The sequence below is a fragment of the Oncorhynchus clarkii genome, chromosome 5 (genome assembly GCF_045791955.1).
Source record: "Oncorhynchus clarkii lewisi isolate Uvic-CL-2024 chromosome 5, UVic_Ocla_1.0, whole genome shotgun sequence".
Lineage (NCBI taxonomy): Eukaryota > Metazoa > Chordata > Actinopteri > Salmoniformes > Salmonidae > Oncorhynchus > Oncorhynchus clarkii.
The window spans coordinates 48,094,260-48,238,438 of NC_092151.1; the positions used below are offsets into that span (position 1 = coordinate 48,094,260).

At 40.9% G+C, this 144,179-nt stretch overlaps 3 protein-coding genes across 7 annotated transcripts; 1 reads left to right on the forward strand and 2 right to left on the reverse strand.

Annotated features, from left to right (window-relative positions):
* Positions 1-7,830: 7,830 nt before the first annotated feature.
* Positions 7,831-13,816, reverse strand: LOC139408951 (pyridoxal (pyridoxine, vitamin B6) phosphatase). Its single transcript, XM_071153473.1, has 2 exons — positions 12,757-13,816; positions 7,831-10,027 (listed from the first exon to the last, which is right to left on the reverse strand). The coding sequence occupies exons 1-2, from the start codon at positions 13,355-13,357 to the stop codon at positions 9,693-9,695; spliced, it is 936 nt and encodes a 311-aa protein (XP_071009574.1). The 5' UTR covers positions 13,358-13,816; the 3' UTR covers positions 7,831-9,692.
* Positions 13,817-45,151: 31,335 nt separating this feature from the next.
* On the forward strand, positions 45,152-73,485 carry LOC139408953 (SET domain containing 9). Of its 3 annotated transcripts, none has more exons than XM_071153479.1 (8): positions 45,561-45,614; positions 46,414-46,590; positions 49,808-50,001; positions 53,631-53,786; positions 61,607-61,730; positions 62,656-62,771; positions 62,943-63,048; positions 73,021-73,485. In XM_071153479.1, the coding sequence occupies exons 2-8, from the start codon at positions 46,493-46,495 to the stop codon at positions 73,106-73,108; spliced, it is 882 nt and encodes a 293-aa protein (XP_071009580.1). In that variant the 5' UTR covers positions 45,561-45,614; positions 46,414-46,492; the 3' UTR covers positions 73,109-73,485. The 3 variants fall into 3 exon arrangements, with proteins under 3 accessions (XP_071009581.1, XP_071009580.1, XP_071009579.1); XM_071153478.1 differs by lacking the exon at positions 45,561-45,614 and adding an exon at positions 45,993-46,147; XM_071153480.1 differs by lacking the exons at positions 45,561-45,614; positions 46,414-46,590 and adding an exon at positions 45,152-45,283.
* A 2,948-nt stretch (positions 73,486-76,433) lies between these two features.
* Positions 76,434-119,437, reverse strand: LOC139408952 (mesoderm induction early response 1, family member 3 a). 3 transcript variants are annotated; one of them, XM_071153474.1, is made up of 13 exons: positions 119,343-119,437; positions 110,713-110,737; positions 106,120-106,265; positions 97,256-97,390; positions 95,840-95,960; positions 95,284-95,357; positions 95,063-95,135; positions 94,561-94,709; positions 94,408-94,489; positions 94,231-94,325; positions 93,618-93,745; positions 78,660-78,814; positions 76,434-78,167 (listed from the first exon to the last, which is right to left on the reverse strand). In XM_071153474.1, the coding sequence occupies exons 1-13, from the start codon at positions 119,349-119,351 to the stop codon at positions 77,704-77,706; spliced, it is 1,656 nt and encodes a 551-aa protein (XP_071009575.1). In that variant the 5' UTR covers positions 119,352-119,437; the 3' UTR covers positions 76,434-77,703. The 3 variants fall into 3 exon arrangements, with proteins under 3 accessions (XP_071009575.1, XP_071009578.1, XP_071009577.1); XM_071153477.1 differs by having other exon boundaries at positions 76,437-78,167; positions 94,606-94,709; positions 119,343-119,432; XM_071153476.1 differs by having other exon boundaries at positions 76,439-78,167; positions 106,120-106,247; positions 119,343-119,405.
* Between the last annotated feature and the right edge of the window lie 24,742 nt (positions 119,438-144,179).

Below are 144,179 nucleotides of genomic sequence, written 5' to 3' on the forward strand. Positions count from 1 at the left end.
CTCTCCTACTGTGAAAGACATTTGCGGTTGATATATTATTGATTATATATTATAAAAGCAACCTGACGATTGATTATAAAAAACGTTTGACATGTTTCTGTGGACATTATTGAAACTATTTGGAATATTCGTCTGCGTTGTCGTGACCGCTTTTTCCTGTGGATTTCTGAACATAACGCGACAAACAACCTGAGGTATTTTGGATATAAAAATAATCTTTATGGAACAAAAATAACATTTGTTGTGTAACTGGGAGTCTCATGAGTGAAAACATCCAAAGATCAAAGGTAAACGATTAATTTGATTGCTTTTCTGATTTTCGTGACCGAGCTACCTGATGCTAAGTGTTCTTAATGTTTATCGTGCGATCGATAAACTTACACAAACGCTTAGATTGCTTTCGCTGTTAAGCATAATTGAATATAAATATAAATGAATATAAATACTTATAGTAATATTTATTGTATGTAGCGCTATGCTATTCAGTGGTTGTTGATTACACTTATCCCAATATCGGGATTGCAGCCATAACAAGTTAAACCCTTTTTACAATGAAGATATGTGAAGTTATTTGGATTTTTGCAAATTATCTTTGAAAGACAAGGTCCTGAAAAGGGGACGTTTCTTTTTTGCTAAGTTTATATGGTTACTGTGAGCATAGTTTCCAAATGTACGATAAATGTCCCTTTTTCCATATCTCTCTATTTTCCCCACCCCCTTTTCCATCTCTGTGTAAAAAGCTGCCATATCTAGTCAGTCCGCTAGGGACTTTTCTCTCATGTAAGTGTGTATGTGTATTCTTTGTTATTATTTAGTTAGTTCGTAAATAAATCATTAAATACATTTGTGTAGTACTGAATAATCAGAAAAGGCTGGGGTTCTTGTGGATTTAAGAAGTCTTTGACGTTCCGAATTAGACTGATATGAGGTAATGATTAATAAGTGACTGTTATCGATATATAACTTATATATATTCTTGAGTTTAATTTGGGAGATGATAACTCGTTAAACAACTTCTTCCGTGGTGCCCCAAATTCCTAATGAGTTATTTGTTACATGATTAATTAAATCGGGTAACAATTAAACATATTAGTTGAATCGATAAAAAACAGTCATCACACTAATGAATTCACATCACGACACAGCACTTACAGTTTACTGGGGCAGCTCTAGCAGGGCAGAAATTTGGCGAACTGACTTGTTGGAAAGGTGGCATCCTATGACGGTGCCACGTTGAAAGTCACTGAGCTCTTCAGTAAGGCCATTTTACTGGCAATGTTTGTCTATGGAGATTGCATGGCTGTGTGCACGACGATTTTATACACCTGTCAGCAACGGGTGTGGCTGAAAAAGCAACATACTTTTGTGTATACAGTGCCTTGCGAAAGTATTCGGCCCCCTTGAACTTTGCGACCTTTTGCCACATTTCAGGCTTCAAACATAAAGATATAAAACTGTATTTTTTTGTGAAGAATCAACAACAAGTGGGACACAATCATGAAGTGGAACGACATTTATTGGATATTTCAAATTTTTTTAACAAATCAAAAACTGAAAAATTGGGCGTGCAAAATTATTCAGCCCCTTTACTTTCAGTGCAGCAAACTCTCTCCAGAAGTTCAGTGAGGATCTCTGAAGGATCCAATGTTGACCTAAATGACTAATGATGATAAATACAATCCACCTGTGTGTAATCAAGTCTCCGTATAAATGCACCTGCACTGTGATAGTCTCAGAGGTCCGTTAAAAGAGCAGAGAGCATCATGAAGAACAAGGAACACACCAGGCAGGTCCGAGATACTGTTGTGAAGAAGTTTAAAGCCGGATTTGGATGCAAAAAGATTTCCCAAGCTTTAAACATCCCAAGGAGCACTGTGCAAGCGATAATATTGAAATGGAAGGAGTATCAGACCACTGCAAATCTACCAAGACCTGGCCGTCCCTCTAAACTTTCAGCTCATACAAGGAGAAGACTGATCAGAGATGCAGCCAAGAGGCCCATGATCACTCTGGATGAACTGCAGAGATCTACAGCTGAGGTGGGAGACTCTGTCCATAGGACAACAATCAGTCGTATATTGCACAAATCTGGCCTTTATGGAAGAGTGGCAAGAAGAAAGCCATTTCTTAAAGATATCCATAAAAAGTGTCGTTTAAAGTTTGCCACAAGCCACCTGGGAGACACACCAAACATGTGGAAGAAGGTGCTCTGGTCAGATGAAACCAAAATTGAACTTTTTGGCAACAATGCAAAACGTTATGTTTGGCGTAAAAGCAACACAGCTGAACACACCATCCCCACTGTCAAACATGGTGGTGGCAGCATCATGGTTTGGGCCTGCTTTTCTTCAGCAGGGACAGGGAAGATGGTTAAAATTGATGGGAAGATGGATGGAGCCAAATACAGGACCATTCTGGAAGAAAACCTGATGGAGTCTGCAAAAGACCTGAGACTGGGACGGAGATTTGTCTTCCAACAAGACAATGATCCAAAACATAAAGCAAAATCTACAATGGAATGGTTCAAAAATAAACATATCCAGGTGTTAGAATGGCCAAGTCAAAGTCCAGACCTGAATCCAATCGAGAATCTGTGGAAAGAACTGAAAACTGCTGTTCACAAATGCTCTCCATCCAACCTCACTGAGCTCGAGCTGTTTTGCAAGGAGGAATGGGAAAAAATGTCAGTCTCTCGATGTGCAAAACTGATAGAGACATACCCCAAGCGACTTATAGCTGTAATCGCAGCAAAAGGTGGCGCTACAAAGTATTAACTTAAGGGGGCTGAATAATTTTGCACGCCCAATTTTTCAGTTTTTGATTTGTTAAAAAAGTTTGAAATGTCCAATAAATGTAGTTCCACTTCATGATTGTGTCCCACTTGTTGTTGATTCTTCACAAAAAAAATACAGTTTTATATCTTTATGTTTGAAGCCTGAAATGTGGCAAAAGGTCGCAAAGTTCAAGGGGGCCGAATACTTTCGCAAGGCACTGTAAATGGATGAGAGAGCTTCCTACTGCCTGAGCAATGTTGTTGATGTAAATTGAGAAGAGCGTGGGGCCTAGGATTGAGCCTTGGGGTACTCCCTTGGTAACAGGCAGTGGCTGAGACAGCAGATGTTCTGACTTTATGCACTGCCCTCTTTGAGAGAGGGCAGCAAACCAGGCCAAAGACCCCTCAGAGACACCAATACTCCTTAGAATGGAATGGTCTACCGTATCAAAAGCTTTGGCCAAGTCAATAAAAATAGCAGCACAACATTAGTTAGAATCAAGGGCAATGGTGACATCATTGAGGACCTTTAAGGTTACAGTGACACATCCATAACCTGAGCGGAAATCAGAGAGAGAATATTTTAGACGTAAAGATTGCCAGTCAGTTGATTATTGACAAGTTTTTCCAACACTTTTGATAAACAGGGCAAAATAGAAATAGGCATATAACATTTAGGATCAGCTTGATCTCCCCCTTTAAATAAAGGACAAACCGTGGCTAACTTCCAAGCGATGGGAACCTCCCCATTTCTTGGAAACCACAGGCCCCACACCACTAGAGGGATATCTTCAACCATCCAGAGACAAGGCCGAGTATAGCCAACGAAGATCTCCGCCACGGCACAACCCAAGGGGGGTGCCAGTACTGAATGAAGAAGTTCCCCCCTTCCAGGTTCCTGAGCCTGTGTAGGCATCTGAATATTGCCGTTTTTGTTTGAAATTCAGGGTAGGAGCGTGAATTTGGTTTGTGTTTATTTTTTATAATAAAAAAATATAAAGAAGTAATTGGTATGATTTGTTCATCCAAGACATGTTTAGTTTTTGGTGTATTTTTTTATTATCCCGTACTGGAGGTGGCGACATTACACCTTATGAGTGTATTCGGCCAATAAAACTCAGAGAAGAAGAAGATTACGTGAGGAACTTTTATTTGGAAAATGTCGGAAATTCCGTGACCCGGAAATACTGTTTTAGCTTTGCTGACGATACTGTTGAAGAAAGATGGCAGCAGCTGGAAGAGCAATTGTGCAGGTATACAATATTTAAGAATAGAAAAACGTAGATTTGTTGCTTCATTTAAGGTATAGCTCGTGTATCCCACATTCTGTAACCTATCCATATTGCCAACGCGCTATTTTATGCGTTAATATTCGTTCTAGTTCAGTGCATGTCGGTAGACTGTTTGAAAGGGTAGTGCTAGCTAGTTTCATTCACTAATTTCTTACTCGCTCATCATTAATTCATATGATATAATTTCAAGAAAATGTAAATGCAATATATGAGTAGCCTAACTATGATTTTAATCCACCAGGCTGTGCGCCTTCACTCGCCACTTATAAAGTTTCCTCATCGCCTTAGTGACCGAAGTATATGACCCAAGTATACTGTATATGAGTATGACATGTGACAGGCATCTTGCCTATACTGGAACAAATAGTGTGTAAAAACACTGGTCACGTGCAGATTTTTGTCTAAGTCCAGCACTAGCACACATAATATAGCTAATCAACTGCTCATCAAGATTAGTTGAACCAGGTATTAATGCTGGACTGGAACAAAAGCTTCTAGGCTAAGTACGTAGGGACTATCTCAATTGGACAAAAGTCCGTCCTCGACTCCTCCCTGACCTGGAGCGTGTCAATGCCAAAAGGCGAATGGAGGACTGTCCTCCGCCTCGAAACCCCCTTTGAATCAGCTGTTGAATACTCAAGGAGAAAAGCATGCACATATTTTTAAATGATATGCTACTTATCCTTTTATCTATACTACTTTACACTTATTTTGGGATTTCATCACTGTATACATAATTTGCATGATGACGCACAAGTTAAGGAGAGTCTCATTTAATACAAAAACATTTGTTTCCACATTCTCTCCTCCTCTCACCTATACCTATTGTAGCCTGGTGGTTCTAGACAGAGATTGGGTTTCCGTCTAGCAATATAACTCTAGCCCCCGTGCAACTTATTTACCAACCTGTGTCTATGCCTTTTTGGCGACGCTTTTCCCACTTCGTTAGGCATATCTGTGGTCGGTGGACTGTTCTGATAAAGAATGCGTTGTTTGCACGCTGAGCGGTGCCCAGGAAACAATTCAATCCAATTGTTAGATGCTACCACCCTCTCTCCTAATCAAAACCAAACATGGATGTCAATGTTTGCATGCACAAGCTTCATTCTACTTCTTGTCTGCTTCCTGTCTGCGGTAGCATGGTGCTCGTATTACAAGGCTGATTTAGCTAGGACAAACGGGTGTGAAACAGACAGCTGTGCGTGCGAAAACATAACATGAAATCCATGTTTTGATTTGGAGGGGGGGATGGTAGCATCTAACAATTGGATGTCATTATTTCCTGGGCACCGCTGGACGATCTCCTAATCAGAACCGATTACCCATATTCCTTTAGAAGTGGGAAAAGTATCGCCGCACAGCCATGGGTCGGAAAATAACTGCCAATATGTTCTAAGACTAGAACTGGGGGTCTAAACCTATTGTAACCTATTCAGTCCAAGAGGTGCTGAAAGTGGGAGTTGCCGCAGCACAGCAGTCCAGTGGTACACACAGTTCACCTTTGACCTCTGCACCATCACCCTTGACTTGCCTCCCGGGAACCTCAGATACCGCTGCAACTATCAGAGATCTTCCCCAGAGGTATCGAAGAAGGATAGTTGGTCCAGAGGAGATGGAGTACATCCAGGTAAGATATGTACAGTCAATCACAATGAGGTTCAACCCCAGCTTCAGAGTTCAACAATACCACTACAGGTACTTGTCATCATAGAAGATATAAATTCAAGTATTTTTCTGCTGTAACAGTCAAGAATGTATTCATCTCTTAATTTTCTTTTACAGTGTGGTGGACCAGAGTAACAGACATCTTCACTGATAACCTGCCAAACCACTTTTTTCTTCCACTTTGACAGAGTATTTTGTGTAGATCGTTTGCAAAAAATGACATCCATTTGAATCCCAATTTGTAATACAACAAAATGTTAAAGTTAAGAGGTGTGAATACTTTCTGAAGGCACTGTATATATATACTCCCTTCCATATGTGTTTGGACAGTGAAGCAAAATTGTTTTATTTGGCTCTATACTCCAACATTTTGGATTTGAGATCAAATGTTTCATATGAGGCAACAATACAGAATATCACCTATTTATTTGAGGGTATTTTCATACATATCTGTTATACCATTTAGAAGTCGTGTATTTGGACAAATTTGCTTATAGGGTGTTAAAGTAATCAAAAGTTTAGTATTTAGTCTCATATTCCTTGCACACAATGACTTCATCAAGCTTGTAACTCTAAAAATGCATTTGCAGTTTGTTTTGGTTGTTTTTTGGCCTAATCTCGTTCCCAGACACTTCTGCCCAAATGTGCAAAGTCTTGTGGACCAACGCTCAAACTTGGCCTTCATTAGAAAATACAGGGACGCTTAATCTACCAACCAATCAATCATCTCCCACAACACCTTCCCCCGTACGTGTCTTGTGCAGCTTTGTTAACAGAGCCACAGCTCGACAAATACTTTACTCAGTAAGGTCACTCCCATAGAATTCTAAATGTCACTCTTTGAATCATTGATGTCACAGGTTTATATGTACTGTGAGTAATAGCCTGGAGACGAGGTGATGTTTTGCCCAATAGTAACTGAATGGTGTATGCTGACTCGAGTAATTTCCTTAAGTGTTTCTGAACACTTTTTAATTCATGTTGATGCTGCCATGATTTAAAATCATGAATTAATCATGAATAATGATGAGTGAGAAAGTAAGAGAGTCTACAAGAAAACATGCTAACCTCTCCCCAGTTTTGACTACTTTAACCTTTTACTCTCCTACCTGTATCAGGGTTGAAAATGGCAGATTCGGGCACTAATAAGCACCTTAATTGGAACGTAGTGGCTGTACAGTATTTTCAGATATCGTTATCAAATGCGGTAAAATGCACATAAAATCAAATGGTATCATTTTTTATTTTACTAGGCAAATCAGTTAAGAACAAATTGTTATTTATAATGATGGCCTACACCAGCCAAAGCCAGACGACGCTGGGCCAATTGTGCGCCGCCTTATGGGACTCCCAATCACGGCCAGTTGTGATACAGCTTGGAATCGAACCGGTGTCTGTAGTGACGCCTCTAGCACGGAGATGCAGTGCCTTATTAAACCACTGTGCCACCCATGAGCCCAAATGTTTGGGTTGAACTGCTGTCCTCAACTTTGGTCTAATTATTTTGCCATAATCTCCAATTGCTACCATGCTTATGCTTTTTATATTTCTTCTGTAAGAAAGTTCAATTTAGTCCTATCCATGTAGGCCAATTCCCACGAGTGTAAAGGGTTAATACACTATGTGAATTTGTCCAAATACTTATGACTTCTTCAAATGGGGGGGGGGGGGGGGGATACTAGATACATAAAGTGATTAAGTTCTAAATGGTAAAACGGATACAGTATGTATGAAAATACCTTTGTAAAAGCAGACATTCTAAGTCTGCATTTCGCTACACTCGCATTAACATCTGCTAACCAACCATGTGTATGTGACCAATCAAATTTGATGTTGCCTAATATGAAATCTTCTCTCTACTCTAAAATGCTGGAGTATAGAGCTAAATGTAACATTTTAGCTGCACTGTCCAAATACATACGGAGGAGTGTATTAGTAATTTCCAGGTGTGTCATTTCAGTCTAGCCTTGACCGGCTTCAACTTCAGCCTAAACTTAATTTGCTGACTTGATTCATTGAGGAACATTTTGTCCTCGAGGGCTTTCTCCATCATAACAAATTTGGATATGACCTGGTAGAGAACAAGTGTGACAGAAGTTATACAAAGCAAGAGTTTTAATTAAAAAAACAAAATGCAATTGTACACTACATTAATTAATGTACAAACCTAATTCACAATATGCAGAATGTCTATGAAGTTCATACAAAACAGGTTGGCATTCCATTGAAATAGGTACTTCATCTACAGTATGAAAATGTGTCTTAAGTCTTACAATAAAATTCTAGCACAACCTCCAGCTAAGTAAAAAGACTGATAAAAAAAATGGTGATACCCTCAATTAAAATAATGTTTGTCTGCCATTCTTGTTATTACCCTGACTGAAATCCACACACCCTTCTTCAGGTTAATAACCACCTGTCGATAAAAAAACCATTGAAAATCCAGTTCCCAAATACACCTAATAGTTAACATTTCAGCTACTTAACATTCTACAGTGGTATGGTTAAGGAAAATACTAAATCCTTTTTGACTTTCAAATACCAAACTACTGTACAATATTTTCCACTGCAAATTCACATTTCAGTTCATTGAACATTGGCATCACTTGAAGTTCTATTCAAATATTATTACTTGTAGAATAGATCAGTAGAAGGCTTATCAAAAGGTAATTAGATCTACATACAGTCCTACACATTTCATTGTTGGTAATGATCAATTCAGGACCACTCGTATGCTCTGTTCTTTAGAAAGGTGAGAAGTGAGAACAATTTCCATGTCATATGTTACAGTCAAGGATTCATTGACCAAAGGATCCAAAACTACAGCAAGGCTGCTGGCACACATTAACAAAGGTTTGACTTGGTGGGAAAACTAACCAATATCAAACCAAGTATTTTATCCATATTTCCATCAAACCAATTCTCCAGCCCTATTTCCATATATCCAGAGCTAAATGTTGGACAGTTGGCTCCAAAAACAACATTTGGTTTGGTATACCAGTTGTTGGATTCAAACCTAACACAGTATTTGGTTTGGTATACTAAAGATGAAGGTGCTGCAAGGGAAGCTTTCAGCTTACGTTATCTTATGTTTTGACTGTGGAACAGCACAGTTGGTTCTGTGAGTTTAGACGACTTCAGTCCATTTACATTGGGTGTTATGATTCGCTTTGATGGATCCCTATCCATTTCAACACTGGATGGTCTCAAGGAAAATAGAACAGCTTGTATATTGGGCTCATATGGTGACGTCTATGATATACTACAGTACAACCAAAGACATTCCTACTACACCAATAAATGTCCCAAATAATGAACACTAGGAACTACAACCAGGTGGAGTCTCACACTGCATTATTGGTGTCAGTATATAATGTTCCAGGTGGTCTTATGCCACCATTCATAAAGCTTTCCAAAATACTACACAATGGCCTGGACTCAATCAAAGACATGTTGTATACAAGTGCACAGTGCTTGACATTTAAAATATAATTTCCTCATGAGTCGACATCTTCAGCGTTTTACCGTGAACGCGATCTTCATTGTAGTGAAATGGGCTCGTCTACAACGCATCTCTGATTGCATCCTGGTCAATGTCATTATCACTTGCCATAAGCATGTAAATTGCAAAAACATTTCCAAAATGTTATGCCACATCTTTACATGCCTCATGACAAAGATTATCGGCATAAAAAGCACAGCATGCCTGTCGCAAGCACTATAACACATCACACTGACTTCTTAAAGGCTTTACAAATGACTGCTTATAACACCACCAAACAAATCCCTTTTCTGATATATCCAGGGTCGTGTTCATTAGGCACCAAATGGATTGAAACAGGGAGGGAATTTTCACTTTCCGTTGCAAAGCAGTTTAAAACGCTTTCCGTTGCGTACTCTAATGAACATGACCCAGGTCTCTCAGGCACAGCTTCAGGGGTCTCCTCTTTCTATAGTCCTCCTCAGCCTTCCTCCTCTTCATACGCTTCAATGAAATCGGCAATGGTCTCCACCACGTAATCTGGCACGAAGTCCTTCCGCTCGGGGTCGTCACTGTCCTTGTAGCCGTGCGCCTCCTCTAGAGTGGACACTCCGGTCAGGGTGAGCATGGTGTCCAGGCCACAGTTAGCCCCAAACAGGATGTCAGTCTCCAGGCGGTCACCCACCATGAGGGACTGGCCGGGGTCCAGGTTGAACTGGCTGGCGATGCACTCGAACATGAAGCAGCTGGGCTTCCCGATCACCGTGGCTTTCCTGCTGCTGGCTGTCTCCACAGCCGCCGTGAGGCTTCCTGAACCTGAGGGAGAGGAGGAAGCGGCGCCAGAGTCAGAGAAGATTACCAGTTACTACCGTTTCAATGTTTAACTTGTAAACGGCATACTGACGTACAGCAGTGGTCAGAAACCTTCATGCTTAAGGTTTCCAAGCTTTTGTTCCAGCCTAGCACAAATATTCCTGATTCAGCAATACAATTCTGCAATGCAATGACTTGGGGCTGTTTTGAAGCCACACTAAAATAATCCTAAACAAAAAAATGTATTTGTAATGCCTGTTGTCAACTGGAGCTGCTTGATATTTGTATTGTCAAGTAAAATAAAACCAATTGGTGAACTGCACTTATAAGCTTACACTTATTTGATGTGCTCTTATTAGGAGTTGACTGTAAGATGTTTGTGCTGGAAAAAAATGCCTGCACTCAAAACCTAATATCCAACTAGACAACAGTAGCTCTCCAGGACGAGTACAGGTGACCACTTAGCCAGACAGTGAGGAAATGCCCGAAACAACCTTTGTCAGGGTTCAATTTATAAACAACATTATGAGCAGTATCCTTCATTTCATGAACAGAGCAGCACGTGTGTGTTGCTGGGAGCAAAAACAGGTTGAGTTGCACAGCACACAGCATTCAAAGCCATTCTACACAACTGCTCATGTCTACCAAATACTGACAACATCTCTGATAAAAACTGTAATTGTTTAACCAACAGGTGTGCTCAACCAACCTAGTGCGCTGTGAAAAGTTTGCATGACAGGTAACAATGAATGTGGATTCTGTATGTCCAGGCCCCACAGGGCTAAAATGTAGTAAACCCTTTCTACATGGTATCCCTATTCACGCTGTTACATTGAGGTGAAATTGAAGTAGATAATGTTCACCTTGCACAGGTCCACTGGGCAACTACAGGATGTGCAAGCTTTCGTTCCAACCCAGCACTTACACACTGATTCAACTAATCATGATTAGTAGGTGTCCAAACCATTAAGGACTTAAAATGGTCCATACACACAGTCGTTATAAAAGCGCCTCTTCTCCCTCAGGATGTTGAAAAGGTTTGGCATGGGCCATCAAATCCTCAAAAGGTTATACAGCTGTACCATTGAGAGCATCTTGACTGGCTGCATCACTGCTTGGTATGGCAATAGCACTGCCCTCGAACGCATGGTGCTACAGAGGGTGGTGCGGACAGCCCAGTATATCACTGGGTCCAAGCTCCCTGCCATCCAGGACCTCCATATCAGGCGGTGTGAAAGGAAGGCCTGGAAAATCGGTATCCAGCCACCCAAGCAATAAACTGTTCCCTCTGCTTCCAAGTGGTACCGGTGCATCAAGTCTGACACCAACAGGCTAATGAACAGCTTCTATCCCCAAGCCATAAAACTGCTAAAAAGCTAACAAAATGGCTACATGGACTGAGTTGACCCTGAGTTGCACCATATCTATGCACACTGACACTCCAACACACACACCATAATTTGCTCACACATAATATACATTCATACTGACTCTATACACACACAATCATCATATACGCTGCTGCTACTCTGTTTATCATATCCTGATGCCTAGCCCTATACATATCTACCTCTATCAAATCTACCGCTTTGTGTCAATGCGTAGTTCATACTAGAGATATTACGTTTGATACCGGAGCTCAGAGGCATGCATAGAAATCGCTTAGCAGCTAACTTCGAAGCAGTGTGCCGATGCGTGCATCACTTTATCAGAAGTACGTCATCAATGATGTCCAAAGCTTTGTTTGATCATTTGCTTTTTCAAACAGGTTGTTGCAAAATGTGAGAGCCAAATGATTTCACAGTGGTTCTGGTGCTTTCTTTACTCCAAGCTGCTTTCAAACACTGACTTCTACTGGACACCATACTTACAAATATAGGTAGCTTAGCTGGTAGAGTAGGGAACTATGGGACATTAAGGGATGTGAGGGTATGAGGTCAAATCCCATTAAAGACATACTATTTTGAAAAAATAATAATATGTGCACTGTTATTCAAATAATTTGTTTTATTTAATATAGTATAAGCTTCTGTCTTAAGCATCCTAAATAATGCCATAGATAGGAACACAAGCATTTCCCTACACCATCAATAACATCTGCTAAATATGTGACCAATAAAATTTGAAATTCATGATTAAAAAAAAAGTAAACTAGAAGGCAAAATGGAATTCCAACTGATTATAAGCTACTAAAGCCAACAATTTACCGCTGTGCCACAGAGTTTCGATGAAAACGAGAGAGAGAAAACATCCGATAATCAAATGCAGCTATTTATTGCTGACCAGCAGTCACTAATGGACATTGAGAAGGGATAATGAAGCTCTGAGTAATTAGCTGTTTTTGGCACCATTTGGTGAAAGCGGCAAAGCCTTCAGAAAGTATGTTTCCCATCGTTAGTTCCTACATGCATAGTCTATGAGCATTATTACTGTTTTACCTCAATTAGCCACAAAATCCCTAGTTTGAAAGTGACTGTTTTCTGGAAACTGTGCAGAGCACAGGCCCCCCCATTTGGGCCAGCCCCTTAACAATTCGAGTTCTAGCCAATGAGCTTCAGCCCCCTCGCACACAGTACACCATTTTCGGGGACCACTTTTGGCTCGTGAGTTCTACTTCTAGAACTACTGTCTAATAAGTACAAAACAGTACTGGATACTCGCTTTAAAAATCATCTGTACTAGTGCTGGGGAGGAACAAAAGCCATCAGGACCCTCACTAGTGACACACCTACCTGGTGTTATTCTGCCTCCTCGCAGTGGGTGCCAAGGGTCAGGGTCAGTGGCCAGAAACAGGCACTCAGTATTCTGTAAGTAGCAGCAGGCTTTGGCCAGTTTTATGAAATCAAATTTCTCGTCATATCCCACCAGCACTGCCTTTACTTCTGGGTCCAACGGGTAGTCGTAAATGGTCCCAGTTGGTGCGTTAGTGTCCTCCTCCACTATGGGAACCCCAGCCTCCCGTAGCTCCTTCACAACGCCCTGGCACCCTATGACATACACCTTACCCTGCAACTTCGCCACGTCTCGCAGATAAGCCGCAGAGCAGTACGCCGAGCTGAAGATCTCCTCCTCTGCGACATCAGTGAAGCCCAACCGGATAAACTTCGTCACGTAGCTCGCTCTGGGCCTAGTACAGTTGTTGGTGATGAAAAATACCTTTTTGCCTTGCTGTTTCAGTAGCGTCACCACTTCTGGCGCGCCTGCCACTACCGTTTCGCCATTCCAGATGACTCCGTCGCAATCAAAAAGGACGTTGAGCTTGGAGTCGAGGAGCTCTCTTATTTGGGAACCCCTGATTTTGTGACACCCTCTGCTACTCACCAGCCCAGCCATTGTGAACGATGCGTTGAGGAACAACCTCGCGCGTAGTTGTCTACAGAAATATATGATTACGCCACTCAAATAGAACGAACTACGACAGTTCCCTGTAATTCTAGTTCCACCACACTTTTGTACAACGGTGATAAATGGCAATTATATTACATGAAACTGAAACGTCCCCGTCTTTTATACAGCTCATTCTATTCGTTTCATTGGCGCTGGCATTTAAGACCCACCCACAAAGCATATTTTGCAATAACACGGCGCTTCCTCTTTAACCATTTGGCCTATTGACCGGCGATTACCGTTTACAACATTGAGTTACATGTAACTCTCCTGACAACTTGCGGAGACAGTCAAAACAGTGAAACTTGCCCGTTACAGTTAATGAGCGGCTAAACCACATTGGTAGAGGAATAATGTGTCCCGGTTCCAGGGACGTCACCGCATAGAAAATCCAATATAGCTGCCAACGCAATGCCATATATGGACATGTGTATGTGACGTCAGAACTCAGTAGCTCTACTCTCATTGGTCCTAAAGATTTGTTTAAGTGTTTTGCATGTAGCTTGCAACACAGACGTCAAGGCATCATGGATGAGATCAAAGGATCATCAGCAATGGGTAGATAGATGGCTAGATATATAGCTAGTTAGTTTGCAACAACAACAACAACAAAAATATTTTTTTAAATAAAAAAGCAAATCTGAATGCCATGCACAGGAGTTCTATTCACAAAACGATCAGCTGGCGATAGTTTAGTTTATTAGCTAGCTACAAATAGTTAGATGGGTGATGCATGTTTAGGGGAAAGAGGGTTAGAAGTGGTTTTATATTACATTGATCTGCACATATTCCTAGGTACATGCCTGTACCTATAGTGCAGAGATAAGCAGTGTCTTGCAAGTCAAGATCAGAGCTACAGCAAATTTGTTTTGAGACCTAGCTAGTGTAACAGATGTAAATCGTACTCTCCTTGCGTTGTGTTTTGTCCAAATAAATCACATCAGCCAGTGGTCCCAATTGAGCATAATTTATTTCTGTTGCTGTTGTTAAATAGGAAACAGCACGTTAGTTGTGCAGGGCTTTTTTTTTAAAGACTTATTGTATTAAATATTAAATTTTCCAAGAGCAATGTACAATTTGCAACTTATTGAAAACAAGGAAATAGTTGTGCAGGGTTTAACTGTATTGATGGCTGTCGATGACAAAATCCCTTGCATCACATTTTCATACTGGGAAGACCTGACGTTCGCGATCTCCCCCTATCTGCAATCGGGGCCAATCACAACACGTCTTATTGTCATCAGAGTTGAACCAACCAATAAGAATGCTTGAACACTAAATACACCTTTCTTTGGAGGCAAGTGGAAACATAACCAACTCTGTTACACTAGCAAAAAAAACAGTGTGTACCAATACCAATTTAAAAAACAAAAACAACACACCACAACCAGACATTTCCTTAATCCCACCTGGTCTATCAGAGACCAAGATGGAGCTACAAGCATATTGCTTACATATTTCCAATACTTCCAGATCTACACAATATGTTTCTAAGGGCTACTGGTTTATTTGTGTTTCAGAGATTAGTGCCAATGGACCAAGACCCTGGACTCTCAGTCCAGGCCCAGATCAACACTGGCATTTATGTGGTCTAACGGCCAACACTACAATAACAAGAGACTATCTGTGCTGTTAAGTATAGTAGGCCTGCCTATACTAGGGTTAGTAGGGATCAGGCTTTCCTGACCTGTCACGGGGTGTGCAGGAATATGTCCCAGACAACACTATGAGGGCTAATACACTGGAGGGTTTGTAAGTGTTGGGCTTGACCCCCACTGCTTACCGCACAGCTCCAGATGGTGTTTAATGTCCTGTTGCAGGTAGGCATGCTATATAATTACTCTACAACATAGCTACAGGTATAAGATCAGGTATGCCATCCAATTGCAGTCGATGTACTCATAATGTACAGGAGAACTATCGCTTTATGGTGAGAATAGCCGTGTTGCAAGCACAGCTTCAGATGCAATCGTTAGGCAAGGGCAATTTAAGTGTAGGAAAGGATGAAACAGCGTCTGTGCTACCAGTAAGTACAGGTAGTAGTATAAATCTCTCCGCACAGTCCCCGCAGCCAGACAATTTTCTCAAGGCTTCTGGAAAGAAATACTGTCGGCATGCTCAACCGGTGTCGCTCATTCAGCCGACAGAAACTTTAAATCTGTTCTCCCCATTAAGCAACGAGTCGGAGTCAGAGGCCAAGCCTTTTCAGGTCTCTCCTCCAACGGTTACGGGGTTTGAGCCACCAAAGCCTCCCACCATTAGCTCTGACAAATTGAAAACCCTAGTCATTGGCGACTCCATTACCCGCATGTTAGACTTGAAAATAATCATCCAGCGATCATACACTGTTTAAAAGGGGACAAGGCTACCAAAGTAAAGGCTAATCTGAAGATGGTGCTGGCTAAGGCTAAAACTGGCGAGTGTAGAGAGTATAGGGATACTGTTAGCCACTTCGGCACCAAAGATGTTAGGATGAAGGTCACCAAGAGCAACATAGCTTCAGTGTGTAAATTAGCTAGAAAGATGTGTCGGCATTGAGTAATTGTCTCTGGGCCCCTCCCAGTTAGGGGGAGTGATGAGCTCTACAGCAGTCTCACAACTCAATCCCTGGTTGAAAACTGTTTTCTGCCCCTCCCTAAAGATAGAATTTGTAGATAATTTGCCCTCTTTCTGGGACTCACCCACGAACAGCATCTAAATTTAACCTTGCGTAATACCCTAGATGCAGTCAAAAACATTTTTTACAAGAAATTTGCTCCCTTGTATACAGAAATACCCGAGCCCTGAAGCAAGCTTCTAGAAAATTGTAATGGAAATGGTGCTCCACCAAACTGGATGTCTTCCAACTAGCTTGGAAAGACAGTACCATGCAATATCGAAGAGCACTAACTGCTGCTAGATCATCCTATTTTTTTTCAACCTAATTGAGGAGAACAAGTACAATCCCCCCCAAAAATTGATATTGTCGCAATGCTAACTAAAAAGCAGCATTCAACAAAAAAGGATGGCTTTCACTTCAGCAGTGATTAATTCATGAAAAATCATGATCATTAGAAAGCAAATTACAGACTCCTCTTTGAACCTGCGTATTTCTCCAAAGCTCAGTTATCCTGAGTCTGCACAGAACTGCCAGGACCTAGGATCAATGGAGATAGTCAAGTTGTTTAATCCTGTATGTATCTCTTGACACATTCATGAAAATAGTCATGGCCTCTAAACCCTCAAGCTTGGGGTGGCAGGTAGACTAGTGGTTAGAGCGTTGGGCCAGTAACCGAAAGGTTGCTGAATCAAATCCCTGAGCCTACAAGGTAAAATAAATCTGTTGTTCTACCCCGGAACATGGCAGTTATGTTCCCCGGAAGGCCGTCATTGTAAATAAGATGTTGTTCTTATTATATAAAGGTTAAAAAGCTGCATACTTCCAACAAAAAAAATATTAAAAATGATCTGCCTGTATCAAATCTCATACAAGCCAAGGTTCGTGCAAAGCTACTTTACTTTAAAGCCAAGGTAACTTCTGACTTGCCCTGCGGGTACTAAGTGGTCATCATCCAACCCTGCCAATAATAAGTAGGCCTAGTCTGCTAACCAATTAATCAATCAAATGTATATATAAAGCCTTTTTTTACATGAGCAGATGTCACGAAGTCCAATACAGAAACCCAGCCTAAAACCCCAAACAGCAAGCAATGCAAATGTAGAAGAAAGGTGGCACCCTAAAAACTCCCTAAAAAAGGCAGGAACCTAGGAAGAAACCTAGAGAGGAACCAGTCCTCTTCTGGCTGTGCCGGGTGGAGATTCTAAGAGTGCATTGCCATTAAGGCCAGATTGTTCTTCAAGATGTTCAAACGTTCATAGATGACCAACAGGGTAAAATAATAATCACAGTGGTTGTAGAGGGTGCAACAGGTCAGTAACTCAGGAGTAAATGTCAGTTGGCTTTTCATAGCCGAACATTCAGAGGTCGAGACAGCCGGTGCGGTAGAGAGAGAGAGTAGGAGAGTCGAAAACAGCAGGTCCGGGACAAGGTAGCACGGTGAAACAGGTCAGGGTTCCATAGCCGCAGGCAGAACAGTTGAAACTGGAGCAGCATAACGACCAGGTGGAATGGGGGCAGACAGGAGTCATCAGGCCAGGTAGTCCTTAGGCACGATCCTAGGGCTCAAGTCCTCCGGGAGGGGAGGAAGCGGGAGAGAGAGAGAATTAGAGGGAGCATACTTAAATTCACACAGGACACCGGATAAGATAGGAGAATTACACCAGATAACAGACTGATCCTAGCCCCCCGGCACATAGACTATTGCAGCATAGATACTAGAGGCTGAGACAGGGGTGGGTCGGGGGACACTGTGTCCCCGTCCGACGATACCCCCGGACAGGGCCAACCAGGCAGGATATAACCCCACCCACTTTGCCAAAGCACAGCCCCCACACCACTAGAGGGTAATATCAACAGACCACCAACTTACTACCCTGAGACAAGGCTGAGTATAGCTCATGGAGATCTGCTCCACCATCGCTTCATATTTGTCGCCAAATCCACTGGCTCCAGGTCATCTATAAGGCTTTGCTAGGTAAAGCCCCGCCTTATCTCAGCTCACTGGTCACCATAGGTGCGCCCACCTGTAGCACGCACTCCAGGAGGTATATTTCACTGGTCACCCCTAAAGCCAATTCCTCCTTTGGCTGCCTCTCCTTCCAGTTCTCTGCTGCCAATTACTGGAACGAATTGCAAAAATCACTGAAGCTGGAGACTCATATCTCCCTCACTAGCTTTAAGCACCAGCTGTCAGAGAAGCTCACAGATCACTGCACCTGTACATAGCCCATCTGTAAATTGCCCATCCAACTACCTCACCCATACTGTTATTTATTTTGATTTTCTTCTTTGCACTCCAGTAACTATACTTGCACATTCATCTTCTGCACACCTATCACTCCAGTGTTTACTTACTAAATTGTAATTATTTTGCCACTATGGCCTATTTATTGCCTTACCTCCCTTATCTTAGACTTGGCTTGGACCCAGTGATGTACTGGGCCGCACGCACTACCCTCTGTAGCGCCTTACGGTCAGATGCTGAGCAGTTGCCATACCAGGCGGTGATGCAACCAGGATGCTCTCAAAGGTGCAGCTGTAGAACTTTTTGAGGATCTGGGGACCCATGCCATGTCTCCTGAGGGGGAAATGGTGTTGTCGTGCCCTCTTCATAACTGTCTTGCTGTGTTTGGACAATGATAGTTTGTTGGTAATGTGGACACCAAGGAACTTGAAACTCTCGACCTGCTCCACTTCATCCCCGTCAATGTTAATGACGGCCTAGGAACAGTGGGTTAACCGCCTTGTTCAGGGGTAGAATGACAGATTTTTACCTTGTCAGCTCAGGGATTTGATCTAGCAACCTTTCGGTTACTGGCACAACACTCTAACCACAAGGCTTCTATGGTGTTGAACTCTGAGCTGTAATCCATGAACAGCATTCTAACATAGGTGTTACTTTTGTCCAGATGGGAAAGGGCAGTGTGGAGTGTGATTGAGACTGCATCAACTGTGGATCTGTTGGGGCGGTATGTGAATTGGAGTGGGTCTAGTGTTTCCGGCATGATGGTGTTGATGTGAGCCATGACCAGCCTTTCAAGGCACTTCATGGCTACCGATGTGAGTGCTACAGGTCGGTGATCATTTAGGCAGGTTACCTTCATTTTCTTGGGCACAGAGACTATGGGGGTTTGAAACATGTAGGTATTACAGACTCGGTCAGGGAGAGGTTGAAAATGTCAGTGCAGACACTTGCCAGTTGGTTCACGCATGCTTTGAGTACACGTCTTGGTAGTCCGTCTGGCCTGTGGCCTTGTGAATGTTGTCCTGTTTAAAGGTCTTTCTCACATTGGCTAGGGAGAGCGTGATCAAACAGTCATCCGGAACAGCTGGTGCTCTCATGCATGCTTCAGTGTTGCTTGCCTCAAAACGAGCATAAAAGGCATTTAGCTCGTCTGATAGGCTCGCGTCACCGGGCAGCTCGCGGCTGGGTTTCCTTTTGTAGTCTCCAATATTTTAAAAACCCTGCCGCATCCGACGAGTGTCAGAGCCGGTGTAGTATAAAGGGATTTCTTATAAGCGTCCAGATTAATGTCCCGCTCATTGAAAGCGGCAGCTCTAGTCTTCAGCTCAGTGCGGATGTTGCCTGTAATCCATTGCTTCTGGTTGGGAAATGTACATACGGTCCCTGTGGGGATTACGTCTTCGATGCAGTTATTGATGAAGCCGGTATACTCCTCAATGCCATTGGATGAATCCCGGAACATATTCCAGTCTGTGCTAGAAAAACAGTCTTGTAGCGTAGCATCCGTCATCTGACCACTTCCGTATTGAGTGAGTCACTGCTACTTTCTGCTTCAGTTTTTGCTTTTAAGCAGGAATCAGGAGGATAGAATTATGGTCAGATTTGCCAAATGGAGGGTAAGGGAGAGCTTTGTATACGTCTCTGTGTGTGGAGTAAAGGTGGTCTAGTTTTTTTCCCTCTGGTTGCACATGTTACATGCTGGTAAAAATGACCTAAAACAGATTGCCGCTTCTGGATGAGCATGTTCTTGTTTGCTTATGGCCTTATACAGCTTGTTGAGTGCGGTCTTAGTGCCAGCATCAGTTTGTGGTGGTAAATAGACAGCTACGAATCTCTTGGTAGATAGTGTGGTCTACCGCTTATCATGAGGTATTCTACCTCAGGCGAGCAATACCTCAAGACTTACTTAATACTAGACATCGTGCACCAGCAGTTATTGACAAACAGACACACACCCCCGCCCCTCGTCTTACCAGACATAGCTGCTCTGTCCTGCCGATGCACGATCTAAGCTTGATGCCCTCAATCTCACACAAATTATCAATGAACCCACCAGGTACAATCCCAAATCCATAAACACAGGCACCCTCATAAATAAAAAATTATCCATGTCGTCGTTCAGTTACGTCTCAGTGAAACATAAGATATTACAGTTTTTAATGTCCCTTTGGTAGGATAGTCTTTTTAAATGTTTTATATATTTTCTTTTAAAATATTTTATTTTGTAATTTAGTACAAAACTAAAGCACACAAGAAAAAAAGGGGAAAAAACACAGCTGGCAGACATGAAATTAAGTATTGCTTAGGCAAGACATGGGAGAAGAATAGAGCAAGAATGAGGTACAACAACAGTAAGTGTTCCTAGTCAGTTTTCACAGTCCAGATGGTCCAGAAACGGACCCCAAACCTTGAGAAATCTGCTGGAGGCGTTGGTCCTAAAAATTGTTTTTCCAAGTTAATGGTGTTAATCATTTCTGCTAGCCATCTACTGAAGCAAGTGGGGTGGGTGTCACAGCCGTCATTGAAGGAAGACCAAAGCGCAGCGTGGTGAGCGTACATTATCTTTTATTTTGGAATGAGCAGAAACAATACAAAACCACCATGACGCTTACGAGGGCTAAGTGCCACAAACACACATCAACTACCCACACTGAAAGAGGGAAAAGGGCTACCTTAGTATGATTCCCAATCAGAGACAACGATAGACAGCTGTCCCTGATTGAGAACCATAACCGGCCAAAACATAGAAACATAAAAATAAAGAAACATAGAAAACAAAACATAGAATGCCCACCCAAATCACACCCTGACCAAACCAAAAAGAGACATAAAAAAGTCTCTCTAAGGTCAGGGCATGGCAGTTACTCTCTTCTTTGGAGGGCATTCAACAATTACCAAATCAATGTTCAAGTTTGCATACAACTTTTATTGAGTAAATTAAACATAAATTAGTTTTTAAAAAATTATCACATTTCAGTCCTGTGTAACTTGACATATTTTGTTACGTAACTCAAATAATTTGTGGAAACCAGCTGCACATCAAAATTTTAAGTAAAAAACAACTCTTAAAATTCAAGTTCTTTCTGTCAGTCAACTATTCTAAAGCAAGTTAGCAATTGCACCCGTTTTTTCTTAAAAAATAAAAGGACATTTTATTTAAAACACTGCATCTTCAGAACCACAAATCTCTAATTACATGAATGCACAAAACATGATTAATCTATTTTAGCCTCCATCAATAGATGAATGACAATTCTGTACAGTATGACTCATTTGAACATATGCTATAACTTTTAAAAGGCCCAGATAACAAAACCCCAACTTTCAATCAATTCAATACTGTGTAACATTGCAACATTCCCTATCAACAATTGAACTATTAAAACATAAGCACAGTATAATGACCCTTCCCCAATTAACACTTTCAACTGATGTGGTAGCTTCCATTCAATTAAAAGCTGTGCTGAAGGATATAAAATCAAAATAATGAGGTAGTGATGTGCCGACATCCATTTCACAGTCTAACAACTTGACTACATTTAACTGTTTAAGATGAAGATTAATGTTGACAATTTAAAAATGTTCATCCACGACAATTTTCACTCCATTATGTTTACAAAACAAAGTTAAACTTGCAGATTATATAATGTACTTATGCACGCAATGCTTCGGTCCTAAACTTTAATTCCTGTCTAAGGTGTAGGGCCGAATCATTAAACAGACAAATAAACGTTCTAAATGCAAGTATAAAGTATGTGCAAACGTTGTTTCTCCAACTTTCTTATATGTACCGGTCCAAAACACTACCCAGGTATGCAAAAGACCTCTCCTTACAACTCCATGAAGATTCCCTATCTATTTTCATCCTCTGGGACCTCAGACATTTTGATGATGAAGTCAGCAATGTGAGATTTGTGGTCAATGCCTCTAAAGCTTCCTATATTTAGGATTTAGGCTGAGGCCAACAACTTCATCGCTGATTTGTAAGGTAACTTCACAATGCCAATGTTCAGTTATCCCAAATATTAACACTTTTAATTCAACTCTACACAAACTGAAGTCAAGTTACTCTTGTATCTCTGTACATGTTAAGACTCAATAGATTAAAGGCCAATAGTTTTGCATGACTTTCTCATTTTTGTGACTGGTTTGACTAAAGGCACAGATCAAATCAAATGCATGGAGACAATTTAGTTGGTATTTGCCTACAAAACATTTAGTCGTCTTTAGTTGTTGTTTTTTTCCCTAATCTCTTTTCCTTATACTGTAGGAGAACATAACTATTTACAATTGTTTAGCGCCATACATTTTTGCGTTGGTTTTTCAAAGCAAGGACCTGGCTTCATTCTGTCTCCATCCAAGTTTAACAACACTTTTTGTATGAACCCAAACATGTTCTTCAGTGAGTGAGTACTGTACATTAGCCCATATAAACATACAAGTGCATCAGGCCAGCACCGGAAATCCTTCATAACCACCTTTTCCTGAAGGACCACGTAGACTCTTCCTAGATGGAATGGCACATTACATCTCCATTGTAATCAATGACTGAGATGATAGCTGCTGGTCTCTTGATGGCTGCAGGGTCTTGGGATGTTCCCTCCTGAGAAAGAACATGAAAATATAATTATCATGTCACAATAAACTCTTATGAAGACACACAAGTAGTTTCTCCCCTCCTTTATTTTGGGTTAAAGAATATTTGAACAACACAAACACAACCCACCGTGCATGTTATGAACACTCCAGAGTCATCCTCTTGGAGTGTTGCTGGAAGACATCTGAGGACAACAGCTCGATTGGTGTTCACATCACATGGTTGCTACAGAGAAACATTACAACATTAACTATATATCTGTGTAAGGGTATCACTGATATTAAAATGTAACATTTCAATCAATTAATTAGCTTTACATTTTGCTTACTAATTTCATTTATATGCCTGGCTGTACAAATTCAGAATGGCAGCTATCTTCTGTCCATTTCTTCCAGTCTTTCCCTGCTTCTCTCTGGATAGGGCTAGCAAGCGTTCTGTGTGTTGGTCCAACATGGAATAAAACGAATCCCGGAGTTGCTGGTTTGTGATGCGATGGCACTCTGCAAATACCTAAAACAAAGTACAAAGGCAATTGAAAACTGCTTTACGTCCCCCATCCCCCACCCACATACTTGTTCCTTCAGGAAAAGTGCCGGCCATCTGTCTTGGATACGCTCTATGTTGGGGGTTAAGGTAACAATCTCTTTACGTCTCAATGCAAAGGTCCTACACATGCTTCTGTTGACCAATGATAAGTCAAACTTGTCTTGGACCGTTTCCTCCAACTCCTCCACAAGGACAATCTTCAACCTCTCTAGACTTTCTTCAGTTTCACCGCTTTATCTTTGAATGTGGCGAGTCACCATCTGGGCTACTTTTACTTATCTTGCCACTGTTAACTTTCACTTCTGCACACACTGACTTGCTGAGTTTGCATCTGTTTGAACATCAAGCTGTCTCTCCTTCCATCACAGCCACTTTTGGAGCCAGACTATTTCAGGCATCAATGTTTCTGAACTAACGCTTCAGCAACACTTTTAATCTCATTGCTGCAAGGGTACGCCTTGTATTCATATATGCCCTCAAAAATCTTAAGTTTTTGCTCTTTGTTTAAAGTAAGGCATTTCCCATGCAGCTATTTAGCTTCATTGCCTTCCCTGAGAGCAAATTCTAAATCATGTGGAAAGTTGGGCACCACAAACACGTCTGGCCATGCACTTTCCCTTCGAGGTGTTAGGCAGCTGTAGGTCTCTCCACTGTCACTTGTCCATGCAGAGCTGGAAGTTGAGCTACAGTCCAAGTGTATTACTCTGATCAATTTGACAGTTTCCATGTTTTGTAGTTCATGAATACTGCTCAGATTGCATAGCTGGCCACCAAAATCAGGACACTATGGAATTTCACATTTTTCATGCAGTAAAGTAGTTTGTTAAGGGACAGAATCTGGACGACAGGGGAGTGTCACCCGTTCAATGCCTCCGTCTCCTAAGTGGACTCTCAGTTCAGACTCAAGAGTTCAGACCTGTCAGCCTTATCGCTGTAGGACAGGGGAACAAAGATGACTTTTCTACCTGCTCAAAAGTATGAAGTGCTTAGTAGTAAGGACAAGTTGTCCATTCAGTCTGTATGCAGTTAGAGGCATGAAGTCATGGAGATCTGATGGTGTTGTTACAACATATGACTCTTCTGTTGTCACCTCATAGGAGCTTCAGGTGCTCTATATTCCAAGACTGGCAGCTTTTGCATATTTTGATTGTTGACGAGTATGATGTTTCCAATTTGTTTGAATTGGGGCAAACCACCATGTAGTCCAGTGCACACAAACATGCATCTGACAAAATGTGTGCTGTCTACAACAACATGTGAAGTGCTGTACACCAAGGTGCTGTCAGTAATTTCCTGTATATAATCATGTGCTACAGTCGGAAGAGTGTTCAAAAATATGTTCTTTACAGTGAATGTCTCAACGGCAGGCTTAAAAAAGTTTGGCTATGCCAAATGTTATGCCATCATTCTCTGATGTCTTTGAACTAGGGTTTTGTTTAGGTTCTTGACGTTTTGTACATCATATACAATCTTTTTTAAATACTTTATGCTTTCCTTCAAATCTGATGGTCCAGAAATGTACAAGTGGACCAAAACACCATATCAATTGTGGATAGTGTTCAATGAAGTGATGCATTGGACGCAGTTGGAAATTTGGAAATACCTCCTGCAGTAGTTGTCTATGATTGTATATCTTTAAAGTCAAATACTGAATCACTTCCTCTGTGAACACATGACACAACACTAGCTCCACAATGTCTTTCAAATCCATCAAAATCTCCCAAGCTCTCTCATCCTCTGGTACCTCAGAGCCAATTATTGCAGGAAGAAGTAATGTGAGATTTCCGTGGCCATTGCCTCCAGTCGTTTTTCTTTATACAAAGCTCTTAGGTATAGGCTGAGGTCGATAAACTTTGTCACTGTTCTCATAAGGAAACTTGACAATAGCAATTTTCAATTGTTCCAACGAAAAATACTTCTTTCTAATCAATTGTTGTAGACACAGACACAACTCTATCGGAACAACACCTTCTAGGAAATCATGAAGGATTTCTGGAGGAAATCCACTTGTTGTATGAAAGTACTGTAGTTGCTGTGAAAAAACACAAGCACTTCACACCATAGTCCTCTGCACTTATACCAGATTCTGTCATTACATAAATTAATAAGACTTTCCTTTGTTCTTATCTCGAAAGTCCTCGTATGTTTGAATGTCCTCCTTCATTGCACGACAAAATCTGAAAATGTATTTTCCACTAAAGCTCTCTTTGAACCCTACAGTACCTTGACACTTTTGGAGAATGTGTTAAACATCGACACCTTTTGTATCCAGAATTTCTAAGTCATTCAACAGTGGCTCAAAAACCTTTGCCTATCCACAAGTCTTCAAGTAACTGGAATTGCATAGCAATACTTGCTTGGAATATTGGCTAAAGTCCAGTGAACACAGCATATTTGGTTTTTCTTGATGTACCAAGTGGGTTGGCTAAATCAGTATAGAGTTGAACAGCAACCTCACTAGAAAGCATTTCCTTGTCTTTACAAAATGATCCATCATGATATGATGCATACTGATCACCTTGTTGTGCAGATGTCTTCATTGCTTGCTCTAAACATTATTTTTTTTACGTAGCTCTTGCAACATTGTGAGGATTGGGACATACATTGTGGAATGTTTTGCACCATCTATGGTGTACTCAATTGGCTTCACCACAGGGAAATTCCTATCATAATAAGTATTCCTTCTTTTTGCTGTTAATAAAGGTACATCTTTTGAGGTACAACTGTGAAGAATGTCATTGTCTACTATGCCATTCACAATTTCATTGATGACATCAGTGACATCACATTACAATTGTGTTTCTCTAGAATTTGCAAGACTGTTTGTTTCATTAGTGGTTTAGACAGTAAGAGCAGTTGATCCAAGTTCACTAGCATTTCTTGAGTTGCACTTTGTGACACATGACAAAGTGATGGTAATTTTAACAGCAAGGAGGCCAGGTTTTGCTGCAGCTGCTCTTTAAGAGAAGGTGTGCTTTCCCGCGCATTTGATTCATCATCCTTGGAGCTACCTGCAACATCTGTAATTTGGCTTTGTGAAAACCAAGCCACACTGCCCACTTATTAACCCAGAAGCCAGCCGCACAAATGTGTTGGAGGAAACACCATGCACCTGGCGAACATGTCAGCATGCATTGCTCCTGGCCCGTCACAAGAGTTACTAGTGCGCGACGGTACAAGGACATCCCTGCCAACCAAACCCTCCCCTCATGGGTCTGCCGGTCGCGGCCAGCTGCGACAGAGCCTGGACTCGAACCCAGGATCTCTAGTGGCACAGATAGCACTACGGTGCAGTGCCTTAGACCGCTGCACCCCTCAGGAGGCTGCACGGAAGATGGATTTTAACATAAAATTGTCAATGTTAACGTTACACATGCATTGATCCGTCAGAGTTGGCTAGCTGGTAGCTAACTACCCGTTAGTCATGGTTGCTAAAGCTAGCCACAGAGTTTTCACAATGTTCCGCAACTAACATTATAATTATCATGTAATATATTACGCTTAGCATAGCTTTCCTTTAAGAAAAATAATTTACCATTCAGGTAATTCTGTATTTAGCTATGTCATGACAGCCAGCAGCACTTCTCTTTAAATTAATTGGCTAACACGAACTGCTGAAAAGTTAACCGACTTCATCTAACGTCAACGTTACCTACGTCATCAGAATCCGGAAATGTCCTCTCTAAGTTAAATAATGAGACTACGTTAGATTTCTGTGCTCTCAATTGGCTCCCTAATGCAATGTAGATTTAAATGTTATATACTTAATCGTACAAACCTTGGTATCAGGTTTCAGGTATGACCCAGGTGCAGACAGTATCGAAGAAACAAAATGTATTTCTAGTACAGGGGCAGGCAAACGATAGCTCAAGGCAGTCAGTAATCCAGAGAGGGTGCAAAAGGTCCAGAACGGCAGGTAGTCTCAGGGTCAGGACAGGCAGTGGTCAATAATCCAGTGAGGTGGGGCAAGGTATAGAACGGCAGGCAGGCTCAGGGAGGGCAGGCAGAATGGTCAAAACCGGAAAGGACTAGAAAACAGGAGCAAGAACAGACAGGAGCAGGGGAACAAACACTGGTAGGTTTCACAAAACAAAACAAACTGTCAACAGACAAACAGAGAACACAGGTATAAATACACAGGGGATAATGGGGAAGATGGTGACAGCTGGAGTGGGGTGGAGACAAGCACAAAGACAGGTGAAACAGATCAGGGTGTGACACTGGTGGGAAGTCAGCCACCTGTGTGTGAGGTAGACTACTGCACATGCACTTGGAGAAAATGCGGTATGATCACAGAGAAGACGTTGCCTTTGGCCGATGAGCGGGCTTCAGTTTAAAAGAATACATCTTTCCAGATGCCTGCCCAAAATGTCAAATTAACCAGCTTTTTAATGACATGCAGTTAACTCTTTAGAGGTTAGAGGTCACTTGAACATAAGCATTACTCTTAATTCAAGGCTTAATAAGCCACATTCTCTTTGAGACAGACAGACATCCACAGTGGCACTTTACACACAACTAATCTAATAATTACCAATGACCAATTAACACCATGTTGATCACTTTTAGGCCCAGTTGCTAGCTACATTTAATCAACACTAGACCACTTCCTTGATCAGATGCAAAACAGTTTTAAAACCTTGACCTAAATTGAATTGGACATCAGGAGCCCCAGGAATTGGACACCAGGCCCCCAAGGACCATGTCCTGGACACGTTGAACGTGTAATGTAATTGCACCATAATTTTGGGAATCTAGGTCTCCTGACAACATTTTGAGTTGGCCTCCAGCCTCACCCTGTCACTGTTCCAATAGGGGCATTAACCAATTGGGGCATTACTACACTTAGCAATATGTATTAATGCCACTGTTAGGCTTTGAGCTACCTACATAATTCTGCCTACATCATGCCAGAGATGCATGTCTACCATCTATACACCACGCACACTGACAGAGTACAATGTTATAGAGGACCAGATTAGGGTCAGCACACAAGTCATTGCAGAGGACAGTACATCGGCATAATTTACTCTGTCTAATGGGAGACTACAGGGAGTACAAATTGTGTAAGGCATAAAACATTGACCTCACCAACCATTTCCCACACCCTTTCATTTCTTATCTGGCTTTATCCACATGACATGGCTGGTGTGTGTTGTGAGAGGAGACAGTAGGTAAAATGACAAGGCATAAGAGGAGAAAGAACGATATGCAAGAAGAGAGACTGACTTAGACCTCACTAGCCACCCCTTTCCTAACCGTTCCATTTCCTAGTTTCAAAATGATGTGTATGGTGTGTCTTAGAAGTTGGGCCTACTAACTGTGATGTTCTGATGCACCAGTTAACCCTGCTGTGGAAAACAATTTTATGCTGTGCAACGAACAGGCAGATGCTTCCGAACATGCCAAAATCAATTGTCGTTGGAGCACTGCTGTTAACACTGCCTGAAGGAGTACCTGGAAACCAACCGTGAGCTCCCTCAAGACCACAATATTATAACACAGACAGATGACTGAGTATATTACTGTATAGACTGCTATATGAATGTGCTCAGTTTTAGTAGTGGAAGTAGAGCAAACCAGGGAGAAAAGTTCAAAGCCATGCTAACCCATTTAGCAGATCATTATGCATTGCTTTGTAAATGTCTAATTACTTTTATAATTTAAATAGGCAAGTCAGTTAAGAACAAATTCTTATTTACAATGACGTCCTAACCCAGACAACGCTGGGCCAATTGTGCACCACCCTATGAGACTCCCAATCACAGCCGGATGTGATACAGCCTGGATTCAATACCAGGAACTGCTGTGACGCCAATGTTAACTTGATTTAAACACAAAATTACAATGTTACAAATGCCAACTAAATATCACGTGTGGTTTGGTTTCTCAAATGATTGCCTCGCCAGGTTCACCAACTACTTCTCTGATAGAGTTCAGTATGTCAAATCGGAGTGCCTGTTGTCCGGACCTCTGGCAGTCTCTATGGGGGTGCCACAGGATTCAATTCTCGGGCCGACTCTTCTTTGTATACATCAATGATGTCGCGCTTGTTGCTGGTGATTCTTTGATCCACCTCTACGCAGACAACACCATTCTGTATACCTCTGGCCCTTCTTTGGACACCTTGTTAACTAACCTCCAGATGAGTTTCAATGCCACACAACTCTCCTTCCATGGCCTCCAACGGCTCTTAAATGCAAGTAAAACCAAATGCATGCTCTACAACCGATCGCTGCCTGTATCTACCCGCCCGTCCAGCATCCCTACTCTGGATGGTTCTGATTAGAATATGTGGACAACTACAAAGACTGTTAGACTGTAAACTCTCCTTACAGACTCACATCAAACATCTCCAATCCAAACTTAAATCTAGAATCGGCTGTCTATTTCTCAACAAAGCATCCTTCACTCATGCTGCCAAACATACCCTCGTAAAACTGACCATCCTACCGATCCTCAACTTCGGCTATGTCATTTACAAAATAGCCTCCAACACTCTACTCAACAATTTGGATGCAGTCTATCACAGTGCCATCCGTTTTGTCACCAAAGCCCCATATACTACCCACCACTGCGACCTGTACGCTCTCGTTGGCTGGCCCTCGCTTCATACTCGTCGCCAAACCCACTGGCTCCAGGTCATCTACAAGTCTCTGCTAGGTAAAGCACAGCCTTATCTCAGCTCACTGGTCACCATAGCAGCATAGCAACCCACCCATAGCACGCACTCCAGCAGGTATATCTCACTGGTCACCCCCAAAGCCAATTCTTCCTTTGGCCGCCTCTCCTTCCAGTTCTCTGCTGCCAATGACTGGAACGAACTGCAAAAATCACTGAAGCTGGAGACTCTTACCTCCCTCACTAGCTTTAAGCACCAGCTGTCAGAGCAGCTCACAGATCACTGCACCTATACATAGCTCATCTGTAAATAGCCCATCCAATCTACCTCATCCCCATACTGTATTTATTTATTTATCTTGCTCCTTTGCACCCCAGTATCTCTACTTGCACATTTATCTTCTGCACATTCTACCATTCCAGTGTTTAATTGCTATATTGTGATTACTTCGCCACCATGGCCTATGTATTGCCTCACCTCTCTTATCCTACCTCATTTGCACATGCTGTATTTAGATTTTTCTACTGTATTATTGCTTGTAAGTTTGTTTATTCCATGTTTAACTCTGTGTTGTTGTATGTGTCGAACTGCTTTGCTTTATCTTGGCAAAGTCGCAGTTGCAAATGAGAACTTGTTCTCAACTAACCTACCTGGTTAAATAAAGGTGAAATAAAAAAAATAGAAAATGAACATGTAACAAAATAAAAAATATATGTTTTTATGTTAATTGCACTAAATACATTTGTGAGCAAAATTACTTAAATAAGTGTTGTTTGAAAGATATTTTGTTTAATGTGTGAGGAAGTGAAATCAATTGAGTTCAAGGTACTTAAAGCAAAACAAATGTTATACTCATAAAAATCTGTTTTTTTGATGTTACAATTGCTTTTAAATTGCATCTACAACCACATGAATGTTCAATGTACAAGCTGTCTTTTGTTATATGCACTTACACAACTAAGCTAATGTCACTGAAAAATAATATGTTACAAGTAGTTAAAAGTGTGCAATTGTTTAGGTCAACTTAAAAATGTAAAGTTCACATGACTTCTCATCAAGTTTTGTGTCAGTACCACTTAAAATGTTTGAGTGTGTGAAAAATGTTGAAATATTTCATTTCAGTCTACTCAATATATTTGTGCTAGTAAAGCATAAGAGTTTACAGTGTACTACCATACCCTGTTCAAAGGCACTTCAATATTTTGGCTTGCCCATTCGCCCTCTGAATGTCATACATGCATGTCTCAATTATGTCAAGGCTTAATAAGGATCTGCTTAATAAGGATTTTCGCCTAAAATGACATACCCAAATCTAACTGCCTGTAGCTCAGGACCTGAAGAAATGATATGCATATTCTTAATACCATTTGAAAGGAAACACTTTGAAGTTTGTGGAAATGTTAAATTAATGTAGGAGAATATAACACATTTAGACCTGGTAAAATATAATACAAAGAAAAAAACATGCATTTTTTTTTGTACCATCATCATTGAAATGCAAGAGAAAGACCATAATGTATTATTCCAGCCCAGGCACAATTTAGATTTGGCCACTAGATGGCAGCAGTGTGTGTGTGCAACGTTTAAACTGATCCAATGAACCATTGCATTTATGTTCAAAATGTTGTATCAAGACTGCCCAAATGTGCCTAGTTGGTTTATTAATACATTTTCAAGTTCATAACTGTGCACTCTCCTCAAACAATAGGATTGTATTATTTCACTGTAATAGCTACTGTAAATTGGACAGTGCAGTTAGATTAACAATAATTTCAGCTTTCTGCCTATATCAGATATGTCTATGTCCTGGGAAATGTTCTTGTTACTTACAAACTCATGCTAATCACATTAGCCTACGTTATCTCAACCATCCCGCGGGGACCTACCGATCCTGTAGAGGTTTTAACAAGTGACACAAACACACACATACACCTGGATTGTGTTGTAGTAGGGTAGTGCCTGGAGGGTACACACTTAATCTATTGTGAAATGGTATTATAATGTATATGTATATGCCTTAATGTTTGCTGGACTCCATCCAGGAAGAGTAGCTGCTGCCTTGGCAGGAACTAATGGGGATCCATAATAAATACAAATACATCAATAAGGGATCATAGCTTTCACCTGGATTCACCTGATCAGTCTATGTCATGGAAAGAGCAGGTGTTCATAATGTTTTGTACACTTAGTGTATATCAATCAAGTAACTTCTCAAACACAAATCTAAGGGCAGTGTGATCCACCATCTCCTCCTCTGACAGGTCCTGAGAGGTTTAAGCCCCCCTCCCCGTCTTCTTCTTTTCCCCCAGAAGCAGACTAAAGCTGAAAACACAAAGTATGTTATGGTCATTGTTTCTGTACAATTTTAAAGGAAAGTCAAACAAGTCTCCTTGTCTGCCAGTCTGACTCCACAAACAAAATATCAACAGATATGATTGTGACATACAATATCTTCACTCATATCAAGGTATTTGCATTATCCACAGGTCTGACAAATGTATCATCAGTCCTGTACCCACTTGTTGGATTTTTCCAAGAACATACTTTTTTTTGCCCTTACCGAAAAGGTTTGGGTACAGCTTGGACACGTATTTTGTTGTTGTTGATCCCGGCATTTCTGAAATTGAGGGCAAGGTGCAGCTTTATAATCTGTCAATATGAACACAAAAGGCTAATTGTTTAATGTCATACTCATAGCATCATGTCATATTATGTGAATTATAATTCCATAATGAGGTAGTAAGTAGAGGGTTATTTTAGATATTAAATTGTCCACATCAAGAACAAGATCAATAAACTGATTAAGAAGGCCGATTCAGTTATTGGAGTTACTTATTGGCCTGACACCAGACTCTCTGAAGGTCATGACAGAGCAGAGAACCAGACAAAAACTGCATATCTGTATAGTTCTTCAAAAGACCCTAGGAGTACTTCTAGCTATCGGCTTGTAATGCCAAAGTGCTCAACAGAAAGAGTTAGGAGGTTGTTTTACCTTTTATTTATTTTATTTTATTTTACCTTTATTTAACTAGGCAAGTCAGTTAAGAACAAATTCTTATTTTCAATGACGGCCTAGGAACAGTGGGTTAACTGCCTGTTCAGGGGCAGAACGACAGATTTGTACCTTGTCAGCTCGGGGGTTTGAACTTGCAACCTTCCGGTTACTAGTCCAACGCTACCACTAGGCTACCCTGCCGCCCCTTACCTAATGCAATACCTTTTCTAATTTATTTAAATGACCCTTACTTTGAGGGGTACCCTACTTAGACTGGGTCCCTCCATGATTGTAAAATGTTGAAGGCCTATATTTGATTGTATAGTTGCTATATATTCATAGTAAGATATTATTATTAGGCTCCGACTTCTGCCCTACAAAGGCAAAACAAAAGGCATTTTTTGGACTTTATTATTTTTCTGTCTATACTGTAATTGCTGATAATCCATGATATATTCTGATCAACTGGCTTGTTCTTGTGTCAGGAAACCATTACAACAGATCAAAGATGTTTTACCAAATTCATAGTTACTGCGTTTTGCCTTTGTAGGGCAGTCTTGCCAAAGTCATATAGTGTTATTGGTTCCACTATTGCCTGCCGGGTCACATCCCTGTTGCCCTATAGACTTGGACAGTAAACCTTCCCAGTCTAGTCCACTGGTGCTGCCACGGATGCTGTCCCAGCGCAAACTTAGAACGACTGTTGTAGCCTATGTTTGACCTAGTCGTCAATAAAAACAGTGAGCTGTGGGGCAATGAATAATCTACACTCTCAAAAATAATAATTTTATCTGATCTTAAAATGGTTCGATCTGGAACCTTTTTTTTAAAATGAGGGTTCCCCTACAGGCATTTGGGCACTCTGAGTGTACTGTGAAAAATATCTCAATATGCTGTCAACAATGTTTCACTGAGCAACTACAAAGGCCCAATTGATTTTCTCTCTTTTTTCTCTCTGATCATTTTAATGGTTGTGCAGGCGGGACATACCAATATTTTTTCTATTGGACACATACAGGCCAATAAATAAACTAGCTACATTATCACAGATCAAATTAAAACGTAAAATACAATTGTTTCTTCTATTATTATACATTGTATGCAAAGTAATATATAAAGAGTAATTGTCTTTTTCTTAAGTTTGGTTGCGGAGTTCAACATTATTAAGTTGATTAATTATATTACAAATGACAACACGGTCAGTTCCGGTACTACGGAATCATGGGAGATTGAGTTTCACAGTCTGTCACTCACAGCCTGCCATTTAAGTCATGAGTCTGAAATAAATAAATAATTTGCAAAAAAGTATATCCATGTGTTTGCACGATTGATATTATTGATTGTCTTTTTACATAAATGATAACAACAGTAACAACAGATTTTTAAACAGCCAGCTAAAAGGCCTACACGCTTCTGGGAACCAACCAGCTAATGTTAACGAGTGGCGCAGCGGTCTAAGGCACTGCATCTCAGTGCTAGATGTGTCACTACAGACCTGGTTCGATTCCAGGCTGTATAACAACCAGCTGTGATTGGGAGTCCCATAGGGTGGCGCATAATTGGCCCAGCGTCATCCAGGTTAGGGCTTGGCCGGGGTAAGCCATCATTATAAATAAGAATTAGTTCTTAACTGACTTGCCTAGTTAAATAAATACAACAACAATGATGTCCAGAGCGATTAAAGATCACTACCAGTACACAAGATGATAAAGCAATACACATAACTGACTAAAATAAAATAAAAGTCTAGAATTATGCGGGCTGAAATACAGAAAATACTAGATTATTGGTCATTTCTTAACTTACCTCGCTTTCACTGTAAAATAGCTAGCTACATCCAAATAAGCTGTTATTTTTATTTGTACTAATTTGTACTAAACTCGGGGAGCATCGAGTAAAGTGGTTTAGAAGGGGTGTGGCATTGACAGAGTTCGATGCGCCATGAGTTTGTGCTATTAGCACATAAAAACATTGTGCTTATTTGTACATATGGTACATAATTAATGAGAGACTGGGTTGTCAAAAGTTGAAATTCCTAGTTGGATGACCGTTCAAATAGATTTTCCCAGTCAGAGCTAATTGTTTTCCAAATTCCCAATTAGAAAAACTGGCTAGCAACCCTTTTAACTGTATAAATTAGCTTGATAAGGTTCTATTTACTTTACTTTTCCATTTAGAATAAAGCAGACTCGGTGGCTTCTGTCTAGCCACTATCTGAAAAGCATACAGTGCCTTGCAAAAGTATTCGGCCCCCTTGAACTTTGCGACCTTTTGCCACATTTCAGGCTTCAAAAATAAAGATATAAAACTGTATTTTTTTGTGAAGAATCAACAACAAGTGGGACACAATCATGAAGTCGAACGACATTTATTGGATATTTCAAACTTTTTTAACAAATCAAAAACTGAAAAATTGGGCGTGCAAAATTATTAAGCCCCTTTACTTTCAGTGCAGCAAACTCTCTCCAGAAGTTCAGTGAGGATCTCTGAATGATCCAATGTTGACCTAAATGACTAATGATGATAAATACAATCCACCTGTGTGTAATCAAGTCTCCGTATAAATGCACCTGCACTGTGATAGTCTCAGAGGTCCGTTAAAAGCGCAGAGAGCATCATGAAGAACAAGGAACACACCAGGCAGGTCCGAGATACTGTTGTGAAGAAGTTTAAAGCCGGATTTGGATACAAAAAGATTTCCCAAGCTTTGAACATCCCAAGGAGCACTGTGCAAGCGATAATATTGAAATGGAAGGAGTATCAGACCACTGCAAATCTACCAAGATCCCTCTAAACTTTCAGCTCATACAAGGAGAAGACTGATCAGAGATGCAGCCAAGAGGCCCATGATCACTCTGGATGAACTGCAGAGATCTACATCTGAGGTGGGAGACTCTGTCCATAGGACAACAATCAGTCGTATATTGCACAAATCTGGCCTTTATGGAAGAGTGGCAAGAAGAAAGCCATTTCTTAAAGATATCCATAAAAAGTGTTGTTTAAAGTTTGCCACAAGCCACCTGGGAGACACACCAAACATGTGGAAGAAGATGCTCTGGTCAGATGAAACCAAAATTGAACTTTTTGGCAATAATGCAAAACGTTATGTTTGGCGTAAAAGCAACACAGCTCACACCATCCCCACTGTCAAACATGGTGGTGGCAGCATCATGGTTTGGGCCTGCTTTTCTTCAGCAGGGACAGGGAAGATGGGTAAAATTGATGGGAAGATGGATGGAGCCAAATACAGGACCATTCTGGAAGAACCTGATGGAGGCTGCAAAAGACCTGAGACTGGGACGGAGATTTGTCTTCCAACAAGACAATGATCCAAAACATAAAGCAAAATCTACAATGGAATGGTTCAATAATAAACATATCCAGGTGTTAGAATGGCCAAGTCAAAGTCCAGACCTGAATCCAATCGAGAATCTGTGGAAAGAACTGAAAACTGCTGTTCACAAATGCTCTCCATCCAACCTCACTGAGCTCGAGCTGTTTTGCAAGGAGGAATGGGAAAAAATGTCAGTCTCTCGATGTGCAAAACTGATAGAGACATACCCCAAGCGACTTACAGCTGTAATCGCAGCAAAAGGTGGCGCTACAAAGTATTAACTTAAGGGGGCTGAATAATTTTGCACGCCCAATTTTTCAGTTTTTGATTTATTAAAAAAGTTTGAAATATCCAATAAATGTCGTTCCACTTCATGATTGTTTCCCACTTGTTGTTGATTCTTTACAAAAAAATACAGTTTTATATCTTTGTTTGAAGCCTGAAATGTGGCAAAAGGTCGCAAAGTTCAAGGGGGCCGAATACTTTCGCAAGGCACTGTATATAGGAAAGCTGGACTGCTCAGTCCTGGCCCTGGGGGTCTGCCGTACTGTTGGTTGTCACTCTGGCCTTGGCCTAACACATCTGAAACCAATAATAAAAGTACAGTTCCCTCCATAATTATTGGGACAGCGAAGCATTTTTAATTCTTTGTTGGGATTTGAAGTCAAACAATTACTTGTTGTACATAGTCCCCCTATTTTAGGGAAGTAAAAGTATTCGGATAAATTCACTTGTATGTGTATTAAAGTAGTAAAAAGTTAGGTATTTGGGCCAACAATCATAGCACGCAATGACTACATCAAGCTTGTGACTACAAATTTGTTGGATGCATTTGATGTTTGTTTTGGTTTTGTTCCAGATTATTTTGCGCCCAATAGAAATTAATGGTAAATAATGTATTGTGTCATTTTGAGTCACTTTTATTGTAAATAACAATAGAATAAGTTTCTAAAAGCTTCTATATTAATGTGGATGCTACCATGATTACAGATACTTCTGAATGAATCGTGAATAATGATGAATGACAAAGTTACAGACGCACAAATATCAGGCACAAGAACATTACAGTAACAGGGGAGGTTATTTATAAAACCCTTTTTACATCTGGGGTTGTCATTAAGTGCTTAAACTGCCTAGAAAGGCAGGAACCTAGACCCTAGGGGAAAACCTAGAGGTGTGGCCGTTCCTCTTCTGGCTGTTCCTGGTTATGATTTAAGAATTAAGGCTATATTTTTCTTCAAGATGTTTAAAGTCTTAGAGATGACAGAGTTTGATTTTGAGCATGTCAACACACTTTACAGTTTTAGTACAACTTTATGTAGAAGTCACTAGGTTCATTTGACAATCTTTTCATAATAGGCTACATAACAGTGGATTTCTGGTAGGAGTCATATTGATGGATTTTATTGTTGAACTTGTCATTGAATAGAATTACAATACAATACAGAGCCCAGCTGTTCCCATTCTAAACTGGTTTGTTTCCAGATTCTACAAGTAGATTATTGAGCCAAAAACTATTTTATTCTCATCCTATGATGATAGCCATGAGTTATAATAAGGAAATATAGATTTACTGGTAAATAAAAAAAAACTGTATAGTCTGTTTTTGTGTCTAAAAATAAGCTTACAACAGTAATTATAATGAGCCTTATTAACAAAACACAATTGTATTGTCATCATATGATAGCCAAACAGACATCATAATGAGTTATAGACTTAACATGTATTGGTAAAAAGTGACATAAAAAGTACTTTTATTTTTATTTAGGCTATAAGATAGAAGTTTGCTATTTGTGTTTCATTAACACTCAACTGACACAGTGTGATTCTATCAAAATTAGATTGTGGCTTTCTAGCTTTCTCAGTCGTTTCACATGATAATTTAGTGGAAATCATCTTACCAATGTGGTACTCCACATGCCACATGTGTGGTACGCATTACCTTTGAATGGTGATTCAGAACCCCACATTGTACTGTGTGATACGCGCGACCCTTTCAATCGTGATTTTAACTGAGACTAAGGGCGCATGTTCACCATAGAAGCCAAACCCAAAATATTTCAAATAGTGTCAAATTCCAGGGTTTCAGGGGAAATTGTCTTTAGCTTTTGAATGTGTAATATTTACAAGTAAGGAAAGTTACTATTTAACTAGGCAAGTCAGTTAAGAACAATTTCTTACTTACAATGACGGCCTACGGGGGAACAGTGGGTTTTTACCTTCTCAGCTCAAGGATTTGATCCGGCAATCTTCCGGTTACTGGCTCAACACTCTAACCACTAGGCTACCTGCCACCCCTTCTACAACTTAATTATGTCATTGGCAGGTATGGTTCTCATAAAAGCATGCTTTAATTATAACTTTTGAGAGCTGTTTTGACCCTGATTATCATCGTTTCATACTCTCTGAGCTAGCTAACATAGCTAGTATCACCTACACTGATTGAAGGGATCAGGGATCATATGTTCACCTGGTCTATGTAATGGAAAGAGCAGGTATTCTTAATGCCTTGAACTTCTTGCATAATATCATTTTTTTTAAACTAAAAGGTTTATGTACAGATGGAGTTGAATTTTTTTTTGTTTACGGTAAGATATTACAAACAAATGCTTTATTACTTCACAAAGTCATCAAATACCCTCAGAAGTCTACTGTTGTAGAATGAGCACGTATGGCCACCTCTCTGCCTCCAGGTGTTGGAAATATGTATCAGATAAACAAAAATAGGCCGAGAGCAAATACATTTAGTTGATCAGTTTAAGTACAACTGCAAATAGTACAAGTGCTTGGTTTTAATGTGACTGTAATCCTTCGTGGGATAAACCTCTGCGAAAGCCTCAGAAACTGACCATTTCACTTAACTTATGTTTGAGAAATTTGTTTCTTTGTCAATTGGGTACACGATGAAACATTGTCGATGATAATTACCTGTCAGATCTCCAGGTAGTGCACAAATATTTTGGTCTTTACGGGTGGCCACCACACAGTCAGAGCAAAATATTGTCTCAGCCCCACAGTCAGTGCACCTCCATATTATCTCTAGCTCGATCCCACACACAGAGTTGCAGCCCTCAGGGACAATGTGCCTCTTTCGCCTCTCAATTGAATTTCCTTTCCCAGGATAAAGATTTTTGTTATCCCAAATTTGGGCATTGTTGCACAATTCTGAAACAAAGACCGTTATGAAGAATCAGATAAAATACATAAAGTTGATCACAAACTCAAGGAAGGCCAGAAGCCAGCAAATTCTTGTCCACTTTCAAAAGGTCTCTGATTTTTCAAAAATAATTTGACAAGGATTATGCAACATTTAGGGCAGGGAACATCAACTAGATTTAGCCGTGGGCCAATTTTTTCTTGAGCGGATAGTTGGGGGGCCGGAACATAAAACAAATATTTGTAGATTGCAAATTGACTTCAAGAAGCCTGAACAGATAAAATATTTGACTAAAACATAATCATTTCAAACCTTGATTACATTTGGGGACATTGCCCTGTGTAGGGTGTCGTCTTTCGGATGGGACGTTAAAATGGGTGTCTCATTCAAAATCCCATTGCACTTATTAGGAGGGTTCACCCCAGTGTCATGGCTAAGTTGCCAACCTGGCCACATTCAATCATGGCCACCTAATCATCCACCTCATTCCTAATTGGCATATATCACTCCTCACCTCTCCACCTGATAGCTGATGTGTGGTGAGCGTTCTGGCACAAAAATGGTCAGGTACTACACATTCATGGTGGATGAGGGGACTTTTCCCCTACTATGTAATTTTGAGTACCTCAGTTGGTAGAAATGTACTATATAAATCCAATCAATTATTATTTGTACATAATCACACACAAAAAAATATATATATATTTTTTAGTTGGTATTATATTTCTATATTTTTTTATCAGAAAACTTGGGGGGCCATATAAATTCGGCCAGTTGAAGAAGCCTGATTTAGGGCGTATTCACTTAGAATCACCGCATCCAGTAGGTGGCAGCAACACACCTTTTTGGTTGTATTCCGCCACAAAAACCCACCAAAGAAGACCAAGCGAAAGCAAAGGGAATTTACCAGTACGTGAATCTGTCCAATAGAAACTCTCGTTTTAGTTGCAAAAAAACCCTATAATAAATACATCCCAACCCGTTATACCACATGTCGCAAAGACAGCAAATGGAAGCCTAGCAATGTCAGTTGGGTGGACAGCTAACACACCCTTGCTCCATGCTGCTACTGGTGAGAAAGGACAATTTTCCAAAAAAACATAAATTTGAACTTTGGCCTTCTACGACGAACATGTGCACTTAGTCTTAGTTGAAACGGTCTAAAATCACAATTGAACTGGTCGTGTATCACACAGTACAATGTGCTGTTCTGAATCGCTATTCAAATGTAACGCGTACCACACATGTGGGTACGTGTGGGATACCACAGTCACCATTTGAATGGTATGATGATTTCCTCCTTCCTCCCATTAGTGCTACCTATCATCCCAATTCTCGAGACACGCCCATTGCAGCTACCTACACTTGGTTGAGACTGGCCGCCAGAGATTAAATATTTACATTTTTGCCATTGGTATTCTACCGGATGTTGATTTGGACTGTTTGTTTACTGAAATCACCACAGCAACGTCGTACTGGCTTGGTTTTGCCGTCACCCTCTATTTTTATTTTTTTATTCACAACAAATCAATACAAGAAGTACATGTGGGAACACAAGTATATATAAATAATATACAAAGGACAATTGGGCTAGGGAGTACAATATCACATTACACAAGGACCTTATAAGGGACATACATACACTTATTATTGTAACATATTTTCTGTATTTATTTAATCGTCTTAAAATACAGTTTAATTTATTTTTGTGAGGTAAGAAAATGTGGTGTTTTGTTTGTAAATTTAAATTTGTGAATATGAAATTTGGCCAAAAGAATAATGAAATTAATTACATAAAAATGTTTCAGCTTATTTCTATCGTAGGTAAAGAATCCAAGCAGTAGATCTATCCACAATAGTGTAAGATCCTAAATGTGTTCAATTATAAATCTACTGATGTCTTGCCAGTTTTCTTACATGAATACAATGCCAAAAAAGATGCAACACTGTTTCTGGGTGGTCATTACAAAATGAGCATTTTGAGTTGATGTTTTCCTTAAACTTCCTCATATAGTGGTTGGCAGGATAATATTTATGAACAATTTTAAAGGAAACTTCCTTAATTTTGTTAACAAGTAGGTATGTGTGTGGCAACATCCAAACTTTTTTCCAACAGATTTTATCAATAAATCCATTCCAATAAGGCATGACAAGATATAGATACAACATCCTGCTGAAACAAGGTTCATATCGCTCTGTTGTTGAATGGATCAAAAGATAAACAAATATTTTCTACTGATGAGTCAACAGGGTCAACGGAAGGTAGGCTCTGAGGACCAGGTCTTGTCATGTTCCTGAATAATAAAGCAACACCTAAGGGAATGGCATCTAAAACAATTGCAAAATCTTTAGGTGTTACAGGGATCTTGTAAAGTGATAAGAATTCCTTATAACTGAGTAAAAGACCCTCTGCATTTACCAGTTGGCTCACTTATTTCGGAACCAATATTCTAAAAACAAAGAAGTATTTTTATACAATATATCCCAATTATTCCATATATAATATCTGTGTGGAGGAAAATTATGCTTATAAATTAAGGACCATAACAAGAAAACCTGCCGATGAAAATCAGAAAGTTTCACTGGAACTTTGTCAATATTATAATTGCAAACCAACATGAAGTTAAGGCCACCAAAAGTAGAGAAGACTTGATGAGGAATAAAATTCCACATAGAAGTGTGTCTTAGGAATTGTTTTATCCAATTGATCTTAAGTATTATTTAAGATAGTAAAGTCCAGAAAATTCAGCCCACCATTCACATAAGTGTTCATTACAACAGTTTTCCTAATGTAATGGGTACGGTTTCTCCACAGAAAGTTGAAAAGCATCTGGTCTATTTCCTTGCTTATTTTACTGTCAAGATATAAAGATATAGCACCATATGTTAGTCTAGAGATACCTTCAGCTTTGGTTATTAGGACTCTTCCTTTTAAAGATAAGTCGCTCTGTAGCCATTGATTTAGCATATTTCAATTTGATAGAGCTGTTACCTTTTGTATAGAGTCTTAATAGCCTTACAGAAAAAATCCCCAAAGCCAAGTCTCCCAAGGGAGTGGAAGAGGAACTAATCCTCTACTGTGTCAAATGCTTTATAAAACTCTAAAAATAATATGAAGCTATCCTTGGTTATTAGGTCTGAGCAGTCAAGTATGTCTAATACTAGTCTGATATTGTTAGAAATATGTCTGTTCCTCATGAAGCCAGACTGTGTTACATCAATGATTGCATCCAGGACTTCTTTCATTATTTTTGCAAGTAGTAAGGCTAATTAATATCTTATAATCATTATTAAGAAGACAAATTGGATGGCAGTTATCGACGAGCAGCACTTCTTTTTTAGGCTTAGGTATCAGTGTTATTAATCCGACTCATTGTAGGAGAGAGAACATTGTTTTTAATACTCTATAAAAAAGACATCAAATAGTAAGGGAGCTTACTTGTTTAGAAAATAATTGGTAAAATTCTGATGTAATTCCATCAACACCTGGTGATTTATTGTTCTTCAAATGTTTGATAGACTATAATCTCTTCAAATTTGATGGGTTCATCAAACTGTTTAGATTCTATATCACTGATAGAATGAACATTATTCAGTGAGTCAAAAAACATATATGTGGAATCCTGATAGTAGGTAGAGCTATACAATTTTCTGTAAAAATTGCTCCAGTATTTAGCGATTCATTTCTGCTTATCTGTAATAACACCATCAATGTTTAACTTATGGATAGTGTTATTTGTAGAGTGAAATTTCTCAAGGCTAAAGAAAAAGGATGAATTCTGTTCTCCCTCCTCAACCCATTTTTTCCTAGATCTAATAAAGGCTCCTTCTGCTTTGAATCTATACATATTATCCAGTTTATTTTGTAACTCAATCAGTTCCATTTTCTCCTCCCCCGAGAGGCCGGCTGGGGACCTCTGAGAAAGGGAAGTTATCTTAATGATCACCTTTTCCTCCTCAGCTCTTCTGATCTTAGCAAGATTGCTACCATATTTTCTAAGGTATTTGGACGCCTCAAATTTAAAGAGCTCCCAGTTCTTGCAATAAGATTTTTCTTCACAAGCCCTTTCCCAAAAGTGTGAAAGCAGATCTTTAACCTCAAACTTAACTATATCATTATTTAATAATGAGCTATTTAGCTTCCAGTAGGATGCTCTACCAAGGTTAGTATCAGGGGTAAATATTTTGATATTAATGTAAATGGCCCTATGGTCTGTGAAGGGAGTAGTATAAATATCAGTAGTAACACACTCACTATCAATACATTTGGATATAAGCCAAACATCTATTCTGGATTGTCTGGAACCTGTTTTGTTACTCCAAGTGAATGATCTGTCAGCCGGAAACCTCTCCCTCCATATATCAGTAAGATCAAACTTTTCCATAAAAAGTATTAAACCCAAATTCTGATTGGTTGGCCTCCCTGGGGGCCATCTATCAGTTGAATTATCTATAGTAATGTTAAAGTCCCCTCCTATCAATAATAACGAATTTGGAAATTTAGATAACCAATGAAGTATGTTTCTCTATAGATTCAAGCAACTCATCATTCTCATGTTTGGTGTTGTTACACATAGAAGTATACAGTAATGAGCGTAATGTCATTGTAACTGATCACAAGACAAATAAAGTGACCAAAGGGGTCACATTCCGAGTGTAGAATATTACCACCAAAGATATTTTTCATTGTAGTGACACCAGCGGAGCGTTCAGATCCATGGGAAAGCCAAATATCGTTGCCTCACTGTGACCTCCAGAAGTTGGCATCAGCCGAAATTGAGTCAGACTCTTGAAAAAAGCACAAATCTTGTTTGAAATTGTTTAGCAAATAAAAATAAGGTCTTGCGCTTCACATTGTTTCGTAACCCCCTAGCATTAATAGAAACTATAGACAAAGACAAAATAACAAAGATTATATAAAGGTATAAACTGTGGTAGGATGAGTCAAAAACGTAGGAGCAGTGAACGTAAGCGATAAGGAACCGAGATCTGCACCATTTAAGTCAACTTAAAGTGAAAATAGCTTATTCCATAAACTCTGAGCTAGATGTTATCCGGCTTTTGAAATTCAACTCAACTGAAAATTATGTTCAAGACCAAACCAAGGGTTCTTTGCAGTAAGAGAGACTAAAAACCCTCTTTAGTGTAATCAGGAACTATTCTGAGAAATAAAATACAAAATAGTCATTTAAATAAGGGTTACCTACTATTTTAAGTGCATATGAAAACTTATCATAAAAAATGAATAAGAAATGTTTTACATATACACGTTCCTAAGACCTTTTCACTTGGAAATAAGTATTAATAACTAAATGGAACAATTACCTTGTAAAGTCAGAGCAGACCTGTATGCCCTTTAAAACAGTATCTTAGTTACTGTATACATAAAACAAAATATATATATATTTAACTTTGTCTTCTTCGTAAGTTTGTAAACAAAATAGGTCTTCAAGAACAAACTTTTTTTGTTTTACCTTTATTTAACTAGGCAAGTCAGTTAAGAACAAATTCTTATTTTCAATGACGGCCTAGGAACAGTGGGTTAACTGCCTGTTCAGGGGTTTAACGACAGATTTGTACCTTGTCAGCTCGGGGGTTTGAACTTGCAACCTTCCGGTTACAAGTCCAACGCTCTAACCACTAGGCTTCCCTGCCGCCCCATAAATTGAAGTACCTGAGTATTCCGAAAAATAGTCACCTGATGCTTGTTAGGTAAAGTTATACAATACCAGGAAAATGAGAATACCATGGCCGAAACCATCAATCTGTTCCTTCAGGTGAGATTTTAGGGAGAAATATGGATTTCTGAACCGGTGATGAAGCTTCGTGCTCCTACGAAGTAAGCAGCCTTTCCCTCATTTTGTGCTATCTTGATCATTGGCCACAACTTGTTCCTTCGTCCTATGTCCCCCGGGCTGAGATGCTCCGCGAAACGCATAATCATGGCTTGGAAGGAAGGCGTTCTTCCTAGCAGCTTTTCAGACTGCATCCCTGTATAATCTGACAGTGAAGAGGATGACCCCTTGGTCTTGAATCGTTTTGCTGTCGCTTCTTGCCGAGGCGATGCACAACGTCGATGGTATCACCAACTGTTGTTCTTCTCTGCAGGTATAACTTCTTGGCAGATGGGGATAGCCTCTCCTCGCACATCCTCCACCTCTGGCACGCCGTAGAGTCTCAGGTTCCATCTTGTGTATTGTTCCAGATCAGTGAGACATCTATATTAGACATTGTTATTATTTTCCACGCTTTTTAATAACTTTTGGCACTCTCATTTTCACATCCTTTCACCACATGCAAACAGGAAAGTTGTTATATCTTGAATAACTAAAAATAGTAATGACTGTAAACTTGTTTTTTTCCACAATCTTTCCGAAATGTAGTGCCGAGCTCGGTAAAAAAAAAGCGTCTGTTCAAGCCGCCATGTTGGCCTCCTTCATAACGCTACAAACTCCGCCGTCACCCTCTTTCTTGCCCTGCCCTGCCCTGTTTTTGCGTCACTCGTTTTAACGCAGCATAACTTGTTCACGGGCTGACCGGCAGATGTTTCCACCTTGCGCACGATTTGAACAAGTCCATGGTTAATATTGGACAGTTAGAAAAGATTGCATAACAATTTGGTAGTGAGGGTCTTCATAAATGTACGTATACAGTGTATATGTATCAGTGTATATGCTATTGTTGCATACAGTCATGGCTACTGGTATTCATTGTCTAATGGGCTATAATGACAATACCTTCCATTTCAAAACGCTATGTGTTTTCAATGTTTTTGGGCTACAAATTAACATATTTTTAAAACTAGGCTAGAGTAAATTCAACTTCTTCGTGTAGGTCTATAAACTATTGGCACGATGTGTTATTTTTATTTTACTGCTTAAGTAGGCCTGTTTCTCCCTTCTTTCAGCAGATGGCGGTAGCGGTTTTTTCCACCAGCTACTTGATTTACGGGGAGAACCCAACATGTCAGCCTCCATGTCCAGATTATGTTCAGATTTGTAATGAAAAGAATTCTAGACAATTGGAAGTCCTACAGACACAGATTCGTTCCGTGGATTGCATTGAATCTTCGTAAAAATGAGAGGTAATTCTGAAGCCTCTGAATTACGTGTACAATGTCAAGGGTTTTATGTATGAAGAAATTGATCGAGAAAGGTGCACAATTCAGTGCAATTGTGTTGGCCTATGTTAATATAATGGTAACAATTTAGTTAACTACAGCAATTTAATTCATGTAATTAAAGTACTTGCTAAAGTCAAGACCACTCTAGATTTCTGAAATACTCGTAATATTCCATGTATTCCCCTCGCTCTGGTGCTTAAACGATTTAAGCTATTAACAGGAAACGAACTTCTAAATGGGCAGACTGACCCAATTTAGATTGATTGATTGAGAAAATCTTAATGATAGCATATATACTTTTTGAACTGCAAAAATATTTAAATGAGCTCCCAATGCATTTCAATTGATATTAAAAGGGCCAGATAAACAAAACGTATAAATCTATATCTCTTTCACCGTTTAAGCTATCAACTCCAAACCAACTTTGAAATGTTAAGACTGACCGTACTTAATAGCTTTTTGATTATTATGTATCGTTTTTGAACTCTAACCAATTTTGAATGTGTATAACTTAACATGGATTTGAATGAGAACCATAGTTATACAGAGGTAGCTATTCAAAATGGTCCTGCTCCTTGGCCAATTAAAGGTTCTATATGCATAAATCACTATGCCATTTCCTGGTTGCTAAAATTGGAATATTTTGCCTAATTTTAGTTTGTGACAAAATAAGCAAGTACAGTTGAAGTCGGAAGTTTACATACACTTAGTTTGGAGTCATTAAAACTAATTTTTAAACCACTCCAAAAATGCATTGTTAACAAACTATAGTTTTGGCAAGTCAGTTAGGGCATCTTCATGCATGACAAGTCATTTTTCCAACAATTGTTTACAGACAGATTAATTCACTGTATCACAATTCCAGTGGGTCAGAAGTTTACACGCACTAAGTTGACTGTTCCTTTAAACAGCTTGGAAAATTCCAGAAAATTCCATCATGGCTTTAGAAGCTTCTGATAGGCTAATTGACATAATTTGAGTCAATTGGAGGTGTACTTGTGGATGTATTTCAAGGCCTAAACTCCATGCCTCTTTGCTTGACATCATGGGAAAATCAAAAGAAATCAGCCAAGACCTCAGAAAAAAAATTGTAGACCTCCACAAGTCTGGTTCATCCTTGGGAGCAATTTCCAAACGCCTGAACGCATCATGTTCATCTGTACAAACAATAGTACGCAAGTATAAACTATGGGACCACGCAACCATCATACCGCTCAGGAAGGAGACGGTGTCTGTCTCCTAGAGATAAACGTATTGTGGTACGAAAAGTGCAAATCAATCCCAGAACAACAGCAAAGAACCTTGTGAAGATGCTGGAGGAAACGGGTACAGAAGTATCTATATCCACAGTATAACAAGCCCTATATTGACATAATCTGAAAGGCCACTTAGCAAGAGAGAAGTCACTGCTCCAAAACCGCCATAAAAAAAGCCAGACTACGGTTTGCAACTGCACATGGGGACAAAGATCTTTGAAGAAATGTCCTCTGGTCTGATGCAACAAAAATAGAACTGTTTGGCAAAAAGGGGGAGGCTTGCAAGCCGAAGAACACCATCCCAACCGTGAAGCACGGGGGTGGCAGCATCATGTGGGGATGCTTGGCTGCATGAGGGACTGGTGCACTTCACAAAATAGATGAGATCAAGAGATAGGAAAGTTGCTTCAATATATACACAATGTCTCAAGACATCAGTCAGGAAGTTTAAAGCTTTGTCACAAATGGGTCTTCCAAATGGACAATGGCTCCAAGCATACTTCTAAAGTTGTGGCAAAATTGCTTAAGGACAACAATGTCAAGGTATTGGAGTGGTCATCACAACGCCCTGACCTCAATCCCATAGAAAATATGTGGGCAGAACTGAAAAAGCATGTGCGAGCAAGGAGGCCTATAAACGTCACTCAGTTACACCAGCTCTGTCAAGAGGAATGGGCCAAAATTCACCCAACTTATTGTGGGTGTGGAAGGCTACCCGAAACGTTTGACCCAAGTTAAACAATTTAAAGGCAATGCTACCAAATACTAATTGAGTGTTTGTAAACTTATGACCCACCCATTATGACCCACCGCTGTGAAATATATTTTCAATAACCAAAAATATTGTATGTTCAGCTGTTTTGAAGCTGGTGTACAAAACCAAAAAACTCCAACAAAACTTATAAACGGGAAGCATAGAAATGGCAGACATAGAACAGATCTAGCGCTTCTAAGACTTGCGTTCAATTACAATAACAGATCTATAGTTCTTTGTGAATTTGGTCAGGTCGCCCAAAAAGTTACATATTGTATTTTTAAGCTACAAGACCATAGAGATATAATAGTGTCTGTGTATCTGTGCCATTATGACATCTGTGACTCTATGGGCAATGCCATTGAGGCCATCTCCATTTTGAAGTAGACAATTTTCTTCTCTACTAATATGAGTTGGTATACAAACTGAAAGTGTGCATACTGCCATCTGGAGTGTGTTGTTTCGACAGGTAGAAAGCCAAGGTTGGCGAATTACTGCCACCTCCAGTTATAGAATGTTTGCTCAAGAGTAATTCATTGGTTGATCCCTTCTGATGACTTGGATGGAATCGTGATCCTTCCTCAATCCATAGGAAGTCCCACCTAGTTGACTGCTTCAAAATGTCCCTGCAAAAACAAGTTTTATCCATCTAGGGTCCTCTATCATTCTCTATGTATAAGACCAACTTTCAAATGTTCAAGTTATCCTAACTTTCTGTTCTTTTAAAACCTTTATTAACTCTAAAAATATGCATAAAATAACCCACGGACAATAACTCTTGACCGTTCAAGCTAGACACCAAACCAACATATTCAGGCTATCCTATCCAATCAGTCAATCTTTCCATCTACCTACTTTTTCCAACTATAATCAGTCACTACCACTACTGCAGTCACTACTTATTTCACAACAATAGACACTTTAAGACAAGCTAACAAGCATATATTTTCTTTAGGAAATGTACTTTTCTAGTTTCATTGTCTTTACTTTGCATAATCTGCTGATTTATGTTGGCTATCCCCTTGATTATTAGGGCTTGCATTCTTGTCCTCAAGCAGGCAAGCACCTCTGTAGCATCCAGACATTTAGTGGCAGCATATTTTCTTTAGCCTCAAAGTAAGTGAAGAGCTGATTTGCAATTGCCTATTCTGTCCTTTTTTTCCCACAGAACTATTCGCCAGGTCACAGAGCGCTCAAAAGACAGGCTGGTCTCGGATGAGGTGGTGTCAGAAACACTACTACGCCTTTTTAGGGCACTGCTCAGAAATGACGTTGCACACCAGGGAGAGGTGTTACGTCTGCTTCCCGCCTCGACTCAAACCCGCTACCTCAGCCCAGAGACCACTGAGGGACCAGACATAGGTTGTGTTTTTGTTTCTGCCTTTTGTTAGGGAATGGAATCATGGGTGGGAAAGACATAGAAGCACAGCATTCGTTAAAACCGGCTCCTAGGCACAGGGTGTGCAGGCTTTTGTTTCAGCCCAGCACTAACGCAGCTTATTCAATGACTTAGGGGCTTGATGAGTTGTCGATTAGTTGAATTAATCGTGTTAGTGTTCTATTTACCAGAGATAAGAATCAGACCTAGTTCAAATGTATACAATATCATATACTTTTAAATACTTACTGACGTGTGCTTGATCTAAACTGTTCCAGTATACAGAGGAAACCAAATCAAGCACAGCTCAACTATTTGGAGTGATTCCTCACTAACCCTAGACAAATATTGACCATGATTTGGGGGATTTTCATGAAATGTAATCCGTAGAATGGTCCTTTGGAGGAAGGATTGTTGACATACAGTGCATTCTGAAAATATTCAGACCCCTTGACTTTTTCCATATTTTGTTACATTACAGCCTTATTCTAAAATGGATTCAATCATTTTCCCCCTCATCAACCTACACACAATACCCCATAATGACAAAGCAAAAACAGGTTTTAGAATTTTTTTGTACACTTATTAAAATAAAAAACGCAATCACATTTACGTAAGTATTCAGACCCTTTACTCAGTACTTTGTTGAAGCACCTTTGGCAGCGATTACAGCCTCGAGTCTTATTGGGTATGATGCTACAAGCTTGGCACACCTGTATTTTGGGAGTTTCTCCCATTCTCTGCAGATCCTCTCAAGCTCTGTCAGACTGGATGGGGAGTGTCGCTGCACAGCTATTTTCAGGTCTATCCAGAGAAGTTAGATTGGGTTCAAGTTGGCTGTGTGCGTAGGGTCGTTGTCCTATTGGAAGGTGAACCTTTGCCCCAGTGTGAGGTCCTGAGTGCTCTGGAGCAGGTTTTCATCAAGTTTCTCTCTGTAATTTGCTCCGTTCATCTTCCCCTTGATCCTGACTATTCTCCCAGTCCCTGTCGCTGAAAAACAGCCCCACAGCATGATGCTGCCACCACCATGCTTCACCATAGAGATGGTGCCAGGTTTCCTCCAGATGAGAGACTTGGCATTGAGGCCAAAGAGTTCTCATGGTCAGAGTCCTTTAGGTGCCTTTTGGCAAACTCTTAAGTGGGCTTGTTGGAGTTCTGCAGAGTTGGTTGTCCTTCTGGAAGGTTCTCCCATCTCCACAGAGGAATTCTGGAGCTCTGTCAGAGTGACCACCCTGACCAAGGCCCTTCTCCCCCAATTGCTCAGTTTGGCTGGGTGGCCAGCTCTAGGTAGAGGACAACCATCTCTGCAGCACTCCACCAATCAGGCCCTTATGGTAAAGTGGCCAGACGGAAGCCACTCCTCAGTAAAAGGCACATGACAGCCAGCTTGGAGTTTGCCAAAATTACCTAAAGGACTCTCCGACCATGAGAAACAAAATTCTCTGGTCTGATGAAACCAAGATGGAACTCTTTGACCTGAATGCCAAGTGTCACGTCTGGAGGAAATCTGGCACCATCCCTAAGGTGAAGCATGGTGGTGACAGTGTCATGCTGTAGGGATGTTTTTCAGTGGCGGAGACTAATCAGGATCGAGGGAAAGATGAACGGAGTGAAGTACAGAGAGATCCTTGATGAAAACCTGCTCCAGAGCGCTCAGGACCTGAGACTGGGGCGAATGTTCACCTTCCAACAGGACAACAACCCTAAGCACACAGCCAAGACAACACAGCAGTGGCTTCGGGTCAAGTCTCTGAATGTCCTTGAGTGGCTCAGCCAGAATAGAACCTAATCGAACATCTCTGGGGAAACCTGAAAATATCTGTGCAGCGACGCTCCCCATCCAACCTGGCAGAGCTTGAGAGGATCTGCAGAGAAGAATGGGAGAAACTCCCCAAATACAGGTGTGCCAAGCTTGTAGCGTCATACCCAAGAATACATGAGGCTGTAATCGATGTTAAAGGTGCTTCAATCATGTACTGAGAAAAAGGGTCTGAATACTCAATATGTAAATTTGATATTTCAGTTTTCTATTTTTAATAAATTAGCAAAAATGTCTAAACCTGTTTTTTGCTTTGTCATTATGGGGTATTGTGTGTAGATTGAGGGGGAAAAACGATTTAATACATTTTAGAATAAGACTAACATAATAAAATGTGTAAAAAAATCAAGGGGTCTGAATACTTTCGAATGCACTGTATGTAAAAGCATTATTGAGAAATAATTTATCAAAGTTTGCATATTTATGAAATTTTGGCCTTCTCCTCCTTTAAGACAACATAATGTTTCATTGGTAGGTGCTACAAAGCAAACATTGGTGTCATTTGAAGCTTTACCACTTGTTCTGTAGTATTTTGACCCCCCCCCCCCCCCACCAATTTTTTTTTCTTCTGAAATATAGCAAAATATAAACATGAATATTGGAAATATACAAATTTAGATTTGGCAATTTTTTTGTATATATTGTAGAACATAATATACTCAACGGGCATATTAGTTCCAGAGTGGCATCTCTGCTAGTTTTAATGTTATGGCCCATTTTATACAGAGAAATTGGTGTAGTAGGCAATGTAACCAATCACAGACTTCCTTTTACTTATCTATTGCACTCCCTGCAAATCACCAGGAGAGGGTGACCCTTTTGAATCCAGTTTCACAGTCAATCTGTTAAGGTTTACAAATCGGATAATAACTCTAAAAGTAGCAGACATCCCACTCTGGAACTTTGATATGCCTGTGGAGTAAACTATGTTCAATAATATGTAGAAACATTTGCCAAACCAAAAATGGTATACAGTATTTTCAATATTCATGTTTATACAGTTTTCAAAAATTAATGTAATTCTTTATTGAAATCAAAATACTAGTTATATTACATATCAAGAGCTTCATATGACACTTTTTTGCTTTGAAGAACCTAGAGATGAATCATTAGGGAGTCATAAAGAAGTCCTGGGTAAAGCCAAAATGTCACTTTGAATGTATTTTAAGTGTTTGACTCAGGTCTGATGATGATGATGATGATAATAATAACACTTATACACTGAGTATACCAAACATTAGGAACACCTTCAGAACAGCCTCAATTCGTCGGTGCCTGGACTCTACAAGGGCCACCGGTTCGCCTGGAACCTACTACCATACCCCTTTTAAAGGCACTTAACTTTTGTCTTGCCCATTAACCCTGTGATTGGCACATATACACAATGTCTCAATCTATCACCTTCTCTTTGTCTACACTGATTGGAGTGGATTTAACAAGTGACATCAATAAGGGATCATAGCTTTCACCTGGTCAGTCTATCATGGAAAGAACAGGTGTTCCTAATGTTTTGTACACTCAGTCTATATTGATGTTATATGTGTAACTATACCATGTTCAGATAAAAAAAAAGTAAACTATTTGTTGTTCAAGATAATGATGAGCAAACTCAAGAGCACACATATACATCCTATCTATACATGCAAAAAATAACAATCTGTACCGTTCCCTTCTCAGCCCCATTAATTGTGCATGTCTTCCTTTCTATACCTGTCTTTCAAATATCTGGCTGGGGCCAACCATATGGAACATGTTTTCCTAAAATGCATGACTAATTATTATAATTTGACACAGGAGAACCAAAAGGAGAGCATAGGCCCATCGAGACGATGTTACTCACGGTTGGGTTCTGTATTGAGCGAAAGCCTAGTTCCTTGCCGTTCGCTGGAACAGGAGTCTTTGTTACCAGGGGCTTTGTGCATAAAGGAACTACAGTGGCCATGTACCCAGGTAATTCTCACCACTGATGATGACTATGGCTGGGATTCAATCTGATCGCGCTTGTCGACAATGCACCATTTTAAAGGTAATTTCCAATTGAGCCCACATACGATATGTGTTTTTCTCCTACCCCCCCCCTTTCAGGGGTGTAACATTATGATTTTACTATTATTGAGATGGGTTTCAAATACATGATCTGAGTATATGTGAACCTAGAAGCATACTCAGTCTGTCAGGCTGATACTGTATGAGCAACATAGAGGCAAATTGTAGGGGAGAGTGGGGTAAGTTGAGTGTACTTAAAAAAAAATATTCAGCATCACTCCATCAAGGGAGATGTATAGCATTCTTTCCAACAAATATATCTACATATATTTCAAGATGTTGTGTATCCTTGGGAATAATCAGAATTCATATTAACATGACAGTTTTGAAAACAGATTGTCCAAAAAAAAGTAGTCTCTTGGTGCAATTTACCCGGGTATGGGGTAAGTTGAACCACCGGACAGGCTCAGTTAACCCACCTACAAATTTCTGTACTGAATGAAATATTACCACTACCTTTTTAAAACCATGTTTAGCTTTATTACTCGAACACAATCACAATCGCTTTTTTTGTATTTATTCATTTTAAGCATCTTTTAACACAGGCTCAATGCCTAACAAACACTTTGTACTTTTTATCGCTGGGATATGAACTTCCTTACCACTTTTTTTTATTTAAATGTTTTCCATGTGGTTTCTTCCTCCACAGACTCCATGAAATGATCTCTTCCTCAATATTTTGTCAAATGATATAGTTTGTTTATGGTTTCCTAGAAACAAGGGTGGGTTAACTTACCCCTTTGGCTCAACTTACCCCACTCTCCTCTATAGCTAGCAGGCTATGTGTTCGTAGTAGAGGTCGACCGATTATGATTTTTCAACGCCGATACCTATTATTGGAGGACCAAAAAAAAGCCGATACCGATTAACCGGTCATTTCTTCTTTTTTTTTTTACAACAACAATACTGAATGAACACTTATTTTTAACTTAATATAATACATCAATAAAATCAATTTAGTCTCAAATAAATAATGAAACATGTTCAATTTGGTTTCAATAATGTGTTGGAGAAGAAAGTAAAAGTTCCTTGCTCAGAACATGAGAACATATGAAAGCTGGTGGTTCCTTTTAACATGAGTCTTCAATATTTAGGTTGTAGTTATTATAGGACTATTTCTCTATTTCATATACCTTTGACTATTGGATGTTCTTATAGGCACTATAGTATTGCCAGCCTAATCTCGGGAGTTGATAGGCTTGAAGTCATAAACAGTGCAATGCTTGAAGCACAGCGAAGAGCTGCTGGCAAATGCAGGAGTGCTGTTTATTGAAGTGCTGTTTGAATGAATGCTTATGCTTATGCTTATGCTGCTGCCTACCACCGCTCAGTCAGACTGCTCTATCAAATATCAAATCATAGACTTTATAATATAATACACAGAAATATGAGCCTTAGGTCATTAATATGGTCAAATACGGAAACTATCATTTTGAAAACAAAACTTTTATTCTTTCAGTGAAATACGGAACAGTTCGGAACACAACCTTCAATGTTATGTCATAATTATGTACAATTCTGGCAAATTGTTAGGAAGAAATGGTCTTCACACAGTCCGCAACGAGCCACGTAGCCCAAACTGCTGCATATACCCCGACTCTGCTTGCACAGAACGCAAGAGAAGTGACACAATTTCCCTAGTTAATAAAATAAATTCATGTTAGCAGGCAATATTAACTAAATATGCAGGTTTAAAAATATACTTTTGTATTGATTTTAAGAAGGTTGGTTGGTTATGATGGTTATGTACACATTGGTGCAACGTCAGTGCTTTTGTCCTTGAATGTCCTTGTTAGATCATGACCAGTTTGGTGAAGTAGGCTGTTATTTGATGATAAATTAACAGGCACCGCATCAATTATATGCAACGCAGGACACGCTAGATAAACTAGTAATATCATCAACAATGTGTAGTTAACTAGTGATTATGTTAACATTGCTTGTTTTTTATAAGATAAGTTTAATGCTAGCTGGCAACTTACCTTGGCTCCTTGCTGCACTCGCGTAACAGGTAGTCAGCCTGCCACGCAGCCTCCTCGTGGACTGCAATGTAATCTGCAATAATCGGTGTCCAAAAATGCAGATTACCGATTGTTATGAAAACCCGAAATCGGCCCTAATTAATCGGCCGACCTCTAGTTCGTAGATCAACTGAGGTGAATGAAGCTACAGAAGCCAAGGTGATAATGGCTGGTGTCATTTTTGTTTTTCAATTGCATAGAAATGCAGTAAATGAGCTTCAACTTTCAAAAATTTATTGGAATACCATTTGTATCAAGTTCAGCTTTCCCCAATTTAGGTCCCACCCTGTTCATGCTCCCTCACTGATGCTTGCCTCGCCTAACGGTCCCCCACCACCTTGCTTGTCTTTCATTGAAAATGCATGGCTTCCGTTGTTTCATCGTCCCCAGTGGAAATTCACTGTTATCATGAATGTGCGAATACGGGAATATTGCCTTTAAAGCTGCATTGTCGACAGCCTGCGGTCGTATTGAATTCCAGTGGGGTGATACTGATGGTTTGTGAGGACTGATGGTTTGTTGACAATTGTAGCATTTTAGCTAAGCCAACCCAGCTACGGATAGAAGTGACATTTACGTAGCAGGTTATGAGAATTTAACGTAACAGGTTAGGAAAATGTATGTAGAAACTGGGATTATATGTAGAAGCCAGACAACAGTTTAAATTAAGCATTGCAAGTCGATAGATCAATATATCCCCAAGCAACCAGGAGAAAGTGAGCTGTCAGTTATGCACAACTGCAAACCAATCTGAGTAAAGCGACAGACTCGAACCTAACAAGCAATGGCTTCCCTTAAAGACAAAGAACAACTTGGCGATGCAAATGAGAGCAATGAACAGCTGAAGGATATCCAGGAAAACATAGCTAAAATGCTCTCTATGCTTACCACAACAAACTGTTACAATCTGTTAAAGTAGATTTCCTCAAAAGGAAAGTAAAGTATCGTGTCAAATGTATATACAGGGCTGGCTCGTGGATGAACAAGACAAAATTGGCCTTCTGGAAACAAAGGTGCAAACTTTAAAAGTTTATCTGAATTAGCTAGAAAACAGACAAAATAATGAGAATATCGTCCCTACTGGAAGATGAGGAAAAAGGGGACCTTTCCAGCTACGTGATCAAGCTGATATCAAAGGAGCTAGGCGTGGATTTATCACCGGAGCATCTGGTGCGATGCCATCAGATCGGCGTGAAGCAGAAGAACGCTAAATACCCTTGCGATCAGATAGTCACGTGGAGGAGAAAGAAATCAAGTCTCAACTCCGAATCCCGGCAGTGGTTGTTGGTGGTGGTTATTTGTGAAAATAGAGAGGGGCTATATCCGGGGGATTGTGATGGGGTGACTGGGATCAGATACTTCTCTCGGAGGACCCACACTAAGTAAACCTCCCACCAGCAACTATACTTTAATTGCATTTATTAGGTAATACAAACCAATGCTCTATAGTATGCCTTCGGAAAGTATTCAGACCCCTTGACTTTTTACACATTTTGTTACAGCCTTATTTTAAAATAGATTGTTTTTAAATTACATTTTTGAGTCTTCTTGGGTATTATGCTATAAGCTTGGCACACCTATATTTGAGGAGTTTCTTCCATTCTTCTCTGCAGACCCCCTCAAGCTCTGTCAGGCTGGATGGAGTGTGCACAGCTATTTTCAGGTCTCTCCAGAGATGTCCGATCAGGTTCAAGTCCGGGCTCTGGCTGGGCCACTCAAGGACATTCAAAGACCAGTCCCGAAGCCACTCCTGTGTTGTCTTGGCCATGTGCTTAGGATCGTTGTCCTTTTGGAAAGAGAACCTTCGCCCCAGTCTGAGGTCCTGAGCGCTCTGGAGCAAGTTTTCGTCAAGGATCTCTCTGTACTTTGCTCCGTTCATATTTGCCTCAATGGTCTCCCAGTCCCTGCTGCTGAAAAACTTCCATACAGCATGATGATGCTGCCACCACCATGCTTCACTGTAGGGATGGTGCCATGTTTCCTCCTGATGTGACTTAAAATGCGTCCTCAGATCTTCAAAAGGTTCTACAGCGGCACCATCGAAAGTATCTTGACTGGCTGCATCACTGCCTGATATGGCAACTGCTTAGCCTCCAACCGCAAGGCACTACAGAGGGTAGTGCGAACAGCCCAGTACATCACTGGGGCCAGGCCAAGCTTCCTGCCATCCAGGACCTCTATACCAGGCAGTGTCAGAGGAAGGCCCTAACAATTGTCAAAGACTCCAGCCACCCAGTCATAGACTGTTCTCTCTGCTACCACACGGCAAGCGGTACCGGAGCTCCAAGTCTAGGTCCAAAAGGCTTCTAAACGGCTTCTACCCCAAGCCATAAGACTCCTGAACATCTAGTCAAATGGCTACCCAGACTATTCGCATTGCCCACCCCCCTCTCCACACCACTGCCACACTCTGTTGTCATCTATGCATTGTTACTTTAATTAACTCTACCTACATGTACATACTACCTCAACTAACCGGTGTCCCCGCACATTGACACTGTACCGGCACCCCCTCTATATATTGTTATTTTTTACTGCTGCTCTTTAATTACTTGTTACTTTTATCTCTTATTCTTATCCATATTTTTTGAAACTGCACTTTTGGCTAGGGGCTCGTAAGTAAGCATTTCACTATAAGGTCTACTACACCTGTTGTATTCGGCGCATGTGACTAATACAATTTGATTTAATGTGACGCTTGGCATTCAGGCCAAAGAGTTCAATCTTGGTTTAATCAGACCAGAGAATCTTATTTCTCATGGTCTGAGAGTCTTTAGGTGCCCTTTGGCAAACTCCAAGCGGGCTGTCATGTGCCTTTTACTGAGGAGTGGCTTTCGTCTGGCCACTCTACCATAAAGGCCTGATTGGTGGAGTGCTGCAGACATGGTTGTCCTTCAGGAAGGTTCTCCCATCTAAACAGAGTGACAGAGCTCTAGAGTTCGAGACCATCGGGTTCTTGGTCACCTCCCTGACCAAGGCCCTTCTCCTCCGATTGCTCAGTTTGGCCGGTGCTGGAAGCTCTAGGAAGAGTATTGGTGGTTCCAAACATCTTCCATTTATGAATGATGGAGGCCACTGTGTTCTTGGGAACCTTCAATGTAGCAGGCATTTTTTGGTACCCTTCCCCAGATCTGTGCCTCGACACAATCCTGTCTTGGAGCTCTACGGAGAATTCCTTTGACCTCATGGCTTGGTTTTTGCTCAGACATGCACTGTCAGCTGTTGAACCTTTTATATAGACAGGTGTTCTTTTTCAAATCATGTCCAATGAATTTCATTTACCGCAGGTGGACTCCTATCAAGTTGTAGAAACACCTCAAGGATGATCAATGGAAACCTGCACTGAGCTCAATTTCGATTCTCATAGCAAAGGGTCTGAATACTTATGTAAATAAGGTATTTCTATTATGTTTAGCATATGGTTCTCGAACACTTAGATTGTCAGTAGATGTGGTTGTCTTGCATGAGTTAAAACATTTTTTTTTTAAAGAAGATAAATTTAATATTTAAAGAGGAGCTGGGTTGAAGAGGCCTATGCTGCAACTTACTGTAGTAAAAGCAGAAGTGTAGGCATCCTTATAACTAAGAATACACTATTTTACCTTATTTTACCTTTATCCCAGAACCCTGTTTTCTAATGTTGAATTGTACCTTAATGGTGAAAAATACACATTGATTTCATTGTTAATCTCACCAGAGGCAAATCTAGTGGTTTTAGAATTCAATCTATATTAGATCAAATCCAGACAGGAACTTTTATTTTAGCAGGTGAACTAAATCATACATTTGATATGATTGACAGACGTAGTAATAAAAAGGCACATTCAGCCTCCAGAGGCTGAAAATGTTAATCTCTACAAATGGAGGACACCTGGAGATTATTATTACAAAATACTATTCCATTTTTTCTCAAAGTAAGAAAAGCTATTCAAGAATTTACTACATTTTTATTTCCAGAAATGCACTCAACTGGATTCAAAAATGTATGAAATGGTGAGATCATCAGTCAGATCATTCATGATACCAGATCATTCTCTGGTATCATGTTTAATTACATAATAGAAAATACACTTAGCAACCATTAGGAGAATGAATAGAGTGCATCTTCTGGACCCAAAATGTATTAAACACATAAACGAACAAATAACATTTTACAATTACAAATGTAGACCGAGGACAGAAAAACCAAACCCCAATATAATGTGGGATGCCTTTAAGGCATACATTAGGGGGATGATGATGATGATCTCAAGGCTTTTACTTGTGACATAGTTAAATGCACTAATGGGTACATATTTAAGATGTGCATGCTCATCCCCAGAATTGTTTTACTTGTCTATTTTCAAAGTAGTATAAAGCTAAGAATGTTAATAACTTCATAGTTTATAACAATGTGGAGGAAAATTAAACTTCTTCTACAAGAACCAATATAATTCCCTAAAAACACAGCCTTATCCTTACATAGCTTTTCAGAATTCAGATTTTTTATTTGATCTATTTTTTAAATATATATATATTTTATTGGTCCACATGGAAAACTAAATGCATAGAAACCATAAATTACTTGGTAACAGGAAATACATTGATTTACATGACGGAATTAAAAAGCAATTTTGTCTGACCAATGTAGATGGTTTCAAATACACGCAACTTAAGTTACATTACACAATTAAATTAGAAATTTTGGACATCAGAGCAATCTTGAGGGAATCTTTTTTGAGTCTGAAAAGGACATTCATAAGATATACAAAACCTTGCAGAGAGTATATCTAACTGACAATCTTTTTGAATCAAGACTGATGTTGGCACAAGACGGAGGGAAAGTTGGAGCATAAATAATGACATTATTGTTAACTAAAATGTACGCTTAATCTGGTATAAACAAATGTATTATACAAGAAACTAAATTCACAAATTCTACAGCACAACTGCAGAGTTATGTCTTAAGTGTAAAATGAATAATGACTCAATAAACCATGCTTTCTTGAAATCCTAAAATGTCCAGAAGTTGTGGGCGGAGCTATTAAGTTGTCTGTCAGAAGTATTACAATGTAAACTTCCTTTTAATCTGTGTCATATTTCAAGACGAGGCATATGTCCCAATGAGCTGGCCGATTTCTTTTATCACTCATCCTGAAAAAACACATACTAAAAACTTGGAAATCAATCAATCCGCCATCATTAACACAATGGAAAAATCAAATGATCTATTGAAATAGCATGGGCGAATGAGGAAAAACAAATTGGCACAATTTAAGACCAAGTGGCAAACAATAATGCAGGCACTAGGGATGGGGCTGTGAGCATGCGGGTCTGGGCATGGATGGGGGTGTGAGCATATGGGTCTGGGCAGATGAGATGTAGTCATTGTTTGTGTGTGTCTGTAAGTTGTTCGTATGTATAAGTTTGTATCTGGAGTGAAAAAAAACTGGGTTAGGCTGAGCTAAAATGCTATTGTCCACAACTGTTATCCCCAACACGACAACTAGATGGAGCTGTACTGATAACCACAACGGTACAAACCATAATTTATCATAACGCCAACCTAAGAAGAGGGATACGTATTTATACTCGTATCTTTTTAGTATAAGCAAGAACATGGTTTAATTAAGTACCCCTTTTAATACATAGCATAGCTATTTTGAAAGTGTTGTGATTTACCATTCTGTGAATGAGTGACTAATTTCTGTGTTATCTATGCAGGTACCATCTATCAGGCATATGAGCCCATTCTCTTCCAGTCCATTCGGAACTCTTTTGTATTCAGATGCATAGATCATGTTTTGATTGACGGCAATGACAAAGGCATCTCTAAAATAGTGTACAGGTAAGAAATGTGGCATAGAAAAATGGGTAACAATTTGACTTGACACCCAGTGTCATGACATGGTTATAACCATTGCATAATGTCATAACAGGTGACATAATTTGTCATAACCTGTCATATGATCATAACACTGTCATAACACATATATTACGTTATTTTATCGCTGGTTATGACACCTCCATAAATGTCAAAACCCACATTTCTTTCACTGCCAAGAAGTTTCCTTTCATTTGAAAGTTTGTTTCTTAAATCCTTTGTTGTTGTAATTAATTCTCTAGTCGTGTTTTTTTCAACATATAGCATGTTTTTGTTATTATAACTTTATGACACTGTCAAGAAGTGTTATGACCATCCTGTGTCACTTTACTTGGACTAAGAAAATACACTTTATGACACTGTCAAGAAGCATTGTGACTGTCATAATCATGCATAACCTCTATTTGACTGATATAAGAGCATCTTTTCCTGCACCTGAAATCTGCTCCTGCATTCATCCCAGTCGTCAACAGAGCATTGGGGTAGGTGCATGTCTGACATTAATGTGTCCGCAATTACAATGATAGTTTAATATGGTCAATTTATAAAATAAAAAAAATCTATAACAAACATACTGTTGTCATGTAGGATATGGTGTAATGGAATGTTTTGCCTTGTGTGGTAGGTTTTGGGGGTTTTGACACTCTTATGTGGGTGTCATAACCAGCCATAAAATAACGCAATATATGTCACAACAGGTCTAAATATGTAATGAAAGGGTTATGACCATGTTATGTCAATTGGTATGACATGGTTATGACCGTGTTATGATGCTTGGTGTCAAGTAAAGTGTTACTGTAAAATGTCCTAGGGCTTGATGACTGTCCTACGACAATTTTTCACATGTAGATGGACAGCATTCATATTTAAAAGTATTGATGTTTTCCAGGTCGTGCAGTGGAAGAGACAGGCTTGGTCCTTTCAGTTTGAGTGACATCACTTGGTTGACAGCCAATACAAAAAACCCGCTAGCAGTGGGTCAATATGTGAACAACTGCTCAAATGGTACCATCACATCTCTGCTCACCCATAGGAGAAATGGGGCTAGCTATAATTAGATTAAATATTTCTATATTTTATTTTACATAATCATTGCAATGTTGCGAATGCTGTGACCACTGACTATCTAAATATTCCTTTTCCTTTTTTTTGTGTAATTATACTCTTGTCTTTCAGAGAGGGCTGCAAATGTGTGCTATCAGGAGTATGATGTGCCTGAAACATTTCCTCTAGAACTTCGCCAGTACCTTCCCAATGTGAACTACAGACATGACACGCAAAGGCAAGAATTTAAAGGATGCATGAAATAATGTTGGTCCCTACTTCCTACAGTATTTGTTTGATTGTGTTACTGTTGACTGCTCCCATTGCAATCTCAAAAGTTAATTTATTAATTCAGCAGCTGTGTGGATTGATTCACTCATAAGTAAGCAATTAACAGTAAGTGTAGGCCAGAGCTATTAATATGGATACGGCTTTGGTCTAGGCTACTGGGGTGTTTATTTAACCGTTTTCTACCAGGGATACCAAACCTAGTGTTTGTTTGAATTCACAGCTATAAATGTATTAATACAAATGTTAATGACTTTCTGTTTTGGCTCCATTTCCAAACAGCAGCTTTTGCTGTTGTTGACTACTGAGTAGTCTTCTGAGCCAGACTGTCTTGAACTGGCTTAGTCTCGATGTGGCATGTGGCAACGATTTCCATTGCCTGTCCAGCATAGCCTTATTACATAGAATAAAACCTAAATGTCTGTCAAGAATGTTTTAATAAAATTAGGTTTGAACTTACTCTGCCGATTGTTGGTTATTATTCGGGTTGAAATTTGAGACAAAATATCCACAGGAAATTATTATTAAACCAACTTCAAAACGCAGGTCTCTGTGTGGCAATCAAGATTTTTTTTGCTCATCCCCCTAAGGCACGTGCACAAGACTGAAGAACATGCATGCAATGCATACTAACCAAAGTCTTGCTCGTGTTTACATGGTTGTGCTTATGTGCCAGGTTATAGAAATCTCGATGTTGTGGCCTGTGTGTTCCAGCCGCTGACCCACATGTATGCCAGAGTCAGCATGGGTTCGAATCTGACCCACTGCCGTTTGACTCCCCAATCTCCCCTGTTTTTCCAACACTTTACTATCTCTTTAATGAATCAAAACAATTATGCAAGGAGTGGGACTGCCCCACTCCTTAAAAATTACTTTTTAAGGAATGTTATGGCAAAATGTAGATTTCCTCCAAAGTAGAAATACCCAAATGTAATTTATTTTCATGAGATGGCCATGAACAATAACTAGTAATGCTGCATATATCTATCTACACAAGTCTAACTCACCTTTCTGGGAAAAGTAGTTGGAAATTCATAAGGTGTACTCAAGTCTATACAAATATTCAGAAAATATAAAACACATTTTTTCCTATTCAACAAAAGTGGGGGAATAGGGCTTGCAATGACTGAAAGGTTTTTTAAATATAGTAACAAACAAGTTACAAACAACTTACTTTAAGATTTCACCTTTATAACTGTAAAATAAATATGATCATATTTAGTGACAGTACAAATTTTCATATAACTGATGAGGGCATTTTCTGACAAGCCCCTCTGAGTGATGCAAAGACACAATTCGTATGTCTGCAGTGATTACGTCCCTCATTGACCAAGAGAATGTGGTCGTGCTTCAATTCTACAAAATTATTTAGTATTTTTTCATGTTGAGTTCTAAATCCGGCTGAGAATATCACAGCGAGATGAAAGTACGATTGCTGAAATCGCTAGACTTTCCCCTTTAATATGCCATCTCTCAGGCTGGGGGCTCTGTCGCTCAGATGGAGGGGAGAGCAGACAGGTGGGGGTCTTTCTGGCATTATAAGGCACTGAACCCTGCGACATTCACAGAGCGCATTGTACACAAATGTCAGTCAGAACTGGTCCAGAACCGCTTCAATTCCCTTAAATAGAGGACTTAACATCTAAGCGGTTAAAAAGTTATAATAATCTCAACGGCAGTCCAATAAATAATACTTGAATATTTTGTCTCAAATTTCAAACCAATAAGAATCCACACCACGGACAATCAGCAGAGTAAATCCAAATGTCATTTGGGACGTTTTAAGTTTTCTTATATGTAATAATGCGTGGCTACGCTGGACAGGCAATGGAAAGCATCGCTATGGAGTCAAATCCGGTTCAAAAGTTGAAGGGGTGCCAGATGAAACCTCATTGCGTGTGCAAACAGAAGAAATGTGGTCGAACAAGCAGAGGACGGGTCCCACGAGTCCACAGGCCAGCTCAGAGCACAAATTAAACTTGAGAGCTTGCAAGTGTGACTTTGAGTGAGCAGAACATCAGAGCCACAGATTTAAAAAAAATAAATCTTAAACAATAAATATAGAATTGTAATCAAAGAAATGTGTAACAAATACATTTTAAATCATTAAATTGTCCACCAGCAATAGTCACTTGTCATGGTCAAGTATTCACTGTCAATTTCTCAAGTTGCTCACTTTTAAGTCTTGCCACCTTGGGTTTGGTTCTATATTGTGGCGCTCCGCCCTATAGTGGGCTTTGCTCCTAGTGGTTTACCCCACTGCCTAGGCAGCCAATAGCCTGACAAAATAATTATGCATGTGCTCCAGCCAATTGGAGTACAGCTCTCCCTGTATATAGGAGCGCGCCGCTACAGTCTTCCTATTTTCTTCAGCGAGACTGAAGATTATTCTGAAGACTTGCATGGCAAGATAAGTCTCTAGATGATCCTGCCGCCGTTGATCCAGTGGGGTTACGCCATTCAATTTCGCTGCCCCTCCACCCTTTACAGGAGTCGTGTAAATGCTGATGGCGTCACCCGAGAAGGTTACAGCTCTGAACAAGGAAATTGCAGAGCTTCTGGTGAAGGAAGCGCTAACAGTAGTTCCCCCAGAGCAGAGAAACAACGGGCTTTACTCTTACCTATTTCCTCATGCCAAAGATGAGGAAGATTCTGAATATGCGGGTTTGAAAGAAGTCCGTACATGAGTACATGAGTGCCTTTTCGGTTTGCCCAAGCACCTCGCGCTCTGTCAACACGACCTGAATGTCTCGCCATCAATGGTGATCTGAGCAGGGCGGTGTTGTTTCCTAATCCGGTGGTCATGCCTGTGATTATTAAGAGCTCTTACATATCGCAGACCTTAGAGCTATAGGCCTTTTTTCCTCCTCTTCATGCTGGAGAGAGGAACAACTCCATCTGTGTCCTGTCCCCACCTTATGTGAAGGGCACAGCAATGGTTAGGGGTTTGTGTGCTATGGTGCTGGAGCGCTTGGTCGGCCACTCTCAAAACAGAGGTTGTCTCACTGGCTCTGCGATGTCATTGCCTTGGCCTATGAGACTAAGGGGCACCCAGTACCTTAGGGCATTAGGGCTGGGTGGGTTTAGGGCATTAGGCTGGGTTTCTGTATATGCACTTTGTGACCTCTTCTGATGTAAAAAGGTCTTTATAAATAAATTTGATTGGCTGTCTACATCCCTCATTCTCAACTCTAGACCTCGAAGCCAGTTCCCCCCCCCCCCCCCCAGAAAACCAGAAAACCAGCAGGCTCAGGACCTCGTAGTGTAAAAGCTGAGTACCACTGGTCTACATGTTTAGTTCAATACATGATTCTCTTGCCCACCAGTCTATTTATATTTTTATTTATTAACTCTTCCTGGGGTCCAGCAACATTAAGGCAGTTATATACAATTAGAAATATTAACTTTCATAACACTTTTCACAACACATTGTGTGCCCTTAGGCCACTACTCTACCAAATATCTACAATACAAAATCCATTTGTACGTGTGTAGAGTGCGTGTGTAATCATGTGTATGCGTGTGAGTATCTGTGCCTGTCTCCGCTGTTGCATAGGTGTGTATTTATTTTTATGATTCTACTGCTTGCATCAGTTACCTGATATAGAATAGAGTTCCATGTAGTCACTGTGCACCTCCCATAGTCTGTTCTGGACTGTTCTGGATTGTGAAGAGACCTCTGGTGGAATGTCTTGTGGGGTATGCATGTGTGTCCGAGCTGTGTGCTCGTAGTTTATATAGACAGCTTGGTGCATTCAGCATGTCAATACTTCTTAGAAAAACAAGTAGTGATGAAGTCTATCTCCTCTACTTTGAGCCCTGAGAGATTAACATGCATTGTGTTCATGTTAGCTCTCAATGTACATTTAAGGGCCAGCCGTCCTGCCCTGTTCTGAGCCAATTGTAATTTGTGGCACCTGACCACACGACTGGACAGCAGTTCATAGGGTTGTTAAGGCAAAGTAGCACTTTATTATGGACAGACTTCTCCCCATCTTAGCTACTGTTGCATCAACATGTTTTGACCATGACAGTTTACAATCCAGGGTTACTCCAAGCAGTTTAGTCTCCTCAACTTGCTCAATTTCAACATTATTTATTACAAGATTTAGTTGAGGTTTAGGGTTTAGTGGATGATTTGTCCCAAATACAATGCTTTTAGTTTTAGGACCAACTTATTTCTTGCCACCCATTCTAAAACTGACTGCGGCTCTAAGTGTTGCAGTAATTTCACTTGCTGTAGTAGCTTTACTCAAAGCCAGTGGCATGTCATTAGTAAAGACTTAAAGGGACCTAGACAGCTGCCCTGGAGAATTCCTGATTATACACCCTCTGTGGTCTGTTAGACATACTGCCTGGTATGGCAACTGCTCTTACTCCGACCGCAAGGCACTGCTGAGGGTACTGCGTATGGCCCAGTACATCACCGGGGCCGAACATCCTGCCAGCCAGGACCTCTATACCAGGCAGTGTCAGAGGAAGGCCCTAAAAATTGTCAAAGACTCCAGCCATCCTAGTCATAGACTGTTCTCTCTGCTACCGCACGGCAAGCGGTACCGAAGCGCTAAGTCTAGGTCCAAGAGGCTTCTAAAACAGCTTCTACCCCCAAGCCATAAGACTCCTGAACATCTAAACAAATGGCTATCCCAGACTATTTGCATTGCCCCCCCCCCCCCCCCCCCCTTTTACGCAGCTGCTACTCTCTTATCTATGCATAGTCACTTTAATAACTCTACCTACTTTTACATATTACCTCGACTAACCGGTGCCCCCACACATTGAATCTGTACCGGCACCCCTGCTGCTCTTCAATTATTTGTTAATTTTATTTGTTACTCTTTTTTAGGTCTTTTTCTTAACGCTTTCTTGGTTAAGGGCTTTGAACTGTAAGGCATACACCGGTTGTATTTGGCGCATGTGACAAATACAATTTAATTTGATTTGACATGTAACTTTTTATCCACAATATAGCAGTGGGTGTAAAGCCATAACGCATCCATTTTTACAGTGGCACTATGATCGATAATGTCAAAGGCCGCACTAAAGTCTAACAAAACATTTCTCTCAGCCAATCATCAGTCATTTGTGTAAGTGCCGTGCTTGTTGAATGTCCTTCCCTATAAGCATACTGAAAGTCTTGCCAGTTTGTTTACTGTTAAATAGCATTGTATCTGGTCAAACAATTTTTTCCAATAGTTAGTTATAGGCTCGACAGGGATTTACCATTCTTGGGTAGCAGATTGACTTTTGCTTCCCTCCAGGCCTGAGAACACACACTTTTTTTGTGGGCTTAGATTGAAGATATGGCATATAGGAGTGGCAATATCGTCCACTACTAACCTCAGTTATCTACACTCACTTTTCAGAATTCAAAATTACAATGCTTGTCTTTCATAATTTGGTCAGTTATACTTGGATGTGTAGTGTCGGCGTTTGTTGCTGGCATGTCATGCCTAAGTTTGCTAATTTTATTTTTTTATTTTTTATTTCACCTTTATTTAACCAGGTAGGCTAGTTGAGAACAAGTTCTCATTTGCAACTGCGACCTGGCCAAGATAAAGCATAGCAGTGTGAACAGACAACACAGAGTTACACATGGAGTAAACAATTAACAAGTCAATAACACAGTAGAAAAAAGGGGAGTCTATATATACATTGTGTGCAAAAGGCATGAGAAGGTAGGCAAATAATTACAATTATGCAGATTAACACTGGAGTGATAAATGATCAGATGGTTATGTAAAGGTAGAGATATTGGTGTGCAAAAGAGCAGAAAAATAAATAAATAAAAACAGTATGGGGATGAGGTAGGTGAAAATGGGTGGGCTATTTACCAATAGACTATGTACAGCTGCAGCGATCGGTTAGCTGCTCAGATAGCAGATGTTTGAAGTTGGTGAGGGAGATAAAAGTCTCCAACTTCAGTGATTTTTGCAATTCGTTCCAATCACAGGCAGCAGAGAACTGGAACGAAAGGCGGCCAAATGAGGTGTTGGCTTTAGGGATGATCAGTGAGATACACCTGCTGGAGCGCGTGCTACGGATGGGTGTTGCCATCGTAACCAGTGAACTGAGATAAGGCGGAGCTTTACCTAGCATGGACTTGTAGATGAGCTGGAGCCAGTGGGTCTGGCGACGAATATGTAGCGAGGGCCAGCCGATTAGAGCATACAAGTCGCAGTGGTGGGTGGTATAAGGTGCTTTAGTGACAAAACGGATGGCACTGTGATAAACTGCATCCAGTTTGCTGAGTAGAGTGTTGGAAGCAATTTTGTAGATGACATCGCCGAAGTCGAGGATCGGTAGGATAGTCAGTTTTACTAGGGTAAGTTTGGCGGCGTGAGTGAAGGAGGCTTTGTTGCGGAATAGAAAGCCGACTCTTGATTTGATTTTCGATTGGAGATGTTTGATATGGGTCTGGAAGGAGTTTAGAGTCTAGCCAGACACCTAGGTACTTATAGATGTCCACATATTCAAGGTCGGAACCATCCAGGGTGGTGATGCTGGTCAGGCGTGCGGGTGCAGGCAGCGAACGGTTGAAAAGCATGCATTTGGTTTTACTAGCGTTTAAGAGCAGTTGGAGGCCACGGAAGGAGTGCTGTATGGCATTGAAGCTCGTTTGGAGGTTAGATAGCACAGTGTCCAATCTTGCCGATGGGAAAAAAAATCATTAAAGAAGTAGGCAATATCACTGGGTTTGTGATGAATGAGCCATCTGATTCAATGAATGATGGAGCTGAGTTTGACTTTTTGCCCAAAATTTAATTTAAGGTGCTCGAAAACGTGTTACTATCATTCTTTATACAATTTCTTTGTTTCATAGTATAGTTTCTTCTCTTTGTTCAGTTTAGTCACATGATTTCTCAATTTGCAGTACATTTGCCAATTGGTTGTGCAGCCAGACTTATTTGCCATTCATTTTTGCCTCATCCCTCTCAACCATACTATTTTTCAATTCCTATTCAATCTGCGGGGATTTACGTTTTTACAGTAATTTACTTAATGTGTTGATGCTTATTAGTGACTGGAATAGTCAACTTCATAAATGTGTCAAGTGCAGCGTCTGGCTGCTCCTCATTACACACCACAGACCAGCAAATATTCCTTACATCATCACGAAACTAATTGTATGACCTCATATACACTATATTAGGCCCAGCCTTTGGTACTTTGGTTTTCCTAGATATGGCTACTATATTGTGATCACTACATCCAATGAATTTCTGCAGCATTAGTAAAGATGTGACCAATACATGATTTCATTCCTGTGCTGTTTGTAAATACCCTGATAGGTTGACTGATAACCTGAACCAGGTTGCAGGCACTGGTTAGTTTGAAGCTTTCTCTTGATTGGGAAGCTTGATGAAAGCCAGTCAATATTAAGGTCACCCAGAAAATATACCTCTCTGTTGATATCACATACATTATCAAGAATTTCATACATATTATCCAGATACTGACTGTTAGCACTTGGTCTATAGCAGCTTCCCACAAGAATAGGCTTCCTGTGAGGCAGGTGAACCTGTAGCCATACTATTTCAAAAGTATTTAACATGAGATCTGCTCTAAGCTTCACAGAATGCGGCTCTGAATATAGACTTCAACATGCCCCCATTGGCATTTGTCTTTTCTTTTTTTTATGTATTTCTACCAGTGTATTATCTAAGTGTGTTTCAGAGAGTCAGAATATAAATGTAATATGTTACTAACAAGTTATTGATTTCATGAACCTTGTTTCTTAGGCTACATATGTTAAAGTGGGGTATTTTTAGCACTTTTCTGGGGTGCTTGATTTTTGTTAATCGCTTTACTGGGAAACTTAGACTGTTTGAGCTCATAGTACAGAGTGAGACTTCCTACTAGGGCACACTGCCTCAGTGCTAACAGTATAACTCTGGTTCATAGGCACATGATTGCTGTATACAATAGTTAGTTATAGGCTCGACAGAGGCATTCAGGGGAGTTAGAGGGACATAAATTAGATTACTTACATTGTGAATGCCAACACCCCTGGGATAATGTAAATCTGCTGCATCATTACGACAAGTCGGCTACACAATGGCAGGGATTATCTGAGTTGGGCTTGGGTCATTGATAAATCATTGTCTCAATGCAGCCTTGAAATTCGTGGACAGAGTTCAGGAGCCAACATGACGCTTTCAGCACCCAGCAGCTGTCGTAGAACAGTTGGAAGCTGCCTTGTAACGTCCTGTACTCGTGCTCCAGGGTTTTTGCCCCAGGAACCAAGATGTTTCTTACCATAGAGCTGCCGATGACGACAGCTGGTGCAACGGCTGATAAGGTCCGGCCGTTCTTTCGCCTCGAGTAATTTCGCAAACCCCTCAAGGACCAAAGGGTGGTGGGACCCGATGGACCTGAGACAGCTGTAGTATCCATTGTGGATGATGAATGGGCCAGACTCTTAGTCTCACTGTCCCATGAGGGGGGAAAGCTCTGAAGATCTGAACCCGAGGTAGACTTCCATGGTGAGTGACATATCTCCACGGCTGGGAGGTAGGATCCTGAACAGGAATGTTGACTAAGTCACCAGACACATCCTCCTAAATCCATTCTCCAGAGAAGGCAGAGACTCCTCCGGGGAGGGATTCCTGCAGAGAACCGGCCAGTCGGCTGTGGAGAGCCAACACTTTGACTAGGTACGGCGAGTTGAGTTAGGTCAAAGTAGTTGTTAGTCTATTGAACTACATTCTAGTACTTGGTGGCAGCCACAGCTGGGCCTTACCTTTTTTTCAAGGGAATTGTTGGGACCGGCAAGTAGTACAGACATCTAGCTCTATGATATAGAACTGGAATTACATACCCAGTAACTATCAATTTCAGGCTGATGGGGGGGCGGGCGAGTGTCTAGAAACCTTAGATTGTCCGTTATTCCAGTGAAAGTGGCCAAACTAACAAATTCCTTCCCTTGGCCAATCCAGTGTTGTGACTGGCTATTATTTGGCCTGTAACCCATTGTGTGATTGGTTGAGCCTTCTTGTTTGTGTGCCTTCAAACAGATGCACTGCAGAGCCGTCTGTTTAGCTCAGACTAAGGTTTAGCTTGGTAGCCTGCTTGAGCAGTAACCTCCAAATAAATTCAAATAGGCATACTATACCTTGAGTTGAGTGGAATCTACACGCTAGAGTAAGTTAGCTAATTACTTCTTAGCCAGCAACATTCATCTGTAAAACGAAAACCAGACAGTCAGCTCTAGCAAACACCATAAAATGAGTCCACTAATTGAAGGCACGATCCAATATTTAGCGTATTAAGCCCAAGGACACAGCACAAATGGGGATTTTGAATTATATGTCCAAAATAATAGAAACTGACATGAATATGATAAACCAGCTAAACATGTCAGAATCTGCTTTATTTTCCCAGTACATTTGCATGTACAGGAATTTGAGTCTGTGAAATGGTACTGTGACAATAAACAGACAAAATATATAGATGCAGAATTTCCACCCTGCATGCTTCTTTGCCCTGGAGTCGTGCAGGACCTTGGAGTGCAGGTGTTAGCCAATGACCATCTCAGCAGACCGGACAATCCGTTGCAGTGATTCAGAAGGTGAGGATGGACTCTGATGGTTGTTTAGAACTGAATCAGCACACACAGCATTCATGCAGCAATTCAGTTCTGCTCACTCAGTCACACTTGCAAACTCTCAAGTTTAATTTGCATTCACCACGCTGGCCTGTGGGACCTGTCCTCTTCTCGCTCTACCACTTTTCTTCTTTCTCGACTCGTATTTGCTCACGCAATGTTTAATCTTGGTCGCATGGTCTATCTCACGCCCGATCGACGTTTGAATCGGCTGCGAATCTTTACATAGCAAAATCTGGACAAGCACTGGCTCAGCTTGCATTGGCCAAAGCAAGTCTTAACTAGAGTGACAACAGCTTCTCTCTTCTCCTCCAGGCCTTTACGATGTGTGGTCCTTGTAGCATTAAGAGACATCTGTCCAGGGGAGGAACTCTTTTCTAACTACTTCACTATCGTGCATTAGGTCTCATTTTAAAACCGGTACTACTCGAACTTGTTCAAGAAGAAACACTTGGCTACAGTGTGCCTTAGTGCACACAACCCAGGTCTAAGATGTTTGAAAACGTAAGATTATGAAAAGTACTTATTCAACTAGTCAAGTGAAAGCTCCTCTGAAGAACTGTGGCCAGATGATTCTGTGTAGCCTATGAGGGAAGGACAATGAAAGAGACTGAAGCAAGAATGGAGAACATGAAACTGAGAAGACCATATTCATAAGAACATTTTCCTTTATTTCTGAATCTGTACACATGATTTGTCTGGAACAAAATATAAAATATTCAACGAAAGAGTATATAGTTTTATGAACAATAAACTTTACTTTTGAATTATGAGATTAAATCCTGTCTAGTCTACTTTACACTATAGTCTTAACCCCAATTGAACGGTCAACCTTCACAACTTTACTGTGGTAAGTCAAATACACTATATTTACAAAAAGTATGTGGACAAATTAGTGGATTCAGCTTTTTCAGCCACACCTGTTGCTGAAAGGTGTATAAAATTGAGCACACAGCCATGCATTCTCCATAGACAAACATTGGCAGTAGAATGGCCTTACTGAAGAGCTCAGTGACTTTCAACGTGGAACCGTCATAGGATGCTACCTTTCCAACAAGGCAGTGCGTAAAATTTCTGCTCTGCTAGAGCTGCCACGGTCAACTATAAGTGCTGTTATTATGAAGTGGAAACATCTAGGAGGATTAACTGCTCAGCAGTTCATTCTCAACTTTTAGCCACGACTGTATGTGTGCCACGAATGGGCAAGACAAAATATTTAAGTGCCTGTATGGTAGTAGGTGCCAGGCGCACCGGTTTGTGGCAAGAACTGCAACACTGCTGGGGTTTCCTGTGTGTAACAAGAATGGTCCACCACCCAAAGGACATCCATCCAACTTGACAACTGTGGGAAGCATTGGAGTCAACATCGGCCAGCATCCCTGTGGAACGCTTTTGCGTTCTGAGAGCAAGGAGTGGGGGGTGCAACCGAATATTAGGACCGTATTCCTAATGTTTGGTATACTTCGTGTATACATCCTTCAAGTAAGTACATCAGGGAAAAACAATCAGTTACAAATTAATGGAAAGACGACTCCATGGGGAGATACAAAAACAAACACTCAAAAGTGACTTTCCTGCAAAGTCCACCCTCATCCTCACTCAAATCATTAAACATGCCTGTATTCACACAACTGGATGTCAACCAACACAGCAACAAGTCGTAATCCTAGACAGGCCAAACATTCAGTTCGAACAAACTGTTTTTTCCTGTAGGTTGTGATACTAAGCACTTACTTCAATGACATTCGCTTCCCTCAACACGTTAAATAGACAAGCAAAAACTAAAGGCTGTCTAGTACATTTTAATACTGCATACACCACTACTGCCATAGTTCCATAGCTAGCTCCCTAAGGACTTATCGCATACACTGCTAGTTATATTTATGAGACAGTGAAATGACCCCAAGTACAGTCTGGGCACTGTACAGCACAGGTCTATCAGATGCTCTTCAAAATACATAAATAATAGAAAAATGACAGTGGTTTAATACGGTTTATGCATCGAATAGCTTTGATGAGTACTCGTCTGTGGGACTGAGTGTATAGAATTTCCACGACAGTAGACTGAGGGTTACAATTCCACGGAGAGGAAGGTTTACATACATCTTAACACATTTAGAAATTATTGCCTTGTAAAGAGGGAAGCAACACAGTACATTTGACTTCCAATAGAGTACCACATTAGGAGTCATAATGCCCATAAAACCTAGAGGTCAAACAGGGAAATGGTTCAAATTGTTTTCCACCATTCATTTTTCCCCATAGGGGATTTTTAGAAACACTTAAAATAAGTGCTGTGTTTCGTGTAGGCTTACCCTCGCGTGACATTTTGATAACCGTGTAATTCTCTAGGACAAGGTGACATCAGTATATTAGCCTTGTTTTCCTCCCCAAAATTAAATGCTAATTAGCTGTTAAAGAACTACAAATGCCATGATCTTGACAAGACTGCAGAATCGAGGTAAAGGTAAGAATCTCTGGATTAACTATCCAATGTTGGCTAAATGTAGTAATTCATTAATTGGCTGCATTTCTTTAAAATTTGACAATTATGTGAATCGTCTTGTGCAAGTTTTAAATTGACACAATACCTGTTAGCAAAGGTGTCAGCTAGAGATGATGTGAAGGAGCTTGCATGGATGTAGTTTTGCATGTCTACTTTGATGCTAATTAGCATTCAAATCAGTAAATAGAGCTGAATATATTGATGTCACCTTGTCAGAGTGATTTACATGGCTATCAAAATGACACACCAGGGTTAGCCTACATGAAACAGACCTTATTTTAAGTGTTTCTAAAATCCCCTATGGGAAAAATGAAATGGTGGGAAACAATTTCCCTGTTTGACCTCTAGGTTTTATGGGTATTATGACACCTCCACTGTGGGGGTCTATAGGGTTCAAGGGTGAGCACAGACAAAGCCCATAGTGATTAAGTCAAAGGAAAAGAGGATAAAACTAAATCTGGTTTTACGCATTATGGGCTGGTTAATAAATTGCGTGTGTGGTAAATCAGGAAACGTTGGGAGCCCTAGATATGTTTGCACTTCAGCCAACCATAACTTCCGAACCAGCCTCTATAATTTCAATTGAAAACAAGTCAAACCTTTGCTAATAACCTCAAACACTCACACCGAGTTGCTCATCATTTTCAGATACCCTTAATGCACTTCAAGTACTCAAAACCACCGACATTCTATCACGTCCATTCCAAGTGAGTTCAAATTATGCATAGATAAATGAAGTTGACTGAACGCTGGCCAACAGCACATCTTGACACACAGGTACAGATGGGGCAGAGGAGTAGAGACATTCACAGCAGCATTGTAAACCCCCAGGATTTGCATAATTGATGTTTAAGAGTGGGGGGATTCAACTCCCAAACAAGTCTTTTCACTACTTATGAAAAGTATAGCTTGCTGGATATAAGATACATACATGCATTGTTTTAACTTAAAAATAACAATGTCAAACACAACTGTACTATAGCGCATTTAAAACTAAACAGCTGAATGTGCCCACGTCTGCTTACAAAGCATTTTCAGATGAACAAAGAATCTTATGTTGAGGACCATGTTGCAGTCCAATGTTTATAAATACCCAGGCCACCCAAGCTAGCCAACTGAAATTGGGAAAACATTTATCAAATGTAAATAAAACCAAAACTTTGATATTTTCATCTAATGAAATTCTGGGAAGGAGAGAAAAAATATTTAAAAAACAAGCCAATAAAACAGAATATACATCTCTTTATTTACAGTATATTTGGCGGCGCACAATCGGCCCAGCGTCGTCTGGGTTTGGCCAGGGTAGGCAGGCATTGTAAATAACAATGTGTTCTTAACGGACTTGCCTAGTTAAATAAAAGGATACACATACAGAGGCAAACATTTACAAAAAAGTGTTATGCACATGGATGACAAGTAGTACATCTGTACAAAATATACAAAACCTGGGGACCCTCTTACAAAATGCTACATTTAGGGCCAGGTCGTTGGTACCTGTAAACACTGGGAAAGTAGCAATGGTGAGAGAATGCTGCTCATACACCAGCGAGGAAGAGAACTAGTCATAGATGTCGTGGTGAGATTTGCCAACACTTGAAGGATAACGCTCATGGGATCCACTGATGTGGAACAGACCCCCAAAAGCACAAATCTCCCACCAGTAGTTCTGTTCACACAGTATTCGGACAAAAATGGGCATTTCCCAAAATTCCGGACGGAAAAATAAATGGCTATATTCAATATTTTTTTTTGCTGTACAAGAAGACATCACTGATGTCATAATAAAAAAACATCATATGTATATCATATAAACTGAGCGTACGGAACATGCTCTTTCCATGACAGACTGAACAGGTAAATACAAGTGAAAGCTATGATCCCTTATTGATGTCACCTGTTAAATCCACTTCAAAATCAGTGTAGATTAAAGGGAGGAGAGCCTCGAGACATGGATTGTGCATGTGTGCCATTCAGACAGTGAATGTGCAAGACAAAATATTTAAGTGCCTTTGAACGGGGTATGGTAGTAGCTGCCATGTGCACGGGTTTGAGTGTGTCAAGAACTGCAACACTGCTACGGTTTTCAAGCTCAACAGTTTCCAGTGTGTATCAAGAATGGTCCACCACCCAAAGGACATCCAGCCAACTTGACACAACTGTCAGGATCCCTGTGGAATGCTTTCGACACCTTGTAGAGTCCATGCCCTGAAGAATGGAGTCTGTTCTGAGGGCATAAGGGGGTGCAACTCAATATTAGGAAGCATTCTTAATTTTTTGTACAATCATACATACATATATGTATATATACACGCACACACACAAATGTATATATACACATATGTGTATGTATATATACACACACACACACACACACACACACACACAATAAATATAATCTCCAATGAACAAATATGTACACAGATGGTGGGCTCCATCATAAAGTAGGGAGGGAGAAGTGGTGTGACGTGGCGCAGGCGTTCTCACACGGTTACCTAGCAACCATTCACTTCGACTGTAGGGCTGTGTGCGGTTGGTACCGGTGTCTTGTGTGTGCATGGTCGTGTTCCAATGTAGCCGTTGGCCTCATCGGTCACTAGGCTGCCAAAGTCTGTCACCGACACTGCCATCTTGCTGCTCGTGATAGGATGCGGGCGTGGCTCAGAATCCAGGCCCAGATTTTCTACAGTGGCCTCGGGCAAGCTCATTTTGAGGCGCTTGGAGGGGGGTCTGTCGTAGTCGTCCGTGCAGGAGGCCAACTGGCCCAGGTCGGAGTGGTAGAAGCCGGCGTCCAGCAGGTTGATGCAGTCGGGGTCTCCTGCGCCATTGGGGATGAATCCCAGGGACTCGTCATGGCTCAGGGAGCCCCGGTGGAGGCCCTCTAACGTAGGAAAGTTGTAGGACTCCAGGCAGCCCACGTCAGACGGGTTACATACAGACGCCACACTGCTGGTCAATGCTGGAGTGAGGGGGAGAAGAAAATTTAGAGACTGCATCGTCGCTACAGACAGGAGTTTTTGGTGTCAATGTGACCTACTAGGAAAACATGCTATAGGGACCTAGGTTTTCCTTGTTCAAGTAACATGGTCAGGACCCTTCTCATAGCGGATGAGCTTGAAGATCAGGAGCCATATGTATCAAGCATCTTAGAGTAGAAGGGCAGATCTAACATCAGTTTCACTTTTATATCATAATGAATAACATTACATGGACAAGAGGGACCTGATCCTCGATTAGAACTCCTACTCTGAGAAGCGTACTATGTATGACCCCAGAAGCATACAGAGAAGAAAAGAAAATCACTGCTTAAAATGTTACAGCCTCATGCTCCAAGCGGCTACCACTGCTAATCGCATTCTTCACTCTATCCATCAAAATTTATGTGGAGTTCACAAGCCTTCTCTCTCTCGTCTGCTCTGATTTCTCGGTCCTGGCCCGTGGCCCTGCTCACCAGAGAGGTCGCTGGCCGTGATAGAGTTAAGGAGGTTGAGCTGGTGCTCTGCCGAGTACTCCATCCGACCTCCTCCACTGCTACTGGAGCACACAGAGGCCGACCCGTCTACCACCAAGCCTTCAGCCTCATCCACCAGCCTGTCCATCAGATCCCTACAGGGAAGGTAGGAACAAACAAATAGGGGATTTATGTGAATAAAACAGTATCGTGTTCACCAAATTTTTTTTAATGTGAGAAAAATAAGGAGGAACACCAAATTATCAATGGAATCCTCACATTTATGACATAAAAAAAAAAGTGTGATTAGTTAATCTTTTTCTTAAATAGACCTCTCCCCCAATAACAGTTTTCCACTGGAGGGAATGCATATGCATATTATATTTGTAGTCAGTGATTTAAGGCAGAAACATCAATGACAAAACTGAGGGATTCATTATACTTGTAAAAAAAAGTACACTAGGGCTGTGGCGGTCATGAAATTGTGTCAGCCAGTGATTGTCAAGCAAATAACTACTGGTCTCACGGTAATTGACAATTAAACATTTAGCATCTCCTGGATTCCACACACAGCCTACAAACCACTGATGCTGTACTTTGGAACAACTACATTTGGAAAAAGTTGAATAAATCCATGTAATATAGCCTACACCATCAGGTCTAAAGAAACATATGACATGAAGAAAATTAAGTCTACTTCAGAAAAACAGAACATGATCTGGCTATGCCATATGGCTGTGGGCTACACTAGTTCATTTAGCATAACTATATTATATTACTATATTATATTATGAAGAATACAATTGAACATATCCTTTGTATTTTATTCAGCTATTTTCTCTAAATGATTTGAAGGAGTGCACACATGCAGCTATTGTGTTGAGAGGTTAAATTGTTGAGTGTAGGGGGCAGTATTTTGATGTTTGGTTGGAAAAACGTACCCAAATGAAACTGCCTATTTCTCAGGCCCAGAAGCTAGAACATGCATATTTTAATTGGCAGATTAGGATAGAAAACATTCTAACGTTTCCAAAACTGTCAAAATAATGTCTGTGAGTATAACAGAACTGATATTGCAGGCGAAAACCTGAGGAAAATCCAACCAGGAAGTGCCTCTTATTTTGAAAACTCCCTGTTCCATTGCATGCCTTCCCTCCATTTAAAGGGATATCAACCAGATTCCAAACCCTATGGCTTCCACATGGTGTGAACAGTCTTTAGACATAGTTTCAGCCTGTTATTCTGAAAAATGAGCGAGAACAATCACATCGCGTCAGTGGATGGCTGGGTGTCCCTAGAGTTTTGCATGCGCCAACAGCTTGGAGCAGACATTTTCTCTCTCTCTGCTATTGAGAAAGCTACCACCCGGTTGAAATATGATCAATTATTTATTTTAAAAACAACCTGAGGATTGATTATAAAAAAACATTTGACATGTTTCTACGAACTTGAGGGATACTATTTGGAATTTGCGTCTGCCCGTCATGACCTGCACGAGCCTGTGGATTACTAAACAAAACGCGCCAACCAAATGGAGGTTTTCGGATATAAAAATAATCTTTATCGAACAAAACAAGCATTTATTGTGTAACTGGGAGTCTCGTGAGTGCGAACATCCGAAGATCAAAGGTAAGCGATTAATTTTTTTGCTTTTTTGACTTTTGTGACCAATCTACTTTGCTGCTAGCTGTTTAATGTTTTGTCTGCTGAGAGATGTCCTCACATAAACGCTTGGTTTGCTTTCGCTGTAAAGCTTTTTTGAAATCTGACACGCCAGGTGGATTAACAACAAGCTAAACTCTGTTTTGCTATATTGCACTTGTGATTTCATGAAAATGTAATATTTTTAGTAATTTGAATATGGCGCGCTGCAATTCAGCGGATGTTGACGAAAACGATCCCGCTAACGGGATGGGTGCGCCAAGAAGTTAACAAAGAAAACAAGTACTACTATATGCTTAATTTAGAGTTGTAACTTTAGTTATGATACAAATGTTTAGATTTTTAATACATTCTAAGGCTGCATGATGCGACTAATGATGATTTGAAAAAAATTCACATGAAAGGCATAAGCTCTGCTTTGTTTTACCGCAGGCTGTACACACATCAGTCTCTCATTCACAAGTTGACAAGCACTTGATAATTCCTTGAATTTCCCATCTGAATCCCCTTTGTGTTACCATAACCCCCCCCCAAAAAATCTATGCCTTTAGTGGCGGTTGTGCAATGGGCTGAATATAATAATTATAAATTCCCTTCTCCCCGCTGCACCTCTCACTCACATGGCTCTGTCACATGATCGGGTCTTTCCCACAGGCTACAATTGAAGACAGACATCGGGGAAGCAACTGTGCTCGTCCTTAACGTTTCCGAAGCGTACAGTGCCTTGCGAAAGTATTCGGCCCCCTTGAACTTTGCGACCTTTTGCAACATTTCAGGCTTCAAACAAAGATATAAAACTGTATTTTTTTGTGAAGAATCAACAACAAGTGGGACACAATCATGAAGTGGAACGACATTTATTGGATATTTCAAACTTTTTTAACAAATCAAAAACTGAAAAATTGGGCGTGCACAATTATTCAGCCCCTTTACTTTCAGTGCAGCAAACTCTCTCCAGAAGTTCAGTGAGGATCTCTGAATGATCCAATGTTGACCTAAATGACTAATGATGATAAATACAATCCACCTGTGTGTAATCAAGTCTCCGTATAAATGCACCTGCACTGTGATAGTCTCAGAGGTCCGTTAAAAGCGCAGAGAGCATCATGAAGAACAAGGAACACACCAGGCAGGTCCGAGATACTGTTGTGAAGAAGTTAAAAGCCGGATTTGGATACAAAAATATTTCCCAAGCTTTAAACATCCCAAGGAGCACTGTGCAAGCGATAATATTGAAATGGAAGGAGTGTCAGACCACTGCAAATCTGGCCGTCCCTCTAAACTTTCAGCTCATACAAGGAGAAGACTGATCAGAGATGCAGCCAAGAGGCCCATGATCACTCTGGATGAACTGCAGAGATCTACAGCTGAGGTGGGAGACTCTGTCCATAGGACAACAATCAGTCGTATATTGCACAAATCTGGCCTTTATGGAAGAGTGGCAAGAAGAAAGCAATTTCTTAAAGATATCCATAAAAAGTGTCGTTTAAAGTTTGCCACAAGCCACCTGGGAGACACACCAAACATGTGGAAGAAGGTGCTCTGGTCAGATGAAACCAAAATTGAACTTTTTGGCAACAATGCAAAACGTTATGTTTGGCGTAAAAGCAACACAGCTGAACACACCATCCCCACTGTCAAACATGGTGGTGGCAGCATCATGGTTTGGGCCTGCTTTTCTTCAGCAGGGACAGGGAAGATGGTTAAAATTGATGGGAAGATGGATGGAGCCAAATACAGGACCATTCTGGAAGAAAACCTGATGGAGTCTGCAAAAGACCTGAGACTGGGACGGAGATTTGTCTTCCAACAAGACAATGATCCAAAACATAAAGCAAAATCTACAATGGAATGGTTCAAAAATAAACATATCCAGGTGTTAGAATGGCCAAGTCAAAGTCCAGACCTGAATCCAATCGAGAATCTGTGGAAAGAACTGAAAACTGCTGTTCACAAATGCTCTCCATCCAACCTCACTGAGCTCGAGCTGTTTTGCAAGGAGGAATGGGAAAAAATGTCAGTCTCTCGATGTGCAAAACTGATAGACATACCCCAAGCGACTTACAGCTGTAATCGCAGCAAAAGGTGGCGCTACAAAGTATTAACTTAAGGGGGCTGAATAATTTTGCACGCCCAATTTTTCAGTTTTTGATTTGTTAAAAAAGTTTGAAATATCCAATAAATGTCGTTCCACTTCATGATTGTGTCCCACTTGTTGTTGATTCTTCACAAAAAAATACAGTTTTATATCTTTATGTTTGAAGCCTGAAATGTGGCAAAAGGTCGCAAAGTTCAAGGGGGCCGAATACTTTCGCAAGGCACTGTATATATTGGAAGAACTGTCCACATTTACTTTTCGTCAGCCAACAAGATGAGTAGCCTATCGAACAGCAAAAGCATTAGTGAAATTTATTTTGATTTTGAATGGACCATTATCATACAACGGTCTCGATCTAATCACTAAAATAGCAAATGGCGGACACATTTTCATGCCAGCCTGTTTTAAAAATAACCAATGTGCTTAATATTAGGAAGGTTGAGAAATAAATATAGTAGGTCTAGCCTATAGAAAGCTGATGGGATCTTCCTATTTTTAATAGAGGCCATCACTCTGATGTTTGAACAGGTTCAAGTCTGAGATCTGGCTAGGCCACTCAAGCACATGCAGAGACTTGTCCCAAGGCCACTCCTGCATTGTCTTGGCTGTGTGCTTAGTGTCGTTTTCCTGTTGGAAGGGGAACCTTCGCCCAGTCTCAGGTGCTGAGCGCTCTTTTGGCAAACTCCAAGTGGGCTGTCATGCGCCTTTTACTGAGAAGTGGATTCCGTCTGGCCACTACCATAAAGACCTGATTGGTGGAGCGCTGCAGAGATTGGAGAACCTTTCAGAAGACAACCATCTCCACAGAGGAACTCTGGAGCTCTGTCAGTGTGACCATCGGGTTCTTGGTCACCTCCCTGACCAAGGCCCCTCTTCCCCGATTGCTCAGTTTGGCTGGGTTCAAGGGCCAACACGCGTTTATCGAAGGAAGAATGATTACTGGGTAACTCTGTTGACATTAACCAAACTGGAACTATAAGTCAAGAGTACAGTTAATGTACCGCCACGAGTAAATGTACCGTTTGAACTACAACTGATGAACACTTGCCAACTAAAAAATAAAAGGAAGTAAATAGATTTGTTATACTGTTAACCACCTACCTCAGCTGAGCGTAGTTTTCCGTCAGAGTAATCCTCTCAAGGTTCACTGGTTTGTTTTATTGTTCACATTACTACTTCTGTTATCTAATTTGTGTTCTCTTTTAATGCAGGAGTTTGTTTAACTCACTCAGTATCGTTAGTCTGAATGCTAGGGGTTTGAGAGATCTTACAAAAAGGAAAGCTTTATTTTTATATTGTAAACGCAGTAACGCAGATTTTGTCGGGTAAAAGTGATTTGAAATTTTGGAAATCACAATGGGGAGACATAGCCTATTTCAGTCATGGATCAAGCCATTCTGCTGGTGTTTTGACACTTATTCACAAGTTTGAAGGTAACATTCTAGAATCCACATCGTCACAAGATGGGAGATGGGTCAAAGTAACTGTTAAACTTGACAATTCTATTTTCATATTTTGTAATGTATCAGTGGGGCAAAAAAGTATTTAGTCAGCCACCAATTGTGCAAGTTCACCCACTTAAAAAGATGAAAGGCCTGTAATTTATCATCATAGGTACACTTCAACTATGACAGACAAAATGAGAAAAAAAATCCAGAAAATCACATTGTAGGATTTTTTATGAATTTATTTGCAAATTATGGTCCTCTACAAACAAGCAAGATTTCTGGCTCTCACAGACCTGTAACTTCTTCTTTAAGAGGCTACTCTGTCCACCACTCGTTACCTGTATTAATGGCACCTGTTTGAACTTGTTATCAGTATAAAAGACACCTGTCCACAACCTCAAACAGTCACACTCCAAACTCCACTATGGCCAAGACCAAAGAGCTGTCAAAGGACACCAGAAACAAAATTGTAGACCTGCACCAGGCTGGGAAGACTCAACAGGTTAAAGAAAGGAATAGATACCATTGGTGCGGCTGGCTTCCGGGTTGGAGTCGCGCTGTGTTAAGAAGCAGTGCGGCTGGTTGGGTTGTGTATCGGAGGTCGCAGCCTTCGTCTCTCCTGAGCCCGTACGGGAGTTGTAGCGATTAGACAAGATAGTAGCTTGGATTGGATACCACGAAATTGGGGAGAAAAAGGGGTAAAAAAAATAAATTAAAATTTAAAAAAATATATATATATTTAATAATTGGCTATAAAGAGATCTTTCTATACTTGGGAGAGTACTTCTGTCCAAGGCAGAGGAGAGGGACTGTCTTGTTTTGTGTACCCCTCATTATCTATACTTGTAAATCCTGCTACTTGTAAAGAGATTAATAAGACCTTTCTTGACTTCATCTGGAAAAATAAGTCTCAAACTAAAAAACTCAGTCCTTTCTAATAAAAAAGAGCTGAGTCTGCAAGTGTTGGATTTTGTTGACATAAATAACACTTTCAAGATCAACTGGTTGAAAAGATGGTTTGATAAATACTGATTCAATATGGTATTTCATTTCAAATAATGTGTTTAATAAATTGGGAGGTAATTCAGAAATGTAACTATATTCCTGAAAGATTAACCGCTAAATTGGATAGGTTTCACCAACAAGCTTTAATGGCCTGGAAAATGTTTTCTGCACAATTTTCCCCCACATAAAGCTCTTTTGTGGAATAATTCAGACATAACTAAGGAATAAGTCATTGTTCTACCCCAGTTGGCGTGAGGACTATAGACTTTGTTCTTGATGTTTTCGACAACAAGGGTAATATTCTCACATATGAAAAATTTGAGATCCAGGCTCTTCGCTGGCCATGGCAGAACACTGACATTCCTGTCTTGCAGGAAATCCGCCATACTGCTCGTTCTGTGAGTGGTGCATTGTCATGCTGACGGGTCACGTCAGGATGAGCCTGCAGAAAGGGTACCACATGAGGGAGGAGGATGTCTTCCCTGTAACACACAGCTTTAAGATTTCCTGCAATGACAACACGCTCAGTCCGATGATGCGGTGACACACCGCCCCAGACCATGACAGACCCTCCACATCGATCCCGCTCCATAGAACACTCATTCCTTCGACGAATAAACGTGAATCCGACCATCACCCCTTGTGAGAGAAAACCGTGACTTGTCAGTGAAGATCACTTTTAGCCAGTCCTGTCTGGTCCAGCAACGGTGGGTTTGTGCCCATAGGCGACATTGTTTCCGGTGATATCTGGTGAGGATCTGCCTTGAATTAGGCCTATAAGCCCCCAGTCCAGCCTCTCTCAGCCTATTGCAGACAGTCTGAGCACTGATGGCAGGATTGTGCGTTCCTGGTGTAACTTGGGCAGTTGTTGCCATCCTGTACCTGACCTGCAGGTGTGATATTCGGATGTACCGATCCTATGCAGGTGTTGTTACACGTGGTCTGCCACATTGCAATTTATTGCCCTGGCCACATCTGCAGTCCTCATGCCTCCTTGCAGCACGTTCACACAGATGAGCAGGGACCTTGGGCATCTTTCTTTTGGTGTTTTTCAGAGTCAGTAGAAAGGCCTCTGTGTCCTAAGTTTTCATAACTGACCTTAATTGCCTAAGCTGTTAGGGTCTTAATGACTGTTCCACAGATGCATGTTCATTAAACAAGCATGGGAAACAGTGTTTAAACCCTTTACAATGAAGATCTGAAGTTATTTGGATTTTTACTAATTATCTTTGAAAGACAGGGTCCTGAAAAAGGGACGTTTCTTTCTTTTCTGAGTATATAAGCACCTATCCACTACTGATATAAACCTTAATTTATAGTCAAGCAAAATTTCACCAATTATTTAAACTGGCATATCGGCTGCTGACTGGTCGAGTAACCTCGCTGCCAGGAAGTCCTTCATAAGGATTAGTGACACAGCCAATAAATACATCGCCATCCAGACAGATTGACTGGATGTAACACAGCCACCATCCGCTGGGATTTTGTGCTGTATTGCCACTATCCCTCTACAACACACACACACACGCCATTATCTGGCAGCATTCCCACTCACACCAGTTTGTTTGCCTATGCCGACCCTCTAGCTGACGTTACTGTTACGAGAACGAACTCTGATCAGGGACAACGACCGGCTCAAACATGAACGGCTTCAGTAGTTTTATTAGCTCCCTAGCTAACATTATTTCATTCTCTGTAATAAACTCATTATCAGACTCGGAGCTACTCTGTAAATTCAGCCATTTTTGGGAAAAAATTGTCTCCTGCCAGTGACACAATGCCAATATGGCGATTTACTGCTTTCTAAATCATAGTGTTTCCATTGCCCTTTAAAATGGAAGAGGTTTGAACCACCAAGACTCTTCCAAGAGCTGACAGAGTGAACCCGAAGGTCACTCTGACAGAGCTCCAGAGTTCCTCTGTGGTTATGGGAGAACCTTCCAGAAGGACAACCATCTCTGCAGCGCTGCACCAATTAGGCTTTTATTGTAGAGTGGCCAGATGGAAGTCACTCCTCAGTAAAAGGCACGACAGGCCGCTTTGAGTTTGCCAAAAGGCACCTAAGGGCCTCAGACCATGAGAAACAAGATTCTCTGGTCTAATGAAACCAAGATTGAACTCTGACCTGAATGCCAAGCGTCACATTAAATCAAATTTGCTTAGTCACATGCGCCGAATACAACAGGTGTAGTAGACCCTACAGTGAAATGCTTACTTACGAGCCCCTAACAGACAGTGCAGTTTCAAAAAATATGGATAAGATATCATCTGGAGGAAACCAGGCACTGCTCATCACCTGGCCAATAACATTCCTACGGTTAAGCATGGTGGTGGCAGCATCATGCTGTGGGGATGTTTTTCAGTGGCAGGGCATGGGAGACTAGTCAGGATCAAGGGGAAGATGAACAGAGCAAAGTACAGAGGGATCCTTGATGAAAACCTGCTCCAGAGTCCTCAGGACCTAAGACTGGGCGAAGGTTCACCTTCCAATAGGACAACAACCCTAAGCACACAGCAAAGGCAACGCAGGAGTGGCTTCGGGACAAGTCTCTGAATGTCCTTGAGCGGCCCAGCCAGAGCCCGAACTTGAACCCGATTGAACATCTCTGGAGAGAACTGAAAATAGCTGTGCAGCGACACACCCCATCCAACCTGACAGAGCTTGAAAAGATCTGCAGAGAAGAATGGGGAAAAACTCCCCAAATTCAGGTGTGCCAAGCTTGTAGCGTCATACCCAAGAAGACTTGAAGCTGTAATAGCTGCCAAAGGTGCTTCTACAAAGTACTGAGTAAAGGGTCTGAACACTTACGTAAATGTGATAAAATGTATTTATAATACATTTCCCAAAATTTGTACAATTCTGTTTTTGCTTTGCCACTATGGGGTATTTTGTGTAGATTGAGGTAACAATTTGTAATCAAATTTAGAATAAGGCTGTAACGTATCAAAAAACAGTGGAAAAAGTGAAGTGGTCTGAATACTTTCCGAATGCACTGTAGTTGATTTGATTAAAACACAGCCTAGACCAGGTTTCCAATAGGAAAACATTTATCAAATTGGGCAGAACAAGCAAGGAGGTGGGCAGAGCCAAGAATGAGTTAGTGAGATCCTATTGGTGTGTTTCAGCATTTATTTGCATATTTCTGTTAGGGAATACCTACTATGAAGTGTGGGTGTGCAATAACTCAATTTGCCCTTTTTACTTTGGCAAAGTCTACAAAACGCAGTCCACCATGTTACAGATTCTAGTTTTGGAAACAGAAAATTGAATGGAAATGTTTTATAGATGAGAAAGTTTGCAGAATGTCGGCCAAAATCCATATCGTTCCATCTTCTCCCACTGCCGGCCACTGGGCTTCCTCTCATCACCATATTTTGTAGTGAGTGGAAAAGCCAACTTGGATGCTTCACATATATAAATTCTGTGAAATATCTGGCGCATCTGTGGTTCAACTGTTTAACCCATCAGAACCAAAAATAAGCTAAACAATGCCAATGTAAACAAACACTGTATAGCTTCAAAACATGATTAAAACTATCATTAATTTGATCTCATGGTTGGTCAGTCCTTGCATCCCATAAGTCAGTCTATGAATTTAAGAGTGGTTACATTTCTCTAGGCCCATCCCAAAGAGGTTTATCCAAAAAGGTGGCAGGTTGGTTGCCTTGTTGTTTGACCTGCAGATTGGCCCCTCAAAGTTTAGTTTGTGCATCTTTTACACCATCTTCAAAACAGCAGAAAATGATAATTTGGGTTATTGAAAAGATTAACAGCAGTTTATATGTGAAAAGTATTTCTTACATCATGCTTGTTTTGTCAAACTGAAATAAGGCAAACATTTTAGAATTTTTGCAACTTTCACCGTAAAGCCTTTTTGAAATCTGACACAACGGTTGGATTAACAAGAAGTTAATCTTTAAGCCGATGTAGAACACTTGTATGTTTTATGAATTTTTATTATGAGTATTTCTGTTTTTGAATTTGGCGCACTGCAATTTCACCGGATGTTGGCCAGGTGGGACGCTAGCGTCCCACATACCCTGGAGAGGTTTTAACCACAAAAGCTAGTTACGAGACAACCCATATTGTTCCTCCAAAGACATTGCAACAATACTTCATTGGGTCGTTCCACAAAATTAGTGCCTTTTGCATCCTTTTGATATTTTAAGTAGAGAATATATACCAATATAGAATTTTAAAAGCCTGTTATATTAAATTAAGTGCCCTTTAATATTGACCAGATGGAGAACTCAATAAAATCAGATTTTTTTTATGAATAAAGGCTAACGTTAGTTAAAGTGCGAAATTTCAGCATTTTGACATCCCTGTCACTTCTTGGAAGATTTAAACCCACTTAATCCCAAAACTTCACCATCATTGTAAAGCCCTAGTTATTTTGTTGCTTTGACAGTCATTTCTGAAGTTTAATTAATTTATGTCTGTCCCTCATTTTGTTAATGTTAAGGAAACTGAACTCTTGTTTTAATATGGTGAAACTATTCCTTTTAAATTATTTATTTCAAAAAGAAACATTGACCATCTAATAAAAAAATCAGGGTAAAAGCAGGTGAGTTGGTTCTACTGTTTTTTGGCAATTTCCTGGTGTGGAAAACTGAACATAAACACACCAACCCTGTTACCCATAGATAGACAGGCTAGAAATGTCTTAATAACTTTGTGAATCTTGCACTCAATTGCCACTCCACAAAACAACCTTCCATTCCCTGTGTCACAAGGGGACTTATGGTTGATTTAAGGAGAAATGTTCAACCCTATTATGGTCAACCCTGTTACTGGTCTTTAAAAAAAAATGTTTTAAACCAAGTTACGCTTCTCAAAAGGCATCAAAATGGTGGAATGACCGATGTTCTCACTGTTTTCAGGGCACTGAGCAAATTTCAGGTCTGGTGAGTGCAAATTAACGCTGTGATAATGGCGCCGGAGGGGATGGCTCCTAACCAACTGCTATTTTGTTAGTTTTTTCACCACTCATTTTGTACATAATGTTACTGCTACCATCTCTTATGACCGAAAAGAGCTCCTGGACAGCGATTAAGCACCTCGAACTGGACTAAGTTTTTTTCTTTAAGGAGTCCGATGCAAAGGATCTACTGCTTCCCCGAGACCAAGCCCAAATCCCCGTCATTCGTGTGAGGAAAATACGTAAATACAGGGGGCAGAGGTCTGGGTGCCGTGCGTGAACTCGCCGGTGAGTGAGTAAACCACCACTACCCTCGGTATTATAGGCCAATGTGCAACCATTGGAAAACAAAACGGGACGATCTACGATTACGACTATACTACCAACGGAACACTAAAAACGTCTTATGTTTCTGTTTCCACAGACTTGGCTGAACGACGACACGGATAATAGAGCTGGCTGGCTTCTCAGTGTTTCGGCAGGACAGAGCAGCTACGTCTGGTAAGACGAGGGGGGGGTGTGTGTGTGTATGTGTAACTGCTGTTGCGCAATGTCTAATAATAAAGACGTCTCGAGGTATTGCACGCCTGAAGTAAAACACCTCATGATAAGCTGTAGACCACACCATCTATATTACTCGTAGCCATCCATTTACCACCACAAACCAATGCTGGCACTAAGACCACACTCAACGAGCTACAGTTGAAGTCGGAAGCTTACATACGCTTAGATTGGAGTCATCAAAACTCGTTTTTCAACCACTCCACAAATGTCTTGTTAACAAACTATAGTTTTAAGAAGTTGGTTAGGACATCTACTTTGTGCATGACAAGTCATTTTTCCAACAACAGACAGATCCTTACAATTCACTGTATCACAATTCCAATGGGTCAGAAGTTTACATACACTAAGTTAACTGCCTTTAAACAGCTTGGAAAATTCCAGAAAATTATGTCATGGCTTTAGAAGCTTCTGATTGACTCAAATGACATCAATTAGCCTATTGGAGGTGTACCTGTGGATGTATTTCAAGGCCTACCTTCAAACTCAGTGCCTCTTTGCTTGACATCATGGGAAAAGCAAAAGAAAATCAGCCCAAAAAATTGTAGACCTCCACAAGTCTGGTTCATCCTTGGGAGCAATTTCCAAACGCCTGAAGGTACCACGTTCATCTGTACAAACAATAGTAAGCAAGTATAAACACCATGGGACCACGCAGATGTCATACCGCTCAGGAAGGATACGCGTTCTGTCTCCTATAGATAAACGTACTTTGGTGCGAAAAGTGCAAATCAATCCCAGAACAGCAGCAAAGGCCCTTGTGAAGACGATGGAGGAAACAGGTACAAAAGTATCTATATCCAAAGTAAAATGAGTCCTATATCGACACAACCTGAAAGGCCGCTCAGCAAGGAAGAAGCCACTGCTCCAAAACCACCATAAAAAAGCCAGACTACAGTTGGCAACTGTACATGGGGACAAAGATCATACTTTTTTGGAGAAATGTCATCTGGTCATTTAGAACTGTTCGGCCATAATGACTATGGTTATGTTGGGAGGAGAAAGGGGGAGGCTTGCAAGCCGAAGAACACCATCCCAACCGCGAAGCACGGGGGTGGCAGCATCATTGTGTGGGTGCTTTGATGCAGGAGGGACTGCAGCAAAATAGAAATAGACAAAATAGATGGCATCATGAGGCAGGAAAATTATGTGGATATATTGAAGCAACATCAAGACATCAGTCAGGAAGTTAAAGCTTGGTTGCAAATGGGTCTTCCAAATGGACATGACCCCAAGCATGCTTCCAAAGTTGTGGCAAAATGGCGTAAGGACAACAATGTCAAGGTATTGGAGAGCCCATCACAAAGCTCTGACCTAAAGCCTAAAGAAAAGTTGCGGGCAGAACTGAAAAAGTGTGTGCGAGCAAGGAGCCTACAAACCTGACACAGTTACACCAGCTCTGTCATGAGGAATGGGCCAAAATTCACCCAACTTATTGTGGAAAGCTTGTGGAAGGCTACCCGAAATGTTTGACCCAAGTTAAACAACTTAAAGGCAATGTTACCAAATACTAATTGAGAGTATGTAAACTTCTGACCCACTGGGAATGTGATGAAAGAAATAAAAGCAGAAATAAATCCTTCTCTACTATTATTCTGACATTGCATTCTTAAAATAAAGTGGTGATCCTAACTGACCTAAAACAGGTTATTTTTACTAGGATTAAATGCCACCCGGGAGGCCCTAGACTGGAATATTTTACAGGATTCCTCCAATGACATTGAGGAGTATACCACCTCAGTCACCGGCTTCATCAATAAGTGCATCAACGACGTCATCTCAACAGTGATCGTACGTACATTTCCCAAACAGAAGCCCTGGATTATCGGCAAAATCCGCACCGAGCTAAAGGCTAGAGCTGCCGCGTTGTCAATTGTCAAAGACTCCAGTCTCCCAAGTCATAGAATGTTCTCTGTTACTGCACGGCAAGCAGTACCGGAGCGCCAAGTCTAGGATCAAAAGGCTCCTTAACAGCTTCTACCCCAAGCCATAAGACTGCTGAACTAAACTAATCAAATGGCCACCCAGACTATTTACATTGACCCCTACTCGCCGTTTATTATCTAAAGTCACTATTCAAATTACCTCGACTAACCTAACCTGTACCCCCGCACATTGACTCGGTAACATTTCTTGTGTTGCTTTTTGATTGATTCAAAACAAATTTTTTACTTTTGTTTATTTAGTAAATATTTTATTAACTATTTCTTGAACTGCATTGATGGTTAAGGGCTTGTAAGTAAGCACTTCATGGCACATGTGACAAATACAATTTGATTTGAAAATGCTGTGCAACTTCCTGTGATTGTTTACTGTGAACACTGAGGCTGTACCCACTTTAGTTAGTTTGAACAGTGGCCAAGTAGGCTACTGTGACTATTTGATCATGATGTTGGCCTAACAGTGTGGCCTACCATCAAAAACAATTGAGAAAAATGCATCCCACAACATTCTAAAAAGCATTCAGCCTACATTAGCAGCAAATGTGTGGTGTTCAATGTACTTTTGAAAAAAGAAACCATGCAGGGCTTAACATTAACCTGATTATCCACTTGTCCTTTAGACAAGAGCACATTGTGTGCTCTTGTAGGAAGCAACCACTCCCCCATTGTTGACTAGAAATTAGCTATAACTGGGCTAACTCACTAACTAGCAAAGAATATGAACAAAGCTCTCACTTTGATCTCACAACTACTCACTACCGCTCATGCTGTAAACACAATCCAGTTCAAAGTGAATGGCACATATCCATACTGTATATGGAAATGGCTATTTGCATATACGCCTACTGCAGCTCTGATTGGTTATGAATCACCGGTCTGTGTCGAGTACGGGCCTGAGTCGTGCTTGTCAATGCAATAGAACCCTAAACCAATGCCCTCTGCCTACAATAAAATCTCTTGCACAGTTAGTTTTGCATACCATACAAAGTCTTGCATAGCTCATTTTGTTTCGGTATGTTACATTGAAAGTGCCTAATATTGCAATGATTCGAGCACAATTCCCACAGCAGAGCGAAACGTTGATAGGGAAAACTAAAGGGGAAAACTCTAGAAAGTTGAGCGAAATTTAATCTTGTGCTTCTCGGCGTGGGCTTGTATTGCTTCTGCGCAGCGGTCCAAGGGGAGCTGCGTGCCTGTTCACAGCTTAGAGGGAACATTGGGAATGATCCCATTGTACTTTGGCAGAAGAGAGGGAAAGACACTTTCTGGGTTAACATCAGACAAAATGCGAGGTCAATCCATGACAAAGGGGCACTCACGTTACACCAGGGTAGCTGCTATACTTCTTTTTCCCAAACCGGTTCTGTTGGACAAAGAAGTCAAATCGTTCCGACTTTTTCCACATGTAGTAGAAGGCGACACATTCAGCGACTGTCCTTGTATTCACCTGAAGGAGAAAGAGTAGGTGAAGGGTTAAATGGAGAGATGTATTAAGTCCTGTATCAAGAACATGACTGGCATTGAACAACAATATCCCCATTTCATCTAGAGTAGAACCTCAAAAGCTACAAAACTCAGGGCTGGTTTTCCAGACTAAGCATAGTCCTTGGGGGGAAAAAAAACAGTTCCTATGGAGATCATCCATTGAGCATGATTTTTGGTTCAGAAACAGGCGTAATGTGTATGGGAAACTAGTCCTCAGTTACCAACTGACAGGTCAACTGACCAGGCAATATAAATGCAAAGAAAGAAGCTATAAAACACAGATTTACAAATTCTGGACAATTGATAAGTAAACATGTAAATATGGAATGGTTTGTTTGTTTTTAAATTAATTTCAAAGTTATAGATATTTCAGTGTTCCCGAACAAACTCCATTCCCGACATCATTGTATCTTTGAAGTCCTACTGTATTGATAAGACTGGTCTTACCTTATGTTTCTGGATGAGGTGAAAGTTCTTCTCATAAAGGAGGAGCGCAAGTTCAAAGTTTCTGCATTCTTCTTCTGACCAGGGAGGCATTTCACCTGAAATCAAAAGGTGGAACATTTATTTTTTACTCCACTGTTTTAATACAATATGAATCTGTGTGTAAAAATGTCAACTTACCCTCAGAGGACTTTTCACTCCGGCGATAACGCTCCAGTGCATCATGGACGGTGTAGTTACACTTCACAAGCTCATACAAGGCCTTGGGAGGGACAAATAACACTAATCAGTTAAGAGAGCTAGAGAGCAAGAGCGAAAGAAAGAAAAATGTACCTTCTCGTTGTCTTGAACGAGACCATTCTCCAGCGCAGGCCCCACCTTCCCATTAACTACTAGGGCGGAAGTGTCATGCAGGAAGTCTTTCACCGTCTGCTCCGGCAGGGCATCAGGTTGCCATAGCAACTGGTCTTCATTCTCATACACTAGGAGGATACATTTTTAGACAAGGACAACACTTGGACGCTTTGAAGGAAGTTTCCTACCTTTACATCATATCTGTTGAATATGACGTTACATACAGTATATTGAACAGATTTTGTACATATATTGAACAAATATCAAATCAAGTAAACTGATATCTGTTCAACATCTTAACATTGAATTTCACCACTTCACAAGCTAATACAATGCCTTGGAAAGGACAAAAAAAAAGTAAAAAATAAAAATCACAAAAAAAAATCAATTTAAATTCAGAGTTCATCTTCAAGAGAGCTAGAGTGAGTGGAGTGTGCGAGAGAAATTCTAAATGTATATTTGGTATCTCACATACACTGACCTTTTTCATTGGCATCGTAGTAACAGACAAGGGCAGGGATTTCAGCTTGATACTGGGACCCGACCATGATTTCCTTTGAAATCAGATTTTTTTTAAATGAGTTAATTTAAATACCATTATGTTGACATTTGCAGTGTAACAAGCCATCCACGTGTCATGAGCCTCATCTACTAGGAGTCGGTGGAGGAATAATGGATCATGAGAAGCACTGAAATACACACCTTCCTGGTGTCCTCAGGACACACACCATCTTCCTCACCCTCCGATTCCTTGTCTCCATCGTAAATAGCATTAGCTAGAGAAGCAGATAGTGGAAGGTGAGGGAAGTAAATGGGACTGCAGTGCATAGGGGGTGTCAACTTAAACTGTGAAACAGCGATACGAGCAGAAGTATGAAACAAAAAAATATTGCAGAAACATGATACAGGAGACCACACTTTTTAGCACCCACACAGAGCATCTGCACACACATGGGAGTTTGCTTCACTCTGCTACGAAGTGATAGCTGCATGGAAATAACAGTGGAGGAGATTAGCCTCTCACTTCTCGTTGTTGCCAAAGTTGGCTCGATATGCTACTTCCCGAAATTTGTATCGCGGACACTACCATTACACTTTACCACAAACCTTTTACATTAGGACTTAATCTCACAATATATTTCAGGTTGCTAAATGCACTGATGTCAGATGATGCATGTCAGTGGTAGCATTATAGGGAAACAAAAAGGAAGATATTCCACAGTTCAAGGAAGTGAATGATGCCAATGTTAAAACTTACAACGTAGTGTTCTGGGGAAGAAATCACTGGTTTCATGGGATGTCACCGAGGGTGTGAGGTCATCAGCTGAGGACTGCGTTTCTTCATCGTCACCTGACAGAAGATCTTTTGCTATTTCTTCCTGATTAAAATACACCAATAAGTCAATACATACACTACCAGTCAAACATTTTAGAACACCTACTCATTCAAGAGTTCATTTGTACTATTTTCTACATTGTAGAATAATTGTGTAGACATCAAAACTACAAAATAACACATATGGAATCATGTAGTAACCAAAAAAATGACAAATCAAAACATACTTTATATTTGAGATTCTTCACCCTTCGCACACTCTTGGCATTCTCTCAACCAGCTTCATGAGGTAGTCACCTGGAATCCATTTCAATTAACAGGTGTGCCTTGTTGGAAAGAAATTCCTTGTTGGAAAGAAATCTGTCCTTCGGTCTGGAGTCCAAATTGGAGATTTCTGGTTCCAACCGCCGTGTTTTCGTGAGACGCAATGTGGGTGAACGAATGATCTCTGCATGTGTATTTGCCACCGTAAAGCATGGAGGTGGAGTTATGCTGTGGGAGTGCTTTGCTGTTTACACTGTCAGAGATTTCTTTAGAATTCAAGGCACACTTAACCAGCATGGATACCACAGCATTCTGCAGCGATACACCATCCCATCTGGTTTGGACTTGGGACTATTATTTGTTTTCCCACAGGACAACAACCCAACACACCTCCAGGCTGTGTAAGGGCTATTTGACCAAGAAGGAGAGTAGTGGAGTGCTGCATCAAATGACCTGGTCTCCACAATCCCCTGACGTCAACCAAATTGAGATGGTTTGGGATGAGTTGGACCGCAGAGTGAAGGAAAGGCAGCCAACAAGTTCTCAGCATATGTGAGAACTCCTTCAAGACTGTTGGGAAAGCATTCCAGGTGATGCTGGTTGAGAGAATGCCAAGAGTGTGCAAAGCTGTCATCAAGGCAAAGGGTGGCTATTTGAAGAATCTCAAATATATTTGGATTCGTTTAACACTTTTTTGGTTACTACATGATTCCATATTTGTTTTTTCATTGTTTTGATATCTTCACTATTATTCTACAATGAATAAACTTTTGACCGGTAGTGTATATAATACATTAAAACAATGGTTTCGCTGAAACTTTTGGAAAAAGAGTGAAGTAGGAATACAATGTTCAGGATGTCATCACAATGACACCCCCAGTATCCAACAATGAAACCCCCAGCATCCAACAGTGAATCCGAGGCAAATTATTTTAAAAGGAAAGCCCTCTCACAACCTACTAACAATTTGTTTACAAATATGTTTTCACTGCAGGTGGGATAACTTTTCCAAGTGAATGGAAATATTACAGAAGACGAAGTCCAACGTACAAAATTGACACGGTGCTTACTTACTTTATCTAATGTCATATCAGGTAGCTCGTCCGTAAGTTCTACAGAAGAGCCGCCCACACTGGACCCTCCAGCGGTGCCAATTGATGCTTCGTATCTATACATAGCCAGCAGCTCCTCCAGTGGCATGTTGCCCTCCTGAATGATTAAAGATGACTTGATTTTGTTTTACAAATCATAACAAACAAAAGTTCATGCATAACAGTTAGGAAGATTTATGACAGAATGTTAACATTAAAAAATGGACAGTTCACTCAATACAAATTCATCTTGTTTCCCACACCTTGGCTGCTGTCAATCCACTGAGTCAGCCTTTCTAGCATTTTCTTGTACAGAGCGAGGCTAGTAATTGTATTGAGGGGAGTTGTATTAATTAATTATAGCCTGTTCAAAACTTCCAGTTGATCAACTATCCCATGTTAGCATATTTAAATATTGCAGTTATGACCAGATTATGTTCCCATGAGGCCTCAACCACCAGGGGGGCCCCAATCAAGTTTGTGGAGTCACTAAAGTATCATATGAACACGAGACAGGGCAAAATGTGTAGAATTCCAGGAAATTGGCTTTAAAACAGCAAAACAGTGTTTGCTCTGGAAAAAATGTAGAGCAGTGGGAGGAAAAAGTCACAGGGGGCAGCTCATAATAATGGCTAGAATAGAGTCAATTGAATGGTAGAAAACATATGTGGTTGATACCATTCCATGGACTCCATTCCAGCCATTCCAGCCATTACTATGAGCCATCCTCCCCACTCCAAAATAAATAAAACAATTATGTAGACACCATCTAGTTTAAAAGTTCCACCTCCTGAAATAACATACTGGTAAAATTATTTGTTAAAATATATTTGTTTTCATATTGGACCACACATATAGCCCATGCATGGTCCATATGATCAGGTATGCTATTAGCAATAAGCATTATCACCTGTAGCCTAACTGATGCAGCATAGTGGCTATAAATAAATAGGCTGAAGCATGGTGTTGCCTATCTGCAGTTACCCTATTGGGCTAAAACATAAATATCACATTTAGATTAGTATTCAGACCCTTTATTCAATACTTTGTTGTGAAGCCCCTTTGGCAGCGATTACAGCCTTGAGTCTTCTTGGATAAGATTCTACAAGCTTGGCACACCTGTTTTTTGGGGGGGCGTCTCCCATTCTTCTCTGCAAATCCTCTCAAGCTCTGTCAAATTGGATGGGGATTATCGCTGCACAGCTATTTTCAGGTTTCTTCAGCGATGCTCGATCGGGTTCAAGTCCAGGCTCTGGCTGGGCCGCTCAAGGACATTCAGATACTTGTCCCGAAGGCACTCCTGCGTGGTCTTAGCTGTGTGCTTAGGGTAGTTGTCTTATTGGAAGGTGAACCTTCATCTCAGTCTCAACCTGCTCCAGAGCGCTCAGGTCCTTTCATCAAGGATCGCTCTGTACTTTGCTCCGTTCATCTTTCCCTTGATCCTGACTAGCCTCCCATTCCCTGCCGCTGGAAAACATCCTCACAGCATGATGCTGCCACCACCATACTTCACCGTAGGGATGGTGCCAGGCTTCCTCTAGATATGACGCTTGGCATTCAGGCCAAAGAGTTCAATCTTGGTTTCATCAGATTAGAGAATCTTGTTCTCATGGTCTAGGAGTCCTTTAGGTGCCTTTTGGCAAACTCCAAGCGGGCTGTCGTGTGCCTTTTACTGAGGAGTGGCTTCCGTTTGGCCACTCTACCATAAAGCCCTGATTGCAGCACTCCACCAGAGACAGTTGGCCTTCTGGAAAGTTTTCCCATCTCCAGACTCTGGAGCTCTGTCTGAGTGACCGTCGGATTCTTGGTCACCTCCCTGGCCCTTCTCAGATTGCTCAGTTTGGCCAGCTCTAGGAAGAGTCTTGGTGGTTCCAAACTTTTTCCAATTAAGAATGATGGAGGTCACTGTGTTCTTGGGGACCTTCAGTGCTGCATAGAGTTTTTGGTGCCCTTCCCCTGATCTGTGCCTCAACACAATCCTGTCCTGGAGCTCTATGGACAATTCCTTCAACCTCATGGCTTGGTTTTTGCTCTGACATGCACTGTCAACTGTGGAACCTTATTTAGACAGGTGTGTGCCTTACCCAATCATGTCCAATTAATATAATTCCCTACATAAGGGATGCCAATGGCATTTCCCGTATGATTGATGAGGATCTCCATATTGCAAATGTATGGTCCCTTACTAGACGTCCGCAAATAGGCCAACAGCCTCAGGCCGTGCCCCAGGGTCAGATCTTCCGGGAAGTCATCAAATGAAGTCTCTCGGACATTTGGTTTCTGTTTTATTACATTTCGGTAATTTTTCCACTCTTCTGGAAAATGCCACCAGATGGTGACTGGCTGCTTATTGCAAATGGACAAAACACCAAAGTGACATGGCCATTTCCTGTAAACGGAGACGAAACTCGGTGAGCACAGGTTTGGCCAAATGGGCTTTTTAGCCCAGAAACAAGATGGCGTTGAGGCCTCAACACTGATTTAAGGCCCATTTTCTAGGATTAAAAGGTCAAAAACTGTAATAAGCTTCTCGTCAAATTACATGAACTTACGGTGTCAGGAAAAAAGAACCAGCCATTTATCTACCGTAATCTATGAGAAATCGTACAATTGGTGATAGTTAAAGTACTTTTTTCAAAAAAGAAATTACAGATCCAGTTGCGGCATTTCGGAGCTTTACGTGATTTTCTGAAATCATACACACGGGAGTGCCACAGTGTGAGGCTAATAGAAACAGAGCCTGCAAGTTACCTGCATTTGAACTATCAAAGAACCATCAGACCTAGAGCTCTGAAACTTTATATACATGTTCTAGAGCTTAAGTCGATAGTGCACTGTGAGTTGTGGCTCTAGGCTAAGAAACAGCCTCATACATTTGCAATGACTTCAATTAATTTTGACCATCGCGAAAATTATGACATTTAGAAAAGTCCCAGAGTCAGAAGACTAGGTGCATTGAAACCGCCTCGGCTTCCCTCCTTTTCCAAAACAACAAGATTTGTTTTTTTGCCGAAATGAGACCGTAAGAGATTAGTTGTTTTGGGGGGTTGGTTAATCCGTTTAGGGACTCAGATACTCCCAGGATTATCAGAAGCGGGTCTGGATCTATTGAAGTCTCCAAAACTTCAGAGGATCCCAAAAATTCCACACCAATAACCATGCAAGTTCGAGCATAGGGCAAAGCAGTGGAGTAGTGTACCCTGCGCAGCCTGACATTTATCACACGTAGGGGATGTATCAGGAAATATCCTATGCAGTTTAGTTTTGGAATAGTGTCATCTGTGTAATACCTTGAATTGTATGAGACGATGTCTGGAATTAATGGAGCATGTGTGGATATACTCCAAGCTCTCTTCCCAGTCTGCCACCGAGATGTCAGTCCCTAGTTCTTCCTCCCATTTTGCCTTAATGGCATCTGTAGAAGGTGTGCTAACAGATTGAAAAGCATCATATCAGTTTCTGAGGTGGGGCATATTTTTATGCATCCGTCAAACATGGACGGTTTAGCATTCCCAAATGTTGGGAGGTGTTTTCTAAAGTAGTATCTAATTTGTAGGTATCTGAAAAAATTACTTCTGGGAAGATTATAAGTTTCCCTCAGCAACTCAAAGGAAGCAAAGGTCCCTTCTATGTATAAATCCCCTATGGTACTTATCCCCAACTCTCCCCATCGCTCAACGGTGTTATCAAGGTTAGAGGGGGGCAAAGGAGGGATTCCTGGCGACAGGGAGCATGAATGACATTGGTCTAAGCTCAAAGTGGACTAATTTGCATCCAGATTCGGACTGTGGTATGTATAACAAGATTGTTACAATAAAGTGACATCTCCAGATTGACAGGCGACAAAATCACAGCGCCGATAGAGAAGGGGTGACACTCCTCACGCTCCATACTAAGCCAGCTGGATGACAGGAGTGTGTCATCCAGCAGAAACGTAACAACGCGGAGGTTAGCGGCCCAGTAATAAAATATAACATTTGGGAGAGACAATCCTCCTTCCATCTTGGATTTACAGAGGTGTTTTTACCTATCCTGTGTTTTATAATCCCAGATGAAAGGATTGATAATTGAGTCCAGTTGTTTATGAAAGGATTTAGGTATGAATACTGGGATGTTCTGATATAGGTAGAGCAGTTGTGGGACCATTTTAATGGCATTAATTCTTCCGAGCAGAGAAATTGGGAGAGTTCTCCAAAATAGTACATTTGCCTTGAGTTTTTGTATTAAATAGTAAGGAGTATTGTTTGGTAACTACAATTCCCAGGTAGGTAAATTTTTCTGAAGATGTTCTAGCCAGGAGGTGTTTTGCGACCGTATGGGCATTAATTCACTCTTGTTCCAATTTATTCTGTATCCCGAGAAGGTACCAAACAAATTGATCACATCAAGTATAGCTGGGATACTAGCCTGGGGTTCTGTTACAGAGTAGGATGTCATCTGCGTATAGGGAAATCTTAGAGTATCTTTAGTATTATTGCTGCATGAGATCTAATCATCTGAGCGAGCGGTTCGATAATTAGGGCGAAGAGCATAGGCGACAGCGCACAAACCTGCCTTGTAAAGGTTAAATCGGGGCGACAATGATTGGTTAGTGAGTATTCTGGCACAGGGGTTCCTATATAAAAGCTGGATCCAATTTATGAACCCATCTCCAATATTACATTTCTGTAGGACCTTGAATAGATTGACCAAGTTGAGTGGCCCTAAGGCCTTTCGGCGTCAAGAGATATGACGGCAAGGTCCACGTTGGGTAACCTGAGAATACATAATGTTGAAGAGGCGCCTGAGATTGAAGAATGAGTTTCTGTTAGGGATAAAGCAGGTCTGATCCGAATGGACCAATTTGCCAATTAAAGTGCTAAGCCTGTTAGCCAGAGTTTTTGCAAAAATCTTTTGGTTCTTATGTATAACTGTAATGAACGCTTCATCCAAAGTAGAAGGGAGAGCTCCATCCTCATTGGCCTGAACCAACATTATGTGCAGGTAGGGAGACAGCATGTTGCTGAATGTTTTATAGAATTCACCAGGGTATCCATCTGGGCCCAGGGTCTTGCCACTCTTTAGAGATTTAATTGTTTCTCGAATTTCATCAAGAGATATTTCCTTATTCGGGAAGTTAGAATCTTCCTGGTTCAGGGCAGGAAGATTACAGTCCTCCAAAAAAAGTTTGCATAATTAAGGGGTTAGGATCCGCTTTAGATGTATATAGATTCCGTCAGTTTTATGAGACTGTCATTGATGTCTTTGGGGGAAGAGAGTAATTCCCCAGATGCAGATTTAACTTTGTGAATCATTCAGTCATTCATTTTTTCGTAGTTGTCTGGCGAGTAATTTGTGTGGTTTGTCACCAAACTCAAAATATTTTTGCTTGGCATAGAGAAAAGATTTAGCAATTTTAGCTGAGAGAATCTGATTATATTCAAATTTTAAAGATGTAATTTTTTTATGTTTCTCCATAGATGGATGGCTAGCATTCTCCCTATCCAGTAAGTGAATTTGTCCCTCCAGTTCTTACAGTTTTCCTCTGTTTTGCCTACTCCTGGCAGCCTGAAAGGAGATGATACAGCCTCTCAGATAAGCCTTCAGTGTTTCCCACAATAATGCTGGGGAAGTCTCTGTGTTGTCATTGGTATCAAAGAAAAATGTAATTTGGTCTTTAAGATAATCACAGAATGTTGGTTCTGTGAGGATTCAACCTCCAGACCCTCTCGTTTGGTACAATGTCACCCAATCTCAGGGAGAAGGTGAGTGGACTGTGGTCCGAGATTATAATATCATGATACCTCACATTACAGGTATAGGGGAGTAGTCTAGCATCCACCAAAAAGTAGTCAATTCGAGTGTAAACATTGTGAACATGAGAGTAAAAGGAGTATTCCCTACCCGTAGGGTTAGCGATCCTCCATATATCAATTAAGTTAGAATTTTTTACGTAGGTATTCAAGAATTCGCTTGAATAGGAGGTAGGGGTAGAGGATCTATCCAAATATTGGTCTAGCACACAGTTAAGGTCCCCTCCAATGACCAGGTTAGTATGGGAGATATCTGGAATCGGGGCAAGGACTCTTTTGAAAAAAGAGGGGTTATCAATGTTTGGCCCATAGATATTTAGTAGAGTTACTGAGGTAGAGTGGATTTCTCCTATTACGATCACGTACCGACCCTCTTTATCCACAATAGTGGTTTTATGTAGAAAGGGAATTCCTTTCCATACCAGAATCGCTGTGCCTCTCGTTTTCTAGTCGGGAGAGCGGCCCACGGCTAGACAAAGGCAGAACGGCACAAAACATCAACTTGTTAACCAGGTGTCTGCCCCTTCCCAACCATCACCCCCAGTCCCCTGCAAGCAATAAATACATTAATTAATAAGAATAATGTAAGGATTGTAAAATAAATAACGAAACAAAAACAAAAATAGGGGCAGTATATCCATCCGAAGGTGTCAGTGATCAAACCTGGAAGTAAAAATATGCATCGCTCTGAGCACAAGTGAATTTAACATTAAATGAGAGCTGAACGCCATCCATTGGTCAGCTCAGCGTCTTACATGTTCGGTAGCCCTTGTTGAGCCCGTTTAATACGGTTTCACCCATTATGGTATAGTATGGATTCAAGTCCATGAGCAGACCATAACACACAATGACAAGGCATTCTAATCTGTACAAGGGATTGGCGTAAATCCCTGGATAAACTTCTCTGCGTCCAAAACCGAGAGCCAAATCTTCTCACCGGAAGGCGGGGTAATTCTTAGTCTTGCAGGGAAGAGCAAGGCTGGGCGAAGATGGAGTTTGGTCATGACATCTCTGTAGTCGGTGCGGTGCTTTGCCACATCGGGCGCATAATCCTCAGACACGGAATGGGTGCCCTTTATGTGACAGGTTGCCCCTCATTCGAGCTTCACGCAGGATAAGATCCTTGGTCTTGAAACTGCAACAACACACGTTGTTACATGTTGCACACGTTGTTGCATGTGCCTTCCTCCATGTCTGTCTCGTTGTTTAGTGGGGAGTAGGCCTCCGCTGTGGATTTATTGTCCTTTGGTCGCTTATTACTTGGCATTTTCATATAAAAAGTTACAATCGTGAATTAGAAAGAAATGTTTGTTGTAAAAAGTGCCATAAAGTAGGTTAAATTAGATTATTTTGCAAAAAAGTTGCAGGAGCCTCTCACACAGCAGTTCACTCCAACATGCTAGCTCTGCCCCCCTGATTTGGTACATTCCATACCTATGTATGGCATTTGGACATTTCTTATGCCATTTGGCCATGGTTCACTGGGATTTTGATTTCCTAAGGTCATATATTGCAAACGGACAAAACCTATTTTATTGAGTTTGTCCATTAGGGCTAAGGTATGTTCATATGGTTGTTATATATATTTAAAAAGATAAAGTAAATAATAAAAAATAAACTGTCCAGAAAGCACTTGAGGGAGTTGTATTTTATAATTTAAAAAAATAACAAATCCAAATTTGACCCTTGGGTCTTGACTTTATGTCCATTTGCAATATGAACATTTACGGTGGAGCACGCTCGCCATCTTTAAGATTTTTGCTGTGTGACACTTCACATTTGCTTTGAATGAACTGCTGTCGATTTGAGTGGTATTTGCGATCGTGTATATGCTTTGCCAAACAGCAATATGTTGCCAGTCATTTTTTGTACATTTCATGGGGGTCTTCCAGGTGGACTCCAATCAAGTTGTAGAAACATCAAGGATGATCAATGGAAACAGGAGTCTCGTAGCAAAAGGGTCTGGAATAAGGCATTTTATTTGTATATACATTTGCAAACATTTCTAAAAACCTGTTTTCACTTTGTCATTATGGGGTATTGTGTGTAGATTGATAAGGAACATTTAAACAATTTTAGACTAAGGCTGTAACGTAACAAAATGTGGAAAAAGTCAAGGGGTCTGAAAACTTTCCGAATGCACTCTGTCCCCCCAAAAAACTTGCATAAACACACTGAATATAACGTAGACGTAGGCTCCCCAGTGGCAGGACCTGGCTCCCAAGTGGGTGGGCCTACGCCCTCCCAGGCCCACCCATGGCTGCGCCCATGCCCAGTCATGTGAAATCCATAAATTATGGTGTAATGAATTTATTTCAACTGACTGATTTCCTTCTATTAAACTCCTTAAAACTTTGGAAATTGTTTCATGTTGCATTTATATTTTTGTTCAGTATAGATAAATGATTCTATGGGTTTGTCAGATTGTTCTATTCAGTACTAATTTTGTTTGTAGAGGAAAAGTAAAATGTGGACTGTTCTAACATCTTCAAAGTGCCCATTGACAAATACTTTTCAATGTTTCATATTTTTGAGGCGTGATGGCAATAATTTGCCGTGGCGCAGCTGCAAAGTGTTCTTTCCGCCAACAAGAGGTGTGTGAACTGTTGTGGTCGCGACTTGTGAGATTGTAACTACTACAGTAGTTGAGAACCCCTTACACACACACACACACACACACACACACACACACACATTTATTATGTACCTCAAGGCTACACGTTGCTTTGGAGTGGCATGGAAAAACATTTGCGATTCAGAATATTGGCCCCATTGGATTACATTAGCGGGAGCTACTCTTTTGCCAGCGACAGCTAAAAGAAACAAAATATCCCAAATGTGAATGGTTTGTTTGTAATAAAATGCCCAAGTTCAATTTAGAAAAATCTGGTCCAACAAATATTGAACGATCCCTTAATTACAAAAAGAGCTCAAGTGTTCAATGAATGACATGTAAACCAATATGGGTGCATGCATGTGATGCATTGTTTTAGATTTCTAGCCTGTCTAATTTTGCATCTTGTAACAATGACATCTGTGGAACATCAAATTGTACCTTCTCCAAATCTGCTATTTCAGCGCTGACGCTTGTCCCTTCCTCCTGCATCTCCTCGTCCTCCAAAGTTTGCTCATCGTCATAGTCATGGACCAACATCTCTGCTGTCGGATCAAAGTCATGATCTTCTGAAGACAGAGAGCCAACTGGATAATAACAACACAGTAACATTAGACTTTGCTAGTTAATACGGTGAATGAGGTAAAGTACCAGTCAAAAGTTTGGACAGATCTACTCATTAAAGGGTTTCTTTATTTTTACCATCTTCTACATCACAGAATAGTGAAGAAATTAAAACACACACATATGGAATCATGTAGTAACCAAAAAAAGTGTTAAATCAATATATTTTATATTCTTCAAAAGTAGCCATCCTGTGCCTTGAAGCAAGCTTTGCACACTCTTGGCATTCTCTCAACCAGCTTCATGAAGACTGCTTTTCCAACATACGCTGAGCTCTTGTTGGTTGCTTTTCCTTCACTCTGCGGTCCAAGTCATCCCAAACCATCTCAATTGGGTGAGAGTGGAAGCCAGGTCATCTGATGAAGCACTCCACTACTCTCCTTCTTGGTCAAATAGCCCTTACACAGCCTGGAGGTATGTTTTGGGTCATTGGCCTGTTGAAAAACAAAATGATAGTGCCACTGAGCCCAAACCAGGTGGGATGGCAAAATCGCTGCAAAATGCTGTGGTAGCCATGCTGTTTTAAGTGTGCCTTGAATTCTAAAATATCACTGACAGCGGCACCAGCAAAGCACCATCACACCTCCTCCATGCTTTACGGTGGGAACCACACATGCAGAGATCATCCGTTCACCTACTCTGCATCTCACAAAGACATGGCAGTCAGAACCCCCCAAAAAATCTCAAATTTGGATTCGTCACACCAAATGGACAGATATCCACCGGTCTAATGTCCATTGCGCGTGTTTCTTGGCCCAAGCAAGTCTTCTTATTGACATGCTTTAGTAGTGGTTTCAATGCAGCAATTTGACCATGAAGGCCTGATTCACACATTCCTCTGAACAGTTGATGTTGAGATGTGTCTGTTACTTGAAGTCTGAAGCATTTATTTGGGCTGCAAGCTGAGGAGCAGTTAACGCTAATGAACTTAGCCTCTGCAGCAGAGGTAACTCGGTCTTTCAATTCAAAGTGTATTGGTCACATGCGCCGAATACAACAGATGTAGACCTTACAGAGAAATGCTTACTTACAGGCTCTAACCAATAGTGCAAAAAAAGCTATTAGGTGAACAACAGGTAAGTAAAGAAATAAAAACAACAGTAAAAAGACAGTGAAAAACAGTAGCGAGGCTATAAAAGTAGCAAGGTTACATACTACCTCAATCAGCCTGACTAACCAGTTGATATGGTTAAAGTAACTATGCATATATGATGAACAGAGAGTAGCAGTAGCGTGAAGAGGGGTTGACGGGTGGTGGGACACAATGTAGATAGCCTGGGTAGCTAATGTGCGGGAGCACTGGTTGGTCAGGCCAATTGAGGTAGTATGTACATGAATGTATAGTTAAAGTGACTATGCATATGACAGAGTAGCAGCAGCGTAAAAGAGGGGTTGGGGGGCACAATGAAAATAGTCCGGGTAGCCATTTGATGACCTGTTCAGGAATCTTAATGGCTTAGGGGAAAAACTGTTAAGCCTTTTTGTCCTAGACTTGGCGCTCCGGTACCGCTTGCCATGCGGCGGTAGAGAGAACATTCTATGACTGGGGTGGCTGGGATCTTTGACAATTTTTAGGGCCTTCCTCTGACACCGCCTGGTGTAGAGGTCCTGGATGGCAGGCAGCTTAGCACCAGTGATGTACTGGGCCGTACGCACTCCCCTCTGTAGTGTCTTGCGGTCGGAGGCCGAGAAATTGCCGTACCAGGCAGTGACGCAACAAGTCAGGATGCTCTCGATGTTGCAGCTGTAGAACCTCGAGGATCTGAGGACCATTGCCAAATCTTTTTATATAGTTTCCTGAGGGGGAATAGGCTTTGTCGTGCCCTCTTCACGACGGTCTTGGTGTGTTTGGACTATTCTAGTTTGGTCGGTGATGTGGACACTAAGGAACTTGAAGCTCTCAACCTGCTCCACTACAGCCTCGATGAGAATGGGGGTGTGCGCGGTCCTCCTTTTCCTGTAGTCCACAATCTCCTTAGTCCTGGTCAAGTTGAGGGATAGGTTGTTATTCTGGCACCACCAGGCCAGGTCTCTGACCTCCTCCCTATAGGCTGTCTCGTCGTTGTCGGTGATCAGACACTGTTGTGTCGTCTGAAAACTTAAATGGTGTTGGAGTCATGCCTGGAAATGCAGTCGTGGGTGAACAGGGAGTACAGGAGGGGACTGAGCACGCACCCCTGGGATGCTCCGGTGTTGAGGATCAGCGTGGCAGATGTATCGCTACCTACCCTCACCACCTGGGGGTGGCCCGTCAGGAAGTCTAGGATCCAGTTGCAGAGGGAGGGTCCTTAGCGATGAGCTTTGAGGATACTATGGTGTTGAACGCTGAGCTGTAGTCAACGAATAGCATTCTCACATAAGTGTTCCTTTTGTCCAGGTGGGAAAGGGCAGTGTGGAGTGCAATAGAGATTGCATCATCTGTGGATTTGTTTGGGCAGTATGCAAATTGGAGTGGGTCTAGTGTTTCTGGGATAATGGTGTTGATGTGAGCCATTACCAGCCTTTCAAAGCACTTCATGGCTACGGACGTGAGTGCTACAGGTCTGTAGCCATTTAGGCAGGTTGCCTTTGTGTTCTTGGGCACAGGGACTATGGTGGTCTGCTTGAAACATGTTGGTATTACAGACTCAATAAGGGACATGTTGAAAATGTCAGTGAAGACACCTGCCAGTTGGTCAGCAGATGCCCAGAGCACACGTCCTGGTAATTTGTCTGGCCCCGCAGCCTTGTGAATGTTATTTTTAAGTGTTACTCACGTCGACAACGGAGAGGGTTATCATAGTCGTCCGGAACAGCTGATGCCCTCATGCATGCCTCAGTGTTGCTTGCCTCGAAGCGAGCATAGAAGTGGGGGGCTCGCGTCACTGGGCGGCTTGCGGCTGTGCTTCCCTTTGTAGTCTGTAATAGTTGGCAAGCCCTGCCACTTAATTAAGATGAGCGTCGGACCCGGTGTAGTAGGATTCAATCTTAGCCCTGTATTGACACTTTGCCTGTTTGATGGTTCGATGCAGTGCAAAGCAGGATTTCTTGTAAGCTTCCGGGTTAGAGTCCCGCACCTTGAAAGCGCCAGCTCTGTCCTTTAGGTCAGTGCGAATGTTACCCCAACCAGAAGCCATGGATTACAGGTATGTACGTACAGTCACTGTGGGGACAACATCCTCAACGCATTTATTGATAAAGGAAGTGACTGATTTGGTGTACTCCTCAATGTCATTTGAAGAATCCCGGAACATGTTCCAGTATGTGCTAGCAAAACAGTTCTTTAGCTTAGCATCTGCTTCATCTATAAAAAGAAAAGTGGTCAGATCAAGTCAATGATGCTTCCTGCTTTAATTTTTGCTTGTAAGCAGGAATCAGGAGGAACGAGTGGTGGTCGGATTTACCAAATGGAGGGCGAGGGAGAGCTTAGTACGCATCTCTGTGTGTGGAGTACGGGTAATCAAGAAATTCTTTCCCCCTTTCCCTCCCGCTAGCTGAATATCCATGTCGTCATTCAGCCACGATTACATGAAACATAGGATACTACAGTTTTTGATGTCCCGTTGGTAGGATATTCATGATTGTACCTCGTCTTATTTATTGTCCAATGATTGCACGTTGGCGAGTAATATTGACGGCAACGGCAGCTTTCCCACTCACCTTCTGCGGGTCCTCACAAGACATCCCGCTCTGTGTCCCCTGTACCTGCGTTTCTTCCTCTTGCAAATAACGGGGACGTTGGTCCTGTCGGGTGTTTGGAGAACGTCCTGTGTGTCTTGCTTGTTGAAGAAAAAAAACTGTCTAATCCGAGGTGAATGATCGCTGTCCTAATATCCAGAAGCTCTTTTTTGCTGTAAGATACGGACGGTCCTCATGAGAACCAGTTTCTTCATAGCACTTGATGGTTTTTGCGCCTGCGCTTGAAGAAACTTTCAAAGGTCTTGAAATTTTCTGCATCGACTGACGTTCTTGTCTTAAAGTAATGATAGACTGTCGTTTGTCTTTGCTTATTTGAGCTGTACTTGCCATAATATGGACTTTGTATTTTACAAAATAGGGCTACCTTCACACAACACAACTCATTGGTTCAAACATCCACAAATGAACCTTTAACAAGGCACACCTGTTAATTGAAATGCAGTCCAGGTGACTATCTCATGAAGCTGGTTGAGAGTATGCCAAGAGTGTGCAAAGCTGTCATCAAGGAAAAAGGTGGCAACTTTGAAGAATCTCAAATATAATATAACCCTAACACTTTTTCGGTTACTACATGATTCCATAGTTTTGATGTCATCACTATTATACTACAATGTAGAAAATAGTAAAAATACAGACAAACCCTGGAATGAGTAGGTGTGTCCAAACTTTTGACAGGTACTGCACAACAAATTCATGGTTACACCTGCATTAATACAACAAAAAGTCACTTACCTGGGCTTGTACTTCCAAAGGAAGCCTAAAAAAATAAGAGATAGTAGGGGGTGAGATTTGGAATAACGTTAGGCTACATCTAGTAAACAGGCAAAATCGTCGCAATGACAGTAAGTTATATATGAAACTATAACCCAATTTAGTTAACATAAAAGATAATCCCCCGTCTAGTTTACATCACCATATACAGTCATTGGTATTACCATTACACCATTTGCTGAGCTCTTAAATAGCAAGGTACTGGTAGCAAGTTACTTAGTTGAGTCAATTCAGGCGTTGTTCGCTAAGGGACAGATCAAAATGTACTGGGGGGGGCACAAATAACTGTTTATTAAATACTGATATCAACTTTGTCACTTCAGCATGCTTGTGTGTCAGTCTATCAAGCAGGGCTACAGACTAGAAGGCTGAGGGTTCACCGACTACCGAACTCTTCCTGCCTGTTTCATTACACTATGATCGGCTAGGGGGAAATCAGATTTTCTACATTTTGATGCAATATTTATAATTAAATTAAATATATGCAACACATTTTTCACCAACAGGCTTCTGTGTCAATGCAGAAAGCCAGTATGAGGGTTTGTGTTCAAGCTAGAATGAAAGGCGGCCGGCCGGTGCATGGAAGACAAGATATCTGTAGAGTTCAAAAAGTAATCCATGCTTGAAAGAATACAAAAAATGTGAAAGTGCAAGGTGCTAAATTATTATTTTTTTTTTTAAAGGAACAAAGCATACATGTCAGCCTTATGCATTCACCAGAGCTGTAACAATGCACCGCATAATCAATTAACAAAGCATACCGACTTCAGGCACTTCAATAACATGGTTTGCGTGTTCAACACCGCAATAGTAGACTATGTCAATCTCGACAAACAGAAAAGACATCCCACCTACTAGAGCTAGCCCCATCTTGGTAGACAGATTTGAGTCGCCGCAAATATCTGATTTGCGCCAGTCTGTGGACTAATCCATTGCAGAGGCTGTGGGGATGGTACAGTCCATCACAAAGACATGTGCTACTGAAATGGATAGGATTATATTATGTAAGAACAATGGTGCAACTAGGGTTGCAAAATCCCTGCAACTTCCTATAAATTCCCTGGTTTTCCAGAAATTCCAGTTGGAGGTGTGCTGGAATCATTATAGAATAAAACAGGAAATCCAGAATCCTCCAACCAGGTGCAACACTAATAAAAATGATATTTTATGACCAATGCGATTTCACCCGCGTTGGATAGCAGTCGCTGTCTGCAATTCTGAAATGGCACCTTTTCCTAGACCATGTTGATGTGCAAAACAGCAAAGTTAACCAGCATATTGGTGTTGAGAACAATGTGGCGAAGGCAGCAGCAGAGTGAGAATAGAAAACAGCACTTGCCTTAATTGGCTAAGAAATGCGAGAAAACAAAACCCCAACTTAAGTTTGTAATCAATAGCCTAACTTAAACTATTAATGTATGTATGTATGTATGTATGTATGTATGTATGTATGTATGTATGTACAGTGCCTTGCGAAAGTATTCGGCCCCCTTGAACTTTGCGACCTTTTGCCACATTTCAGGCTTCAAACATAAAGATATAAAACTGTATTTTTTTGTGAAGAATCAACAACAAGTGGGACACAATCATGAACGACATTTATTGGATATTTCAAACTTTAACAAATCAAAAACTGAAAAATTGGGCGTGCAAAATTATTCAGCCCCTTTACTTTCAGTGCAGCAAACTCTCACCAGAAGTTCAGTGAGGATCTCTGAATGATCCAATGTTGACCTAAATGACTAATGATGATAAATACAATCCACCTGTGTGTAATTAAGTCTCCGTATAAATGCACCTGCACTGTGATAGTCTCAGAGGTCCGTTAAAAGCGCAGAGAGCATCATGAAGAACAAGGAACACACCAGGCAGGTCCGAGATACTGTTGTGAAGAATTTTAAAGACGGATTAGGATACAAAAAGATTTCCCATGCTTTAAACATCCCAAGGAGCACCGTGCAAGCGATAATATTGAAATGGAAGGAGTATCAGACCACTGCAAATCTACCAAGAACTGGCCGTCCCTCTAAACTTTCTGCTCATACAAGGAGAAGACTGATCAGAGATGCAGCCAAGAGGCCCATGATCACTCTGGATGAACTGCAGATATCTACAGCTGAGGTGGGAGACTCTGTCCATAGGACAACAATCAGTCGTATATTGCACAAATCTGGCCTTTATATGGAAGAGTGGCAAGAAGAAAGCCATTTCTTAAAGGTATCCATAAAAAGTGTTGTTTAAAGTTTGCCACAAGCCACCTGGGAGACACACCAAACATGTGGAAGAAGGTGCTCTGGTCAGATGAAACCAAAATTGAACTTTTTGGCAACAATGCAAAACGTTATGTTTGGCTTAAAAGCAACACAGCTGAACACACCATCCCCACTGTCAAACATGGTGGTGGCAGCATCATGGTTTGGGCGTGCTTTTCTTCAGCAGGGACAGGGAAGATGGTTAAAATTGATGGGAAGATGGATGGAGCCAAATACAGGACCATTCTGGAAGAAAACCTGATGGAGTCTGCAAAAGACCTGAGACTGGGACGGAGATTTGTCTTCCAACAAGACAATGATCCAAAACATAAAGCAAAATCTACAATGGAATGGTTCAAAAATAAACATATCCAGGTGTTAGAATGGCCAAGTCAAAGTCCAGACCTGAATCCAATCGAGAATCTGTGGAAAGAACTGAAAACTGCTGTTCACAAATGCTCTCCATCCAACCTCACTGAGCTCGAGCTGTTTTGCAAGGAGGAATGGGAAAAAAATGTCAGTCTCTCGATGTGCAAAACTGATAGAGACATACCCCAAGCGACTTACAGCTGTAATCGCAGCAAAAGGTGGCGCTACAAAGTATTAACTTAAGGGGGCTGAATAATTTTGCACGCCCAATTTCAGTTTTTGATTTGTTAAAAAAAGTTTGAAATATCCAATAAATGTCGTTCCACTTCATGATTGTGTCCCACTTGTTGTTGATTCTTCACAAAAAAATACAGTTTTATATCTTTATGTTTGAAGCCTGAAATGTGGCAAAAGGTCGCAAAGTTCAAGGGGGCCGAATACTTTCGCAAGGCACTGTATGTATGCATGTATGTATGTATACACAGACAGTTGTTTCGGAAGATTACATACACCTTAGCCAAATAGATTTAAACTCGGTTTCACAATTCCTGACATTTAATCCTAGTAAAAATTCCCTGTCTTAGGTCAGTTAGGATCACTGCTTTATTTTAAGAATGTGAAATGTCAGAATAATAGTAGGGAGAATGATCTTTCAGCTTGTATTTCTTTCATCACATTCCCAGTGGGTCAGAAGTTTACATACACTCAATTAGTATTTGGTAGCATTGCCTTTTAAATGGTTTAAATTGGGTCAAGCGTGTCGGGTAGCCTTCCACAAGCTTCCAACAAATTGGGTGAATTTTAGCCCATTCCTACTGACAGAGCTGGTGTAACTGAGTCAGGATTATAGGCCTCCTTGCTCACACACGCTTTTTCAGTTCTGCCCACACATTTGCTATGGGATTGAGGTCAGGGCTTTGTGATCTCCAATACCTTGACTTTGTTGTCCTTAAGTAATTTTGCCACAACTTTGGAAGTATGCTTGGGGTCATTGTCCACTTGGAAGACCCATTTGCGAACAAGCGTTAACTTCCTGACTGATGTCTTGAGATGTTGCTTCAATAAATCCACAGAATTTTCCACCCTCGTGACGCCATCTAGTTGTGAAGTGCACCAGTCCCTCCCACAATATGATGCTGCCTCCCCGTGCTTCACGGTTGGGATGGTGCTCTTCAGCTTGCAAGCCTCCCCCTTTTTACTCCAAACATAACGATGGTCATTATGGCCAAACAGTTCTATTTTTGTTTCATCAGACCAGAGGACATTGCCGAAGCAGTGGCTTCTTCCTTGCTGAGCGGCCTTTCAGGTTATGTCGATATAGGACTCATTTACTGTGGATAAAGATACTTCTGTACCCGTTTCCTCCAGCATCTTCACAAGGTCCTTTTCTGTTGTTCTGGGATTGATTTGCACTTTTCGCACCAAAGTTCATTCATCTCTAGGAGACCGAACGCGTTTCTTTCCTGAGCGGGATGACAGATGCGTGGTCCCACAGTGTTATTACTTGCATACTATTGTTTGTACAGATGAATGTGGTACCTTCAAGCGTTTGGAAATTGCTCCCAAGATTAACCAGACTTGTGGAGGTCTACAATTATTTTTGAGGTCTTGGCTAATTTCTTTTGATTTTCACATAATGTCAAGCAAAGAGGCACTAAGTTTGAAGGTAGGCCTTGAAATACATCCACAGGTACACCTCCAATTGACTAAAATTATGTCAATTAGCCTATCAGAAGCTTCTAAAGCCATGACATCATTTTCTGGAATTTTGCAAGCTGTTTAAAGGCACAGTCAACTGAGTGTGTAAAGTTCTGACCATCTGGAATTGTGATACAGTGAGTTAAGTTTAATAATCTTCCTGTAAACAATTATTGGAAATGACTTGTGTCATGCACAATGTAGATGTCCTAATCTACAGAAGACCAACAAGAAATTTGTGGAGTGGTTGAAAAATTTGTTTTAAATGACTCCAACCTAAGTATATGTAAACTTCCAACCCCAACTGTGTGTGTGTGTAATAAAAATAAAGGGAACACTTAAACAACACAATGTAACTCCAAGTCAATCACACTTCTGTGAAATCAAACTGTCCACTTAGGAAGCAACACTGATTGACATTAAATGTCACATGCTGTTGTGCAAATGGAATAGACACCAGGTGGAAATTATAGGCAATTAGCAAGACTCCCCCAATAAAGGAGTGGTACTGCAGGTGGTGAACACAGACCACTTCTCAGTTCCTATGCTTCCTGGCTGATGTTTTGGTCACTTTTGAATGCTTGCGGTGCTTTCACTCTAATGGTAGCATGAGACGGAGTCTACAACCCACACAAGTGGCTTAGGTAGTGCAGCTCATCCAGGATGGCACAACAATGCGAGCTGTGGCAAGAAGGTTTGCTGTGTCTGTCAGCATAGTGTCCAGAGCATGGAGGCGCTACCAGGAGACAGGCCAGTACATCAGGAGACGTGGAGGAGGCCAACAACCCAGCAGCAGGACCGCAACCTCCGCCTTTGTGCAAGGAGGAGCACTGCCAGAGCCTGCAAAATGACCTCCAGCAGGCCACAAATGTGCATGTCTGCTCAAACGGTCAGAAACAGACTCCATGAGGGTGGTATGAGGGCCCGACGTCCACAGGTGGGGGTTGTGCTTACAGCCCAACACCGTGCAGGACGTTTGGCATTTGCCAGAGAACACCAAGATTGGCAAATTCGCCACTGGCGCCCTGTACTCTTCACAGATGAAAGCAGGTTCACACTGAGCACGTGACAGTCTGGAGACGCCGTGGAGAACGTTCTGCTGCCTGCCACATCCTCCAGCATGACCGGTTTGGTGGTGGGTCAGTCATGGTGTGGCATTTCTTTGGGGAGCCGCACAGCCCTCCATGTGCTCGCCAGAGGTAGCCTGACTGTCATTAGGTACCGAGATGAGATCCTCAGACCCCTTCTGAGACCATATGCTGGTGCGGTTGGCCCTGGGTTCCTCCTAATGCAAGACCTCATGTGGCTGGAGCGTGTCAGCAGTTCCTGCAAGAGGAAGGCATTGATGCTATGGACTGGCTCGCCCGTTCCCCAGACCTGAATCCAATTGAGCACATCATGTCTCGCTCCATCCACCACAGACTGTCCAGGAGTTGGCGGATGCTTTAGTCCAGGTCTGGGAGGAGATCCCTCAGGAGACCATCCGCCACCTCATCAGGAGCATGCCCAGGCGTTGTAGGGAGGTCATACAGGCACGTGGAGGCCACACACACACTACTGAGACTAATTTTGACTTGTTTTAAGGACATTACATCAAAGTTGGATCAGCCTGTAGTGTGGTTTTCCACTTTAATTTTGAGTGTCACTCCAAATCCAGACCTTCATGGGTTGATACATTTTATTTCCATGTGAATTTGAATTTGTTGTCAGCACATTCAACTATGTAAAGAAAAGTATTTAATAAGAATATTTCATTCATTCACATCTAGGATGTGTTATATGTTTTACCTTTATTGAACTAGGCAAGTCAGTTAAGAACAAATTCTTATTTACAAACCCAGACAAGACCCAGACCCTATTGGACTCCGAATCACAGCCAGATGCGATTCAGCCTGGATTCGAACCAGGGACTGTAGTGTCACCTCTTGCACTGAGATGCAGTGCCTTAGACCGCTGTGCCACTCGGGAGCCCACAACCAGTGACAATGTCGTTACCTTTTAATACTTTGGATGGAAACCTGTTTAATGTCAAGTCACTGAGGATGCTGAAATTTATATTTCCTATGAATGTGAGCAGGCCTTCAAGAGACTTTTGAAGAAGCCTAATCAGATTAAAACATTGTGACTGGTTGTGTTGATGCCACATACAGGGTAAATATAAAATGTACTTTTTGGTCCACCAGCCAATGTGGCAGATAAATTTTTAAATCTACCACCCACTCAGATTTTTTACCAGACAAAATATTTTTTTCACCAACAAAACACAAAATATGAGCATGCTTTGTAATGTTCCTAAAACAAATGTATTACTAGTAAGAAGTAATGTAGTAAATTGTTAACATTGATTGTTAACACAAGTCATGTTAGTGCCTGTGAGATTGAGACGCATCGTCTTCTCTTCTCTAGCAGTTGAAACGCAAACATAGAAAAACAACCTAGTGTGTGAACAAAACAATGTAAATTGACAAACAATGACAATGTCTCACTTCAGTAGACTTTTGTTTCAAGGAAATTAGACCAATTTTTAAGCCTGTGTGCAGCACTTCTAAAAATGTATCTATCACTCAGCACTTCACATGCGCAGTCCCCAGCCAGGCATACTTTCTATTCACAAATCCGAGTTACCTGCTCACACTGTGGAGCACTGACCACCCGCCAAAGTGGCTGGTGAAATACACATTTTACCCGCCAATGCCAAAATCTATCCGCATTTGGCAAGTGTTAAATTTTAGGCCCTGGCCACATAAAAGGTAATACTTATTAAAAGTAAAATATTTAGGTTATATTGAAGTGTAGGTTCTAGGTGTGTGAAGAACAGCCTCTCGGAGAGGATGCAGAGTGTACTACTAAGCTTTCCTGAATAACTGGGCCTGCCGGGAGCATATGTGGCCACATTATGATAGGATGATATGGGAGAATGATGATCTGCAACAGAGAGTATACAGTATCAGAAGCAAAAATATAGCCAGACTGGCCTGCTACTCTTTCTAGACCTTATAAACTGTCAAGAGTAGACCCACAACTGAGCCAAATCGATTGAAACATTCAAATCACAGGGCTTTTGTGCAGTTACTCAAATTACATTTTCACTGCAACCTTGAGTAAAATGTTGTACTCGCTTGAAAAAACAATGCAATTTTTCGTTGCATTGTTGTAGGCTAGTCTAGGTAGGATAATTGCATTGCCCCTAAAGATCAATAGGGGAGCTGTTTGAGCTGTGTGTCATGTCTTCACTGATCTTTCATGCTCAATGATGCACCTGGCCTTTCCGCTGCCTAGCAGCTATTCCTATTTTTTTGTTGTGGATTTCTATTACAATTGATGCAGCTTTGAATGTTTTTATTGTGTGTGGTATGATCGCGAGTTAGCCTATTGCGGATCTGGACAAATTACCCCCCTACCACTATTGTCACTGAACGGTGGACAGAGTGCAGGATCGACCGTCAGACCATAGTGACCTGTGATATAGCGAAAGTTAACCGTGCATAAGGGATGTACCAAAACACCTTCAAAAATGTGATAAGGAAATGTGACTAGCATGGAAGAAATTATAAAGTAAAACCTTCGAATACCGAATGTAAACCGTGAGGGGGGCACTACCCTCCCCTGTGCCTAATAAATAAATAAAAATAACAACCCTCTCCAGAGCAAAAAATAATAATAGATTGCCCCCCGCCCCCCCAGTAAATTGCATGAAATCTTAATCTATGTGCCTTCAGCAGTAACCACAATCTTGTAGCTAGTTAGCTCGTGTTATGCTCCCAGAAACGATAGCTTGTGTGCTAAGGAAAACTATGGCCCAACGCTGATCTCGAGAGCTAACGCGTTAACGTTAAAGCCACTTAATGTAACGAAATGCAATGCCACTGAGCAGTTACCGAAAAAACGTTTGAATAATCTCAGTTGATATTGTAGAAAAATCGAATTTCACTAGATTTATCGGTACGAAACATTCTAGCTGTCCAGGTAACGTAGCTAGCTTGCAAGGTATGCCCGATACGAACCCCTGCCATGGACTTAACGTTAGCGAACGGTTAGCTAGCTAGGCTACAACCACAGATAGGAGGGTTAGTTATAAATACATTTGCTGTAACCGAGGACGCCGCTGTGTTTGATTTTTTTTTAATGCTAAATGACAATACTGAAAATCGGCAATTCAGATTAAAACCTTAAAGACCACTGTCGATAGTGACACCGTTGACTTAACACAATCTATCTGAAAAATACATCTTTCAAATAGCTAAGATGCTTCTGCCCGGTTTTCTTACTCACCTCCGCCATATTTGTACATTTAATTCACAACGAAGATTGTCCTTTATGTTGACAAGATATTCAAGTGACCACTCTAACAATGGTAATACATGTCCTCAAAGATGGAAGGCAGGCGAGATCAGGTGGGAGTCGACCATTCTAGCCAATGAGAGGATAGATACGCGTGTGAACAACAGGCCATTGAGATAAATAGAGGGCTCATCTTTCCATCTCCTTTTTAAAGTAGTCCATTTTTATTTTTCATTGGCTGATTGCTCCCAACTCATAGGAATCCCCACCCAGTTTACTATTTTAAAATGGTGGAAGCCCTCATTGACAATGTCCATGCTAACATAGGTTACATCCATAATGAGTCCTCTATCAATCTCTATGACAACAGGCGCAACTCATTTTTGGTTATGGGACAAGATGTTTGTTTTTTGGCACAGCTGTACAAGTGGATAGTTCAGATGGTAGCGTTAGGGCAATTGATAACGGTGATAAAAACCAGTGATGATCAGCTAATTACACATGTTATAAATATGAGGAACAGGAGTAAGAGAAATCATAATTAGGGTGATGGGAGGGATGAATACCGCGAGTAGACCTGTAAAGTGCAGGACCACTCTAGAGAAAGAGGTTGGAGTAGAACGTTAGAAAGATATGGTAGTGTCCCCAGAATCAACTAGTAAATACTTCCATCCTTTGCGTTTGACAAAAGCAATTAGGAAAGAGAGTGGGGTGATTAATGATGCCAAAACGCTGGATTATGGGAAGGTCCTGGTAATTTGAATAGTAAAATTGAGCAGGAGAACGTTTTGAAATGTAACTCACTAAATGGGGGTTGGGTGAAATGTCACATTCCAGGTGCTGTCTAAACTGAAAGGAGTAATTGCTGGGATGCCATTGGAAATTACTATGGAATAAGTTTTTTATTTTTTATTTAACCTTTATTTAACTAGGCAAGTCATTTAAGAACAAATTGTTATTTACAATGACGGTCTACCCCGGCTAAACACTCTCCTAACCCGGACGATGCTGGACCAATTGTGCGCTGCCCTATGGGACTCCTGAGCACAGCCGGTTGTGATACAGCCCAGGATAGAACCGGGTCTGTAGTAACGCTTCTAGCACTGAGATGCAGTGCTTTAGACCGCTGCACCACTCGGGAGGCCCTTAAGATAAGGCTTCCCTGAAAAGAGGAAAAGTTATTGAGCAAAAAGGATGAAAAGCAAAAAGTAAGGTAGGGTGCAGCTAGGATAACTCAGTTATCATGTTAGAGAGTATGTGCCACCTACCCTTCGGTGCTTTAAGTGTGCATGGATGGGGCATGTTGCTAATGTGTGCAAAGGTAAAATGAGATGTGCAAAGTATAGCGGGGATCACGAGCATGGGAAATGTGGGCCTGATGCTAAAGTTACTCTTGTAACTGTGACAGAGAACATAGTGAGGATGTGAGGTACAACAGAAAACCATGGAAGCGCAGAGGTACAAAATTCCAAACAATGTATCCAATGCTAAGGCTGTTCGGAAAGTGAATAACAAACCTAGCATTGAAAATACTTCAGATGCAGATAGTGGCCGCTCCAAGGAGGCAGGTAGAACCTCTCCAATTGTTAATGTGATATGTGAGCATAAATACTTGATTATAGATAAAACCATGGCGGTAGATTATGGTAATAGACCATGGTAATAGACTTCTTGGCCTTCATCTGTAGGGCAATCAATATGACTGCTCCACATACGAGCAGGACTGCACAAATAAAATAAGTAGTGAAGGCAGCCAAAGATTTCTGGGTATTTCTGAAGTTACGATAAATATTATAAATCAGATGCTGAATCAAAATTGAAATGATGATCAGGATAATAAATACTTTTATGGTGTTCCTTGTTCAATGGAACACTAGGAGTTTGATAGCCAAGGACAAGAATAAGAAGTTTATACATGATTTTGTTGTTTTACCGGACGTGGTGTGTATACAAGAAACATGGCTTAAACCTCAGTTGGATTATATTATACCTGGGTTTATCTCTGTGAGAAGTGATAGAATGAAGGGTTTGGGTGGTGGGTGCGCTACATTTATCAAAGAAGGTGTAGGACATCAAATTCTGTTCTCCTATGGGAAGGGAAACAACTGGGGGATGTGTTGAAAGGAAAGACAGTACAGATACCTTTGTTAGCAGAGTAAGATGTTATGGCTGTTTCAAATAGAAAAAGCAGACGCTCCAGGAAGAGCTTTTGCAGCAGTGCATATATTTGACAATCTAGTGATGAATGTAAAAGACATCAAGAAGAAAAGCTAAGAATACGTGAAGATGTATAGCATAAGTGTCACGTTCTGACCTATATTTCATTTGTTTTGTATTTATTTAGTATGGTCAGGGCGTGAGTTGGGTGGGCAGTCTATGTTTGTTTTTCTATGTTTTGGGGTATTTCTATGTTTCGGCCTAGTATGGTTCTCAATTAGAGGCAGGTGTCATTAGTTGTCTCTGATTGAGAATCATACTTAGGTAGCCTGGGTTTCACTGTGTGTTTGTGGGTGATTGTTCCTGTCTCTGTGTTTTGCACCAAATAGGGCTGGTTTGGGTTGTCACATTTCATTGTTTTGTAGTTTATTCATGTATAGTTTTCCGCTTCACGGAAACGTGGCTTACTGGAGAGACGCAATCCGAAGCGGTGCAGCCAACAGGTTTCTCCACGCATCGCGCAGACAGGAAAAAACATCTTTCTGGTAAAAAGAGGGGCGGGGGCGTATGCCTTATGACTAACGTGACATGGTGCGATGAAAGAAACATACAGGAACTCAAATCCTTCTGTTCACCTGATTTAGAATTCCTCACAATCAAATGTAGACCGCATTATCTACCAAGAGAATTCTCTTCGATTATAATCACAGCCGTATATATCCCCCCCCAAGCAGATGGCTCTGAACGAACTTTATTTAACTCTCTGCAAACTGGAAACAATTTATCCGGAGGCTGCATTCATTGTAGCTGGGGATTTTAACAAGGCTAATCTGAAAACAAGACTCCCCAAATTTTATCAGCATATCGATTGCGCAACCAGGGGAGGAAAGACCTTGGACCATTGTTACTCTAACTTCCGCGACGCATATAAGGCCCTGCCCCGCCCCCCTTTCGGAAAAGCTGACCACGACTCCATTTTGTTGATCCCTGCCTACAGACAGAAACTAAAACAAGAGGCTCCCACGCTGAGGTCTGTCCAACGCTGGTCCGACCAAGCTGACTCCACACTCCAAGACTGCTTCCATCACGTGGACTGGGAGATGTTTCGTATTGCCTCAGATAACAACATTGACGAATACGCTGATTCGGTGTGCGAGTTCATTAGAACGTGCGTTGAAGATGTCGTTCCCATAGCAACGATTAAAACATTCCCTAACCAGAAACCGTGGATTGATGGCAGCATTCGTGTGAAACTGAAAGCGCGAACCACTGCTTTTAATCAGGGCAAGGTGTCTGGTAACATGACCGAATACAAACAGTGCAGCTATTCCCTCCGCAAGGCTATCAAACAAGCTAAGCGCCAGTACAGAGACAAAGTAGAATCTCAATTCAACGGCTCAGACACAAGAGGCATGTGGCAGGGTCTACAGTCAATCACGGACTACAGGAAGAAACCCAGCCCAGTCACGGACCAGGATGTCTTGCTCCCAGGCAGACTAAATAACTTTTTTGCCCGCTTTGAGGACAATACAGTGCCACCGACACGGCCTGCAACGAAAACATGCGGTCTCTCCTTCACTGCAGCCGAGGTGAGTAAGACATTTAAACGTGTTAACCCTCGCAAGGCTGCAGGCCCAGATGGCATCCCCAGCCGCGCCCTCAGAGCATGCGCAGACCAGCTGGCCGGTGTGTTTACGGACATATTCAATCAATCCCTATACCAGTCTGCTGTTCCCACATGCTTCAAGAGGGCCACCATTGTTCCTGTTCCCAAGAAAGCTAAGGTAACTGAGCTAAATGACTACCGCCCCGTAGCACTCACATCCGTCATCATGAAGTGCTTTGAGAGACTAGTCAAGGACCATATCACCTCCACCCTACCTGACACCCTAGACCCACTCCAATTTGCTTACCGCCCAAATAGGTCCACAGACGATGCAATCTCAACCACACTGCACACTGCCCTAACCCATCTGGACAAGAGGAATACCTATGTGAGAATGCTGTTCATCGACTACAGCTCGGCATTCAACACCATAGTACCCTCCAAGCTCGTCATCAAGCTCGAGACCCTGGGTCTCGACCCCGCCCTGTGCAACTGGGTACTGGACTTCCTGACGGGCCGCCCCCAGGTGGTGAGGGTAGGCAACAACATCTCCTCCCCGCTGATCCTCAACACTGGGGCCCCACAAGGTTGCGTTCTGAGCCCTCTCCTGTACTCCCTGTTCACCCACGACTGCGTGGCCACGCACGCCTCCAACTCAATCATCAAGTTTGCGGACGACACAACAGTGGTAGGCTTGATTACCAACAACGATGAGACGGCCTACAGGGAGGAGGTGAGGGCCCTCGGAGTGTGGTGTCAGGAAAACAACCTCACACTCAACGTCAACAAAACTAAGGAGATGATTGTGGACTTCAGGAAACAGCAGAGGGAACACCCCCTATCCACATCGATGGAACAGTAGTGGAGAGGGTAGCAAGTTTTAAGTTCCTCGGCATACACATCACAGACAAACTGAATTGGTCCACTCACACAGACAGCATCGTGAAGAAGGCGCAGCAGCGCCTCTTCAACCTCAGGAGGCTGAAGAAATTTGGCTTGTCACCAAAAGCACTCACAAACTTCTACAGATGCACAATCGAGAGCATCCTGGCGGGCTGTATCACCGCCTGGTATGGCAACTGCACCGCCCTCAACCGTAAGGCTCTCCAGAGGGTAGTGAGGTCTGCACAACGCATCACCGGGGGCAAACTACCTGCCCTCCAGGACACCTACACCACCCGATGTCACAGGAAGGCCATAAAGATCATCAAGGACATCAACCACCCGAGCCACTGCCTGTTCACCCCGCTATCATCCAGAAGGCGAGGTCAGTACAGGTGCATCAAAGCTGGGACCGAGAGACTGAAAAACAGCTTCTATCTCAAGGCCATCAGACTGTTAAACAGCCACCACTAACACTGAGTGGCTGCTGCCAACACACTGACACTGACTCAACTCCAGCCACTTTAATAATGGGAATTGATGGGAAATGATGTAAATATATCACTAGCCACTTTAAACAATGCTACCTTATATAAATGTTACTTACCCTACATTATTCATCTCATACGCATACGTATATACTGTACTCTATATCATCGACGGTATCCTTATGTAATACATGTATCACTAGCCACTTTATACTATACTATGCCACTTTGTTTACATACTCATCTCATTTGTACATACTGTACCCGATACCATCTACTGTATCTTGCCTATGCTGCTCTGTACCATCACTCATTCATATATCCTTATGTACATATTCTTTATCCCCTTACACTGTGTACAAGACAGTAGTTTTGGAATTGTTAGTTAGATTACTTGTTATTACTGCATTGTCGGAACTAGAAGCACAAGCATTTCGCTACACTCGCATTAACATCTGCTAACCATGTGTATGTGACAAATAAAATTTGATTTGATTTATTAAAAACATGAATAACCACCATGCCGCATTGTGGTCCGCTTCTCCTTCACAACAGGAAAACCGTTACAATAAGAACTGTGACTCTGGAGAATGACTGGATGCTGAATTCACCATGTTTAGAGGGATGTGGTTGCACTGCTCCAGGTGAGGATCGATTATTCTACATTATGTTTAAACATCTGCCCACAGAAGATTTGGGAAAGATTTTGAATTTAACTAAATATGGAGGAAAGGAGTGCTACCATCAGGATGTTAAACGTGCTGTGGTGTTGCATTTTGTGAAGCCTGGTAAAGATTCATCCAGTGTGAATTAAAAGTACGTATCTCAGAGCATCGTAGCACCATTAGGTGCAAAAACTTGACTTGCCCAGTTGCGGCCCACTTTGGAGGCAAACCACTCGATTTCGTCTCTGCGTTATACTGGCATTGAACATGTCACCCTCCCTAGGAGAGGGGGTGACCTTAATAATTTCTTGTTAATACAAGAGGCTGCCTGGATCTTTAACTTAAAGACCCTTGCTCCCTTCGGTCTCAACGTAGACTTTGATCTGAAGCCATTATTGTGACTTGTAATTGTAATTGCCATTGTAATTGTTTGTAAGCTTGTGTAGCCTAAAATGAATCTATGATTGTATGCTATCCATTTGTTGTTTGTATGCCATTTGAATATTTGAGAATTAACCAATGATATTAGGACACCTATGTGTCTTTTGACACTATGTAAACAAGTCATTCCGCAGTGTTTGTGATTATACCCTGATGAAGACAGCTTGGCTGTCGATGTTGGTAATTACATTTTTGCATCTGAGCGCCTAGCGTGTGCGGCTCTCTTATATTTTCAAGTTTTCTACTCCGCCAGCCAGCACCTAGCCTAAATAGGTGTGCGTTTATTTTTCTTCTAGAAAGATCCATCCATTCCTACTAGTTGTAGACCTATTGCACTTACATCAAATCTCTGTAAACTAATGGAAAGTTGTTTGTAGGCAGATTGATGTATTATCTGGAACCTAGGGTTCTATTAAGTCCATACCAGAGTGGATTCAGAAAAGGAAGGACTACCCTTGATTAATTAAAGTTAGTACTGAGGTGACCAAAGCTTTGGCAATGATGGAAGTGATGTTAATAGTATATTTTGACATTGAAAAAGCATATGATATAATGTGGCGGAAAGGTCTACTAAAGAAATTGAATGGAATGGGTATTCTTTGCTTTTGCTCGGCTGGTGAGGGTTGTGTTTCACATGTGTTTTTGACTGTGGGTTCTATTGCTAGCGGGGTTAGAGGTGGCTAGTTGAGCTCTGGCATGCTGCTTTAACTGTGTGAATTTCTGACATTTTATTGGATCTAAATCGCTGTCAGGCACCTGCCCACTGCCTCCTCTCTGTTCCTCCTGTTAGCGCTCTGTCCTGGATTACTATGGTTTGTCCCTCCCTGTTTTTCTTCCTACCAAATACTCCCACCTTGATCTTGGCCACCTGAATAATAACTATCGGCTCTCCTCTGATTTCCTTATCCCTGGCTGCTCATCGGGCATGGTGGCTCACGTCAACTGGTCTGTCAACTATACTGCTGGTAGCAGCATTAACTCTAACTTACTTTTGCTTGGTGATATGAATATTCATGTAGACTGATTAAACTCAAAACTTGCCTCAGATTTCTTTCCTGTTCTGGACTGTTTCAATATTACCCAACATGTCAATTTTCCCACTCACGTCAAGGGACAAATATATATGATCTCGTCTACTCTGTTGGCGTCTACCTAACTCATATTTCCCGTTCCCACTGTCTGACCACAAGATCCTGTATGAGGGAAGAGATTTCTCTCTTCCCTCATACGCCCCACAACACGGACAAATGCCTCATCTCTTTCCACAACATCAAAGCTGTTGACTCCCTCCAACTCTCCGATACCATCTGCTCTGCCCTGTCCCTTGACCATGCCCCCAACTCACCTGATGATCTAGCTGCCCAATTCAACCCCCAACTCACCTGATGATCTAGCTGCCCAATTCAATACTGCTCTGTCTCCCTCAACTCGCTGAACCCCTTCCAAATGGAACCTGTCTCCACCTCCCCCTGGTTTACCCCTGAGCTCCGTGCCCCGAAGCAAACTGACCACCGCCTGGAGCGCCTGAGCAGGAAGTCTGGGCTCACTGTCCATGAGGCCTACAAACTCCACCTTACCTACAGAGATGGCCTCAGTGCTGCCAGGTCCACCTACTTCTCCAACATCATTAACAGCTCCAATAAGAACTCTGGACTATTCTTCACTGTCAGAAAACTGCTTTAGCCCCGTGACAACTTCTTTACTCCCTCCACTGAACTTGGTTTTTCAAGGACAAGACCAACAAAATGAACTCATCACTGACTGATTAATCCCCCTACCCCTGTCAACCTCCCAACCGTCACCCCTGAAACCTGGCTCTCCAAATTCGCCCCCACACGGACTCTCCCTACATCTCAAAACTCATTCAAGACTTGCTCCATGGATCCTCTCCCCACTGTTCTCGTCAAAGCTTGCCTGCCTGCTCTCTGTCCATATATGACACGCATCGTCAACCTCTCCCTTCCCCACGAAACTGTCACCTCCAACTACAAAACAGCTGCAGTCACCCCATCTTAAAGAAGCCCGGACTGGATACCGCCATCCTCAACTACCACCCCATCTCTAACCTTCCTTGCTAAGACTCTGGAACATACTGTTGCCTCCCAATTACAAACTCACCTGCTAATTAACAACCTGTTCGAGCACCTCCAGTCTGGTTTCCGCCTCCTTCACAGTACTGAATCTGCACTCCTCAAAGTTGTCATTGACCTCAGTGCCACTTTGACACAGTGAGCTATCAGATCCGCCTCACCAGGCTTGAGGTTCTGGGTGGTGAGGGTGCCACACTCCTGGCTACAATCATACCTCACAAACCGGACTCACTACATCTCCCTCAAGGGCCACACATCAGACTCAGCTGCAGTTAGACAGGGTGTCCCCCAGGGCTCTTTTCTGGGTCCCTTACTCTTCACCATCTACATCCTCCCCGTTGGTCAGATCCTCCGTCACTTCAACCTCGACTTCCACTGCTATGCCGATGACACCCAGACCTACCTCAGCACCAAATCCCTCCTCAACCCACATCGAATCCTGCCTCTCTGGAATAAAAACATCGACGCAGCAAAACTTCCTCATGCTCAAATGTGATAAAATAGAACTCCTCATTTGCACCAAATCTACCTTCACCATAATTGTCAACATCACCATTGACGACACCACTGTTTCTTCCTCCCTCCATGCTCGTAACCTTGGCGTCATCCTGGACTCCACCCTCTCTTTTGACCACCACATAAGACAGACTGTCAAACCTCGTTCTTCCACCTCTGCAACATTGCCAAAGTCAGGTCCTCCCTCTCCCAACCTTCTGCTGAAATCCTCATACATGCATTCATCTCCCATCTTGACTACTGCAACTACTCTCCGGCATCAACTCAAGCTCCCTTCATAAGCTCCTGTATGGCTCAACTCTGCAGCATGACTCTTCACCGACATGATGTTCTCGAAGCACATCACCCCTGTCTTCCTTGAACTCCACTGGCTCCCTATCTTCCAATTTGTTGATTACAAAATCCTCCTTCTGACCGACAAAGCCCTTCCACCAGACACTACTCTCTTCAACATACGGAGCACCACCTAACCCAATCCCTTACCCTACTCCTAACCCTAAACTGGGTTTGTATCTTAACCCAAACCCTACCCTCCCCATACACTGATAAATCACTATTTTTCCCTTCCTTGAGCCCACCCCTCTCTTTGGTCCTAGCGGTTAAGAGCATTGGGCCAGTAACCGAAAGGTCGCTGGTTCAAATCCCTGAGCTGGCAAAATGGAAAAATCTGCCATTCTGCCCTTGAGCTAAGCAGTTAACCCACAACAACTGCTCCCTGGGCGCTGATGACATGGATGTCGATTAAGGCAGCCCCTCGCACCTCTCTGATTCAGAGGGGGTTGGGTTAAATGCTGAGGAGTAGCTTCCGTCTGGCTACACTACCATAAAGACCTGTTTGGTGGAGTGCTGCAGAGATGGTTGTCCTTCTGGAAGGTTCTCCCATCTCTAAAGAGGAGCTCTGTCAGAGTGACCATCGGATTCTTGGTCACCTCCCTGACCAAAGCACTTCTCCCCCGATTGCTCAGTTTGGTTGGGTGGTGTCATGATGTGCCCTGGGGGTAGGATCCCCCTCGCTCTCTCTCTTTCTCCGCAGTTTATGACAGTCGTAAATACTCTGCTTCTGGGTATATAGTATTGAGATTGGAATGTGTGAAGGTGGGACACAGAGACTTGGCCAAACTCCTAATCCCCAAAATGGGAGAATTAAACAATATTTCTAAATTTGAGAATGTGGGAATGGTCCGTGGACACTTAAGGGACAGTCATGACGAGTGTTTCGTTTGGTGATCTCATGAAGGACAGGAAACACAACTGTATCTCTTAAAGTGTAAATTTCCCAAATGTCAGGCTGTAATCTAAATATTGTGAAACGTATGTGATTAAACTATATGTGAAAAGATGTAGTGTGATGTTAACCTTCAAAATGAAAGTATGGATTTTCATATAAAGATTAACTAGTCAGTGGCCACAACCCCGTGAGCCCAGACATCACATTAAGCGTCATAGAATCGCCCCTTTTTCTCGAATGAGCAAAGGTTTAGCATTTCATTTATTATAATTATCCACTATGTAGTGAATCCATTTAGTCTTTCCCGCTCTCTCTGTCCCCACCCCTTTCCTTTGTCTACCAAGCCGTCATATCGGCTTAGCCCACTAGGGACTTTTCTATCATCGTTAGTAACCAATATGCATTTCTGTGATTATTTAGTTAGCAATATACAAATTGGCTCAATTATTTATTTACTGATTCATTATGGAACCTAGGGTTTGTGCAGATATCCAAGGGTTTACGACGTTCAGTAATGAGAACTGATGAGGTAATTTATTAATAGAAGAATAATCGTGTTATGCTCTGTAAATCTCAACATTTTCCGTGGTGTCCCCGACTTCCTAGTTAACGTTTACATGATTAGTTTAAATCACATAATAATTAAACCTAGAGTACTGATTTGATATAAATAAGTCTTCACACTTAATGATAGTCCAGACACGACAGCGGCCAACTCTAGAAAGTCTTGGTGGTTCTAAACTTCTTCCATTTAACAATGATGGAGGCCACTGTGTTCTTGGGGACCTTCAATGCTGCAGAAATGTTTTGGTGCCCTTCCCCAGATCTGTGCCTTGACACTATCCTGTCTCGGAGCTCTATGGACAATTCCTTCGATCTCATGGCTTGGATTTTGCTCTGACATGCACTGTCAACTGTTAGACCTTATATAGACAGGTGTGTGCCTTTCCAAGTAATGTCCAATCAATTGAATTTACCACAGGTGGACTCCAATCAAGCTGTACAAACAAAGGATGATGAATGGAAACAGGATGCACCTGAACTCAATTTCAAGTCTCATAGCAAAGGGTCTGAATACTTGTGAAAATAAGATGTTTGTTTATTTTTAATACATTTGCACACAACTAAACCTGTTTTCGCTTTTCATTGTGGGGTAGTGTGTAGATTGAGTGAAAAAATATTTAATCAATTTTCGAATAAGCCTGTAACATAAAATGTGGACAAGGGAAGGGGTCTGAATACTTTCTGAATGCACATGCAATTACAAAATGTCTTGTTCCAATTGTAACTAACATGCTCTGTAATTACACATTTGAGGTCTCCTGTGTAGCACCATGTTAACAATGCATCCTAATATGTAACCTTGTTACATGTAACTACATAAGTCTCTACTACCAAAATAAGCTAGGCTAGGACTCTGTCAGCTGTGGCAACAATGCACACCATATCATTAACTACAGCTTCAGTAATCTTATTTCCATATTATTTGGCTTAAAGGATGTACTGAATTAAATTTAAGAGCAATGTATCTACACAGGAGCAAGCAAATTAATGTAAAGTGAAACACAATGGTATAGCTTTTGTAAATACTATGTATTGGGGTTTATTTCCCAGGCTTCAAAGGTGTAATGTAAGTGAAATGTTGTTCAAAATAATATAATGTTAATATACTCATGAGCAAGCAGCTTCAAATAAAGTGAAACACAGTAGGGTAAAACTTATTACATTTGGGAAAATACACTTCAATGTAGAAAAAAAATTAACTACTGTACTAAGTGTAATTACTGTACTTTCAAAGCAATTCCATATTTCACAGGATCTCAAAATGTCAGTTATTACAATGTAATAAAAAGTATTGTAACTACAATGTTTCTACACAAGCAACTAAATGTAAAGTAAAACACATCATGAATGACTCATGTAGTTAGTTATATGTTACAACTTAGGCAGACACGCAATATAATAGTTCTAGTTGTGATCACTGGGAATCTCTCAAATCTAGGCAAAATGTTACAGCACATTTGAAGTGTAATTACTATATACTTTCAATATTATTAAACATTTTGCAGGGTATATCAAAATGTGTTATTACAATGTCATTTTAAAGAAAAGTATCAAATACAATGTTTCTACACAGGAACAAGCAACTTAATGTAAAGTGAAACTCATTTTATTTCCTCATGTAGTTATTATGTTACGTGTTTTTGATTGTAGTAGGCGAAGTTCGGTAATTCATTTTGAGTGTTGGTGCATAGCCTGTTGATCGGACAGTGATATGTTTGGAAGCAATGGAATCCATTGTCTCCTGTTTCATGTGACAAACATTTTTACATGGAGTGACCCAAACATTGATAGCAACAAAGCCTGCTTATAACCCTGTCAAAATAATGAAACATTAATTTGCTGTAGGATTGTAGTTCCAAAGACAATCTGAATTGATTGATATAAATTCAAAGTTGAGATTGTTGTTTTTCGGCTAAAAAGAGCTTACATGGGTTGTGTGCATTTAAAGGGCCGGTATTAACCACTATTTAAATTACTCCCAGCTCCTTCTGGAAAGTGTTTGGCATTTGGTTTTCACAAATGCAACCACACTTGAAATTAGTGACGGTTGGGTGTTACATATATGTGTGTTACGTATATGTAGTGTTTTTTTTTTTTTTTTTAAATCACTAAATATTTGTAATTAAATGTCCTTTTTGAGGCACTGTGCAACAAAACAATATTCCATTCACATTAAAAGAAAATGGAAAGGTATGGGTTATAACACGGGATAGTTTATCACAGGCTCTTTTGAAAGATGACATTGACCTTACTTACTTGACAAACAATGTCTGTCTGATCTTACAGCTTGGAATGGTCTTGACAAAACATTTCCTCTAAGGGGTGCATGCTAAGAGTGAAAATATTACAGCTGATATACTTATCGGATGTCTTTGAAGAGTTGAGAGTTCTCCTTATTTTCTTTACCCAACCAGTACATCCACTCAAAATGGAGATGCTTCTTTAAACTTTTTGGGGTCAGATTGCCCCTTAGCCTCCAGACCTGCCCCTTTGTCTGCCACGCTCTTTCAGTGTGTGTGTGTGTGTGTGAAATCCTGTGTGAGGATCCACAAAGTTGTTTGTGTGGTTGGCTGTCTAGTGATTGTAACCCAGCCGATTCAGCGACCTGACATGTGCTCTCCAGCAGTCACTCAATGATGGAACCTCTTCAAGCATGTCGTCTGATTATAGGGATTAAGGTTACCTGTGAACGGTTTTCCACTGTTTTAAGAACTGGGTGCCATCTTTTGTGTTTGACCGCCATCATCCAAAACACCCAACCCTGTCTTCTCCACATTGACCCCATCCTTCCACGGTTGTACTGAAAGATAGGAACAAGTGCATAGTTATTTTGTAACAGGAAGTTGGCCAGTGGTTAGTCACACCTTGAAATAGCGGGGATCAGTAATTCCATGGTAATTCCATAATGTCACTTATGACATAAGCTAAGGTCTGATGAGTGAAGTTGTATAATGTTGAAAGACCCGAAACATGATCCTAGGAAACATCACTGATGTGTCTAAGAGCACAGATATGTATTTATCAAATAATTCAGTATATGAAATGGGCAATCTCTCCATTTAAAAAAAAATAATCCATATCAATATATATACTGTGGAGTAATTTAACTAATAACAAATTACCATAAGTTAAATATATCAACCAATTCTCAGTTCCCAAGCCCAGAAAATGAATGTTACTACATCAATCTATCACCACCAATCTCCGTAGAGAACTTCACCCAATTTGGAAACCCTTCCTCATATTGAACCTCCCCAGGGCTTTGTTGCAGACCTTCAATAATGAGAGGTAAGACAAATGTTAGTGATATGAGAAGACTTCAGTGTCCCAGGGAAGCAGGACCCTCAACTTCTATAGGAGGGGCATCGAAGTCAAATCTCACTTAGGGTCCCAAATCGTCTTGAGCTAACACTGCTCCTGTCACATGTGGAAATACACTTAAATTAAAAATAAATCTTCATATGGATAATGTGGTTGTATTCTTACTGCTACTATCAATTACCTTTTTCAATCATAGTAGAATAGAATGTAATATAATTACTTACTTACTTTCCATTTCAATTATCACTTAGTGTAGGTCTTTGAAACACGCACCTGTATCTGAGTTAAATGTGCATCTTTCCTTGCAGGATTTATCAAAACGAGGAGGCGTCATCAGACTCCCTCCTGCTCCATCCAGAAGGATTCCATATTTAGCCATTCTCGGGTTCCACTTACAGATTTGGTATCATTTCATCAGTAGGTTCATGAATTTGACACAAAATTTGGGATATTATTATTCTTTTTTTTAAGTGGCTTACAAAAAGGCTTACAAAAATGTTTTTACACTGGGATGGCATGCTTCATTGATGATTGTTGGGCTAGCGGTAGACTTGCCAAGGTCAGAAATTACATAATTTTGACCACTTTGTTAATAGCTGCCACCAACAAAGTCCATGCTCTTTCAGCCCCCAATAAAATGAAGCATAACAACCATACTAGGTACTGGTGAGTGTGGGCCTCTCTGCTAGGTAATTACATGTTAGTGTTCCGTGGCATAGATTAGTACAGAAGTGGAGCAAGGTATGGCAAGCAGGTCTCTCCAGGCTGAAGAGAATGTGGTTTAAAAGTTGTGTTACCAAAAGCTGGGTCTCAATGGGTAGAGTCTGGGGCCATTTATGAAAAAGAGTTGGGTTTCTATTCTCATATACTATTGATCTGATTTGCTAATTTCTTTGTTGCGATATTGCAGATTTGCACTTGAGGCAAGTTGATATGATAGTGGATGGCATTACATGGAGCTCAAGCACCCTAACAAGGATGAAAATCCTAAGAAAGGTGAGAGGTACATTGTGATTGTTACAGTTGTCGATCAACACAGAATTATGAGCAAATTTGACTTAAAGCCACCAGCTTTGTTTACCAATATTCACTCTGAGGAAATGTTAGCTCACTTACAGTATGTAAAATGTTGTTTGGGATATTTCATATGCATTATTTATTTAATGGACAGCTTAGAGGGGCTCTCCAAGATTTTCAACATTTAGCATGCTTTACCACCCATCCAGACCAATGTTTCCCACAGGTATTTAGGTTACTTGTCATGGTGTCAGGGCAGCATGGCGTGACCGGGGAGGCTTGCACCACTGCTGCTCTAATTTATTATTCATGTGAGCCTACACTATTCAGGCAAATTAAGTAAAAGCTGTTAAACAGTACTCAAAACACCTTTGTAAAAGCTGCAACTGACAACTATTTTGATAATCTGTCAATTATTACTTTGATTACTCAATGTGTTTAAAATTTTAAAAAGCCTGTTTTGCTGACTGAATATGAGTGTTTTATCAAATATTAAAATGTTTATAGTGCATTACAGTGTAAATAGCAACAACAAACTCACACCCAGTTATTTTGTGACAACTGGCATTAAAGTGTATTTCCACATGAGACAGGAGCAGTGTTCGCTCAAGCTGATTTGGGCCCTTCTTAGAAATAGGAGAACAAACGCTTTTCAGAAAGACATGAAACATCTTGAGTGGTAGGCTGCAGGCCAAAGGTAGACCAGAAGGGTGTGCGTCTCCAAAGCTCTTCAGTCGCTCTACACAGACTTGCAGCCCAGTGTACAGAGTTGGAATCCAGCCTGGACACAGGAGCATGAGCCCTTGTTGAAAGACTAGAAATCACATTGTTCAAGCAGCTCATACACAATTAGGAAGGACACTGTCAGGCTGTGGGTAAGTGGTGCATGGAATCAGAGCAGAGATGAGTGTACAAGGTAATTTATTCCACGAACAGCACCAGTATAAAACAAATACTAAAAGCTGCGTGAAATACCGGTCATAATACGAACCCGGCAAACAAAGTAACGACCTGAACATTATATACAAACACGCACACAAACATGGGGGAAACAGAGGGTTAAATAATGAACATCTAATTGGGGAATAGAAACCAGGTGTGTAGAAAACAAAGACAAAACAAATGGAAAATAAAACGTGGATCGGCGATGACTAGAAAGCCGGTGACGCAGACTGAACAAGGAGAGGGACCGACTTTGGCGGAAGTCGTGACACACTAGCCACTGGAAAGCTTGGATTATTCTCTTCAATTCATAGGCTGGTGAAATAATATATGTCAGCCCGGTTAGCTCAGCATAGCAATGTACACGTCTAGAACCTATGAGACTAGCTAACTAGGCTACATACCAGCTCAAGATTGAAATTATATTCACTCAACATTTACATATTCAAACGTTTGTTACAGCACTCTTCATTTCAAACTTTCCCAAAGTTCTCTAGGCCAATTGTAACATTAACTTACGGTATGTAACCGAGAGACACAGATTCAGGTTGGATATTCAACGGATATTCGCCTATAGTTTTCCTTACGTCCACCAACAGCAGTTAGGGTCCATCAACATAGTGACAAATCAAATTAGTCCTAAAACTTTCAAAACTGGTTCTAGCTAACCCGATGGCAGAGACACATATTGCACACTTTTTTTGTCGATTTACATCTCGCACTATTTTTTTTATTTATTTTTAAAAATGTAATTCAATAGCACCTTGGTCATGTGACCCACACACCTCAAACAAGGTATCATAATGTACACTCAGTGGGCCTACACATTGCACACCCTTGTTTGTTTGTCCATTTGGGTCTCATGAGATTTTACGATCATTTTATTTTGTTTCAATTTTCAATAGCTCCTTGGTCATGTGACCTACAACCCTCAAACTACTTTCAGAATATCCACTGAGTAGCCTTATATATTGCACACCCTTCAGTTTGTCCATTCTCATCTCACATGGTTTTTACATGAAAATAGACAAACAAAAGGGTGTGCTCTATATGTGTGTGTGTGTGTGTGTGTGTGTGTGTGTGTATGTCAGTGGATATTCTGAAAGTAGTTTGAGGTTTGTAGGTCACATGACGAGGAAACTCTTGAAATTAAAAACGTTTAAAAATTCATGTAAAACCGTGTGAGATTCAAATGGACAAACTAAAGGCTATGCAATATATAAGGGTAGTCAGTGGACATTCTGAACCTTGTTTGAGTCCAGTAGGTTACATGACCAATGAGCTATTGAAATTTGTACGTTTGAAATTCACACAATTTTACATGAATCTTTCCAACTTTAGAATTCCAATAGCTCCTTGGTCATGTGACCTACTGACCTCAAACAAGGTTCAGAATGTACACTCAGTGGACACCCTTTAGTTTGTCAGTTTTCATCTCACACGAGTTTACAGTGTGAGTGCCAGTAAGGTAGGCTGCAGTGGGTTTGCTGGGCAATACATATACTGAACATGTAACCACAATGGTGGCCAGATAATCAAATTACATTTGCCTTTTTTATTTTTCTAATATATTCTGGCTACATGCAACTTAATGGGTCATTGTCACACATTATATATATATATATATATATATATATATATATATATATATATGCCTTGTTAGGTAGCTTAAGTATCATACATAAGGGGTTATGTAGTCAAGAAAATGTGTTATTGCTGACAATACCATTTACGCAATGACACATATTCACCATTTACTATAAAGTGTCAGAATAAGGGCCATAAATATTAAAGTGTTTGTCATCAGAAACATTCAACTCTAATTCCAGTTAACTACATAATAATGACATGTCCTTGGTTAGGTGCACATCTAATGTACTTCTATGTTCATCCTTCATACTGTATGAAATGTATTTTTCTACGATATGTTTATAATTGTGATTGAAAAAATGCTTGTCATGTTATAACTAGTATTTATTACCTCACCCACAAGCCATTTGTGGGGGTGCAGAGTTTAAAACTATTAATGATGGAGAAGGAACAAAACTGTGTTTCAACTTATTTCCAGTAACCTACTTGCGTGGCCTTTTTCAAGCTCAACTTCACATTTCACGTTATCCTAGCTTTTATTAAATGTATTTTGACTAACAATAAACGGTTATTTTTGATGTTGATGTTTGTTAATTGTTAATTTAATATTATTTGAATCAACTTAAACCTTTTATTTTAACACTAAATGTGGAGTTCTAATACCTAAAGCTACATTATTGTTGACAAATACAGTCAAGTCAACTGCTTAATTTCAGTGTAAGTTACTATTTTCATTTGAATCAACTTAACATTTAATGTTGACGTAATAAATGTTTGAGTTATCATAGCTAAAGCAACATTTATGTTGACGAATAAAAAACATTGAAGTCCACATGTCAGTATGACCAACCCTTTTTAGTTTAATTTCACATTGTTACGTCAACTTTCAAATAAGTTATTGTAACTAGTAATACATTTATCATAACTACATTTAAAGTTTTCATAACAAAATGGTCTATGCAAGGATAACGTGACATGCCAAGTGCTCTGAGCTTGAAAAAGGCAGTGCAACTAGATGACTGGAAATAACAAGTTGAAACAAAGCTAGAGTTATCTGATCTAAAGCCACATTTAAAAGAGTTAACCATTTGCTATCCTTGTTCAATTAACATGCACTTAAGCCAAGCCTACTTCATATTGAGTTATTGTAGCAAAGAGTTCTCAATTTCTGGCTATGAGCAAGTCAAGCAGGCAACACATAAATACACACAGTTGAAGTCAGAAGTTTACATAGACCTTAGCCAAATACATTTAAACTCAGTTTTCCTGACATTTAATCAGAGTAAAAATTCCCTGTCTTAGGTCAGTTAGGATCACCACTTTATTTTAATTATGTGAAATGTCAGAATAGTAGAGAAAATTATTTATTTCAGCTTTTATTTCTTTCATCACATTCCCAGTGAGTGGGTCAGAAGTTTACAAACACTCAATTAGTATTTGGTAGCATTGCCTTAAACAATTTAAACTTAGTTCAAGCGTGTCGGGTAGCCTTCCACAAGCTTCCAACAATAAGTTGGGTGAATTTTGGCCCATTCCTACTGACAGCTGGTGTAACTGAGACAGGTTTGTAGGCCTCCTTGCACGCACACACTTTTTCAGTTCTGCCCACAAACAATCTATAAGATTGAGGACAAGGCATTGTGATGGCCACTCCAATACCTTGACTTTGTTGTCCTTCAGCCATTTTGCCACAACTTTGGAAGTATGCTTGGGGTCATTGTCCATTTGCGACCAAGCTTTAACCTCTTACAGCTACCCCCCTACTTTTTTCAATTTCTGCCTGAAGACATACCGAAATCTAACAGCCTGTAGCTCAGGCCCAGAACCAAGGATATGCATATTCTTGGTTTCATTTGAAAGAAAACACTGAGGTTTGTGTAAATGTGAATTGAATGTAGGAGAATATAACACAATAGATCTGGTTTAGATAATACAATGAAAAAACCATACATTTTTTATTTTCATTGTTGTATCATCATCTTTAAAATGAACAGGACAAAACAAACATTCAGACAGGATGATGGGGACAATTTCAGTGAAAAACATAAGAGGGCAACTGTACTTGTGCAAAGTTTCAGAATGATAACTTCAAATGAGTGTGCTACATGACATTTTTCATTAAGTCACCCAGGTGTCCCTCACAAGTAGCCCAAATGTACTCAAGTGGCTAAATTGGTGAAGTTATACATTTTGAATGGAATAACTATATACAAAATACCAAAATGGTACTCTAACACACACACAAAAAATGGAGAAAAAACATGAAAAAAATATATATACATTTACAAAATAACACTTTCAATATTTGGAAGACCCTCAGTCCAATACACAATATTGTGCTGCTGATGCCATAGCAGTCTCTTTCTGCTGTAAAGCAGAGGGTCACCAAGCATGTGGTTCAGGTGATGGGGGACTTAATTTTGCAAAGAACACAGCGACGCCTCCATGCTGTGCCCTTTTGGCCCTGAGGCACATCCATGCCTGCAGAAATAAATTTGGGCAGATGAACACCACTTGTGGCAGGAGCAGAAGGGACAGAGGTAGAGGGGCCAGAACGTGGTGCAGCAGCCAGCAAGCTCCTTGATGAGCAGCTCTCTGAAGGCTAGCTGTGAGATGGGGAGGCTTTCCACAGCTCTTAGCCATTTCCTTGTGTAGGATGAATGCATTCACCACAGCAATGTCGACGAAATGATTGGTCTTGTACCATTTCATCGTCTTATGGAGAACATTTTAATAGCCTATCAGCGCATCTGACAGGTCCACACCTCCCATGCTCTTGTTGTAGTCCTTTATTGCAGTTGGAATGGGGACATTTTTTGCGGTCCATGTAGCGCTGAGACAACAGGTGTCTGGCTGGATGAACCAGCTTCAGTGGGGGATGGACACCTTGGCACTGGGGGCTCCCATTCGGAGTCAGTCACTGTGAAATAAAAGGTTCCGTTAGAATAGTTTCACATATGAGCCCTGTATCAACAGGTATAATAAACAGATTTATATAGAGTACAGGGAACATAAGGTTGGATATATTATTATAGACCTGCTAGATCTACTGTCTCATTTATATTATGACAGACCAGCTAGATCTACTGTCTATTTTATATTATGACAGACCAGCTAGATCTACTGTCTCCATTTCACTTTGACCATTGTTGTGGGCCTGTCCTCCCCTCAACAGCCTCAAATAGGCTATTTCATGTGGGGGTGGGGTGGGGTGGAGCGGCAGACACACGCATCTCGGCCATGCTCCCTCTAATCCACAATATGTATATATACACACACAAACATAGGTTATGGGTCATACATACAAACATACCCACAATGTATAGCCAACGTGTACTTTACACATTTCATTACATTTTTATATATTGCTACTAAAATTTAAAAAAAATCAAATAATATTTAATATTATTAATTACAAACAATGGCATTAGCATGAGAAGAACTTACCAATCCAAAACGATGTCCTCTCCGTTCAAAAAACATTCCTCCATTTGGGAATCAAAGCTATGCTAGCTAAATTAATCGTCCACCAACAATATCTGTCTCACTTTCCTGATCAATTTCTTTTAAAATTGTGTGTACATCTGTATATCCAGACTTAGATTTAGCTTTCCCTGACTTAGTCGCCATACTGATTGATATATAAACAGCTGAAGATGCGCTTTACCAAAATAGTGCTGTGCGTAACATGCGTGGCTTCCAGTATGAATCTTCAATGGCGAATGACCCTCTTTACGTCGGAGTTTACTACATGGGTTGGTCTTTCAACACACAACCATTACATATTGCAGTTTACCTCAGCTCATTGGCTATCGACCAAGCTAGACTTCAAGACGATCAGTGGTCATTGGGTTAAAATACAGTCAATCAACGAAACAGCGGTCATATCATTGGTGCACAATGATGTCATTACTTGCTGTCTTAAAATCGGTTAATTTCAGTCAATATGTCCCGCGAAATGACCCATCAGTTTGGTTGTGTTACAAACAACCAGTTGATTGCAATGAAACCAAACATGACTGGATAAAGTCACGTTTAGTGTGTGTATTTACATCGAATGTGTCGTCAAAAATTGAATGAGACGGAATTCGCGACACAAGCGGTTCACAAAATGTTTTGTGTTAGGCTATAAAAATGAATTTGATCAAACAAAAGACCATTCATTGTGTAACAATGAGCATTGGGATTGCAAACAGAGGAAGATCGTCAAAGGTAAACTATTTATTTTATTGCAATTTGTGATTTTGTTACGCCTGTGCTGGTTGAAATAGTTGTTTTTTATGGGACTCTGTCCTCAGATAATTGCATCGTATTCTTTCGCAGTAAATCCTTTTTTAAATCTGACAACACAGTTGGATTAGCAAGATTCTAGGCTTTCGAATCATGTGAGACACTTGTATTTTCATGAATGTTTAATATAACTATTTATGTAGCAATCACCGTATGTTGTCGAATTTAATCCCGCTAAGAGAGGTTAACTAACTGATGTCTTGAGATGTTGCTTCAATATATCCACATCCTTTCCCCCCCTCATGATGCCATCTATTTTTTGAAGTGCACCAGTCCCTCAAAGCACCCCCACAACATGATGCTGCCACCCCTGTGCTTCACGGTTGGAATGGTGTTCTTCAGCTTGCAAGCATCCCCCTTTTTCCTCCAAACATAACGATGGTCATTATGGCCAAACAGTTCCATTTTTGTTTCATCAGACCAGAGGACATTTCTCCAAAGAGTACAATCTTTGCCCCCATGTGCAGTTGTAAACTGAGGTCTGGCTTTTTTAATGGCGTATTTGACTTCTTCCTTGCTGAGCGGCCTTTCAGGTTATGTCGATATAGGACTCGTTTTACTGTAAATATACTTTTGTACCTGTTTACTCCAGCAACTTCACAAGGTCCTATTGATTTGCACTTTTCATACCAAAGTACTGTACGTTCATCTCTAGGAGACAGAACGCGTCTCCTTCCTGAGCGGTATGACGGCTGCGTGGTCCCATGGTGTTTATACTTGCGTACTATTGTTTGTACAGATGAACGTGTTACCTTCAGGCGTTTGGAAATTGCTCCCATGGATGAACCAGACTTGTGGCGGTCTACAGTTTTTTTTCTGAGGTCTTGGCTGATTTCTTTTGATTTCCCCATGATATCAAGCAAAGAGGCACTGAGTTTGAAGGTAGGCCTTGAAATACATCCACAGGTACACCTCCAATTGACTCAAATGATGTCAATTAGCTTATCAGAAGGTTCTAAAGCCATGACGTCATTTTCTGGAATTTTTCCAAGCTGTATAAAAGCACAATCAACTTAGTGTATGTAAACTTCTGACCCACTGGAATTGTGATAGTGAATTTTAAGTGAAATAATCTGTCTGTAAACAATAGTTGGGAAAATGACTTATGTCAAAACTATAGTTTGTTAACAAGACATTTGTGGAGTGGTTGAAAAACGAGTTAATGACTCCAACCTAAGTGTATGTAAACCTCCGACTTCAACTGTAACTATACTATAGTATACTAGTCTTTTCGTGTATTTCAGAACATTTATTACACTATGTATTAACAAACCAAATAGATTTTCAACAATGTATTATTCCCTAGAATACATTTTGAGTGTCATAAAAAAATCTAATCCAACAATGCATATTATTAGATGCATGTTTTTGGGTATATTTCAACGGGCAGGCAAATTCTGCTGTCACTTATTGGTCTTTTAACCAATATAAGCTAAGTAAAAAAAATGTCTAAAGATAAATGTTTTGTCAAACTTTATTTTTATTCCACCGTCCAATAAACCCATGTACATTTGTAAATGGCACCATTGAAACATGACTTTATGGCAGGGTAAATAAAAATTCAAACACTGAGCAAAGACAACCATCACAATGGTTTCTAAGACAAGTGTTGAGTATGATTTTTTTAAACATTTTTTACATGTTGTAAACATTTTCAGAATGCACTGTAGTTAATGGAAAGAGATGATAGCAAATCAATGGTCTCTAACAAAAGACGGTTGTAGTTTGTAGACTGAAGGTCACACGTAAAAATAGAATAACTTAAGTCTTCCCAAAACTGAGATTTGTAAGATTTAGGAAAATAACAGCATCGTCGGAGGAGGAATTAACTCAACTACCGCGAGTAAAACAAAAGCACACCAAATCGTCTTAACGAAGAAGACGGTTCTTCAGTCCATGCACTTTTGCTGTACAGTTTTCTGCACCTGCCTTCAATAATATTTTCTGAACTACCTCAAAAGTGTAACTCAAATGTTTTGGGTGTTCAGACATTAAAGAAGTCCAAACAAAGTGGCAAAGGCATTTGGGACATTGTGAAGCTCATGTATGATCACCTGCTCTTCTATCACAAGGGCAACGTCCACATTGTCAGCTGGCATTGGGTCCTCTGCTGCAGCTCCATCCACAACGACACCTATTTTCACTCCGCGGGTGACTCTCAGAATCTGTTGTCTTCTGAAAAACAGAACAAAAATATGCAAAGATTAGAGGCATTGCCCTACAAAACATCCTCCAATACAATTTTTATGTGAAACTGTCTGCAAATGTACTGTTGCATATTGATGCAGGCAAGTGGGATGGCGGGTAGCCTAGTGGTCAAGAGCATGGCAGAAGTAAACAAGCATGGCTCTTAAGCACGTCAGTCAGCCATGATTCCTCCCAGGTCAAGATAGAACGTGTTCTTAGTTGAGGTAAAACATGTCTGTTATTTTCCTATTTGCAAAAAAACTATTGATTGTCCTCTATAGCACCACAAAGGCCCATGGTCATCCAACACTGTATAAAGCCCTGCATTTGTGTGACCTATAAACAGTCAGTAATGATGTTTACACCCAGGCTAAGAGCACTACAGATAAAAGGAATACATTTTTGAAAAGCATATTACATAACTTATGCAGTTCCTTGTGTCTCTAATCACCTTAATCTCAAAATGCTCAAAGGTCTGAAGGGAGACAAGCTCCTGAGGTATGAGAAAGTGTATATTATTAATTTCAACAATCATAGAAAATCTTATTTGACCTTTTGCAGATTTTAAATAAGCACTTGTCTGTCTGAACAGTGCTGGCCATCTATATTTGATGTCAATCACAAGGGGCTCATCTTCCACAATCTCCTTTCTTCTTAATGAGAAAGTAGTCATCATTGCTGCATCAACAGTTACCCAATTATTTTCTGAATCTCTTCTTGAATATAATACTTATTGTTGAAATGACTTCTCAAATGAGAAAAGTACTGCTTAACATTACAGGGCTCAGGTCACATTTTATACAAGCAGTAACTGTTTCATGAACATTTCTTCCATGTTGAGTCA

Coding starts and splice junctions, on each gene's coding strand:
- LOC139408952 (XM_071153474.1), bottom strand. Junction 95,961..97,255: donor CTGATATGACATTAGATAAA/GTAAGTAAGCAC, acceptor TATTTTAATCAG/GAAGAAATAGCAAAAGATCT. Junction 95,358..95,839: donor CTTCCCCAGAACACTACGTT/GTAAGTTTTAAC, acceptor CTGCTTCTCTAG/CTAATGCTATTTACGATGGA.
- LOC139408951 (XM_071153473.1), bottom strand. CDS start 13,357: ATGGCTGGGCTGGTGAGTAGCAGAGGGTGTCACAAAATCAGGGGTTCC. Junction 10,028..12,756: donor AGGAGGCAGAATAACACCAG/GTAGGTGTGTCA, acceptor CCTCTCCCTCAG/GTTCAGGAAGCCTCACGGCG.
- LOC139408953 (XM_071153479.1), top strand. CDS start 46,493: ATGTTCAGATTTGTAATGAAAAGAATTCTAGACAATTGGAAGTCCTAC. Junction 61,731..62,655: donor ATCTCTAAAATAGTGTACAG/GTAAGAAATGTG, acceptor GATGTTTTCCAG/GTCGTGCAGTGGAAGAGACA. Junction 63,049..73,020: donor TACAGACATGACACGCAAAG/GCAAGAATTTAA, acceptor CTTCTCCTCCAG/GCCTTTACGATGTGTGGTCC.